Below are 144,179 nucleotides of genomic sequence, written 5' to 3'. Positions count from 1 at the left end.
TCACCATGGTTACTGTCATAGTGTCCTCATATCCCAGTAGAGTCACCATGGTTACTGTCATAGTGTCCTCATATCCCAGTAGAGTCACCATGGTTACTGTCATAGTGTCCTCATATCCCAGTATAATCACCATGGTTACTGTCATAGTGTCCTCATATCCCAGTATAATCACCATGGTTACTGTCATAGTGTCCTCATATCCCAGTAGAGTCACCATGGTTACTGTCATAGTGTCCTCATATCCCAGTAGAGTCACCATGGTTACTGTCATAGTGTCCTCATATCCCAGTATAATCACCATGGTTACTGTCATAGTGTCCTCATATCCCAGTATAATCACCATGGTTACTGTCATAGTGTCCTCATATCCCAGTAGAGTCACCATGGTTACTGTCATAGTGTCCTCATATCCCAGTATAATCACCATGGTTACTGTCATAGTGTCCTCATATCCCAGTATAATCACCATGGTTACTGTCATAGTGTCCTCATATCCCAGTAGAGTCACCATGGTTACTGTCATAGTGTCCTCATATCCCAGTAGAGTCACCATGGTTACTGTCATAGTGTCCTCATATCCCAGTAGAGTCACCATGGTTACTGTCATAGTGTCCTCATATCCCAGTATAATCACCATGGTTACTGTCATAGTGTCCTCATATCCCAGTATAATCACCATGGTTACTGTCATAGTGTCCTCATATCCCAGTATAATCACCATGGTTACTGTCATAGTGTCCTCATATCCCAGTAGAGTCACCATGGTTACTGTCATAGTGTCCTCATATCCCAGTATAATCACCATGGTTACTGTCATAGTGTCCTCATATCCCAGTAGAGTCACCATGGTTACTGTCATAGTGTCCTCATATCCCAGTAGAGTCACCATGGTTACTGTCATAGTGTCCTCATATCCCAGTATAATCACCATGGTTACTGTCATAGTGTCCTCATATCCCAGTATAATCACCATGGTTACTGTCATAGTGTCCTCATATCCCAGTAGAGTCACCATGGTTACTGTCATAGTGTCCTCATATCCCAGTAGAGTCACCATGGTTACTGTCATAGTGTCCTCATATCCCAGTATAATCACCATGGTTACTGTCATAGTGTCCTCATATCCCAGTAGAGTCACCATGGTTACTGTCATAGTGTCCTCATATCCCAGTATAATCACCATGGTTACTGTCATAGTGTCCTCATATCCCAGTAGAGTCACCATGGTTACTGTCATAGTGTCCTCATATCCCAGTAGAGTCACCATGGTTACTGTCATAGTGTCCTCATATCCCAGTATAATCACCATGGTTACTGTCATAGTGTCCTCATATCCCAGTATAATCACCATGGTTACTGTCATAGTGTCCTCATATCCCAGTATAATCACCATGGTTACTGTCATAGTGTCCTCATATCCCAGTAGAGTCACCATGGTTACTGTCATAGTGTCCTCATATCCCAGTATAATCACCATGGTTACTGTCATAGTGTCCTCATATCCCAGTATAATCACCATGGTTACTGTCATAGTGTCCTCATATCCCAGTATAATCACCATGGTTACTGTCATAGTGTCCTCATATCCCAGTATAGTCACCATGGTTACTGTCATAGTGTCCTCATATCCCAGTAGAGTCACCATGGTTACTGTCATAGTGTCCTCATATCCCAGTATAATCACCATGGTTACTGTCATAGTGTCCTCATATCCCAGTATAATCACCATGGTTACTGTCATAGTGTCCTCATATCCCAGTATAATCACCATGGTTACTGTCATAGTGTCCTCATATCCCAGTATAATCACCATGGTTACTGTCATAGTGTCCTCATATCCCAGTAGAGTCACCATGGTTACTGTCATAGTGTCCTCATATCCCAGTATAATCACCATGGTTACTGTCATAGTGTCCTCATATCCCAGTAGAGTCACCATGGTTACTGTCATAGTGTCCTCATATCCCAGTAGAGTCACCATGGTTACTGTCATAGTGTCCTCATATCCCAGTAGAGTCACCATGGTTACTGTCATAGTGTCCTCATATCCCAGTAGAGTCACCATGGTTACTGTCATAGTGTCCTCATATCCCAGTAGAGTCACCATGGTTACTGTCATAGTGCCCTCATATCCCAGTAGAGTCACCATGGTTACTGTCATAGTGTCCTCATATCCCAGTAGAGTCACCATGGTTACTGTCATAGTGCCCTCATATCCCAGTAGAGTCACCATGGTTAATGTCATAGTGCCCCAGGAGTTGTTCCACTGTTCACTGTTCTATGGAGCAGCTCCAGGATTTGTCTCTTGATGACATCATCACTGTACATTATTATAGAAATGTAATTAGTGAATTCTATTTGAGGGTGAATTTGAGCTTTAAATGCTCTTGCATAGACTGTGTACAGACTCTGTGTACCCTGTACAGCAAAGATATACTGCACCACAGCTGAAGATACTCTGCGTGTTGTATATTCAAACACTCTGCGTCTATTCTCTTATTGCTGTGTATATATTATATTATATACAGCGGAGACACTTTTTATTTATGTCCCACTGCATTTACAAAACACCTTTTCAAAATCATTTAAATTTCAAACCTTTATTTAAACGCGAAAGGCAACTGCGGTTTTTACCGTGGCGTCGAGTGTACATAGGGAAATGAGCAAAGAAAAAAGCATATAAAATCATAACAATAAATATTATAACATTACAATAAGACAACAAGACGAGGCAAAAAAACAAGGATAAACAAATCAATTAAAAAAGGTTGGAGATCAAGGTTTTAAACTCTGCAACAGAGGCGAGAATCTCCAGCTGGACTGTTGGAGTTTATTACACGAGCTAGAGGGGCATCACAGGGAAATGCAGATTGACCCGGTTCCGATCATGGGAACCTTGACGTCAGTCTAGAACGGGTTCCATAAGTTCCAAAATTCCATTCCAATAATGATGCAGTATAAGGTAGCTTACCAATAATGATACAGTATAAGGTGGTAGCTTACCAATAAGGGCCTTAAGAATGAACAAATACATTCTAGGTGTTTTGGTCTTCTTTGTGTGAGTAACATACCAAATTCCTTGTATCTGTAACTTGGTGATGATGATGATGATGATGATGATGATGATGATGATGATGATGATGATGATGATGATGATGATGATGATGATGATGATGATGATGGGGGGGGGGGGTCTGCTGTGCTCAGCGGAAAGCCTCTAACAGCAGCAATAGATGGAACAGCCGCTGACGAGAGCCCTATCACATTATTCTGCCTGGTTAGTCAGGTTTGTTTTACTAAGTGGGAAAGGTCTATTGGGAGGTAATGGACTGACTTAATGACTGCTGAGTGTCCCATCCTGTGGGTGTGTATCTGTTAGTGGCTTGATGTGATGGAAATTAGCCAGAAGGATTACGACAAACAGCTGTATCTCGAGTCCAGTATGCACCCTCCCAAGTGATGATGTTTGGAGGGCGTGGAGGAGATGTATTATAGGACACGAGTGTCAGCTTCTTCATGGTTGCATTGATCCATTGGTGGACTGTTTCCAACATGGTGGACTTGATCACCTGCAGTGATGTAGACATATCCTTGTCATCTGGGAACTGTCCATCTGTTAACAACTTATTTGACTGGAATGAGAAAATGTCTTGTTACACCTGGCGCAACTAACTGCTCGTCAACAGAAATATCTCTACTTGACGTGTATTGTGTCTAGCACAATAAAAGCTTTCCCATAGAGCTCTGCATGATGTTTGAAGTGCTGCTGTTGTGTTCTGTAATGCATGTTGAAGATGTACTTCCCAAGAGTCTCCACTATGGGGCGTAGTTGATACAATGCCCTGTTATGCCTACAGCTGAAGTGTGCAGAAGAAGTGTACACGCAGAAGGAGAATAGGACAGAATGTACCCTGCTGTAACCTACCATGCTAACCTGGTTGACTAAAAGGCTAAAAGAGTAACCTGCTTCCTGAGTCTTATTACTACACCTACTTACATACAAAATACTACGTACGTACTACATAACAGCTGCATTCTCAGCTTATTTGCTGTCTTCTTCTGTGTTTTCTTCTCATGGAACAACAGTAAGTTATTTCGCTTGATCGGTGCTGTCAGAAGTCTGTCATTTGATTCAAGCACTCTTCCTGAAATTGTTGTACTGCTCTTGTTCCGTAGACTCGAGTTGATGGACAGATACGGCACCAGCCGCACTCACTCACACACCTTATTGTCTAATGTAACCAGGTCTTTACTGCCCTCCTCAAAGGGATTCCCATTGCTCAGCAACACCTCCATCGTCTTTGGCATGGCGTTGACATTGGTGCTGAGATGCAGATCCTTTCTTGTGATGAGGACGTTCTTCACAATCATCGTTTGTTCTTCACAATCAACTGTTGTTTACAGTTCTCATATCTAACTCTAGTTCTCCACATATTTATTGTCTCATTGTGTGAAATATCATATAAGATATGCTCCAATCATGTTTATTTAATTTTTATTCAATTACTCATTCATGAAAACCTAGGTACAGGCACCAACATCACCATTCTAGGTTCAATAGAATAAAAGTTATGAAGCGTAATTCGAAATAAATACAGACATTGCAGCCATCTTTGATTTTGGCCATACCAAAATATTCAAAACATCAATATTTGAACTCCAGTTGATTCCTCACACATTATTAACTTAAAATAGCAATACAAAATTATATTACACAGCAATTGTGTGAACATTAAGACGTTTTTAAAGAATTCATGATTTCGATTGTGGCCATTTTGGATACATCTTTATTAAATTCAACTGGTTCCTTGACACTCAAGCCAAAATTGTTCTATAGATACTTATCTTCAAATTAGAAGTGAAAACGAAACTTTTAAATGACTGAGTGTCCAGGCACCCCACTATCAGAAAAGTGTGTGGTTTTCTGGTCAGCAGGAGATGTGCATCTCTGGCAGCTTATGGTCAGTGGCATTGTTCGTCAAATAGTGTTGAACTTGAGTGTTACACCCTGAGTGCATAGTATAATAGACATATTAGCATGGTAGGTAGTAGTATACGGATAGTAACATAGTACATAGTAGTAAGGTACTAGTAAAAGTTATTTATATATATATCATATTGTAGAAATCATTGGAATAGAGAAACGCACAATTTCTATCAGTTGACAACACAAAGCCGTGTGTCATTTATTTCGCAGTAGCACAAGTGACAGCTGTCAGAACTATGCCGTGCTAGCTTCTGACAGCTCGTAGTAATCAAACATTTACCAATGAAACCCCACACAGGGCGTCTCCTCTCAGCCCAACCCAAAACCAACCTCCTTAAAGTGACAGTGCCCCATCAACACATCAAAACAATACCATGGGGAATTATGTCTCTATAGAACCCACTACAATATAAATATTATATTTATTAAGAAGGTTATTTATTTATTTATTTGCATCTCAGATATTGATTGAAGATGTGTGTTTCTATAAGGGTGACATGTCCCCATACACAGGGCATACGAGGGCATTTGCATGCAGTCACCAGCTCTCCACCCAATCCAATGCCTATATGGGAGATTTCCCACAACCTGTTAAGACGGCACTCTCTTACGTTAAGACAGCACTCTCTTACGCCACCATCGCCAAAACACCAAAGGAGCATCAAATCACTGACCTCTAGGACCATCATTCAGGTCATAGTACCAGTTAGATTAGATTACATTGAAATGTATGGTCATCATACATGTTGTTATATCACATGAGGATACTCACATGTAATGTATCGTGTGTGTGTGTGAATAAATTCATTCATCATTCATTCATTCATTCATTCATACAGCATAAGTACATTACAATGAAAATAAGTGGGGCATCCAACCCCAGTGCAAATGTAACAGTAAAGTGCAATAGTAATATTAATATAGTGATTAAGCTGGGTATAAGATATATACATTTGTTCTACTGAGTATAATGCTAATCACATGTATGTACAGAGTTGTAATATATTTAAATGTTTAAAACATTTTCTTATGTACCCCAGTTGCTATTGCATGCACATATTTGTTACATTACACGTATATGTACATACATACCACCTATTCGCCTGTTTTATTCTCCACCCATCCATAGCAACACTATTATTTTTATTATTATTATTATTATCATTAAGGTTTCTCTCCTCCACATCGCCTGTGGTGCTTTTTTCCTATTGCTAGGTTTTACTTACCTTCACTGGGGTATGTCTGGGAGTGTTGCATTTATTTATTTTAGATTTATTTTGGATTTCATGGTGGGTTTTTTGTTCTTGATTTATTGGGATGTTTCTTCTTGAATAGTTTAAAGAAGACTTGTCCGGCCCATGGGGACATTAACTTGTGATTTCGGGCTTTACAAATCAATTTGATTTGATTTAATATGCATTTATATGTCCAGTGATACAGGTATAAAGACACTATGGTCAGGCACTCTACTACTGGCCCCTGAGCAGCTAACACTGGAGCGGTTAAAGCTGAGGTGCCTTGCTCAAGGGCACAGCTAGCAGGCACGTGCACACATAGAGCCCAACGGGTGCACAAGCACCTGCCCTTTTGTGCCTCATAAAAAAGTGCCCTTTTTATGCCAATTATTTTGACCATATTTTCTTTTTTACCTCCATATAGAGAGAGTGATCTGCAATCTGCTTGGGTTGGGGGTGCAATTCCTAACAGGCTCAACCATATGGATAAAAGTTCCCATATTATGTGCTTTACACAAACTAAAAACACATATTACATTACATTACACAAACTAAAAACAGATATTACATTACATTACACAAACTAAAAACAGATATTACATTACATTACACAAACTAAAAACAGATATTACATTACATTACACAAACTAAAAACAGATATTGTCTGAATTACTAGAAGAAAGAAATGCACCACCTTTGGCTGATAGTAATTTATTAATTTCTTAGGATTTCTTTTGGTCTAATAAATGTTTAAGGTTCTTAGGGGCGACAGTGGCTCGGAGGTAGAGCAGTCGTCTGGCAATCCGGAGGTTCCCGGTTCGATTCCCGCTCCTCCCGGGCAGTGTCGATGTGTTCTTGAGCAAGACACTTAACCCCTAATTGCTCCCGATGAGCAGGTTGGCACCTTGCATGGTTGCCTCCGCTGTCGGTGTGTGAATGTGTGAGTAAATGGGTACAAATGTGAGGAACAAATTGTAAAGCGCTTTGGATAAAATCGCTACATAAAAAAGCAGCCAATTACCATCCCCTGCTGCCTCCTCTTCCTCCTCCTCTTCTTCCTCCTCTTCCTCTTGCTCCTAATCCTCCTCTTCTCCTCCTGCTCCTCCTCTTCCTCCTCCGCCTCCTCCTAATCTTCCTCATCTTCCTCCTCCTCCTCCTCTTCCTTCTCTTCGTCTTCCTCCTCCTCCTAATCCTCCTCTTCCTCCTCCTCCTCCTCCTCCTCCTCCTCCTCCTCCTCCTCTTCCTCCTCTTCCTCTTCCTCCTCCTGCTCATAATCCTCCTATTCCTGCTCCTCCTCCTGCTCCTAATCCTCCTCCTCCTCCTGCTCCTAATCCTCCTCTTCCTAATCCTCCTCTTCCTCCTCCTCCTCCTCCTCTTCCTCCTCCTCCTCATCATCCTCCTCCTCCTGCTCCTAATCCTCCTGCTCCTCCTCCTCCTCTTCCTCCTCCTCCTCCTCTTCCTCCTCCTCATCCTCCTCCTCCTAATCCTCCTCCTCCTGCTCATAATCATCTTCCTCCTAATCCTCCTCCTCCTGCTCATAATCCTCCTCCTGCTCCTCCTCCTCCTCCTGCTCCTCCTCCTCCTCCTGCTCCTCCTCATCCTCCTCTTCCTCCTCCTTCTCCTCATCCTCCTCCTCTCCTCCTGCTCCTCCTCCTCCTCCTGGTCCTCCTCCTCCTCCTCCTCTTCTTCCTCCTCTTCCTCTTGCTCCTAATCCTCCTCTTCTCCTCCTGCTCCTCCTCTTCCTTGGGAGGGTGCATACTGGAGATACAGATGTTTGTCGTAATCCTTCTGACTCATTTCCATCACATCAAGCCACTAACAGATACACACCCACGAGTTTGACAGTAGAAAGTGACACCTATATATTGCGTTCAACCCCCCCCCCCCCCCCCCTCTCGCCATATACAATTTAAAGGGGAACTATCTTATAAATGGCCTCTTTCAGTGTTTAGCATTGTTTCCTGGCTATGTGGACTTATATTAATAGGATCTATGTCTCTAATTCTCATATTGGCGCATTCTTCCAATTCTCCTCTCACAATATTCACCCTCACTGAACTGAGTCATCTGAAAATGTGCATATCTGTGATGTCAGAGATTTCTCAGCTGCATAATAATGTGGCAGTTGGTGTGGCAGTTGCCACCAGGCCACACAGTGGTTGGAGCCCAGCCTCAAAACGGCTTAAGATCTTGAGGTAGAAAAATGTTGTTTTTGAGTACTTGATTAGAAATACAAAACAATGAATTTTTTGGGAAAAAAACGTACAGATGTGTTCCATAGACTCACAGGAATTGTGTAAAAGTGCCCAAATAGTGAAAGAAATAGTAAAATAGTTCCCCTTTAAATTCGAGTTACACCGACGCGGTCTGATTATTATGCGCGCATTCCGGATCGCTCCGCAGGGGCCCGTCAATATCGGCGCGCAATATCACGTCGCAAACTAATGACCGTAATTGTTGAAAGTAGAATATGTCTTCATTGTCGGAGTTGGAGAGTCGGTGAGCAAATTAAATGATTATTCCTGCAGGGTGTCATGGGGCTCCCCTGCCAGTCGGGGACAGAGATTGTACGGCCGCAGCTCACAGCGGAGGGGGTGGAAGGACTCCTCACAGCACAGCAGCACTTTGCCTCCAACTCCATCCCTTATAGGACAGGGAGGTTTTTTCCGGAGTGGCTGTCACATCCGCGGAGCTAATGATGCTAATGATGGAGCATCACCGTCGGTTGTGTGATAGTAAAGGCTTAACCTTCTGTATTGTCACGGTGGAAGGGTTAACCAGCTGTCGTGTGGCAGTGAAAGGGTTACAGCGTGGTGGGAAAACGTGCTGAAATGCTGACCAAAGCGTATTCAAAATACACATTTGTAGATATCCAAATCTGTAATTACCGTAGTGGGATTTTCTGTTGAAATAGTTTTATTTTTTTGTGTGAAGAAATCCAAACATATACATACAAATGAGGGCACCGACGGTGGCTCAGGAGGTACAGCGGGGTCGTCTGGTAATCTGAAGGTTTCCGGTTAGATTCCGGCTTCTCGAGGGCAGCGTGTCGAAGTGTCCTCGAGCAAGACACTGAACTCCTAACTGCTCCTGATGAGCAGGTTGGCACCTCGCACGGTCGCCTCCGCCGTCGGTGTGTGAAGCATACGTTTTTGGATAAGAGCACTACATAAATGCAATCCATTTACAAGTGAAGAGATTGTCCAGCCAATGTATTTCAGTAGACTTGGTTCAGAAATCGAATATCAGGTTCTGATAAACAGGGTTGGGCAAAAGATATATATATATATTAAATCAAGCATCCTCACTCTGCACTAATATCTATTCTGAGAACTTAACTCCCAACAGGTCACGTCAGCCACACATGGAGAGAATACATGATCATTTTCTTTTACTTCACCATTAAAGGTGCATTCCACTCCAGGGACGTGCACAGGACTTTAGAGGGGCAGGTGCTCAAAGGCTGAAAAGGGCACTGGGCCTGTGCTATTTTTGGGGGCACTTTTTGGGCGGGGAGGGGCCTTTTTATGCTTTTAGGGGGGTTTTGGTGATCAAATATTGAATATTGAACTATAATAATCAGTGCAGGAGCTCACTTATCCTTGAAAGACACTTTTATCACTGACTTAAAAGGCCCATACATCTCCATAAATGTTCAGGGCGGAGGGAATAAGTGCTTACCCTACAGACCCCAAGTCTGTTAGGACAGCAGACTCGGTTGGCACTGCTCAAAACGTACCTTTTTAAAATAGCTTTTAAATGAATTATTATCTTTATTTCATTGTCTTGTTTTTCTTTATTTCTATACATTTTACTTAAATATTTTATTATAATTTGTATCATTGTTTTATTTTTTTTTTATTTTTTTTTTTATTATTTTTTAAACAAACATATAAACAAACATGACAACACACGATAAGATATACAAGCATTGTTATCAGTGCACATCCAATAAAATCACCATTTAGTTACATGTCTTATACAGGATATACCCCCAGTACCTGCTATCCAAAAACCCTACACATATGCTCCAGCTCGTACCCCCCCCCTCCCAGACCCCCCATTGTATAATCCATCCATTATCACTCGCATTTTACCAGACACTACCATTATATGCTAGCTTTTATTCTCTCCACCACTTCTAACCACATTGTCATTTTGGATTCATTGAGACCCATTGTTTTATGTAGTTTTTCTTTTATCATTTTATTTGTTCTTTTTTAATGTCAACATATTATTTAAATGATTCAAATGGAACTCAAACATGTTCCGTTGTGATGTCACCAGTGTTGGGCAAGTTACTTTTAAAAAGTAACTAGTTACAGTTACTAGTTACTTCTTCCAAAAAGTAACTAAATTACTTACTCAGTTACAAATTATAAAAGTAACTAGTTACTTCAGAAAGTAACAATTGCGTTACTTTCAAGTAAATTTGTTACATAAACAACATACACAAATCTAAACTATTTTAATGTTGCTGTGGGACAAAGTGAGACTAGCCTCCAATCAAATTCCATGTATGTAGATATTATAATTACTATGTTTATATAGTGGATCATACAAATACAAACACAGATGTTTTGGAACTTTTGATATGTATTGCCCCTCAACAGGCCACAACTGGGCAACATTAAATTATGCTTGTTAAGCACTATACCAAAATAAATAACAAATATATACTGATTGATTGCACATTTTAATGAACAGATTGCAGAATGGCTACAATACAGTACGGCTCAATACACACAATTGTTAAGGGGATGCAGACCACAGAGACTTTCTTCTTGTTTACATCAGGGTCCCCCATTTTCAATTCATGACATTTATGACATACACAACATACAGATATAAGAATCTAATCTAATCATCTAAACTAATCTAATCATGACATTTAAGACATGCATGACATACAGATATATATATCTCTGAGCACCTGAAGACTGTGCTATTAAACCAGGAAGTGCAGCACTGTTGATAAGGCTGTAGCCTCCACTACTGTAGTGCCCTGCGCTGCAACACAACTAACACAAGAGTTGTAGTGTCCACACTTGGACTATTAGTAATTATAATAAGCATGCAGGAGTCAGTAGGCTGTGTGGTTATTCCTCTGTCTTTATTCCATCCTCCAAGAACATCAACATCATGCTCGCTTCACTCGCGTACATACACACTGGACACACTTCCTAGTTCTTGCCTATAGCCTCTTGTGCCTGTTGTGCTGCCTAACGGTGGCGGTGGTAATAACCTAGTATTAACAATAATGCTAACCATGCAGAACACAACAAGAGTGAACAAAAAATGACTGCTCGCTTGTGTTGTTCGTTGGATTCGTTTTGGATTATTTGGGCTCGCCAAACAAACTATCAAAACATACACGGAACCGCTTGTGTTGTCGCTGTGTGTCAGACTCTGGATTCTTTCGAACACCCGCCCACCTCTACCTCTGATTGGCTTACCAGGACATTTTACTCAACCTCAGCCAATCGCGCACTGCCCACTAACCAAGGAAAAAAAGTATTGCTTCTCAGCGCAGAGATCTGTCTGATGAAAAAAACAGCTTCAATCATAGTAACGCGCCGCATTTTTTTGCAGTAACGGCGGGTAAAGCGCCATTAGTAACACCGTTATTTATAATGCCGTTATTCCCATCACTGGATGTCACAGTATGATGTCATAATCAAACATTCTAGAACATTTGTGATGTCACAGTATGATGTCATAATCAAACATTCTAGAACATTTGTGATGGCACAGTATGATGTCATAATAGAACATTCTAGAACATTTGTGATGTCACAGTATGATGTCATAATAGAACATTCTAGAACATTTGTGTACAGTATATATTCAACAATTCTCTCAGAAGCTCTCAGATCTCAGAAGACAAGTGAAGATCTCACTTGTTGTTTCCGGCTATTTGTCTGTAAGCTTGAATATATTCTGTAGATACAATTTAAAATCCCCACATGGAAAAGGAAACAATGTCCTGTACAATCCTTAATGAGCTGCGTCATAAGGGAAGGTTCTGGGATGTGGTTATTAAAGTCAACAGCACTGAGTTGAATGCCCACAAGGCCCTCCTGTGTGACTGCAGTGACTATTTCAGGTAAGTTTAGCTTGGTTCAGGTTAGCTTGGTTCAGGTTAGCTTGTTTCAGCTTAGCTTGGTTAAGGTTAGCTTGGTTCAGGTTAGCTTGGTTAGTAAACAGATACCATACTGTACTTTTACTGTAAACAGATACTATACTGTACTTCTACTGTAAACAGATACTATACTGTACGTCTACTGTAAAAATATACTATACTGTACTTCTACTGTAAACATATACTATACTGTACTTCTACTGTAAACAGATACTATACTGTACTTCTACTGTAAAAATATACTATACTGCACTTCTACTGTAAACAGATACTATACTGTACTTCTACTGTAAACAGATACTATTCTGTACTTCTACTGTAAACAGATACTATACTGTACTTCTACTGTAAAAAGATATACTTCTACTGTGCTAAGACCCTATACTTCTACAGTGAACATATATTACTACACAGGACAGAATGTTGCTTACTGTTTACTCATCAGATATCTCTATACTCTGCGTCCCACAGAGCCCTCTTCACTCGCTGGAGCGACTCAGAGAAAGCAGTCTACAGTATCCCTGGGGTGTCCCCGGGTATGATGCAGCTCATCATAGAGTACTCCTACACACGCTTTGTGCTGGTGACAGCAGAGAACGTGGAAGAGCTTCTGGTGGCTGCAGACCAGCTTCTCGTCACTGGCATAGTAGGAGCGTGCTCTGACTTCCTAGAAGGCCAGCTGTCTCTGGAAAACTGTGTCGGCATCTGGAGGTTCGTGGACATCTACTGCTGCCCTGACCTGAGGCGCAAGGCCCATCTCTTCATCGTGTGCCACTTTGAGAAGATGTTGCACGTCTCACAGGAGTTTGTGGAGCTGTCCCTGCAGAAACTGGTGGACATCATCGAGAGGGATGATCTGAACGTGAAGAGCGAGGAGACGGTGTTCGAGGCCATCCTCCGTTGGATCGACCACTCCCGTGAGGAGCGTAAAACACACATCCCTTTGCTGCTGCCCAAGGTGACTAATTATATTACTGTGCATTACATTAAAACAACACTAGGTTCCCTAGTACAGTGGTTCTCAAACATTTGGGTCCAAACTGTTCCCTAGCAACAGAAACCGTCTACAACCGGTGTCTAAGTTGTACCCGCTGTCTGCTTGTCTCTTCCCAGGTTCGCATGGGCTTGATGAGGCCTGACTACTTGCTGAACAACGTCCAGAACAACCCTGTGGTGAGGGACAGCCACGACTGCAGGGCCCTCATCCTCAGCGTCCTGAACCCTACTGGCTCCGACAGGCTCCCAAACCCCCTGATGCGTCCACGCCTGCCCCAGGAGGTCCTATTGGCCATCGGAGGCTGGGGGAGCGGCAAACTGACCATGGAGGCTTACAATATCCGAGCCGGTGGATGGATGGACGTGAGCGTTGAGGCGGAGAGTCCCCGGGGCTGGCACGGCACCGCTTATCTCCACGGTCTGGTCTACTGCGTCGGCGGCTGTGACGGCGTACAGCATCTCAACAGTGTGTGCAGGTTCAACCCCGTCACTCGCAGCTGGCTGCAGGCGGCTCCCATGCACTCACGCCGCAGTGACCTCAGCGTGGTCGCGTTCGGCGGCTGTATCTACGCCATGGGAGGGCAAGACGGACGCGTGGTACTGAACACCGCAGAGCGCTACGAGCCTGAAACCGACCAGTGGACAGTAATCTCACGCATGCTGGATCACAGGAGACACGCCGGGGCAGCAGCCCTCCAGGGCAAGGTGGGTGGAACTGAGGGACACAGGGTGCTAGATGAACACAAGGAACGTTAGATCAGAAATCATAAATGTCTTTATTGCCAAGTAAGCTTGCACATACAAAAGATGTGTCTGGGTCCTTTGGTGCATCAACATTAACGGACAATTAAAGTAGAATGAAATCAAATGGAATATATAAACTAAATTAGAATATTCTTTCTTATTACAGGTTTACATCTGTGGTGGGGAGAACTGGCCGGAGTATCTGTTCACAGCTGAGTGCTACAGCCCAGACACCGACCAGTGGACTCTGATCGCCCCCATGAGCAGCAGGCGTAGCGGACTGGGAGTCGCTGCATACGGAGAACAAGTCTATGTGGTAGGTGCACACAGAGACAAATGCTTTATACTAGATATTTCTATAGATATGTATCATTTGTAGAGGTGGGACAATACATCGATCCAGATCGATATATCGATCTATTATCAATAATCAAATAGGATCGATGCAACGTAAAAAGATCGATTCATATTGCGATACTCTTATTTTGAAAATCCCCGCGAGTCATATCCGCCGGCGCCCAGTATTGTGAAACTCCGTGTAGACATTACAGCAGTGTTTGCGTCTGCTGTAGCACTACAGAGCGTCTATTTTGCGAGCCGATATAAGTCTGTGCAGTGTGTGTGTGTGTGTGTGTGTGTGTGTGTGTGTGTGTGTGTGTGTGTGTGTGTGTCTGTGTGTGTGTTAAAGCTCAATATATAAAAACAAAAGTGAACAGGAGGTCTATTTGTATTAAAAACAATAGATTGTTTTTCATTTAAATGTCTGGAAGAGCTCAAAAATAAATACATCAATTGATATTTCCGTAGCCTTTTTTTAGTTGATCTAAATGTGACTGATTGTGTTAAATGGGCACATAATATCGCCTCATATCGATCGCAGGCACCTGAATTGAATCGTATCGTATCGTATCGTGGCAGACTTTGTGATATCGGCAAATATCGTATCGTTGTCCAAAGAATCGATATCGTATCGTATCGTGATGAAACTGGTGATTCCCACCCCTAATCATTTGACTTGCAATGCTGCTGTGATGCCCTCATTTCCCTAAATGGATTAATACAGTGTCTGCCTGCCTGAGCCACACACTAAAACATTCCTCTCATGTGTCCTGTCCTCAGGTGGGAGGGTGTGACCGTGGACACGTCCTGCATAGCGCGGAGGCCTACAGCCCCTTGACTGACTCCTGGAGCGCCCTGCCCGACATGCTCACCCCCCGCAGACACTTTGGCATCGCGGTGCTGGACGACCTGCTCTTCGTGGTCGGAGGCTACAATGGCTACACCGTCCTCTCCAACATGGAGCGCTACGACCAGAGCAGCGACAGGTGGACTGTAGCCGAGGACATGAAGATCCGGCGCAGAGGCCTAAGCTGCTGCATAATGCATGGCCTGCCTAACATGAGGCAGTACGCCGCTCCCTGTGACACCCTGCAGTGACCCCTGGAGGAGGAGGAGGAGGAGGAGGAGGAGGAGGAGGAGGAGGAGGAGGAGGAGGAGCAGGAGCAGGAGCAGGAGGAGGAGGAGGAGGAGGAGGAGGAGCAGGAGCAGGAGGAGGAGGAAGAGGAGGAGGAGGAGGATGAGGAGGAGGATGAGGAGAAGGAGCAGGAGGAGGAGGAGCAGGAGGGGGAGGAGGATTAGGAGGAGGAGCAGGAGGAGGAGGAGGAGGAGCAGGAGGAGGATTAGGAGCAGGAGGAGGAGGATTAGGAGGAAGATGATTATGAGCAGGAGGAGGAGGAGGAGGAGGAGGAGGAGGAGGAGGAGGAGGATTAGGAAGAGGAGGATTAGGAGCAGGAATAGGAGGATTATGAGCAGGAGGAGCAGGAGGAGGAAGAGGAGGAGGAGGAGGAGGAGGATTAGGAGGAAGACGAAGAGAAGGAAGATGAGGAAGATTAGGAGGAGGCGGAGGAGGAAGAGGAGGAGCAGGAGGAGGAAGAGGAGGATTAGGAGCATGAGGAAGAGGAGGCAGCAGGGGATGGTAATTGGCTGCTTTTTTATGTAGCGCTTTTATCCAAAGCGCTTTACAATTTGTTCCTCACATTTTTACCCAATCACTCACACATTCACACACCGACAGCGGAGGCAACCATGCAAGGTGCCAACCTGCTTATCGGGAGCAATTAGGGGTTAAGTGTCTTGCTCAAGGACACATCGACACGCTGCTCGGGAGGAGCGGGAATCGAACCGGGAACCTCCGGATTGCCAGACGACTGCTCTACCTCCCGAGCCACTGTTGCCTTCTTTATCTTTAAAGAAGAATATCTTTAATATTATTATATATCTTTAAGACCACACTGGTGGTGGTCTATGCTGAGAACAGACAGACAAAACATGGATGATTGTTATAGCAGATTTTGTATTTTTTTTGTATTTTATTTTTTTATAATTTTTTAAACAAACACATAAACAAACATGACAACACACGATTAGATATACAAGCATTGTTAACAGTGCACATCAAATTAAATCACTGTTTAGATATATGTCTTATACAGGATATACCCCTAATACCTGCTATCTATTCCCCTACACACATATGCTCTTGCTCGCACCCCCCACCCTGGACCCCCCAGTGGATAATCCATCCATTATCATTCGCTCCTAACCAGACACTACCATTATAAGCTAGCTTTTATTCTCTCCACCACTTCTAACCACATTGTCAATTTGGATTCATTGAGACCCAAAATTCTTGTTGTAGATATTTCTAGATAAATCACATCGAGATATGTAAGAATCCAGACCTTTCGGCACATTTTTTCCGGTTGAAACCATCGTGATGCTATCAGTTTTTTAGCCACTGTAATACCAGATAAAACCAATCTCTTTAGCTGTATACTGTAGGTACTGCATACTCAAAAACATCATTCAGCAGTAATACAGAGGGGTGTACAGCAGGGGCGGGGCTAGGGGGTGGCTACTTGGGCTCAAGCCCCGAATGTTTTCAGATTTTTTTTTTTTAATATAATTTCTTTTTTCTTTTTTGACTATTAATCATTGTTACATGAAAATATGTTTGCACCAGATTTAGCAGAAGCTCATTTCCATCTGTAGTCTATCCAGCTGCTAACTGTATTTGAGTGAGTTAAGTCTTGGTGTTATGGTAGACTCAGACCTAAGCTTTAAATCACAATCAACAAGTTGACAAAAACATAATTCTTCCACCTTCCACATAGCTAAAGTACGGCCATTTATAAATCAAAAGGACACTGAAAACCAGATACATGCCTTTATATCAAGCCGACTCGACTACTGTAATGCACTCCTTACCGGCCTCCTGAAAAAATACGATGATAACTATTTTATTGCAATGCACTATTGCATTATTTTATTCTATTTTACTAACTATTTTATTGCACTGCACTATTTTACTAGTGTATTATTATTTGTACACAGTGTATTATTATTATTATAAATTATTATAGTTTGCTTCATTAATTAAAGGGTGTGAATTTAAGTGTTCTCTACTGCCTTTTGTCCGCTTTAAGGTGGTGGTATAAGTTAAAGGTTGTGGTGTCGAAGTAAAAACATTTCCGTGCCCGCTTACGCGGGCACCTATCTGGGCTAAGCCCCGGATCTCCTACAATCCTAAATACGCCCCTGGTGTACAGGTATATTCAGAATTAAGAGATTTGATAATTGCTGGGTCACTTCATTTCAGAATATCTTAACTGGTGGGCAGTCCCAGTACATGTGCATAAATGTCCCCTCATCCCCATTTGTACATAAGGAGCATTTGGAGTCTTAATAATAATAATAGATTGGATTTATATAGCGCTCTTCTCTGACTGACTGTTGCTCTGACTCAGAGCGCTTCACAGAGTCCATTATTCGTTCATACACAGTCATACCGGTGGTGGTAAGCTACAATTGCAGCCAGAGCTGCCCTGAGGCAGACTCACGGAAGCGTGGCGAATAATCAACGCCTACGGCCCCTCCGACCACCACCAACATTCATTCACATGCATACACATTCATAAGAGGCAAGTAGGTTAAGTGTCTTGCCCAAGGACACAACGGCAATGGGATGGACATGGGCTTGAGCGGGATTCGAACCACCAACCCTTCGATCATTGGACGCCCCGCTCTACCCCTGAGCCACGCCTGAGCCACGCCGCCCCACTTGTTTAAGACCCATTCTGTTCAGTCTTATAAGAGTCAAGTATGTCCTATGAATATAGTTAAGATTGATTTGTTGATGGTCCGGGTTCCTTGATGCAAGTAAAACATTTGCCCAGGCTTCTTGCCAATCAAAATATTTTTCCAGGTCTGGTATATCCCTCCTCCAAACAGAGTCTAGGTGGAGGGTTTCATACGAGGCCGTTAGTAATTGATGATAAAAATCTGATACAAAACCTCTCGATGTCTCTCTTTCATAGAAACATTTGTGGTATCTGTGGTGTGCAATTGGTATCCTTAATGGAACACCGTGAGCCTTCAAACATAACAATAATTGTGCGTAAAAATAATATGTGGAACCGGTGAGATTAATTTTTTTTTCTATTTCATCATAACTACAAATACCCTGTTTGTTGAAAACATCTCCTAATGTATGTATGCCTTGCTTTTCCCATCTAGGGAATCTTATAGGTCGTTTTCCAATCAGGAGTGCATTGTTATTGAATAAGGGAGTGTGATTATGCCATTTATGTGGGTTAGAATATTTTTTTTGTGTTTCACGCCATGTCCGGATCGCATGAGTAATTATGGGGCCAAATTTCAGTTCGCATTGCTTAATTGATACTTTGGTGTATACTATGTCCTGCAGTCTCTGTGGTGCTACTATATTTACTTCTAAACTTCTACTTTCTCCAGGATACTCATGTTTGGGGTTCAAACCAGGTTGTCAGTGGTCTTAAAGTGTACGCCTTAAAATAGTGGAAAGAATTTCGAAATGCCATCCCTCCGTCTGCTTTGTTTCTCTGTGCGGTGGATCTTTTTATACGTGGTGGTTTGTTATTCCAAATAAATTTATATGCGGAAGATTTTTCCAGTAACCATCTGGAGGGGGTAACAGAAGCATTGAGCTGATGAAGTTGATTCTAGGTAAAACATCCATCTTAACTATTGAAACCCGTGCCTGTACTGAGTTTTTAAGTTTTGACCACCTGTCAAAGTCGTATTTGATTTTATTTTGGATTTCTATGTAATTGTGTTTCACCGTTTGGCTTATGGTAGGGAATACTTCAACTCCCAAACATCTAAAGTGTTTAACCATTGGTATTTCTTCTGGAAGACTTGTATTTTTTGCAGGGGCGTTCAGTGGAAGGAAAGCCGACTTTGGCCAGTTTATCTTAAATCCCGATAGGTCGCCAAAGTCATTAATCAACTTGAGAAGATGAGGCATTGCAGTGTTAGGGTTTTGCATGAACAGTATTACGTTGTCCGCATATAGACTAATTTTGTGTTGTGTGCCCTTGATTACGATTGGTTCTATGAGTTGGGATTGTCTTATATATTGTGCTAAAGGTTCTAGTGATAAATCGAATAGTCCGGGACTAAGAGGGCAACCCTGTCTAGAAGAGCATGATACCGGAAATATTCCGGAGGTGATTATACCTGTTGTAATCATGGCCGATGGGTCTTTGTATAATACTTTAATCATATCAATGAATCCTTTTCCTAACCCCATCCTTTCTAATACTGCCCATAGATACGACCATTCCAACCTATCAAAGGCTTTCATTGCATCTAGGGACAGCATCGCCTTAGGTGTGGTGTCGTCCTTGCTGGCATCTAGTACATATAGTAATCGTCTTATGTTGTCAGTGATCAAGCGGTTTCTTATGAAGCCAGTTTGATCCGGATGAACTAAAGACGTCATATGCTTTTGAAGTCTGATGGCTAACAGTTTGATATCGGTTCTGAGGAGGCTTAAGGGTCTATAACTACCGCACTCGGTGGGGTCTTTGTCTTTTTTAAGGAGAACTGTTATGAGTGCTATATTGTCGTTCTTATGAAAGTTCCCCTCCTTGACTGAGTATAAAATCATATTAAGTAATAGGGGTCCAATTATGTCCCAGCATGAGAGGTACATTTCTGGTGGGATACCGTCTCTTCCAGGAGCCCTACCACTTTGCATTTCGGATATGGCTTTCCTGAGTTCCTCTAGTGTGATTGGTGTTTCTAACTGTTTAGCATCATCCTCTGAAAGTTTGGGGAGGTTAATTTGATTAAGATATGTGTCCATTTTGTTTTGATCGAAGGTCGTTTCTGATTTATACAAGTTGGAGTAGAATTCTTTGAATGTCGCGTTTATTTCTTTGGTGTCTGTTACAAGTCCTTGTTGTGCTTTAATGGAAGTTATATCTGCAAATTTTGCGTTAACTCTTAATCGCGTAGCTAGTAGGTGACTTGGTTTGGAACCTTGAGAGTAATGCTGTTGTTTTGTGCTACGTATTTGTACTTCAGATTGTTGTTTATAAATGGCGTTAATCTCTATTTTTAGTAAATTAACTTGAGATTCCAGTCGAACCGAGTCGTTATATTGTAAAGAAGTAAATAATGTAGAGTAAAGCGTTTCTAGTTCCGCCAGTTTTGAGCATCGATTCTTGCGTATTTTGGATGAAAAGCTATCAGTGAAATCCTTGATCATTCCCTTTACCGACATCCATAATATTCTAGGGTCCGGCACCAATTTCACATTCTCTGGTAGGAATACTGAAAGAGCTTCTTTGAGTTGTGTAATGAATTCCTTGTTATTCAGCAGTGTCGTGTTAAAGCGCCATCTTGGGGCTCGGGATGATAGTACACCAAATGATCCTTTTAGGAGTAAATAACAGTGATCTGATAATGCATTGGGTACCATCTCCACTTCATAGTTATCAAATAGTCTCGGGGTTGCGAAAACATAATCTATTCTGGAGAGTGTTTTATGTCTTGCTGATCGACAGGAGTACTTCCGGGTTGTGGGGTTGAGTGATCGCCATTGATCATTTACACCTGTATTCTTTGTCCAATCCTTTAACGCCTTAGATGACTTTTTTAGTTTGTTGGAAAAGTTGGGATAAGATTTATCCAACCCAGGGTCCCAAATGGCATTAAAATCCGCACCGATTATAAATGAGTATTCTGGAAGGTTTAACATTTCCCTAGTGAGTGCAGTGTAGAAATTAGTTTCGTAAAGATTTGGGGCATATACCGCTACCAACGATATTTTCCTATTCTTGTGTATAATCTTAGCTATGGTTATCCGACCATCTGCATCAGACCATACTCCCTTCAATTCAATATTCAATTTCTGTTTCACGACTATAGAAACCCCACGGGTTCTCGTTCCAAAGGAAGAGTGACTAATGTTATGGTATGTGTTGTCCGCTAACGTAGCTTTGTCTCCCACTAAAATGTGCGTTTCGCTTAAGAGAGCCACATCAACCTGTTTGTTTTTCATCAATGTGAGCACGCTTTTGCGTTTATGTTGATTATTTATTCCCCCAGTGTTCCAGATCATTATATTCAAACTAGCCATAATCTATACATATTGATTTGTATTTGTTGGTAATATTTCTGGAGTGCGAATTCACAATGGATTTACATCCCACTGTTGAGGTCCCGTTGAGAGCCGAGCATAAAAACATACATATATATAATAAAAAAACCTGATCCCCCCCTCCCTTACAGAGTCGTACAAGGTACCTATTTGATACCTCCTTCGCGTTTTGTATTATAGGTGAAATGCCCCCTTTTAAATATGAATTCCTAAGAAGCTGACTTGCAGTTCTATATGTCGGTGTCTCAGACCGTGAGGTGTGGTGATTAGGAGGACACAGAAGAAGTGTTGACAGTGCTCTTAGTGCCATTAGCCTGTCTGTTTGTTCCTACAGACACCGCTCACCAATTAGCCGTGATGGAAAAAAACCAACTCAAATGTCAAAGAATAGTGGCGACACACTGGACAACCGCTTGGACGACATGATGCTGTGCTGTGCTGACCAACAGGAAGTTAAAGAGACACTGTGATGACCAACAGGAAGTTAAAGAGACACTGTGATGACCAACAGGAAGTTAAAGAGACACTGTGATGACCAACAGGAAGTTAAAGGGACACTGTGATGACCAACAGGAAGTTAAAGAGACACTGTGATGACCAGCAGGAAGTTAAAGAGACACTGTGATGACCAACAGGAAGTTAAAGAGACACTGTGATGACCAACAGGAAGTTAAAGAGACACTGTGATGACCAACAGGAAGTTAAAGAGACACTTTGATGACCAACAGGAAGTTAAAGAGACACTGTGATGACCAGCAGGAAGTTAAAGAGACACTGTGATGACCAACAGGAAGTTAAAGGGACACTGTGATGACCAACAGGAAGTTAAAGAGACACTGTGATGACCAACAGGAAGTTAAAGAGACACTGTGATGACCAACAGGAAGTTAAAGGGACACTGTGATGACCAACAGAAAGTTAAAGGGACACTGTGATGACCAACAGGAAGTTAAAAGGACACTGTGGTGACCAACAGGAAGTTAAAGAGACACTGTGATGACCAACAGGAAGTTAAAGGGACACTGTGGTGACCAACAGGAAGTTAAAGAGACACTGTGATGACCAGCAGGAAGTTAAAGGGGCACTGTGATGACCAACAGGGAGTTAAAAGGACACTGTGATGACCAGCAGGAAGTTAAAGGGACACTGTGATGACCAACAGGAAGTTAAAGAGACACTGTGATGACCAACAGGAAGTTAAAGAGACACTGTGATGACCAGCAGGAAGTTAAAGAGACACTGTGATGACCAGCAGGAAGTTAAAGGGACACTGTGATGACCAACAGGAAGTTAAAGGGACACTGTGATGACCAACAGGAAGTTAAAGAGACACTGTGATGACCAACAGGTAGTTAAAGAGACACTGTGATGACCAACAGGAAGTTAAAGAGACACTGTGATGACCAACAGGAAGTTAAAGAGACACTGTGATGACCAACAGGAAGTTAAAGAGACACTGTGATGACCAACAGGAAGTTAAAGAGACACTGTGATGACCAACAGGAAGTTAAAGAGACACTGTGATGACCAACAGAAAGTTAAAGGGACACTGTGATGACCAACAGGAAGTTAAAGAGACACTGTGATGACCAACAGGAAGTTAAAGAGACACTGTGATGACCAACAGGAAGTTAAAGAGACACTGTGATGACCAACAGAAAGTTAAAGAGACACTGTGATGACCAACAGGAAGTTAAAGAGACACTGTGATGACCAACAGGAAGTTAAAGGGACACTGTGATGACCAACAGGAAGTTAAAGAGACACTGTGATGACCAACAGGAAGTTAAAGAGACACTGTGCTGACCAACAGGAAGTTAAAGAGACACTGTGCTGACCGACAGGAAGTTAAAGGGACACTGTGATGACCAACAGGAAGTTAAAGAGACACTGTGATGACCAACAGGAAGTTAAAGGGACACTGTGATGACCAACAGGAATTTGCATACCGCCCCAACAGGTCCACGGAGGACGCCATATCCCATGTGCTGCACACAGCAGCATCACACCTGGACAAGAGGCAGGGGAACTATGTGAGAATGCTATTCATCGACTACAGCTCGGCATTCAATACCATAGTCCCCTCCATACTCATAGCCAAGCTCAGGGACCTGGGCTTGGGCTATGACCTCTGCCAGTGGGTCTTGGACTTCCTGACTGGCAGACCCCAGGTGGTGAGAGCAGGCAACTGCACCTCCTCATCCATCACCCTCAACATAGGGGCCCCCCAGGGCTGTGTTCTGAGTCCCCTCCTCTACTCCCTGTACACACACGACTGTGTGGCTCAGCGGAGTAGCAATACAATCGTCAAATTTGCTGACGACACAGTGGTGGTGGGCCTGATCTCTGCCAACGACGAGAGGGCCTACCTGGAAGAGGTCAAGGTCCTGGCGGGATGGTGCCAGGAAAACAGCCTCTCCCTGAACGTCAGCAAAACAAAGGAGATGATTGTGGACTTCAGGAGGTCGGGGGTCAAGGACTACAGCCCCCTCAGCATCGACGGGGCACCGGTTGAGAGAGTCAACAGCTTTAAGTACCTCGGAGCCTACATATCCGAGGACTTGACATGGACCACACACATTAACAGTGTTGTGAAGAAGGCACGACAACGCCTCTACTTCCTCAGGCGCCTAAGGAAGTTCCAAGTCAGCCAGAAGATCCTTAAGAACTTCTACTCATGTACAATAGAGAGCATCTTGACCGGCAACATCACCTCCTGGTTTGGGAATAGCACTGCACAAGACCAAAGCAGACTACAAAGAGTGACACGTTCAGCCGAACGCACAATTGGAGGGGGGCTCCCCACCCTCCAGAACATTTACTACAAGCGTTGCAAGGGCAAGGCTAAGAGAATCATTAAAGACTCCAGTCACCCGAACAACTGCCTCTTTGAACTGCTGCCGTCAGGCAAGCGATACAGGAGTCTCAAGGCGAGCACAGAAAGACTCAGAAGAAGCTTCTATCCCCAGGCCATCAGGCTGCTAAACGAACAATGAATGAACACTACACAACAACAACCACCAAACGCACATAGCACACACATCCACACGCACACACTCACTTTAAACAAACACACTGTAGCACCCACTCCACACACTTATAGCACACACCCACTTTAAACAAACACACTGTAGCACCCACTCCCCACACTTTATATTTATGGATGAAGGATTGCACTACAACTCGTACACCTTACTGTAAATTGTACCTAAAATTGTACCTCATCCCATTTCTGCTTTGCACTAGATAGTACTGTACATTAGTACACTGCATAGTATTGTGTATTGTATATTATATGGTAACTCAGAACATTGTACATATGTCTATACCGAACACTGTGACCTCATTTTCTTCTTCTAAATTCATGCTATATTATGTTATTATGTTATTTGATACTATCTTGTCTAGCACAGTCTCTGGAGCGTAACAGTAAGAAGCATTTTGTATGAAAGTATTCTGTACTTCTGTATGACAACTATTAAAGAACTTGAACTTAAAGGGACACTGTGATGACCAACAGGAAGTTAAAGAGACACTGTGCTGACCAACAGGAAGTTAAAGAGACACTGTGCTGACCGACAGGAAGTTAAAGGGACACTGTGATGACCAACAGGAAGTTAAAGGGACACTGTGATGACCAACAGGAAGTTAAAGGGACACTGTGATGACCAACAGGAAGTTAAAGAGACACTGTGATGACCAGCAGGAAGTTAAAGGGACACTGTGATGACCAACATGAAGTTAAAGGGACACTGTGATGACCAACATGAAGTTAAAGGGACACTGTGATGACCAGCAGGAAGTTAAAGAGACACTGTGATGACCAACAGGAAGTTAAAGGGGCACTGTGATGACCAACAGGAAGTTAAAGAGACACTGTGCTGACCAACAGGAAGTTAAAGGGACACTGTGATGACCAACAGGAAGTTAAAGGGACACTGTGATGACCAACAGGAAGTTAAAAGGACACTGTGATGACCAACAGGAAGTTAAAGGGACACTGTGATGACCAACATGAAGTTAAAGGGACACTGTGATGACCAGCAGGAAGTTAAAGAGACACTGTGATGACCAACAGGAAGTTAAAGGGACACTGTGATGACCAACAGGAAGTTAAAGGGACACTGTGATGACCAACAGGAAGTTAAAGGGACACTGTGATGACCAACAGGAAGTTAAAGGGACACTGTGATGACCAACAGGAAGTTAAAGGGACACTGTGATGACCAACAGGAAGTTAAAAGGACACTGTGATGACCAACAGGAAGTTAAAGGGACACTGTGATGACCAACATGAAGTTAAAGAGACACTGTGATGACCAACAGGAAGTTAAAGAGACACTGTGGTGACCAACAGGAAGTTAAAGAGACACTGTGGTGACCAACAGGAAGTTAAAGAGACACTGTGATGACCAACAGGAAGTTAAAGAGACACTGTGGTGACCAACAGGAAGTTAAAAGGACACTGTGATGACCAACAGGAAGTTAAAGGGACACTGTGATGACCAACAGGAAGTTAAAGAGACACTGTGATGACCAACAGGAAGTTAAAGAGACACTGTGGTGACCAGCAGGAAGTTAAAGAGACACTGTGATGACCAACAGGAAGTTAAAGAGACACTGTGATGACCAACAGGAAGTTAAAGAGACACTGTGATGATCAACAGGAAGTTAAAGAGACACTGTGATGACCAACAGGAAGTTAAAGAGACACTGTGCTGACCAACAGGAAGTTAAAGGGACACTGTGATGACCAACAGGAAGTTAAAGAGACACTGTGGTGACCAGCAGGAAGTTAAAGGGACACTGTGATGACCAACAGGAAGTTAAAGAGACACTGTGATGACCAACAGGAAGTTAAAGAGACACTGTGATGACCAACAGGAAGTTAAAGAGACACTGTGATGACCAACAGGAAGTTAAAGCGACACTGTGGTGACCAACAGGTAGTTAAAGAGACACTGTGATGACCAACAGGAAGTTAAAGAGACACTGTGATGACCAACAGGAAGTTAAAGAGACACTGTGATGACCAACAGGAAGTTAAAGAGACACTGTGATGACCAACAGGAAGTTAAAGGGACACTGTGATGACCAACAGGAAGTTAAAGAGACACTGTGATGACCAACAGGAAGTTAAAGGGACACTGTGATGACCAACAGGAAGTTAAAGGGACACTGTGATGTGATGACCAACAGGAAGTTAAAGAGACACTGTGATGACCAACAGGAAGTTAAAGAGACACTGTGATGACCAACAGGTAGTTAAAGAGACACTGTGATGACCAACAGGAAGTTAAAGAGACACTGTGATGACCAACAGGAAGTTAAAGAGACACTGTGATGACCAACAGGAAGTTAAAGAGACACTGTGATGACCAACAGGAAGTTAAAGAGACACTGTGATGACCAACAGGAAGTTAAAGAGACACTGTGATGACCAACAGGAAGTTAAAGGGACACTGTGATGACCAACAGGAAGTTAAAGAGACACTGTGATGACCAACAGGAAGTTAAAGAGACACTGTGATGACCAACATGAAGTTAAAGAGACACTGTGATGACCAACAGGAAGTTAAAGAGACACTGTGATGACCAACAGGAAGTTAAAGAGACACTGTGATGACCAGCAGGAAGTTAAAGGGACACTGTGATGACCAACAGGAAGTTAAAGAGACACTGTGATGACCAACAGGAAGTTAAAGGGACACTGTGATGACCAACATGAAGTTAAAGGGACACTGTGATGACCAGCAGGAAGTTAAAGAGACACTGTGATGACCAACAGGAAGTTAAAGGGACACTGTGATGACCAACAGGAAGTTAAAGGGACACTGTGCTGACCAGCAGGAAGTTAAAGAGACACTGTGATGACCAACAGGAAGTTAAAGGGACACTGTGATGACCAACAGGAAGTTAAAGAGACACTGTGCTGACCAACAGGAAGTTAAAGAGACACTGTGATGACCAGCAGGAAGTTAAAGAGACACTGTGATGACCAACAGGAAGTTAAAGGGACACTGTGATGACCAACAGGAAGTTAAAAGGACACTGTGATGACCAACAGGAAGTTAAAGAGACACTGTGATGACCAACATGAAGTTAAAGAGACACTGTGATGACCAGCAGGAAGTTAAAGAGACACTGTGATGACCAACAGGAAGTTAAAGAGACACTGTGATGACCAACAGGAAGTTAAAGAGACACTGTGATGACCAACAGGAAGTTACAGAGACACTGTGATGACCAACAGGAAGTTAAAGGGACACTGTGATGACCAACAGGAAGTTAAAGAGACACTGTGATGACCAACAGGAAGTTAAAGAGACACTGTGATGACCAACAGGAAGTTAAAGAGACACTGTGATGACCAACAGGAAGTTAAAGAGACACTGTGATGACCAACAGGAAGTTACAGAGACACTGTGATGACCAACAGGAAGTTAAAGGGACACTGTGATGACCAACAGGAAGTTAAAGGGACACTGTGATGACCAACAGGAAGTTAAAGGGGCACTTCAAATGAGTTTGAATTTGGCCACCAGTGATGTCATCAGGGACTTTGAATCATTGCATTGTGTTAATTACAGTAATTAATTACAATTGATATTGATAGATAACTTATTACATATTAATATGATATTGTAAGGAAGGGGCAGGACCAGATAAGCTTTGCTTCTTTGTCCCTTCTCAAATAAAAACCATTTGTCTTGAGCTATGTACTATATGAATTGAAAATGGGGGACCCTGATGTAAACAAGACGAAAGTCTTTCTCTGGTCTGCATCCCCTTAACAATTGTATGTATTGAGCCGTACTGTATTGTACCCATTCTGCAATCTGTTAAATAAAGTTTTCATTCATTCATTCATGTTGATTATAGCTTCCATGTCTAGGAAGATATATATTTTTTTTTTTTTTTTATTTATTTTTTTTTGTTATTTCAAGTTTGTGTGTTTATGGTTGTTCGAGATAAAGATCAAATCAAATCAAAATCAAACAGGTGATTGTGATCAAACGGCAGGTGATTATGAAACGACAGCCGTGGTCAACGCACTGTGACGCAGAGCCGCACTGTATGTACTGTACTGTGACGCAGAGCCGCACTGTATGTACTGTACTGTGACGCAGAGCCGCACTGTATGTACTGTACTGTGACGCAGAGCCGCACTGTATGTACTGTACTGTGACGCAGAGCCGCACTGTATGTACTGTACTGTGACGCAGAGCCGTACTGTATGTACTGTACTGTGACGCAGAGCCGTACTGTATGTACTGTACTGTGACGCAGAGCCGTACTGTATGTACTGTACTGTGACGCAGAGCCGTACTGTATGTACTGTACTGTGACGCAGAGCCGTACTGTATGTACTGTACTGTGACGCAGAGCCGTACTGTATGTACTGTACTGTGACGCAGAGCCGCACTGTATGTACTGTACTGTGACGCAGAGCCGTACTGTATGTACTGTACTGTGACGCAGAGCCGTACTGTATGTACTGTACTGTGACGCAGAGCCGTACTGTATGTACTGTGACGCAGAGCCGTACTGTATGTACTGTACTGTGACGCAGAGCCGTACTGTATGTACTGTACTGTGACGCAGAGCCGTACTGTATGTACTGTACTGTGACGCAGAGCCGTACTGTATGTACTGTACTGTGACGCAGAGCCGTACTGTATGTACTGTACTGTGACGCAGAGCCGTACTGTATGTACTGTACTGTGACGCAGAGCCGTACTGTATGGCAAAAGAAAAAAACAACGAAAGGGGAACGGCAGCAAAAAAAAAAGGGAAACGATTCCCTGGTCAGACCACCAGTGTCTTCATCTGTTTTCAATATACTGTCCTGACCTCTGCCTCCATTGGCATGCTCTCATTGCTCTGTTTTCCAGAGTTATAATAATATACTACACCATTATAATATAATGTTGCAGAAAGGAATCTAGTGTGATCAAGACAGAAAATGACTTCCTTGGAAAAAATAAATGACAGAAAACGACTTACCTACTGGTCTCTCGATTCCACAAACATAGTAGTCAAACATTGCTTTTTACGAACAATTTGGTTTATTAGTTATATACAGAAATATATATATATATATGTACATACACGCGTAAAATATGTACACGGTAGACATTTCACAGGGGCTCTCAGCAGCAGAGTCTTTGCACAAGATCCTCTCACGGATGTGGAATGATAAGAGGCTTTTACTCTGAAAGCTCACCCAGTCCACTGCTACACCAGCGTTGAACGGCAGTACGACTCCGGCAGGATGAGTAATGACTCCACTTCTAAAACACCTCATCCTTGCCCACAGCCGTCGCATTACGTACTGATGCTTTACAGTGGCCGTAGCCCAGTCTATTAACCAGTGTGTTATGTGACACGTTTCACCAACTACAGGGTGAGAGCTTATAATGAAAATCTCCCTAATACCTTAATGTATTTAGAGAGGGTGTAATAACGCAAGTACTAAAGTGTAGAAATGTAATGTAATAGAATGAGTACTTACAAAAAGAGTGATATATTGTGTTGTTTGAAGTGACACTGGTAGGTTGTAAATATGAAGCGAGGGGGGGGGGTACTACTGCTGGCCACACCTCAGGCTCTACCAAGAGAGGTCTGGAGAAATGCACACTATAAGTTACTTTATAGCTATATATACATATATATATATATTGTATAATATATATATACTATATTATAGCTATATAGTAACTTAATATACTGTGAATTTCTCCAGAGCCATCTTGTAAACAAATACAATACTTTTTGTATTTTGCCTTGAGGCCTTGTTTGACGGCATTACAGATTCTACCTTTAAAGAGACACACAAAAGAACATCATTTCAGTAAAAACATAACAACAAAACAATAGGAATCTGTAACAGACTGCAAAACTCACACGAGTAGTTGTGGCTCTTCTTTTTTTAAAGTACTTAACTTAATAAATAAAATGTGTACTCCCTCTAAACTTCATTAAGACGTATATATTTAGCGAGACGTCGTCAGTAGTTCTGTACTTACAATACTCTTCCGTAGGTGAATATACACAGCTTTATTATACATTGCAATAGGACCACTGTAAACGTCTCTCTGTAGCGGGTTGGTATAGCCCGCGCAGTACGAGCCTCCAGGACACCGTACATCACGCCACAGTGAACGTCTCTCTGTAGCGGGTTGGTATAGCCCGCGCAGTACGAGCCTCCAGGACACCGTACATCACGCCACAGTAAACGTCTCTCTGTAGCGGGTTGGTATAGCCCGCGCAGTACGAGCCTCCAGGACACCGTACATCACGCCACAGTGAACGTCTCTCTGTAGCGGGTTGGTATAGCCCGCGCAGTACGAGCCTCCAGGACACCGTACATCACGCCACAGTGAACGTCTCTCTGTAGCGGGTTGGTATAGCCCGCGCAGTACGAGCCTCCAGGACACCGTACATCACGCCACAGTGAACGTCTCTCTGTAGCGGGTTGGTATAGCCCGCGCAGTACGAGCCTCCAGGACACCGTACATCACGCCACAGTGAACGTCTCGATTCGACCGCAGAAGGAAGCCTCTCCCGCGTGTATAGCCCGAGGACACGAGGGTCTGAGAGGTGACCGCCTTTGTGCTCAGTGGAGGTCGAAGGTCAGCGAACAGCATGCAGTACTATGTTAAGACTATGGCAGATAAAATATGCGGTAAAAATTATTACATGACTTATGATGAGAAGGAATTAGCGGAGAGTTAATGGAGGCCTGGGTGAGGTTCTAAAGGGGGAACCACCTCCTGATCATGCAACAATATACTGTATGTTGTAGACTACGTATAATTCCATATGTTACTATCCATAAACCAACAGTATTTTTTGGGGGGGGATTCAAAATATACCAAACAATGTGATGGGATAACGGCTCCTCTAGATACCTCCTCCAGTGGGAGACACACTGTATGTTTATTACCTCATCTCAATGTGATCTTTTAATATACCGTAGGGGCCAACACATCAAATCACACAGCTTTAGCTGACGCTCGTCAATCATACAAGCCAAAGACCTTTCAGCCCAATCTCAGTGCTTGACCACACGTCTGCACGGGCGAAAAAAATCGCTGCAGGATTCAATTATATAATATAAACTAAGGCCGTCGCGCTAAGGAGACAATCGACTGATGCCACACCATGGAATCCCTGCAGGATAAAGAACCGTTTCCCGTCATTAAAAATCGATAAGAGACGGGAGCTGTCGAGTTAGCACTCACACGCAACAGTTGTTTGGTTTTGTCCACATTTTATGGAAAAGGTGTACAGTGTTGCATCTTACACTCAAACTATACATTTAAATATATATATTTCTTTTTAAATAGTTTTGAGAAATTGGGACTTCAGTTTGGAGGCAGTGATAGAAAGTTAGCATCACAGAGACGCTAGCCAGCGGACTAGGCTGCTTATTTGCACATTAATAACCCAGACACACGCTGCGCGGCTAGCATCCCAGAAGCTACTTTAATGACCTCGTGAAGGTGTTGCTTTAGGCACCTCGTTGCTCCATAGTACATCATTGTGCTCAATGCTAAGCTAACCCGTTACTGTGACCATGTTCCTTCTCCCTGTACGCAATCTGCAGCGTTATAACATAATAAACGACATCAGTTATCATATTCCAGTTACTCATCTACCGTATAGGACGGGTGTTACCGCGGTTGTGTTGTCGTTCCCTCTGTATGGATTTAAATAAATATAGTGTAATAATTTCCTCGACACTGGTTGTGCTCGTGTTGGTTCGGCCTGGTCCAGTGTCCTTTTTCAAACACAACTATTCATAAACCACAGCATTTTTGTCAATATCTGTAATGCTGCCAAACAGCGACCTCTAGGCAAAAGAGCCCCAAATGGTGTTGTACTTTGCTTTTATTTAGTTTTGGTCTGACATTTAGTAACTTATTATATTGTGGATTTCTCCAGAGCTCTCTCAGTAGCTCTCCCCCCCCCCCCCCCCCCCCAATGTAGAGTTCCCCCACCCCACCTACCCAACCCCCCCACAATGTACAGTTTCTTCGTCAAATGTATATACTCTTTTTTAGAATCTTTTTGTATCACAAACAGTACTGTAGTTGCAAATCTGGTATGTCATAAATGTATAGATGTAGCAGTACTGTCTATCTGTATGTCATATCATGTTATGATGAATTGAAAATGGGGGACCCTGATGTAAACAAGACGAAAGTCTTTCTCTGGTCTGCATCCCCTTAACAATTGTGTGTATTGAGCCGTACTGTATTGTAGCCATTCTGCAATCTGTTAATACAATTTTCAATCAATCAATCAATCAGACCCGGAGGATGTGGCCAGCACAGGCAGCCCCTCCCCTACCCGCTGAGATCCAACCCACACGGCAAGACAAGAAATGAAATGTAAACAAAGTGCAATGCACAAGAGGAGCTCTTTTGCCTCAGTAGAGGTTACAGATTCTACCTTTAAATGTCCACTCAGTATGATATTCCACAACAGTTGTGTGAAACCACGACTAGACTGAACCATCAGACTACATGCCTGTTGCATGTAACTGTGCCTGGTCCCAGTCTACACGGTCCTTATCCCAAACGCTGGAACACCTCAGGGAGTGGACCCATGATATCTAAAGCTGGGTAAAAGAAGATCCTTACGTACGATTTCATGAAATTGATGGATAACTAAATAGTTGGTAATATTGGAAATAGCGGATCAACGAGTGGGAGTTCAGTGTTGCGTTTGTGGCCCCAAGGTCCTTTATGTGCGCCTACTTGACATCCTGATAATACTATCTATACTTTTAGGTGCCTATTTAACATGTTTAAATAGAGTATATGGAATTGCAATAAGGACTAGCTGATCATTTGTATGTTCAATATCTCTTTTCTGACAAAAACTGTAAATGTAAAAAAATTATCTAAATTGTATACCCTGGCTAATAAACAGTCTTAAAGCCTGGCTTATAGACCCTGGCTAAGAACGGTCTTAAAGCCTGGCTTATAGACCCTGGCTAAGAACGGTCTTAAAGCCTGGCTTATAGACCCTGGCTAAGAACGGTCTTAAAGCCTGGCTTATAGACCCTGGCTAAGAACGGTCTTAAAGCCTGGCTTATAGACCCTGGCTAAGAACGGTCTTAAAGCCTGGCTTATAGACCCTGGCTAAGAACGGTCTGGTGAGAGAAACGCCTCTGGGAGTCATATGGTTGATGTTTACTCTTATTTGGAAACAGGATACACAGCACAGTGATAAAGAACTCTTTGCCAATGTGGATTATTGTTTTAAAATGGTTAAAAATTATTATTCACGCCAAACCACCCAACCATCCAGCCAACATCCCACCAACCCACCCAACCAACCACTCAACCACAGAATTAACCCACACACTTAAATCCACAAAAGATCTTCACTGCCAACAGCTTACAAACGCTTTAGATAAAAAAGCTAAACTGCAATACTTGGTGTTAAGAGTTTAAAGGAGTCTATAGAGCAGATGGATTCAAACACACTGCTCCACAGCTAGGAAACAGATACCACCAGTTTTAACAACACAAGATGAAAACTAACAGAAGAATCCTGGTATTTATGAATGTGCCACAAGACTTCATCAGATATTATGAATGTGTTCTGACCAACCTTCTTCTTCAGATATTATAAACGTGTTCTGACCAACCTTCTTCTACAGGTATTATGAATGTGTTCTGACCAACCTTCTTCTTCAGATATTATAAACGTGTTCTGACCAACCTTCTTCTTCAGGTATTACAAATGTGTTCTGAAGACTCTTAACATCACGGTTGGAAAAACAACATTAGTTACACTAGTTATTAGTTAGTGTATCAACCTATCAGTCTACATTTCACCAGGCAGGGGGGAAAGCAGCAGTGGTTTCACTTTCAGCTTTTAGGCTCTTCAACCAGATGTTTCCTCAAGAAAGCCATGTGCATCCGGACCAGAGAAAGGCCCATCAAACGGGCCTTAAACGGGTCAATATGTGTGGTGTACTGCTCCACCCTAGGGCAATCTAAAGCTGGGTTCAGACTGGTGATTTATAAACACCACACAGGTTAGTATCGGTCCGACTGGGGGAGGGGGGGGGGTGGGTGATGTTCTATTGAGTCTAGTTTGCATTGTATCTTCCAAATTAAAAATGATGGGAAATGTATTGGTGATAATAAAACTATCCCTGCAAATTACATTATTGTACACGGAAAATGAAAGGGGCGCGTTTTGACAGGACGTCCGATTTGAAAATCCTTGGCGGAGGACGGCAGACATTAAAAAAACATTAAACACTTTACCGGCACATTCTGGAATTGCCGTGATTATTGTAGCAGAGTTTTACCGCCGTCTCTCGTTCAGAAACAATGATATCCCATTCGCCGTCGTCTACTGCCCTGCTGGACACGTGTACTAATGACACCGTTAACTGTACTCTACCACTGCTGCCCCCTAGAGGCAATACAGCACCGTTAACTGTCCTCTACCACTGCCCCCTAGAGGCAATACAGCACTGTACTCCCCTAACTTTACTCACAGTCGTGTATAAATGACAAGCTAATCTAAAAAGCTGTGCAGAGGAAGCGTTTCAATTTCATGACATTTTTGAAGACCTGGTTTGATTTGGACGGGTCACATGTTCAGGGTCATACTGGAAACAACGAACCGCCCAGAAACTCTTGTGGATCACAAACACATTTTCTTTTTAAATCAAAAACTATTATCAGACGTCACAGATCCGAACGTTTTCCCCCCGGTAACGGCGAGAGTAGTGTTTTAAAGATGCCGAACTCCTACCAGTGATAATCTCTGCAGCATTACAGGAAACCTCTCCGTTCCGTGCACAGTCCACACGCTGCCCCCAGAAGCTGATGCGCAAAAAAACTATTTCCAGCAAGACCTTCTGGGTTCAGATACCGACAGTATCTTTAGTATGTTTCAGTGAGTTAGTCGTGAAATGTATGAAACTGAAAGAAAAATACTATTTTATAACATAATAACTATTTGTTGGTTCTTCCTCTTTTTGTTGTTTTTGAAGACCAGGTGCTGAGGGGTGATGAAGGGTGCTGAGGGGTGATGAAGGGTGCTGAAGGGCGTTGAGGGTATTGTGAGGTTGTTGCTCGCGATGCGTTACGCTCCACTTTCATTTCCCCTGGGGAGTTATCTACAAATCCTTCCTTCATATGGGTCTGCCGTGGGTCTCACTCGGGGGGGGGGTGAAGCAGAGTCAAAACAGAAGGAGTCAAAACTGAAGGAGTGAAGCAGAAAGAGTGAAACGGAGTGAAACAGAAGGAGTGAATCCGAAAAAGCGAAGCAGAAAGAGTGAAACAGAAAGAGTGAAACAGAAAGAGTGAAGCCGAAAGAGTGAAGCCGAAGGAGTGAAACAGAAGGAGTGAAACAGAAGGAGTGAAACCGAAAGAGTGAAACAGAAAGAGTGAAACAGAAAGAGTGAAACAGAAAGAGTGAAACAGAAGGAGTGAAACAGAAAGAGTGAAGCCGAAAGAGTGAAGCCGAAAGAGTGAAACAGAAAGAGTGAAACAGAAAGAGTGAAACAGAAAGAGTGAAACAGAAGGAGTGAAACAGAAAGAGTGAAGCCGAAAGCGTGAAGCCGAAAGAGTGAAACAGAAAGAGTGAAACAGAAGGAGTGAAGCAGGAGTGAAACAGAAGGAGTGAAGCAGGAGTGAAACAGAAAGAGTGAAGCCAAAAGAGTGAAGCCGAAAAAGTGAAGCAGAACAAGTGAAACTGAAGGAGTGAAGCAGAAAGAGTGAAGCAGAAAGAGTGAAGCAGAAAGAGTGAAACTGAAGGAGTGAAACTGAGCAACCAACGCCATGTTCAACAACAAACAAACAAAACCAAACAAAAACGTGGCAGAATCAGATAAGAGTCGGTCGTTTTCCATTTACCCTGAAAGACAAGCTGAAGGCGGGAAAAGTGCTTTTCAGAAGACGACAAACTTTTTTTTCTCTCTTTTTTTGGTTGAGCTAAAACAGACAAGTCGTTATCTACAGTAGAAATGAGGAGGGGAGGGGGGGGGGGGGGGGGGTTGGACACACAGGAAGAGGGAGTTCTACTCAGTTCTTCTACTCCCTCTGCCGCAACACGACCACGGCGTTATTTACAACTCTTTTATTAGTAGTGTTCCTCGTTCCTCTACCCACAGTGCCTTGCAGCAGAGTCCTAATGTACAGAAGAAAAGGCCTTTCGCTCCGCGCCTCCTCCAGTCGACCCGGTCCTGCACCCCTCCCACGCGCTCCCGGGGGGGGGGGGGGGGGGGGGGGGGTCAGAATACGTTTGGGGGCCCAGTGATGTAGCGGGGAGGGAGGTATGAGCTGCAGGTCTTCAGCCAACGCCGGCATCATGTCTCCGGGAGCTGGCTGATGTCGGTCAAGTTGGTGCCGTTGAGGATGACTTGGATTCGCTCCAAGGACTCCGCTTGTCGAATCCGCTCCAACTGGATCTGGGGAGTGCGGACAGAGAGGCGGGTTTAATGTCATCTTCCTGGTTAGAACACACAGGGACAGCCGGGCCGTGTGTGTTGTAGGGTATAGGGGCTGAGCCCAAACGTTCGAACCTTCATTCGTTACGTTGGCATTCGAATTCTAAATCAACATTAGAATATTTTATTTAAAAAAGAAAAAGTATTTTTTTTTCGTTTTTTCTATTAATTCTGTTTAAACCAATGGGGTTTTTCTTCAGTTGCAGATAAAGATTAGGCTACACTAATATTATAGTATTAAAACTGATGAGTTATATTCATTAAAGAAAGTTGATTTAATTGATTTAGTTGGGCTGGGGCTGGGTCTGGAAAGTTGATTTAATAAAAGAAATACTAATTTAATCAGATTAATCACTTTATTCAAATTGAGGATTTAGTTTGAGGATAGTAAAAAATTAAAAATAAAAAATAAATTACAAATTTTTTTCTTTTCTTTTTAATTAAAAAAGAAGGTTCGAACGTTCGTTCGAAAAACCCTGACGAAGTTCGAATCCCAAAAACAGGGTTCGGGGACAGCCTTAGTAGGGTATAACACCGTGGTAACCATGGCAACCAGACCATGTCTCACCTGTAGGGTTCGACACTGTGGTAACCATGGTAACATCATGTCTCACCTGTAGGGTTTAATAACACCGTGGTAACCATGGTAACATCATGTCTCACCTGTAGAGGGTTTAATAACACCGTGGTAACCATGGTAACATCATGTCTCACCTGTAGAGGGTTTAATAACACCGTGGTAACCATGGTAACATCACGTCTCACCTGTAGGGTTTGAGACAGTTTGACGAAGTCTTTCTGGACCTGCTCACTGACGTCCAGCTCAGTCTGTAGCCGCAGCGCTTTGTCCTTCTCATCCAGGACGTGGCTCTCTAGTGCATTCTGTAACCATGGAGACACACACACACGCACACACACACACACGCACACACTATCAAACTTGCGCAGGATAGACTAGATTCCAGTGCACTGCACTCTTGTATATAGTAGTGTTACTGTATTATATAACAGTATTACTGTTAAAGGCCCAGTCAGTGATCAAAATAAGACACGACAACAACAGACTGATACAAGGACTAACACTAGACAACATGCTGTCATTCTCTAGTTGACTGACTGAGCTCTAGATACAAGGACTAACACTAGACAACATGCTGTCATTCTCTAGTTGACTGAGCTCTAGATACAAGGACTAACACTAGACAACATGCTGTCATTCTCTAGTTGACTGACTGAGCTCTAGATACAAGGACTAACACTAGACAACATGCTGTCATTCTCTAGTTGACTGAGCTCTAGATACAAGGACTAACACTAGACAACATGCTGTCATTCTCTAGTTGACTGAGCTCTAGATACAAGGACTAACACTAGACAACATGCTGTCATTCTCTAGTTGACTGAGCTCTAGATACAAGGACTAACACTAGACAACATGCTGCCATTCTCTAGTTGCCTGAGCTCTAGATACAAGGACTAACACTAGACAACATGCTGTCATTCTCTAGTTGACTGACTGAGCTCTAGATACAAGGACTAACACTAGACAACATGCTGTCATTCTCTAGTTGACTGAGCTCTAGATACAAGGACTAACACTAGACAACATGCTGTCATTCTCTAGTTGACTGACTGAGCTCTAGATACAAGGACTAACACTAGACAACATACTGTCATTCTCTAGTTGACTGACAGAGCTCTGGATACAAGGACTAACACTAGACAACATGCTGTCATTCTCTAGTTCACTGAGCTCTAGATACAAGGACTAACACTAGACAACATGCTGTCATTCTCTAGTTGACTGAGCTCTAGATACAAGGACTAACACTAGACAACATGCTGTCATTCTCTAGTTGACTGAGCTCTAGATACAAGGACTAACACTAGACAACATGCTGTCATTCTCTAGTGGACTGACTGAGCTCTAGATACAAGGACTAACACTAGACAACATGCTGTCATTCTCTAGTTGACTGAGCTCTAGATACAAGGACTAACACTAGACAACATGATGTCATTCTCTAGTTGACTGACGGAGCTCTAGATACAAGGACTAACACTAGACAACATGCTGTCATTCTCTAGTGGACTGACTGAGCTCTAGATACAAGGACTAACACTAGACAACATGCTGTCATTCTCTAGTTGACTGACTGAGCTCTGGATACAAGGACTAACACTAGACAACATGCTGTCATTCTCTAGTTGACTGAGCTCTTGATACAAGGACTAACACTAGACAACATGCTGTCATTCTCTAGTTGAATGAGCTCTAGATACAAGGACTAACACTAGACAACATGCTGTCATTCTCTAGTTGACTGACTGAGCTCTGGATACAAGGACTAACACTAGACAACATGCTGTCATTCTCTAGCTGACTGAGCTCTAGATACAAGGACTAACACTAGGTCATTGGTGCCCAGAACCAGGCTCAAGACTAGGGGAGACAGAGCTTTCTCCACCGCAGCACCTAGATTGTGGAACAGCCTGAGCTCTGGATACAAGGACTAACACTAGACAACATGCTGTCAAGGTAAATATGAGTTTTTAAATACATTTGCTGTATTTTTGTTATACGATTAGTTTACGTTGGTAATATTGTAAACACTCTTCCAGATCAAAAAATATATATAATAATAATAATATATATTTATTTTTCTTTTATGTGACAGATTGGACCTTTAAAGTGTCATGTACCGTTAGCCAGTACTACCCCCTGCATACTAGCTGCTGATTTCAACCACTAGATGGCGCACTAAGACCGCCTTCAAATCTGAAATGCAGCCTTGATCCAATTTGAAAAGAACCGTTAGTATTATGATCAGGTTTGATGTCTTTCAGTTTACAGCTCGCACACAGCGTCTCCTTAATGTCACAATAAGAATTCCCAAAGGATGGAGTCTGTGAGAGGCTGCTCAGTGTGTGAAACACGGATTGGATTAGATTAGATTGAAATGCAATGTTTCCTATTTCTACAGCTGAAATCCATTTTGAAAACTAAAATTAACACTACACAAAATGCTCTTGAACCACCTCCAATTATATTAGCAATGAATAAAATCACAGAAGAAAATATCTTCAAAAAATATACAAAATATTGGCAAGCGCAAACACTACATTCCATCTCCCCTTCACAAAACGGGAACAGGACTTGGCTTTCTCTCCCAATGCCGTACCCTGGGAACTAATTTGCACCAACACATTCACAATGACTAACAACACTAACCTTCAATTAATCCAATATGAGGTGTTACACAGAGTACATATCACACAGCACAGGATGTTTCAAATGGGATTTGCAAGCACAGATGTCTGCTCCCATTGCACCCTCAACACCCCAGACAACTGTTTCCATGCCACCAATATATATATATATATATATATATATATATGTATTATATATACAGTGTGTACAATGTGGATATATATACATATAGATAAATGTATATACAATGTATATATATATATATATTTATTTTTTTATATATCGGTTTTCGGACAATAGTTCAGCAGTTTTCATGTCTTCCAACCCCTCCTCCCTCCATCATTTATCACATGATATCTGTGGCGTACGCAGTTGGCTCCACAGAGTGTAATTTGGGCCTGGTTCAGTTTGCTCCACAGAGTGTAATTTGGGCCTGGTTCAGTTTGCTCCACAGAGTGTCATTTGGGCCTGGTTCAGTTTGCTCCACAGAGTGTAATTTGGGCCTGGTTCAGTTTGCTCCACAGAGTGTCATTTGGGCCTGGTTCAGTTTGCTCCACAGAGTGTCATTTGGGCCTGGTTCAGTTTGCTCCACAGAGTGTCATTTGGGCCTGGTTCAGTTTGCTCCACAGAGTGTAATTTGGGCCTGGTTCAGTTTGCTCCACAGAGTGTCATTTGGGCCTGGTTCAGTTTGCTCCACAGAGTGTCATTTGGGCCTGGTTCAGTTTGCTCCACAGAGTGTCATTTGGGCCTGGTTCAGTTTGCTCCACAGAGTGTAATTTGGGCCTGGTTCAGTTTGCTCCACAGAGTGTCATTTGGGCCTGGTTCAGTTTGCTCCACAGAGTGTAATTTGGGCCTGGTTCAGTTTGCTCCACAGAGTGTCATTTGGGCCTGGTTCAGTTTGCTCCACAGAGTGTAATTTGGGCCTGGTTCAGTTTGCTCCACAGAGTGTCATTTGGGCCTGGTTCAGTTTGCTCCACAGAGTGTAATTTGGGCCTGGTTCAGTTTGCTCCACAGAGTGTAATTTGGGCCTGGTTCAGTTTGCTCCACAGAGTGTCATTTGGGCCTGGTTCAGTTTGCTCCACAGAGTGTCATTTGGGCCTGGTTCAGTTTGCTCCACAGAGTGTCATTTGGGCCTGGTTCAGTTGGCTCCACAGAGTGTAATTTGGGCCTGGTTCAGTTTGCTCCACAGAGTGTCATTTGGGCCTGGTTCAGTTTGCTCCACAGAGTGTAATTTGGGCCTGGTTCAGTTTGCTCCACAGAGTGTCATTTGGGCCTGGTTCAGTTTGCTCCACAGAGTGTCATTTGGGCCTGGTTCAGTTTGCTCCACAGAGTGTCATTTGGGCCTGGTTCAGTTTGCTCCACAGAGTGTCATTTGGGCCTGGTTAGCAGAGCCTCTGCAGAGCTCCGCAATCTCTGCGCAGACCTGTGCATACCGCGGATAACACGCAAATAACACATTTTGACCTTTAGCAATAGAGGCAACGGGTGTGTTGACCTCTGACCTTAGTGGTGGTGAGCTCCCTCAGTTGCTGCTCCAGACCGGCCGCCAGGCTCTGCACCTTCTGCAGGGTCCGACTGTTCTCCGATAGGCTGCTCTCCAGCTGCACAGAACACACAGCTCCTTTACAACCAGTAGCGACGGAACAGTACTCTCACTGTGTTGCATCGTTAAAGGAACACGCCGACATTTTGGGACATTAGCTCACCGTCTTCTCCAGAGAGAGACGAGGAGATAGATACTAGGGGAAAATCGATCTTAAATTATTAATAATTATTATGATTTCTTTTTTTAATATATATATATTTTTTTTTACATATTTGTTTCACATATATGTGTAAGATTATAACTGATTGTTGGTTTCCTTAAACATATATGTGAATGACCAAAGTAAAAAACAAATAAAAACAATAATATTCAAAAATATATATTTTATTTTATTTGTTTCGAGTTTTTTTTCCCTTTTCCCTGCGATCAATCTATCTGGATTTTTCAAAAAAAATGCCCATCCCTAATAGATACCAGTTCCCTCTCTGTGCGTTCAGTAGAAAGCTATCTGGCTGCACGTTAGCCTAGCTTAGCACAATGAATGGAAGCGGACATGGCCGGTTAGCCTTCGGGAGAGGTGTTAGTTGGACAATGCCTAGGCTAACCGGCCATGTCCGCTTCCATTCATTGTGCTAAGCTAGGCTAACGTGCAGCCAGATGGCTTTCTACTGAACGCACAGAGAGGAAACTGGTATCTATCTTCTAGTCTCTCTCTGGAGAAGACTGTGAGCTAATGTCCCAAAATGTTGGCGTTTTCTTTTAACTGACTAACGTTTGATATATCGGTTGATGTATAGTTCCTCAGATAGCTGGTGTATTTAGAATTTGAATACAGGCTTCAATAGAACTGGCACCAAAATGTGGCACCAAGCAGAACGCTGGTGGTCTGACTAGACTAACAGGAAATATACTTGGACCAGTTTAGAATGTTTGAGTTTGAAGCCTTCTGTACTATACCTGATCCTTCTCCGTCTTCACTCTCTGTAGCTCAGTCTTCAGACTTGAGAAAGACGCTGCAGAGACAAGGAAGAACACCAGGACAGTGTCATTTCAACGTCTAATGTCTCTGGGTCAAACAGAGTATAATAAGATACTTAACCCTTTAATCGCCAATGACGTGTTTAGACGTCATTCCTCGCCATGCGTAATCTGCCAATGACGTCGTACAGCGTCTTTGAGATCAATATTTCAAAAATCTGTCATGGCAATCATATTTCACCCACGGAGACTTGACGTGTGCTGTAGAGCTCCTCTCAACTCTCCAACGGTGCAAGACCGCCATCTGGTGGCCGATCGGCGAGGTGCCAAAACCGGAAGTGAGCGGCCGGAAGTGGTGCTCACCCATATTTCGTCAATTGAAATTTTTTATCTGACGTCAATCGGTATCAAACTACATTTGATGATCTAATATATGTATTTATGTCTATAACTCACGTTCTATGGAATGCTGCTGAAAACGATAAAAACATATTTATACTTTAGACCATATTTTAGTATGAATGTGTGAATGAAAAAGTAGAACGTTGCTACATCCTAAACGATAGATACTTGATGTCGAATGGGCCATAGTAATGTCAATTTAGCAATACAATTTAAAAAGTTATAGCCCTGCAAAGAAGGGGAACATCTCCATAGACTTACAGTGGTGGCAGAGAGTGGATTAAGATCAGAATAATCTCTGGCAGATAAAGGGTTAAGAGTCTAATGTCTACATGCCAAACAGAGTATAATAAGATACTCAGAGTCTAATGTCTACATGTCAAACAGAGTATAATAAGATACTTAAGAGTCTAATGTCTACGGTCAAATGGTTTAAAGTAGTGCAAATTATGATTCACATCACACACATTCCATTTCATTATAGCTAGCCAATACTGTTATTATTAATAAAGGTGATGATGAAATACAAGCAGCCCGGATTCAATTGAATCTATAAGCAATGATGTGATGTTTAATAATAAAGCTGCGTTATGATGACATCGTATCCGAGCAGATATGAATGATGTCTCGTACTTCTCATCATTCCAGAAGTATTGAAACGTGACAAAGCAGTGACTGTGCTTTTAGTGTCCATAGAATTATTAGTCAGACAGTTAAGGCATTAACACACACCAACACTGTGTTGTACTGGTGGTATAGAGTTTTCAGTAGGTAGCATCTTTCTAAGGCCAACAACTGTAATTCCATCCATAGCTTTGGCAGAAACTTTGAATTCATAATGACCAACATAATACTGTAGCTGCCCTCAAAAATGCATCTAAAACACTCCGGAGACGCAACGATTCACAAGTTATTTATCATTTGTGACTTGTGTTTAACATGTGCTAGGAATCATTTTCATGAATCTAAGATGGTTCCTCTCTGGGCCGAGCAGAGCTTCCTCTGAACACAGGAATACAAATATCAGCCAGCGTTTTGATTGATGCTAGATAGGGGTGTAACGATGCATCGATTAATCGAAATGCATAGATTCTAATGTGTTGGATTCGATGCATCGATTTGAATATGTTAGAATCTATTATAATCTAAATTAATCTAAATTAAAATTAAAAATAAATGTCTTTGTTTTTTTTGTGTGTATTGTTTTTATTGACCTATAGTCCATTCATGCTGAGTGAATCAGTTCCCCCAGCCACATTTGTGTATTCAAATTTTTGGGGGGGAATTGACTGATTAATTAATCGAATCGTGAACTTTACTTTATTTGCGTATTTTAAGCGAGATCGGGCTGACTTTGGAATACAACCAGTTGAAATAATGACCACCAAAAGTTAACCTTAGCAAACGGGAGCCGAGGAGGAGAGGGAAAGGTCTTTATATAACACAACAGCACTCCGTTTTAAGTGAGCTCGTTCTAAAAGGTGCCTCTGAAAAGTCTTTCATGTCAGTAACTCAGTACTCTCGTTTTAAGTGAGGTGCCTCTGAAAAGTCTTTACCACGACAGTACTCTTTTAAGTGAGAGGTGCCTCTGAAAAGTCTTTACCACGACAGTACTCTTTTAAGTGAGGTGCCTCTGAAAAGTCTTTACCACGACAGTACTCTTTTAAGTGAGGTGCCTCTGAAAAGTCTTTACCACGACAGTACTCTTTAAGTGAGGTGCCTCTGAAAAGTCTTTACCACGACAGTACTCTTTTAAGTGAGGTGCCTCTGAAAAGTCTTTACCACGACAGTACTCTTTTAAGTGAGGTGCCTCTGAAAAGTCTTTACCACGACAGTACTCTTTTAAGTGAGGTGCCTCTGAAAAGTCTTTACCACGACAGTACTCTTTTAAGTGAGGTGCCTCTGAAAAGTCTTTACCACGACAGTACTCTTTTAAGTGAGGTGCCTCTGAAAAGTCTTTACCACGACAGTACTCTTTTAAGTGGGAGGTGCCTCTGAAAAGTCTTTACCACGACAGTACTCTTTTAAGTGGGAGGTGCCTCTGAAAAGTCTTTACCACGACAGTACTCTTTTAAGTGGGAGGTGCCTCTGAAAAGTCTTTACCACGACAGTACTCTTTTAAGTGAGGTGCCTCTGAAAAGTCTTTACCACGACAGTACTCTTTTAAGTGAGGTGCCTCTGAAAAGTCTTTACCACGACAGTACTCTTTTAAGTGAGGGGTGCCTCTGAAAAGTCTTTACCACGACAGTACTCTTTTAAGTGAGGTGCCTCTGAAAAGTCTTTACCACGACAGTACTCTTTTAAGTGAGGTGCCTCTGAAAAGTCTTTACCACGACAGTACTCTTTTAAGTGAGAGGTGCCTCTGAAAAGTCTTTACCACGACAGTACTCTTTTAAGTGTGAGGTGCCTCTGAAAAGTCTTTACCACGACAGTACTCTTTTAAGTGAGAGGTGCCTCTGAAAAGTCTTTACCACGACAGTACTCTTTTTAAGTGAGGGGTGCCTCTGAAAAGTCTTTACCACGACAGTACTCTTTTAAGTGAGGGGTGCCTCTGAAAAGTCTTTACCACGACAGTACTCTTTTAAGTGAGGGGTGCCTCTGAAAAGTCTTTACCACGACAGTACTCTTTTAAGTGAGAGGTGCCTCTGAAAAGTCTTTCCCACGACAGTACTCTTTTAAGTGAGGTGCCTCTGAAAAGTCTTTACCACGACAGTACTCTTTTAAGTGAGGTGCCTCTGAAAAGTCTTTACCACGACAGTACTCTTTTAAGTGAGGTGCCTCTGAAAAGTCTTTACCACGACAGTACTCTTTTAAGTGAGGGGTGCCTCTGAAAAGTCTTTACCACGACAGTACTCTTTTAAGTGAGGTGCCTCTGAAAAGTCTTTACCACGACAGTACTCTTTTAAGTGAGGTGCCTCTGAAAAGTCTTTACCACGACAGTACTCTTTTAAGTGAGGTGCCTCTGAAAAGTCTTTACCACGACAGTACTCTTTTAAGTGAGAGGTGCCTCTGAAAAGTCTTTACCACGACAGTACTCTTTTAAGTGAGGTGCCTCTGAAAAGTCTTTACCACGACAGTACTCTTTTAAGTGAGGTGCCTCTGAAAAGTCTTTACCACGACAGTACTCTTTTAAGTGAGGTGCCTCTGAAAAGTCTTTACCACGACAGTACTCTTTTAAGTGAGGGGTGCCTCTGAAAAGTCTTTACCACGACAGTACTCTTTTAAGTGAGGTGCCTCTGAAAAGTCTTTACCACGACAGTACTCTTTTAAGTGAGGTGCCTCTGAAAAGTCTTTACCACGACAGTACTCTTTTAAGTGAGGTGCCTCTGAAAAGTCTTTACCACGACAGTACTCTTTTAAGTGAGGGGTGCCTCTGAAAAGTCTTTACCACGACAGTACTCTTTTAAGTGAGGTGCCTCTGAAAAGTCTTTACCACGACAGTACTCTTTTAAGTGAGGTGCCTCTGAAAAGTCTTTACCACGACAGTACTCTTTTAAGTGAGGTGCCTCTGAAAAGTCTTTACCACGACAGTACTCTTTTAAGTGAGGTGCCTCTGAAAAGTCTTTACCACGACAGTACTCTTTTAAGTGGGAGGTGCCTCTGAAAAGTCTTTACCACGACAGTACTCTTTTAAGTGAGGTGCCTCTGAAAAGTCTTTACCACGACAGTACTCTTTTAAGTGAGGTGCCTCTGAAAAGTCTTTACCACGACAGTACTCTTTTAAGTGGGAGGTGCCTCTGAAAAGTCTTTACCACGACAGTACTCTTTTAAGTGAGAGGTGCCTCTGAAAAGTCTTTACCACGACAGTACTCTTTTAAGTGAGGTGCCTCTGAAAAGTCTTTACCACGACAGTACTCTTTTAAGTGGGAGGTGCCTCTGAAAAGTCTTTACCACGACAGTACTCTTTTAAGTGAGAGGTGCCTCTGAAAAGTCTTTACCACGACAGTACTCTTTTAAGTGGGAGGTGCCTCTGAAAAGTCTTTACCACGACAGTACTCTTTTAAGTGAGGTGCCTCTGAAAAGTCTTTACCACGACAGTACTCTTTTAAGTGAGGTGCCTCTGAAAAGTCTTTACCACGACAGTACTCTTTTAAGTGAGGTGCCTCTGAAAAGTCTTTACCACGACAGTACTCTTTTAAGTGAGGTGCCTCTGAAAAGTCTTTACCACGACAGTACTCTTTTAAGTGAGAGGTGCCTCTGAAAAGTCTTTACCACGACAGTACTCTTTTAAGTGAGAGGTGCCTCTGAAAAGTCTTTACCACGACAGTACTCTTTTAAGTGAGAGGTGCCTCTGAAAAGTCTTTACCACGACAGTACTCTTTTAAGTGAGGTGCCTCTGAAAAGTCTTTCCCACGACAGTACTCTTTTAAGTGAGGTGCCTCTGAAAAGTCTTTACCACGACAGTACTCTTTTAAGTGAGGTGCCTCTGAAAAGTCTTTACCACGACAGTACTCTTTTAAGTGAGGGGTGCCTCTGAAAAGTCTTTACCACGACAGTACTCTTTTAAGTGAGGTGCCTCTGAAAAGTCTTTACCACGACAGTACTCTTTTAAGTGAGGTGCCTCTGAAAAGTCTTTACCACGACAGTACTCTTTTAAGTGAGGTGCCTCTGAAAAGTCTTTACCACGACAGTACTCTTTTAAGTGAGGTGCCTCTGAAAAGTCTTTACCACGACAGTACTCTTTTAAGTGAGGTGCCTCTGAAAAGTCTTTACCACGACAGTACTCTTTTAAGTGAGGTGCCTCTGAAAAGTCTTTACCACGACAGTACTCTTTTAAGTGAGGTGCCTCTGAAAAGTCTTTACCACGACAGTACTCTCTTTTAAGTGAGGTGCCTCTGAAAAGTCTTTACCACGACAGTACTCTTTTAAGTGAGGTGCCTCTGAAAAGTCTTTACCACGACAGTACTCTTTTAAGTGAGAGGTGCCTCTGAAAAGTCTTTACCACGACAGTACTCTTTTAAGTGAGGTGCCTCTGAAAAGTCTTTACCACGACAGTACTCTTTTAAGTGAGGTGCCTCTGAAAAGTCTTTACCACGACAGTACTCTCTTTTAAGTGAGGTGCCTCTGAAAAGTCTTTACCACGACAGTACTCTTTTAAGTGAGGTGCCTCTGAAAAGTCTTTACCACGACAGTACTCTTTTAAGTGAGGTGCCTCTGAAAAGTCTTTACCACGACAGTACTCTTTTAAGTGAGGTGCCTCTGAAAAGTCTTTACCACGACAGTACTCTTTTAAGTGAGGTGCCTCTGAAAAGTCTTTACCACGACAGTACTCTTTTAAGTGGGAGGTGCCTCTGAAAAGTCTTTACCACGACAGTACTCTTTTAAGTGAGGTGCCTCTGAAAAGTCTTTACCACGACAGTACTCTTTTAAGTGAGGTGCCTCTGAAAAGTCTTTACCACGACAGTACTCTTTTAAGTGAGGTGCCTCTGAAAAGTATTTACCACGACAGTACTCTTTTAAGTGAGGTGCCTCTGAAAAGTCTTTACCACGACAGTACTCTTTTAAGTGAGGTGCCTCTGAAAAGTCTTTACCACGACAGTACTCTTTTAAGTGAGGTGCCTCTGAAAAGTCTTTACCACGACAGTACTCTTTTAAGTGAGGTGCCTCTGAAAAGTCTTTACCACGACAGTACTCTCTTTTAAGTGAGGTGCCTCTGAAAAGTCTTTACCACGACAGTACTCTTTTAAGTGAGGTGCCTCTGAAAAGTCTTTACCACGACAGTACTCTTTTAAGTGAGAGGTGCCTCTGAAAAGTCTTTACCACGACAGTACTCTTTTAAGTGAGGTGCCTCTGAAAAGTCTTTACCACGACAGTACTCTTTTAAGTGAGGTGCCTCTGAAAAGTCTTTACCACGACAGTACTCTCTTTTAAGTGAGGTGCCTCTGAAAAGTCTTTACCACGACAGTACTCTTTTAAGTGAGGTGCCTCTGAAAAGTCTTTACCACGACAGTACTCTTTTAAGTGGGAGGTGCCTCTGAAAAGTCTTTACCACGACAGTACTCTTTTAAGTGAGGTGCCTCTGAAAAGTCTTTACCACGACAGTACTCTTTTAAGTGAGGTGCCTCTGAAAAGTCTTTACCACGACAGTACTCTTTTAAGTGGGAGGTGCCTCTGAAAAGTCTTTACCACGACAGTACTCTTTTAAGTGAGGTGCCTCTGAAAAGTCTTTACCACGACAGTACTCTTTTAAGTGAGGTGCCTCTGAAAAGTCTTTACCACGACAGTACTCTTTTAAGTGAGGTGCCTCTGAAAAGTCTTTACCACGACAGTACTCTTTTAAGTGAGAGGTGCCTCTGAAAAGTCTTTACCACGACAGTACTCTTTTAAGTGAGGTGCCTCTGAAAAGTCTTTACCACGACAGTACTCTTTTAAGTGAGGTGCCTCTGAAAAGTCTTTACCACGACAGTACTCTTTTAAGTGAGGTGCCTCTGAAAAGTCTTTACCACGACAGTACTCTTTTAAGTGAGGTGCCTCTGAAAAGTCTTTACCACGACAGTACTCTTTTAAGTGAGGTGCCTCTGAAAAGTCTTTACCACGACAGTACTCTTTTAAGTGAGGGGTGCCTCTGAAAAGTCTTTACCACGACAGTACTCTTTTAAGTGAGGTGCCTCTGAAAAGTCTTTACCACGACAGTACTCTTTTAAGTGAGGTGCCTCTGAAAAGTCTTTACCACGACAGTACTCTTTTAAGTGAGGTGCCTCTGAAAAGTCTTTACCACGACAGTACTCTTTTAAGTGAGGTGCCTCTGAAAAGTCTTTACCACGACAGTACTCTTTTAAGTGGGAGGTGCCTCTGAAAAGTCTTTACCACGACAGTACTCTTTTAAGTGAGGTGCCTCTGAAAAGTCTTTACCACGACAGTACTCTTTTAAGTGAGGTGCCTCTGAAAAGTCTTTACCACGACAGTACTCTTTTAAGTGGGAGGTGCCTCTGAAAAGTCTTTACCACGACAGTACTCTTTTAAGTGAGAGGTGCCTCTGAAAAGTCTTTACCACGACAGTACTCTTTTAAGTGAGGTGCCTCTGAAAAGTCTTTACCACGACAGTACTCTTTTAAGTGGGAGGTGCCTCTGAAAAGTCTTTACCACGACAGTACTCTTTTAAGTGAGAGGTGCCTCTGAAAAGTCTTTACCACGACAGTACTCTTTTAAGTGGGAGGTGCCTCTGAAAAGTCTTTACCACGACAGTACTCTTTTAAGTGAGGTGCCTCTGAAAAGTCTTTACCACGACAGTACTCTTTTAAGTGAGGTGCCTCTGAAAAGTCTTTACCACGACAGTACTCTTTTAAGTGAGGTGCCTCTGAAAAGTCTTTACCACGACAGTACTCTTTTAAGTGAGAGGTGCCTCTGAAAAGTCTTTACCACGACAGTACTCTTTTAAGTGAGGTGCCTCTGAAAAGTCTTTACCACGACAGTACTCTTTTAAGTGAGAGGTGCCTCTGAAAAGTCTTTACCACGACAGTACTCTTTTAAGTGGGAGGTGCCTCTGAAAAGTCTTTACCACGACAGTACTCTTTTAAGTGGGAGGTGCCTCTGAAAAGTCTTTACCACGACAGTACTCTTTTAAGTGAGGTGCCTCTGAAAAGTCTTTACCACGACAGTACTCTTTTAAGTGAGAGGTGCCTCTGAAAAGTCTTTACCACGACAGTACTCTTTTAAGTGAGAGGTGCCTCTGAAAAGTCTTTACCACGACAGTACTCTTTTAAGTGAGAGGTGCCTCTGAAAAGTCTTTACCACGACAGTACTCTTTTAAGTGAGGTGCTTCTGAAAAGTCTTTACCACGACAGTACTCTTTTAAGTGAGGTGCCTCTGAAAAGTCTTTACCACGACAGTACTCTTTTAAGTGAGGTGCCTCTGAAAAGTCTTTACCACGACAGTACTCTTTTAAGTGAGGTGCCTCTGAAAAGTCTTTACCACGACAGTACTCTTTTAAGTGAGGTGCCTCTGAAAAGTCTTTACCACGACAGTACTCTTTTAAGTGAGGTGCCTCTGAAAAGTCTTTACCACGACAGTACTCTTTTAAGTGAGGTGCCTCTGAAAAGTCTTTACCACGACAGTACTCTCTTTTAAGTGAGGTGCCTCTGAAAAGTCTTTACCACGACAGTACTCTTTTAAGTGAGGTGCCTCTGAAAAGTCTTTACCACGACAGTACTCTTTTAAGTGAGAGGTGCCTCTGAAAAGTCTTTACCACGACAGTACTCTTTTAAGTGAGGTGCCTCTGAAAAGTCTTTACCACGACAGTACTCTTTTAAGTGAGGTGCCTCTGAAAAGTCTTTACCACGACAGTACTCTCTTTTAAGTGAGGTGCCTCTGAAAAGTCTTTACCACGACAGTACTCTTTTAAGTGAGGTGCCTCTGAAAAGTCTTTACCACGACAGTACTCTTTTAAGTGGGAGGTGCCTCTGAAAAGTCTTTACCACGACAGTACTCTTTTAAGTGGGAGGTGCCTCTGAAAAGTCTTTACCACGACAGTACTCTTTTAAGTGAGAGGTGCCTCTGAAAAGTCTTTACCACGACAGTACTCTTTTAAGTGGGAGGTGCCTCTGAAAAGTCTTTACCACGACAGTACTCTTTTAAGTGAGGTGCCTCTGAAAAGTCTTTACCACGACAGTACTCTTTTAAGTGAGGGGTGCCTCTGAAAAGTCTTTACCACGACAGTACTCTTTTAAGTGAGGTGCCTCTGAAAAGTCTTTACCACGACAGTACTCTTTTAAGTGAGGGGTGCCTCTGAAAAGTCTTTACCACGACAGTACTCTTTTAAGTGAGGTGCCTCTGAAAAGTCTTTACCACGACAGTACTCTTTTAAGTGAGGTGCCTCTGAAAAGTCTTTACCACGACAGTACTCTTTTAAGTGAGGGGTGCCTCTGAAAAGTCTTTACCACGACAGTACTCTTTTAAGTGAGGTGCCTCTGAAAAGTCTTTACCACGACAGTACTCTTTTAAGTGTGAGGTGCCTCTGAAAAGTCTTTACCACGACAGTACTCTTTTAAGTGAGAGGTGCCTCTGAAAAGTCTTTACCACGACAGTACTCTTTTAAGTGTGAGGTGCCTCTGAAAAGTCTTTCCCACGACAGTACTCTTTTAAGTGTGAGGTGCCTCTGAAAAGTCTTTACCACGACAGTACTCTTTTAAGTGAGGTGCCTCTGAAAAGTCTTTACCACGACAGTACTCTTTTAAGTGAGGTGCCTCTGAAAAGTCTTTACCACGACAGTACTCTTTTAAGTGAGGGGTGCCTCTGAAAAGTCTTTACCACGACAGTACTCTTTTAAGTGAGGTGCCTCTGAAAAGTCTTTCCCACGACAGTACTCTTTTAAGTGAGAGGTGCCTCTGAAAAGTCTTTACCACGACAGTACTCTTTTAAGTGAGGTGCCTCTGAAAAGTCTTTACCACGACAGTACTCTTTTAAGTGAGGTGCCTCTGAAAAGTCTTTCCCACGACAGTACTCTTTTTTAAGTGAGGTGCCTCTGAAAAGTCTTTACCACGACAGTACTCTTTAAGTGAGGTGCCTCTGAAAAGTCTTTACCACGACAGTACTCTTTTAAGTGAGGTGCCTCTGAAAAGTCTTTACCACGACAGTACTCTTTTAAGTGAGGTGCCTCTGAAAAGTCTTTACCACGACAGTACTCTTTTAAGTGAGGTGCCTCTGAAAAGTCTTTACCACGACAGTACTCTTTTAAGTGGGAGGTGCCTCTGAAAAGTCTTTACCACGACAGTACTCTTTTAAGTGAGGGGTGCCTCGGAAAAGTCTTTACCACGACAGTACTCTTTTAAGTGAGGTGCCTCTGAAAAGTCTTTACCACGACAGTACTCTTTTAAGTGAGAGGTGCCTCTGAAAAGTCTTTACCACGACAGTACTCTTTTAAGTGAGGTGCCTCTGAAAAGTCTTTACCACGACAGTACTCTCTTTTAAGTGAGGTGCCTCTGAAAAGTCTTTACCACGACAGTACTCTTTTAAGTGAGGTGCCTCTGAAAAGTCTTTACCACGACAGTACTCTTTTAAGTGAGGGGTGCCTCGTACCTTCCAAGATGTCTGAACAACAGTCACCAATGGAGAAGAAAGAAGAGTAGAAAGAGAGGGACTTGAGAGGAAGACACAAAAGCATAAAAAATAAAGAATATATCTGTAGATGTGAAAGGGAATGTCTCTAGATGTCTTTGGTGAAATTAAATTGGCAGACGGTTCCCACTGTGGTGGATGAGAATTAAACTCTTTCCGTTTGTGACCATGAAGAGAAACACTGTCCCAGCTCCTACAGTTCCTGGGTAACTACAACACTATTATCTTCAGCAATCATGTAGTCAGATGCAATGACGTACGACACACACCCCCCCGGAACATGACCCGGACGTGTATTGAAAACAGCTGGTTTGAAACGTGGATTAACCAGCGGACCACGGGGAAATACAATGATGCATCTGAACTGGCATATTAAAACAGTTAGCATACTGTATAACATCACATGATTATCATATTGCGGATGAAAACCATGATTATATGGTTCTTCAATTGCACAAATCAACATTATGCATATACAATTATATAGGCTTTGTTTTTTTCTTTTTTCATTTTAGATACATTAAGATGTACTCAGATTATTGAATTTTTTTGTATCTGTATATTTGATGTTTCTTTATGTACTGTCTTTTTATGGTAAGTAAGTACATCTAAATACCGTGAGTTGCACTTGTATGAAAAATATGGCTCTACAGTCTACTCTTCCATCTCCTCACAGCTCTATGTATCTACAGTTGGGCGCTCTACATCAGGGGTTCCCAAAGTCGGGGTCGCCGCGGGGGGGGGGGGGGGGGGGGGCCAGGACAGTGTTTCTAGTTGCAGCAGCGCAATAGTTAGAATAACCTAGATGGGGAACAACCAGGAGATCACTGCAACTCACACAAGTTGGAGAACTATCTCTCTCTCTCTCTTGCCCTGGTTAAAAGCCTCCAATGCTTATTAGTGTGTGTGCGTTTGAACGTGTGCATGTTTTAACCATACATTTCCATTTATTTATAAAAAAAAAAATATATATATATATATATATATATATATATATATATAGAAATTGTAAAAATGTTTACCTCCTATAATAGTGGGGGTCGCGGCTCTCTGACACCGTTATTTTTGGGTCGCGGCCTGATAAGTTTGGGAACCCCTGCTCTACATGACCAAGTCTCACCGATCTCCTCCTTGCAGCCCTCTATCCATCTCCTCACAGCTCTATGTATCTACAGTGGGGCGCTCTACGTGACCAAGTCTCACCGATCTCCTCCTTGCAGCCCTCTATCCATCTCCTCACAGCTCTATGTATCTACAGTGGGGCGCTCTACGTGACCAAGTCTCACCGATCTCCTCCTTGCAGCCCTCTATCCATCTCCTCACAGCTCTATGTATCTACAGTGGGGCGCTCTACGTGACCAAGTCTCACCGATCTCCTCCTTGCAGCCCTCTATCTCCAGCTGCAGGGTGTCCTCCAGGTTCTCACCTATCTCCTCCTTGCAGCCCTCTATCTCCAGCTGCAGGGTGCCCTCCAGGTTCTCACCTATCTCCTCCTTGCAGCCCTCTATCTCCAGCTGCAGGGTGTCCTCCAGGTTCTCACCTATCTCCTCCTTGCAGCCCTCTATCTCCAGCTGCAGGGTGTCCTCCAGGTTCTCACCTATCTCCTCCTTGCAGCCCTCTATCTCCAGCTGCAGGGTGTCCTCCAGGTTCTCACCTATCTCCTCCTTGCAGCCCTCTATCTCCAGCTGCAGGGTGCCCTCCAGGTTCTCACCTATCTCCTCCTTGCAGCCCTCTATCTCCAGCTGCAGGGTGTCCTCCAGGTTCTCCTTCAGACACGTCTCCGCCTGCAGCTGCTCCTTCAGGAACAGGATCTCCGCCTTCAGCTTCTCCTCCAGGTGGTCGGCCCCTGTGCGCGCCGCCACCACATCCCGCCGGAGCTGCACCGCCAGGGCGTGTAGTTCCTGATGGGAAGCCAAACCACGGCACAATGGTATAATATATATAATAATAATAATAATATATATTACACCGTGGTAGACGTGTGAATTCTTCAGCACACAGTAAGTCTGTTTTTCAATAGATGTCTTGTCTTTTCAATAGCGTCCACTAGGGGTGCAACGGTACAGAGAAGCCACGGTTCGGTACGCACCTCGGTATTGGGGGTCACGGTTCGGTACGAGTTCGGTACAACAGAAAAAGAATATTTATAATAATTATTATTAATATACTTTTTTTAATAAAAAAAATTTATTTATATATTATATTTATGATAATTATAATTATAATTATTATTATTAAATAGAATAATTTTCTATAGGCTTGCCGTGGTAGTCAGTGATACTGGTGTCACTCTGTGTTCAGGCATCCACTTGCCTACTGCCCCTTTAACAACTTATCCTTGCTAAGTTTCAGTTTCACTTCTAGAGAGAATTTAACTTCACGACGAGACTGAATACTAGAGAACAGATGACATATTACAACAATGGCAGAGGATTATTTGGATTTAAACACAGTGGAGCTCAGATGATCTGTCCGGAAAAGTATGTTTATTTTTCTTATTTGATTGTGCCTGTGAGTCCGGCGGGGGAGAATGTTGATGCGTTTGTTGGCGTGTGTGTGTGTGTGTCGGCGACGCGTGTGTGTTTCTTTCCATTGGTTTCATTTGGTTAACGTTATTGGGCGAACAAGAAAACGAAAGAAAACTGTAAATAGTAATGACCCTGCAGCTGTTCCAATGTATGTGCCTTTCTCTGTGCACTTTCGCCCGCTCTGAACTGAAGTCGGACTTGGTGTGCCCGGGCAGCAACGCACGCTGTTCTCGCACGGAACCTCGCGAGTGCCTGCATGTGGGACTGGTGTGTTTGAGCTGTGGGGCGTATTCGCCGTATGGCTGCGCGTACCGCACCGTGACGGCCGTACCGTAAATTCATGGGACGAATAGACGTACCGTTACACCCCTAGTGTCGACATACTGTATATATAGTTAAAGATTCAGTACATGAAAATCTTGTTTTTCAAGCATTTCTTTTACAGAAGGTATAAGATATAAATTGGCCAAAATGTTAGAACTGTTGTGAAAATTATTACTGAAGCCCTTTGATATCCAATCTACACTGGTTACCCTGATTGGCCCATCAAAATTGTTTGCTACAATTAGGTTGAGTTTAGTGGTTCAAAAACATCAACAGCAATGGTGACAATTTATTTATCACCTGCTAGCACAGTTAGCCAATGTTAATCTCCCATAGCAACCGATCACACTGGGCTCATGAATTAGTTTACATTTGAACGCTTAATGTATTATGATACTATCTTGATATCTCCTTTCAATGAACAGAAGGCCACGACCCCCAACATACTGAGAGTTGGCTGTGCTCAGAGAGGGTGCACTAAAACAAGTTATAACAAATCAAATGATACATCTGAAGCTGAAAAAAGTATACTCATGATCTTAACATTCCACAATAAGCAATTTATGACTAAATTAAAACATCATTGTACTGGATCTTTAAAAGCGGTTAGTAGAAGCGGTTTCCTTTGGGTGATGCATCACATTCACACTCCAAGAGATTTAGATGGACTTTGCAAATTCATAAGCGGTCCAAAATATTTCAAAATAGACTTCTAACAACGTCATTGTGTGAAAGGTTCCTTTCATTTCTTTCAGCACGGTGCCAGAGGAAATGTCAACCTCCAGGATTTTGTGATCACAAGAATGAATGCAAATTCAAGTAAACCCTGCAATATTTGTAACAGCTTTCAAATTTGACCAATCCGCTCATGAAATATGAATACCATGACGAAAATATGAAATATTAATCTCAAACACGCCTTACGGCGTGATTGGCAGACAACGCATGGCGGAGAAACCCGCCTTAACACATGATTGGCGGAGAATGGGTTAATGTTGCTGTGGGACAAAGTGAGAATAGCCTCCAATCAAATGCCATGTATGTAGATATTATAATTACTATGTTTATATAGTGGATCATACAAATACAAACACAATAGATGTTTTGGAACTTTTTATATGTATTGCCCCTCAACAGGCCACAACTGGGCAACATTAAATTATGCTTGTTAAGCACTATACCAAAATAAATAACAAATATATACTGATTGATTGCACATTTTAATGAACAGATTGCAGAATGGGTACAGTACAGCTCAATACACACAATTGTTAAGGGGATGCAGACCAGAGAGACTTTTGTCTTGTTTACATCAGGGTCCCCCATTTTCAATTCATGACATTTATGACATACACAACATACAGATATAAGAATCTAATCATCTAAACTAATCTAATCATGACATTTAAGACATGCATGACATACAGATATATATATATATATCTCTGAGCACCTGAAGACTGTGCTATTAAACCAGGAAGTGCAGCACTGTTGATAAGGATGTAGCCTCCACTACTGTAGTGCCCTGCGCTGCAACACAACTAACACAAGAGTGAACAAAAAATGCTCATGGACCCGCGGTCTGTCGTTGACTGCTCGCTTGTGTTGTTCGTTGGATTAGTTTTGGATTATTTGGGCTCGCCAAACAAACTATCAAAACATACACGGAACCGCGGTCTATCGTTGACTGAGTCGCTTGTACTGTCGCTGTGTGTCAGACTCTGGATTCTTTCGAACACCCGCCCACCTCTGATTGGCTTACCATGACATTTTACTCAACCTCAGCCAATCGCGCACTGCCCACTAACGAAGGAAAAAAAGTATTGCTTCTCAGCGCAGAGATCTGTCTGATGAAAAAAACAGCTTCAATCATAGTAACGCGCCGCATTTTTTGCAGTAACGGTAACGGTGTTATTAAGATTGGAAGAGTAATCCGTTAGATTACTCGTTACTGAAAAAACTAACGCCGTTAGTAACGCCGTTATTTATAATGCCGTTATTCCCATCACTGGATGTCACAGTATGATGTCATAATCAAACATTCTAGAACATTTGTGATGTCACAGTATGATGTCATAATCAAACATTCTAGAACATTTGTGAGGCACAGTATGATGTCATAATAGAACATTCTAGAACATTTGTGATGTCACAGTATGATGTCATAATCAAACATTCTAGAACATTTGTGATGTCACAGTATGATGTCATAATCAAACATTCTAGAACATTTGTGATTTCACAGTATGATGTCATAATAGAACATTCTAGAACATTTGTGTACAGTATATTCAACAATTCTCTCAGAGAATTATTGCGGAGGTCAGTAATACGCCACGATGCGTCTACACTGCCGGACATTCTAAAGAAAGAAGAAGAAGAAGAGGATCTCAGAAGACAAGTGAAGATCTCCCTTGTTTCCGGCTATTCCCACATGGAAAAGGAAACAATGTCCTGTACAATCCTTAATGAGCGGCGTCATAAGGGAAGGTTCTGGGATGTGGTTATTAAAGTCAACAGCACTGAGTTGAATGCCCACAAGACCCTCCTGTGTGACTGCAGTGACTATTTCAGGTAAGTTTAGCTTGGTTCAGGTTAGCTTGGTTCAGGTTAGCTTGGTTCAGCTTAGCTTGGTTCAGCTTAGCTTGGTTCAGGTTAGCTTCGTTAGTAAACAGATACCATACTGTACTTTTACTGTAAACAGATACTATACTGTACGTCTACTGTAAAAAGATAATATACTGTACTTCTACTGTAAACATATACTATACTGTACTTCTACTATAAACAGATACTATACTGTAAAAATATACTATACTGCACTTCTACTGTAAACAGATACTATACTGTACTTCTACTGTAAACAGATACTATTCTGTACTTCTACTGTAAACAGATACTATACTGTACTTCTACTGTAAAAAGATATACTTCTACTGTGCTAAGACCCTATACTTCTACAGTGAACATATATTACTACACAGGACAGAATGTTGCTTACTGTTTACTCATCAGATTTCTCTATACTCTGCGTCCCACAGAGCCCTCTTCACTCGCTGGAGCGACTCAGAGAAAGCAGTCTACAGTATCCCTGGGGTGTCCCCGGGTATGATGCAGCTCATCATAGAGTACTCCTACACACGCTTTGTGCTGGTGACAGCAGAGAACGTGGAAGAGCTTCTGGTGGCTGCAGACCAGCTTCGCGTCACTGGCATAGTAGGAGCGTGCTCTGACTTCCTAGAAGGCCAGCTGTCTCTGGAAAACTGTGTCGGCATCTGGAGGTTCGTGGACATCTACTGCTGCCCTGACCTGAGGCGCAAGGCCCATCTCTTCATCGTGTGCCACTTTGAGGAGATGTTGCACGTCTCACAGGAGTTTGTGGAGCTGTCCCTGCAGCAACTGGTGGACATCATCGAGAGGGATGATCTGAACGTGAAGAGCGAGGAGACGGTGTTCGAGGCCGTCCTCCAATGGATCGACCACTCTTGTGAGGAGCGTAAAACACACATCCCTTTGCTGCTGCCCAAGGTGACTAATTATATTACTGTGCATTACATTAAAACAACACTAGGTTCCCTAGTACAGTGGTTCTCAAACATTTGGGTCCAAACTGTTCCCTAGCAACAGAAACCGTCTACAACCGGTGTCTAAGTTGTACCCGCTGTCTGCTCGTCTCTTCCCAGGTTCGCATGGGCTTGATGAGGCCTGACTACTTGCTGAACAATGTCCAGAACAACCCTGTGGTGAGGGACAGCCACGACTGCAGGGCCCTCATCCTCAGCGTCCTGAACCCCCCTGGCTCCGACAGGCTCCCAAACCCCCTGATGCGTCCACGCCTGCCCCAGGAGGTCCTATTGGCCATCGGAGGCCGGTTACGCAGCAGCACGACCATGGAGGCTTACGATATCCGAGCCGGTGGATGGATGGACGTGAGCGTTGAGGGGGAAAGTCCCCGGGCCTACCACGGCACCGCTTATCTCCGCGGTCTGGTCTACTGCGTCGGCGGCTGGGACGGCGGCATAGAGGATCTCAACAGTGTGTGCAGGTTCAACCCCGTCACTCGCAGCTGGCTGCAGGCGGCTCCCATGCACTCACGCCGCAGTGACCTCAGCGTGGTCGTGTTCAGCGGCTGTATCTACGCCATGGGAGGGCAAGATGGACGCGTGGTACTGAACACCGCAGAGTGCTACGAGCCTGAAACCGACCAGTGGACAGTGATCTCACCCATGCTGGAGCGCAGGAGCTACGCCGGGGCAGCAGCCCTCCAGGGCAAGGTGGGTGGAACTGAGGGACACAGGGTGCTAGATGAACACAAGGAACGTTAGATCAGAAATCATAAATGTCTTTAAGTAAGCTTGCACATACAAAAGATGTGTCTGGGTCCTTTGGTGCATCAACATTAACAGACAATTAAAGTAGAATGAAATCAAATGGAATATATAAACTAAATTAGAATATTCTTTCTTATTACAGGTTTACATCTGTGGTGGACTGGATCTGTTCACAGCTGAGTGCTACAGCCCAGACACCGACCAGTGGACTCTGATCGCCCCCATGAGCAGCAGGCGTTGGGGACTGGGAGTCGCTGCATACGGAGGACAAGTCTATGCGGTAGGTGCACACAGAGACAAATGCTTTATACTAGATATTTTTATAGATATGTATCATTTGACTTGCAATGCTGCTGTGATGCCCCCATTTCCCTAAGTGGTTTAATACAGTGTCTGCCTGCCTGAGCCACACACTAAAACATTCCTCTCATGTGTCCTGTCCCCAGGTGGGAGGGTGGGGGGATGGAAACATCCTGCGTAGCGCGGAGGCCTACAGCCCCTTGACTGACTCCTGGAGCGCCCTGCCCAACATGCTCACTCCCCGCTGGAGCTTTGGCATCGCGGTGCTGGACGACCTGCTCTTCGTGGTCGGTGGCATCACTGATGACTTCACCACCATCTCCAAGGTGGAGCACTACGACCAGAGCAGCAACAGGTGGACTGTAGCCGAGGACATGAAGATCCGGCACTGTGGCCTAAGCTGCTGCATAATGCATGGCCTGCCATTTTACATGAGCCAGTACGCTGCTCCCCGTGGAGGAGGAGGAGGAGGAGGAGGAGGAGGAGGAGGAGGAGGAGGAGGAGCAGGAGGATTAAGAGGAGCAGGAAGATGAGGAGGAGGAGGAGCAGGAGCAGGAGGATGAGGAGAAGGAGGAGGAGGACCAGGAGGAGGATTAGGAGGAGCAGGAGCAGGAGGAGGAAGAGAAGGAGGAGGAAGAGGAGGAGGAGGAGCAGGAGGATTAGGAGGAGCAGGAGGAGGAGGAGGATCAGGAGCAGGAGGAGGAGGAAGAGCAGGAGGAGGAGCAGGAGCAGGAGGAGAAGGAAGATGATTATGAGCAGGAGGATTAGGAGGAGGAGGACGAGGAGGAGCAGGAGGAAGATGATTATGAGCAGGAGGATTAGGAGGAGGAGGAGGAGGATGAGGAGGAGGAAGAGGAGGAGGAGGACGAAGAGGTGGAGGAGGAGCAGGAGGATGAGGAGGAGGATGAGGAGGAAGATGAAGAGGAAGATGAAGAGGAAGAGGAAGAGGAGGAGGAAGAGAAGGAGGAGGAGGAAGAGAAGGAGGAGGAGGAAGAGGAGGATTAGGACCAGGAGGAGGAGCAGGAATAGGAGGATTATGAGCATGAGGAGCAGGAGGAGGAAGAGGAGGAAGAGGAGGAGGAAGATGAGGAAGATTAGGAGGAGGCAGAGGAGGAAGAGGAGGAGCAGGAGGAGGAAGAGGAAGAGGAGGAAGAGGAGGAGGAGGAAGAGTAGGCAGCAGGGGATGGTAAATGGCTGCTTTTTTATGTAGCGATTTTATCCAAAGCGCTTTACAATTTGTTCCTCAGATTTGTACCCATTTACTCACACATTCACACACCGACAGCGGAGGCAACCATGCAGACTTCTAACAACGTCATTGTGTGAAAGGTTCCTTTCATTTCTTTCAGCACAGTGCCAGAGGAAATGTCAATCCTCCTGCAATATTTGTAACAGCTTTCAAATTTGACCAATCCGCTCATTGTTTTTGCATGAAAGGGTCTGGCTCTGGTTCTCATGGCCAATTTGGTCACTTAATGTTACTTTGCAACATTGTAGCAACAAGGAACAATCTTCATTTGACAGTCATTTCTTGATCACTTTTCATGACTTCCACTTTTTACAATATCATGCAATTTTCCCGCAATAAAACACAGAAAATGTCACAAATTGTATTGCATTTTTTAAGGAAAGACCACAAAATCAAGTATTTTGGATCACAATAATCACAGCATGGGTTACAGAGGGGTTTCAGACAGGGCTGTCCTCTTCTCCCTTTCACATTTGCATGGTGGTTGAAGCTAGGTAACAAGAATTGTGTTGCTACTGTATATATTATGCTCATTAAGTCTGTAATTCAGATCAACCAATTTTGTTAATCTCTTTGATAAAACGAAATAAATCAATGCAAAAAATCAATTACACTTATGTTATCTTTTCTTTCATGCTATTCTTTAATGCCACCGCTGTCGCCGATTCTGGCGGCCATGATACCCCGTGAAATGGTGTGCAGACTCCGCCTACCCGGCGTGGTAACGGTGCAGACCAACACCAACACAGACCAAAACCTAAAATTTCAACAAAGTCAAATACCAAGCAGGGCTCTCTTGCCTAGAGGTCGCAGTTTGACGGCATTACAGATTCTGCCTTTAAAGATATTGTAAGTGGTATTTTCTTTGTTTAAATAAGAGTTAAATAGCTCTACATTCCGACAGCCATGACTGATATAAAGTGTCAGTAACATGGGTCTCCCAGTCCCTCCGCTCTGCAGTAAACACAAAATACATTTTCTGGTATCCCTTCCCACTTTATCCAATCAGGAGAGAGAACCCTAGATATTTGTACTTATTTCAAGACATCTTGCCAAGCCAAATTAGCTGGCAGATTATTTAACTTGTTTCAAGGACACATTTGCTTTAAACAATTTTTTGTTTCTTATTCTTGTCGGACGATTTTTGCATTGTGGAGTACTCGCTCCTGATCGGATAAAGTGGGAAGGGTATTGTATTTTCTGTTTATTGCAGAGTGGAGGGACTGGGAGACCCATGTTAGTATATCAGTGGTGGCTGTCGGAGTGTAGAGCTATTATTATAACATGTATTATTATACATACTTATTTTAACAAAACAAAAAAAACACCACTTACAGTTACAGGCCAGATGAGAAGCAAGTCAAACTAGGGATGCACCGATATGAAAATTGCCCACCGATACCGATTGTTCAACTAACACAATCGGCCGATACCGATACTTGTGGCAAAAAATAAGTATTTGTAATTTTTTTTTTTTTTTTAATGAAACTACTGTATATTTGTATGTGTATGTTTGTATTTGTAGGCCTCTTTACTTACTTAAAAAAAAGGAAACATCAAGAAATATGTTTATGGTATTAATTCCACCATGCCATGTAGCACTATCCCTCTCCCAGTATCGTCTGGCGGCCTGCAGATGGATACTATTCTCTCAACCAGAGCTCTCAGCCAATGCAATAGAACCATTTTGATTGACAGTCGATTCGGCCAATTACGCCACACCGCTAGCACCCACCTCCTGCTGTTCTTACCACCAATCGGCAAGCGTTTATTCATTTTCTACTTTCGGGCATGCCGCCATTGATCTGCTTGCGACTCGAGAGCACAACAAACTTAACGTAGCTAATACCTTAGCTGCCCGGCCCACCGACCAGCGCTCCACAGCATGACCAAATGAGACATAATGATTTTACTGCAACAAATGTTATAATAAAACAAAGCCTTTCTATACATTTGTCTGGTTGAAAACTTTATTAACAGATTGCAGAATGGGTAGTTGGGTACGGAATGAGCAACGGAATGGAACTGAGCTATGAACGGAGTGATGCCTTGCTTACTTGCTGTGTTCGGGTAAATAATATGCTGATGTTATATTGAACGTGTAACACTAACTATATAACGTTATTAACTAACTAGCTACCGTCCCGGGAGCTCACGTTGATGCCTGGATGGTGCTAGCTAACTAGCTACCGTCCCGGGAGCTCACGTTGATGCCTGGATGGTGCTAGCTAACTAGCTACCGTCCCGGGAGCTCACGTTGATGCCTGGATGGTGCTAGCTAACTAGCTACCGTCCCGGGAGCTCACGTTGATGCCTGGATGGTGCTAGCTAACTAGCTACCGTCCCAGGAGCTCACGTTGATGCCTGGATGGTGCTAGCTAACTAGCTACCGTCCCGGGAGCTCACGTTGATGCCTGGATGGTTGCCTGTTGCCTGCTGGCCTCCTCGTCCAGGATCAACGTCGGTCCCCTCTATGATGGATGTCATCTCCCTGCAGCCAAACGCTCTCTGGTCCCCAGAGACCGCTGGCTCTGTGCTGTTCTTACCGAGCCCCTGCCGCCACTCTCGGGACCGGGACTGTCTGCCGTCACCCCCTCGCCTGGCCCTGCTCCCCTTGGGCTGACGCGGGACCCCCCGCATCAGCGCTGTGTTCCATGGGCCCGCAGGCCGAGCGGTGGTGTGTGTTTTGATGTCCTTCGGCGGCTGGAGCGCGCCCCACCGCCGGCTAGAGCGCGCCCCACCGCCGGCTAGCCCAGAGCTAAACTTCCACTTAGCCCTGTTGAATGCTAGGTCGATAGCCAACAAAACGTTCATTATAAATGACTTCTTCACCTCCCGTGGCCTGGATTTCATGTTCATTACCGAGACGTGGCTCCAAGTTGGCGAGCTACTGCCGCTCTCTGAACTTCTCCCCCCCGAATGCACTTTCTTCAACACTCCTCGCCCCTCGGGCAGAGGGGGTGGAATAGCCTCTGTGTTCAAATCCACGTTCCACTGCCGCCTGTCACAGCCGGCAGCGAAGTACACTAGTTTCGAAGTTCAATCTTTTGAACTAAACTTGTCATCCGTCGTGTTCTGCGCCATCATATACCGCCCGCCTAAATACAACAAGGACTTTTTAAATGACTTCATGGACTTCCTCTCCGGACTGATGGTTAGATACGATCACATTCTCCTATGCGGCGATTTTAATATCCATGTGTGTTGCGAATCACATCCCGTCGCGAGATTTCCTAAATCTCATCGACTCTCTCAACCTCACCCAATCTGTCACAGTTCCAACGCATGAAAAAGGACACACACTTGATCTCGTTCTGTCATTTGGGCTATCTGTCAATATAATTGACATATGTGCTGCTGCTTTTTCTGACCACTCACCTATTGTTTTCTCCATTAAAATCCCCTGCTCTGCTATCTCCCCTCATGTACCTACAAAACAATCCCGCACGTTTACCTCTGACACTGCTGCCCACTTTTCTGAAGCCTTCTCCAGCTCCCCAATTTGTGTCCTAAATGCAAACAGTGTCCCAAATATCGATGACTATCTCCCCATGTTCAATGAGTCATGCACCGATATTTTAAATACTGTAGCACCTTTTAAAACTAAACGCATAAAACCCCTCCCCACACCCTGGCTAAATGAATCCACGCGTACTCTCAGATGTGCATGTAGCCGTGCCGAGAGGAAGTGGAGGAAGGACAGGTTGCATGTATCCCTCCAAATCCTAGACAGCGCTCTGTCCATCTACCAAACGGCTGTCAAAACTGCAAAAACAGCTTACATTTCCAACTTAGTCATAGCAAATTCAAACAAACCCCAGGCCCTGTTCAAAGTCCTAAACTCCCTCACCAACCCCTGTGCCACCCCCTCTATTGTACCTTCATTAGCTCTATGCGAAGGCTTCCAACACTTCTTCATCAGCAAAGTCTCTGCCCTTAGATCTCTCTCTCCCTTGCCCCCCCTACTCCCCCCCCACCCACTGCCTGCTGTTTTTGACCAGTTTGCCCCGGTCTCCCTCTCCCATTAAACACCTGCGACCAACAAATTGCCCCTCAGACGCACTCCCCTCACGCATTCTAAAGGAAGTACCTGACCCTGTCCTCCTCACATTACTACCACTACTAAACGCTTGCCTCAGCACTGGATGTGTCCCGGCTGCGTGTAGCATAATGACAAGCAAGCAGTGCAAAAATGCGGAAGCGTTCGTCACCGCACGCCACTACGGTAAAGCGCCTTTCTTTTCAGGCCCGCTTTGGGAGCTGTCGCGCGGAAATAGGCTGTCTATTGCCATTCTCTTTGACAAACTCTAACCTTAACCAGCTCCTTAACAGCGCCTAAACTTAACCGTTCTAACCTTAACCAACTACGAAACAATGCCTAACCTTAACCTTAACCTTAACCATGCCTAACCTTAACCATAGAAAGAATATTGCCATTCTCTTTGACAAACTCTAACCTTAACCAGCTCCTTAACAGCGCCTAAACTTAACCGTTCTAACCTTAACCAACTCCGAAACAATGCCTAACCTTAACCTTAACCATGCCTAACCTTAACCGGCGAAAGAATACACGTTAAAAAAAAAAATCACGTTAAAAAAAAAATATTTGATGATATTCGAACTCGCCAGCAAACGAGCCGTAGGATCCACAGCCATGCAGTCTTGCCAATTGAGCTATTTCTGGATACTGAATAAGGGGCGGTGACTTATATATATTGAGCTCCGCTCGTGTCGAACCAAGGCGGGATCTCATGCGCATGCGCGGGCACCTCGCGCGAGCACGCCGGCGCACGCACGCACCTGAGCGAGCACGCCGCCGCCGGTGCATGCACCTGGGCGCTGGGCGAAGGAAAATGAAAGGCGCATTACCGCACGCCACTACGGTAGAATGCTTCCGCATTCTTGCACTGCTTGCCTGACATTAAGGAACAGGCGTCCCGGCTGCCTTCAAGCATGCTGTGGTCCAGCCCCGGATAAAGAAGCCCAACCTCGATCCCTCTGTCTTCGCCAATTTTAGACCCATCTCACAACTACCATTTTTATCAAAAATCCTGGAGCGCATAGTCTACATACAGCTACAATCATTCCTTGAACACAACAACATCCATGACAAATTCCAATCTGGCTTTAAACCACGACACAGCACTGAAACGGCTCTCCTCCGTGTCTTAAACAACCTGATTACAGCTGCTGATGCAGGAAACTAATCCCTACTATTACTCCTTGACCTCTCAGCCGCCTTTGACACGGTAGACCACCACATCCTTATAGCTCGCCTCGAGCATTACGTAGGCCTTAGGGGCCCCGTCTTAGACTGGTTCCGGTCCTACCTGAGTAATAGGACCTTCTCTGTCCAACTCTGTGATCTCACTTCCTCTGTGGCCCCCCTCACCTGCGGGGTGCCCCAGGGCTCGATATTGGGTCCCACTCTCTTCCTCCTATACATACTCCCCCTAGGCCAGATCTTGGCAAAACAGAATATCTCATTCCACTGCTTCGCCGATGACGTGCAGGTTTACCTCCCCTTAAAGCCCACCCAAGGGAAGACATCAATAGAACCACTGCTTGACTGCCTGGCAGAAATCAAGTGCTGGATGTCCGAAAACTCCCTGACATTGAACGAAGGGAAAACCGAGGTCATTGTTTTTAATAGTGCCCCCCCGCCCCCCCTCATTGACGCACTTGGTCCCCTGGGCCCAAACCTCTCCACCTCTGTCAGGAACCTCGGGGTCATCTTCGACAGTAATTTTAAATTCGATAGACAGGTCAGCGCCGTAGTGAAAAACAGCTTTTACCACCTTAGACTCCTGGCGAAGACAAAGGCATACCTCTCCCAAAGTAACGTGGAGACGGTGATACATGCCTTTGTCACCACCCGCCTCGACTACTGCAATGCTCTGTACACAGGCATCGACAAGTCCCTCCTCCGCCGCCTACAACTGGTGCAGAACGCAGCCGCGCGCCTCCTCACCAAAACAAGAAAACACGAACACATCAGCCCAGTTTTGGCCTCGCTCCACTGGCTGCCTATTAGCTTCAGGATCGATTTTAAATTAGCACTAAATGTTTTTAAATCATTAAATGGCACGGCTCCCTCCTATCTGTCCGAGCTCCTGCACCGCCACACCCCCCACCGATCCATCAGATCAGCTGACCAGATGCTATTGGTGGTACCCAGAACCAGGCTCAAGACTAGGGGAGACAGAGCTTTCTCCACCGCAGCGCCTAGACTGTGGAACAGCCTCCCCCTCAGCGTACGGACTGCCCAGACCGTACAGGCTTTTAAATCACTCTTGAAAACCTACCTGTTCTCCTTGGCCTTCCCCCCTACTTAACCACCACTAGACCCCTGGCCCTTCTATCCTCTTTGTTTTACTGTGTCCTACCAGTTTTTATTACTTTCATTGCTTTATTATGTTTTTAATCCTATATCTTGCACCATATTGTTTTGTTTTTGTTGCTTTCATTGCTTTGCTATGTTTTTTTTTCTTTCTTTTAATCTTATACCTTGCCTCACACTAATTTGTTTTTATCAACTTGCTTGTGAAGCACTTTGGTGTCAGCTGCCGCTGCCTGGAAATGTGCTATACAAATAAAACTGACTTGACTTGACTAAATAACTAGCTACCGTCCCGGGAGCTCACGTTGATGCCTGGATGGTGCTAGCTAACTAGCTACCGTCCCGGGAGCTCACGTTGATGCCTGGATGGTGCTAGCTAACTAGCTACCGTCCCGGGAGCTCACGTTGATGCCTGGATGGTGCTAGCTAACTAGCTACCGTCCCGGGAGCTCACGTTGATGCCTGGATGGTGCTAACTAACTAGCTACCGTCCCGGGAGCTCACGTTGATGCCTGGATGGTGCCGGGAGCTCACGTTGATGCCTGGATGGTGCTAGCTAACTAGCTACCGTCCCGGGAGCTCATGTTGATACCTACTAACTGGCTACCGTTCTGTGATTTGTTTACTTCAAGGTTGAAGAAAGTGCACTTTTATGTTGAAAGAACGGGGGCCGGGGGCGGCGTTGTGCAGGTTGCGACGCGTTTTGCCTTTTGACGAGACACAAATTGATGGATATTTATCGGCTACTGCCATCGGCACATTTGAGCTTATCGGCCGATAGGCCGATTGCAGTCAACAAGGCACTTATCGGCCGATACCGATACCCGACCGATACATCGGTGCACCCCTAGGTCAAACTGTGTTATTGGACGGACGGGCGGACGGACACACACACCCTGCACTTAACACTTTCAGTGCCAGCAGGGATCACACGATTTAGCGCTTGAGTGCCAGCGCTCTATTCAATGAGAGGGCAAGCACATTTGCAAACGCATAAACTATATCTTAAATTATGGCTATGTGTCTAATACGCCCGTCGCTTATCAATGACTTGCTTGCAGTCAACATTGTCGAAACGGATTGTTTTTCCATCGGTACATTTCCGTTTTATACCATTTTGAAAAACGCTCGTTTTTGGACATTTCCAGAAAAAAAAGAGCTTCCACAGGAATCGCCCTTTAGTGGAATACACAAACGTCATTTTTCGGCCTATTTATGAATCGTTTTCAAATAAACGCTAGATTATCGATAGTATATGTGTACTTATGCACGCTAGAGAAGCGGGCTGAAAAATCAATTATCCATTTCCTGATCAGCACAGAGCCACATATAGGGGACACGTTGATATATATGTGAAAAAAGCTCTGATTACCCCAAGACTGGTAAATAGATTCCTTACTTCAGATCAGATGTTCTCCAAAAAGATTATTCCAATTCCTGATGGCCATTCCAAATATCGATCGCGTTTATTGATCCAACGCCGGGTGCTCGAAACACATATTCCACGCTGTTCTGAGGGACCAGAATGACTGCAATCGGCTCGGATATTACATGCCTGAGAAGTAAAATGTCGATTCTGGATTTTCTTTTCCCCATGCATTTCCATTGACTCCATTCCAATGGGTGCATTATCATCCGGGAGACGATAGGGGGCGGTATTTTCCCTGTTCGAGCTCAGAGAGAGTCCCACTGGGTAACGTGAGGCTAGATTGATGAAAAATGAATGGAAACCGCTAATAAAAAAAATAACGATTAAATAACGAGATCTCTCGTCCTTGGCACTCAACGGTTGGCATGACATAACGAGAATTCTCGTCGTTGGCACTCAAAAGTGTTAACTACACGCAAGACACTTTCTGTAAATAATTGACTATTTTATCTTACATAATTTTATATTTGATCCTTCTACTACTACTTATTGTTACCATGCTTGTATTCATTGTCGTTTCCTAATTGTGCTCTGTTAAAGTCTGAGCTGGAAACACAAGAATGGCGTTACCTGCAATGCCCCCCCCCCCCCCCCTGTATTGTGGTGTACTTGACAAATAAAGCAGTTGAACTTGACCCGACAGCAGGGACACACGTGAACCAGGGAGGCCCTACCGGCACCGTGTTGGGCATCATGAGGTTCTCCTGCTGCTGCAGCTCCGAGTGCAGCCGCTGCTTCCCCTGCAGGCTGTCGTTGTCCCTCTGCAGGCGGCCCAGCTCGTCCGCCACCTGCTCCCGGGACCGCATCAGCACCGCCTGGAACATTTCATTTTTATTAGATTTTTTATTTGTCTCGAACATAGAAACATAAAAACAAGTTTAAAAAACTAAAAAGGGTAATTAGTCAAAAGACTATTTCCATACAATAAGTGTTCGAGAAGGAACAACGTATCAAGCCCTGCCCCTTCCTTACAATATTTGACATTATAATTTAATAAAAATAATATAACAAATAATGAAAAATATAATTAAAGTACAGTTATTTATATATCCAAATATCCAAATGAGAAAAAATATGTATTATGTATGTGTCCATAAGTGCTTGTTTATAGCTACCTTTAAATTGATTGATATTTTTGCTTAATTTTATACTCGCATCCAGACCATTCCAGAGTGATACCCCACAAACTGCAATGCACATACTTTTAAGAGCTGTAGGTTGCTTTGAAGCTAATGTCCCTCTAAAATTATAAACACTCTCTAGCCATGACATTTTTTTATTTTTATCCACTTTTTCTCCCATTTTTCTATATTTTCTCCCATCCCAATTTCGTATCATCCAATTCAACCCTCCCCTGTCACGAACGCTGTTTCTTGCCTCCCACAAGCCGGCTGCAATGTGGACTAAGTCATACATGGCACAAGTCCCCTCCGGTACTTGAGGTAACAGCAGTCGCATCTTTTCACCTGCGCAGCTCGATCTCTCAGTGTCGAGGAGTAACGCGTGGGAGGCTCACGCTGCCCCAGACACTTCCTGATTCTACTGCGCAGGCGCACCAACCGACCTGTAGGAGTCGCTTGTTCACAACGTCCGATCCCCACCCTTCAGTTTCCCTCCCCGTAATACGGCCAATGTGTATTACTGCGGACGACCAGCTAAACTGAAAGCAATGTGGAGAGCTGGATTCGAACACGCGAATCGTAGCGTCTCCACACTGGTGGCGAGTGCCTTGCCCACTACACCACCTAGCCGCCTCGGCCATGACATTTTTTTTTAATGTTGGTTGGTAACTAGTTTTTTATTGCCAGAAACACAAGACAGGTTTGTTTCCACCTCGTGATTCACGCCGGCCAAATACCGGGGGGGGGGGGGGTGATTCACCGGAAAATACCTAGACAGCTCCGTCTGAGTTTGACTTTAGCGCTGTCCTTTTTATTTTTTTTGCTAGGAGAGATGTTCTAAATTTAAAAGGGGCTTTATATAGTTTCGGGAGGGGAAACTTGAAACTAAGAACAATGTAATAAATAAATAAAAGATGGCAACTGTTTGAACAAACGGTCCTCGGAGGAAGTCGGGGTCCCTGGAAACACTGTGGTTATTGTTTCACTGGGTTGTTCCCATGTGCAGAGCCAACTATTTAGTTAACAATACACTATAGTATAGAAGTATCTTCTGGGCTAACACACTGCCTCAAAGAGATTTCCCTTTGATTTATAATGATATAAGCTAGAATAATTATTTAATAAAGGAATTCATATTTTTATTTATTTATTTTTACCACATACACCTATTCACCCCAGTCTTTTTGGTAGGAGGCATTCTCCAAATGATTGTTCTAGGAGTAGTGTCTTTCCCTTCCACAATGACACCCTGCAGTTCCTAAAGAGGGATGAGTTCAGAAGACGTCCCTCAGGGAGTCACGGGACACATGGGACAGAACAACACATGCCCACTGAAGACACTCAAGATCTTTTCTACTTCTGCTTTTTCCTGCCAGGGCCCCTCAGCTTTGGAACAACCCTACTCAAAACATAGAAAGACCTTTTTATAGTGGCCTCGTTTCATTCCTGCGGTTTCATTCTTCCTCTTTATGTGGTTTTTTCTTCTTCTTTAAATATAATTTTTTTCAGCAAGCTTTTATTGTGAAATGTATTTATTTTATTATTTTTTTTAAAATGTCAGACTTCAATTTGATTATAGACTTTAATCTGACCCTAAAAATAAAAAATAAATAGGAATCTTCTCAAAACACAACTCTACCAACTTGCCTTCCCTCTTTAGAGGCTGTACTGTAATGTTGTTGTTGTTGTCCTCTTGCATTTAGCTGCTTTTGTGTCATGTGATGCACCTTGTTTTAATTATTGTGTTATGTGATGCACCTTCTATTAATTATTGTGTTATGTGATGCACCTTCTATTAATTATTGTGTTATGTGATGCACCTTGTTTTAATTATTGTGTTATGTGATGCACCTTGTTTTAATTATTGTGTCATGTGATGCACCTTGTTTTAATTATTGTGTCATGTGATGCACCTTGTTTTAATTATTGTGTCATGTGATGCACCTCGTTTTAATTATCGTGTCATGTGATGCACCTTGTTTTAATTATTGTGTCATGTGATGCACCTTGTTTTAATTATCGTGTCATGTGATGCACCTTGTTTTAATTATTGTGTCATGTGATGCACCTTGTTTTAATTATTGTGTCATGTGATGCACCTCGTTTTAATTATTGTGTCATGTGATGCACCTTGTTTTAATTATTGTGTCATGTGATGCACCTCGTTTTAATTATTGTGTCATGTGATGCACCTTGTTTTAATTATTGTGTTATGTGATGCACCTTGTTTTAATTATTGTGTCATGTGATGCACCTTGTTTTAATTATCGTGTCATGTGATGCACCTTGTTTTAATTATTGTGTCATGTGATGCACCTTGTTTTAATTATCGTGTCATGTGATGCACCTTGTTTTAATTATTGTGTCATGTGATGCACCTTGTTTTAATTATTGTGTCATGTGATGCACCTCGTTTTAATTATTGTGTCATGTGATGCACCTTGTTTTAATTATTGTGTTATGTGATGCACCTTGTTTTAATTATTGTGTCATGTGATGCACCTTGTTTTAATTATTGTGTCATGTGATGCATCTTGTTTTAATTATTGTGTTATGCGATGCACCTTGTTTTAATTATTGTGTCATGTGATGCACCTCGTTTTAATTATTGTGTCATGTGATGCACCTCGTTTTAATTATTGTGTCATGTGATGCACCTCGTTTTAATTATTGTGTCATGTGATGCACCTCGTTTAAATTATTGTGTTATGCGATGCACCTTGTTTTAATTATTGTGTCATGTGATGCACCTTGTTTTAATTATTGTGTCATGTGATGCACCTCGTTTTAATTATTGTGTTATGCGATGCACCTTGTTTTAATTATTGTGTCATGTGATGCACCTTGTTTTAATTATTGTGTCATGTGATGCACCTTCTATTATTCCTGTATCACGTGAAGCACATTGCAACGTTGTTGAAAAGGGTGCTATATATAAATAAAAACCCACTTACTTATCGGTCTTTCTTGTAAAGCACCTCATAATAACTATGTTCTGAAATAGCGCTACAACACACGCAAAGTTGATTGTTCTCTATCAAACGGGGCCTTGTTGTAGACCAGGGGTGCCCAACCTTTTTTTAACCAAGATCTACTTTTTTATTTACCACCTAGCCGAGAGCTACCAGCCAAAATTGTATATTGTAAGCAGTCATTTGAGGCTTTATAAAAGCAGCACAATGAACACAAATCTGTCAGTGCCGAGTCCGACCTCGTCTTAAATAACAAACAGCATCGCTTGTTGTAGTTAACAAAGAGAGGCGGAGCTGATTTAGCAAAACTTTTTTTTTTTTTCTTTTTTTTTTTTTTTTTTAAATAATCGAATTTTATTAATCGAGATCTACTTGAAATCAGCCCGCGATCTACCTGTTGATCGCGATCGACTGGTTGGGCACCACTGTTGTAAATCAAGAGAGAGACACCCTGTGCCCCTCACCATCTGCTCCTGTGTGGTCCTCTTGGCCTGGCCCTGGTCCTAACCCCGTGCCCCTCACCATCTGCTCCTGTGTGGTCCTCTTGGCCTGGCCCTGGTCCTAACCCCGTGCCCCTCACCATCTGCTCCTGCGTGGTCCTCTTGGCCTGGCCCTGGTCCTAACCCCGTGCCCCTCACCATCTGCTCCTGTGTGGTCCTCTTGGCCTGGCCCTGGTCCTAACCCCGTGCCCCTCACCATCTGCTCCTGTGTGGTCCTCTTGGCCTGGCCCTGGTCCTAACCCCGTGCCCCTCACCATCTGCTCCTGTGTGGTCCTCTTGGCCTGGCCCTGGTCCTAACCCCGTGCCCCTCACCATCTGCTCCTGTGTGGTCCTCTTGGCCTGGCCCTGGTCCTAACCCCGTGCCCCTCACCATCTGCTCCTGTGTGGTCCTCTTGGCCTGGCCCTGGTCCTAACCCCGTGCCCCTCACCATCTGCTCCTGTGTGGTCCTCTTGGCCTGGCCCTGGTCCTAACCCCGTGCCCCTCACCATCTGCTCCTGTGTGGTCCTCTTGGCCTGGCCCTGGTCCTAACCCCGTGCCCCTCACCATCTGCTCCTGTGTGGTCCTCTTGGCCTGGCCCTGGTCCTAACCCCGTGCCCCTCACCATCTGCTCCTGTGTGGTCCTCTTGGCCTGGCCGAAGCCCTGCTGCAGCGACGTCAGCAGCGTCTCCGACTCCTCCACCCGCTGGACGAGAGCCGCCATCTGCAACACAGCACAGCAGCAACCGTCTCTCAGGGTGCTTTCACACCAGAGCCGTTTGGTCCGGACTATCGGACCAGAGTTCGTTTTCTCGGATAGTCCGCTTTTTTTTGGGGTGGTGTGAATGCTCAGTCGAACTCTGGTGCGGACCAAACACGCAAACTCTGGTCCGCCTGAAAACGTAGGTCTGGGTTCGTTTCATCGGACCAAATATAGGAAGTGACGCGGCGCTGTCCCGCCTGCTCTACTTCACCGTGAAACAGAGAGAGAGTCCCTGCTGTCAGCGGAGCGGAGTGTGCTGTGTGCGCGCGCGTGCGTGTGTGTGTGTATGCGTGTGTGTATGTATGAGTGTGTGAGACGCGAGTGGATGTTGCTGCATGTTTGTGTTTCGCGGATTTCACTCCTGAAGGGGAGGGATTTCCACTCGCTATTGTGTCCAATAGACAAGCGCCCTTTTCGACGTGTTCGAATGTGGTGTGTGTGTGTGTGCGCTGGGCTGCTCCTGATAATTGTAGAGCTGTCCCCGAAGCCTGTTTTTGGGATTCTATATATATCCAATAGACGAGCGCCCTTTTCGACCGCGTGACATTGTTCAGAAAGTTTGGTGCACTTGACAAATTGCAGTGTGAACGCAGACGAACCAAATGAAGAATGCAACAATGTTGCAACTTCACCCCCCAAACCGCACAGAGTCCAGCAAAACTATATGTGAAAGTGCCCTAAAGCCGGCAGCCGAATGATGCACACCATGTGTTCACAATTGAATCCCACTATTCTTTTAATTTTAAATTTTTTTTTAAGTGCGCGCAAAACCGTACAGTCTTGTTGTTGGGACAGCGGCGGTCAGCGAGCCGCTAACGTTGGCAAAACGTTTTACCGGCAGAAAGGCAAGCTCCGTGATATGAACCGGCGCCCCCCGCGGGACAGTTGGCGTAACAAAAGGACGACGACGACGACGTGAGGGACAGTCTTTGATCGTCTCAGTTAGCGATGTCCGATGTTATCGGCCGATATTGGCATTCAAATGTAATATGGGTGGGTGAGCGTGTGTGTATGTGCGTGTGTATGTGTGTGTATGTGCGTGTGTGTGTGTCCAGACCTTGCCCGTGGTCTCCTCGTTGCCCAGCCGGGCGGCGTCCTCCAGGTGGGTCTTCTCGGTCATGCTCCTCTCCAGCTGGTCGTTGGCCTGACGCAGCATCACCTGGAGCTTCTTCACCTGCAGACCAGACAAGACGGGTTTCTGTGAGAGACAGCCGGGGGGCGGACGGGCTTACGAGAGGCGAGACAGGTAGACGCCGGGCTGGTTCTACGAGAGGCGAGACAGGTAGACGCCGGGCTGGTTCTACGAGAGGCGAGACAGGTAGACGCCGGGCTGGTTCTACGAGAGGCGAGACAGGTAGACGCCGGGCTGGTTCTACGAGAGGCGAGACAGGTAGACGCCGGGCTGGTTCTACGAGAGGCGAGACAGGTAGACGCCGGGCTGGTTCTACGAGAGGCGAGACAGGTAGACGCCGGGCTGGTTCTATGAGAGGCGAGACAGGTAGACAGGCTGTTTCTATGAGAGGAGGTGAGACAGGTAGACAGGCTGTTTCTATGAGAGGAGGTGAGACAGGTAGACAGGCTGTTTCTATGAGAGGTGAGACAGGTAGACAGGCTGTTTCTATGAGAGGTGAGACAGGTAGACAGGCTGTTTCTATGAGAGGAGGTGAGACAGGTAGACAGGCTGTTTCTATGAGAGGAGGTGAGACAGGTAGACAGGCTGTTTCTATGAGAGGAGGTGAGACAGGTAGACAGGCTGTTTCTATGAGAGGTGAGACAGGTGAGACAGGCTGTTTCTATGAGAGGAGGTGAGACAGGTAGACAGGCTGTTTCTATGAGAGGAGGTGAGACAGGTAGACAGGCTGTTTCTATGAGAGGTGAGACAGGTAGACAGGCTGTTTCTATGAGAGGTGAGACAGGTGAGACAGGCTGTTTCTATGAGAGGTGAGACAGGTAGACAGGCTGTTTCTATGAGAGGTGAGACAGGTAGACAGGCTGTTTCTACGAGAGGTGAGACAGGTAGACAGGCTGTTTCTATGAGGTGAGACAGGTAGACAGGCTGTTTCTACGAGAGGTGAGACAGGTAGACAGGCTGTTTCTATGAGAGGAGGTGAGACAGGTAGACAGGCTGTTTCTATGAGAGGTGAGACAGGTAGACAGGCTGTTTCTATGAGAGGTGAGACAGGTAGACAGGCTGTTTCTATGAGAGGAGGTGAGACAGGTAGACAGGCTGTTTCTATGAGGTGAGACAGGTGAGACAGGCTGTTTCTATGAGAGGTGAGACAGGTAGACAGGCTGTTTCTATGAGAGGTGAGACAGGTAGACAGGCTGTTTCTATGAGAGGTGAGACAGGTAGACAGGCTGTTTCTATGAGAGGTGAGACAGGTAGACAGGCTGTTTCTATGAGAGGTGAGACAGGTAGACAGGCTGTTTCTACGAGAGGTGAGACAGGTAGACAGGCTGTTTCTATGAGGTGAGACAGGTAGACAGGCTGTTTCTATGAGGTGAGACAGGTAGACAGGCTGTTTCTATGAGGTGAGACAGGTAGACAGGCTGTTTTCTATGAGAGGTGAGACAGGTAGACAGGCTGTTTCTATGAGAGGTGAGACAGGTAGACAGGCTGTTTCTATGAGAGGTGAGACAGGTAGACAGGCTGTTTCTATGAGAGGTGAGCCAGGTAGACAGGCTGTTTCTATGAAAGGTGAGACAGGTAGACAGGCTGTTTCTACGAGGTGAGACAGGTAGACAGGCTGTTTCTATGAGGTGAGACAGGTAGACAGGCTGTTTCTATGAGAGGTGAGACAGGTAGACAGGCTGTTTCTATGAGAGGTGAGACAGGTAGACAGGCTGTTTCTATGAGAGGTGAGACAGGTAGATAGGCTGTTTCTATGAGAGGTGAGACAGGTAGACAGGCTGTTTCTATGAGAGGTGAGACAGGTAGACAGGCTGTTTCTATGAGAGGTGAGACAGGTAGACGGGCTGTTTCTATGAGAGGTGAGACAGGTAGACAGGCTGTTTCTATGAGAGGTGAGACAGGTAGACAGGCTGTTTCTATGAGAGGTGAGACAGGTAGATAGGCTGTTTCTATGAGAGGTGAGACAGGTAGACAGGCTGTTTCTATGAGAGGTGAGACAGGTAGACAGGTTGTTTCTATGAGAGGTGAGACAGGTAGACGGGCTGTTTCTATGAGAGGTGAGACAGGTAGACAGGCTGTTTCTATGAGAGGTGAGACAGGTAGACAGGCTGTTTCTATGAGAGGTGAGACAGGTAGACAGGCTGTTTCTATGAGAGGAGGTGAGACAGGTAGACAGGCTGTTTCTATGAGAGGTGAGACAGGTAGACAGGCTGTTTCTATGAGAGGAGGTGAGACAGGTAGACAGGCTGTTTCTATGAGAGGTGAGACAGGTAGACAGGCTGTTTCTATGAGAGGTGAGACAGGTAGACAGGCTGTTTCTATGAGAGGAGGTGAGACAGGTAGACAGGCTGTTTCTATGAGAGGAGGTGAGACAGGTAGACAGGCTGTTTCTATGAGAGGTGAGACAGGTAGACAGGCTGTTTCTATGAGAGGTGAGACAGGTAGACAGGCTGTTTCTATGAGAGGTGAGACAGGTAGACAGGCTGTTTCTATGAGAGGTGAGACAGGTAGACAGACTGTTTCTATGAGAGGTGAGACAGGTAGACGGGCTGTTTCTATGAGAGGTGAGACAGGTAGACGGGCTGTTTCTATGAGAGGTGAGACAGGTAGACAGGCTGTTTCTATGAGAGGTGAGACAGGTAGACAGGCTGTTTCTATGAGAGGTGAGGCAGGTAGACAGGCTGTTTCTATGAGAGGTGAGACAGGTAGACGGGCTGTTTCTATGAGAGGTGAGACAGGTATACGGGCTGTTTCTATGAGAGGTGAGACAGGTAGACAGGCTGTTTCTATGAGAGGTGAGACAGGTAGACAGGCTGTTTCTATGAGAGGTGAGACAGGCAGACAGGCTGTTTCTACGAGAGGTGAGACAGGTAGACAGGCTGTTTCTACGAGAGGAGGTGAGACAGGTAGACAGGCTGTTTCTATGAGAGGAGGTGAGACAGGTAGACAGGCTGTTTCTATGAGAGGCGAGACAGGTAGACAGGCTGTTTCTATGAGAGGTGAGACAGGTAGACAGGCTGTTTCTATGAGAGGTGAGACAGGTAGACAGGCTGTTTCTATGAGAGGTGAGACAGGTATACAGGCTGTTTCTATGAGAGGTGAGACATGTAGACATGCTGTTTCTATGAGAGGTGAGACAGGTAGACAGGCTGTTTCTATGAGGTGAGACAGGTAGACAGGCTGTTTCTATGAGAGGTGAGACAGGTAGACAGGCTGGTTCTATGAGAGGAGGTGAGACAGGCAGACAGGCTGTTTCTATGAGAGGTGAGACAGGTAGACAGACTGTTTCTATGAGAGGTGAGACAGGTAGACAGGCTGTTTCTATGAGAGGTGAGACAGGTAGACAGGTTGTTTCTATGAGAGGTGAGACAGGTAGACAGGCTGTTTCTATGAGAGGTGAGACAGGTAGACAGGCTGTTTCTATGAGAGGAGGCGAGACAGGTAGACAGGCTGTTTCTATGAGAGGTGAGACAGGTAGACAGGCTGGTTCTATGAGAGGAGGCGAGACAGGTATACAGGCTGTTTCTATGAGAGGTGAGACAGGTAGACAGGCTGTTTCTATGAGAGGTGAGACAGGTAGACAGGCTGTTTCTATGAGAGGTGAGACATGTAGACAGGCTGTTTCTATGAGAGGTGAGACAGGTAGACAGGCTGTTTCTATGAGAGGAGGTGAGACAGGTAGACAGGCTGTTTCTATGAGAGGAGGTGAGACAGGTAGACAGGCTGTTTCTATGAGAGGTGAGACAGGTAGACAGGCTGTTTCTATGAGAGGAGGTGAGACAGGTAGACAGGCTGGTTCTATGAGAGGTGAGACAGGTAGACAGGCTGGTTCTATGAGAGGTGAGACATGTAGACAGGCTGTTTCTATGAGAGGTGAGACAGGTAGACAGGCTGGTTCTATGAGAGGTGAGACAGGTAGACAGGCTGGTTCTATGAGAGGTGAGACAGGTAGACAGGCTGGTTCTATGAGAGGTGAGACAGGTAGACAGGCTGTTTCTATGAGAGGTGAGACAGGTAGACAGGCTGTTTCTATGAGAGGTGAGACAGGTAGACAGGCTGTTTCTATGAGAGGTGAGACAGGTAGACAGGCTGTTTCTATGAGAGGTGAGACAGGTAGACAGGCTGTTTCTATGAGAGGTGAGACAGGTAGACAGGCTGTTTCTATGAGAGGTGAGACAGGTAGACAGGCTGTTTCTATGAGAGGTGAGACAGGTAGACAGGCTGTTTCTATGAGAGGTGAGACAGGTAGACAGGCTGTTTCTATGAGAGGTGAGACAGGTAGACAGGCTGTTTCTATGAGAGGTGAGACAGGTAGACAGGCTGTTTCTATGAGAGGTGAGCCAGGTAGACAGGCTGTTTCTATGAGAGGAGGTGAGACAGGTAGACAGGCTGTTTCTATGAGAGGAGGTGAGACAGGTAGACAGGCTGTTTCTATGAGAGGTGAGACAGGTAGACAGGCTGTTTCTATGAGAGGTGAGACAGGTAGACAGGCTGTTTCTATGAGAGGTGAGACAGGTAGACAGGCTGTTTCTATGAGAGGAGGTGAGACAGGTAGACAGGCTGTTTCTACGAGAGGTGAGACAGGTAGACAGGCTGTTTCTATGAGAGGTGAGACAGGTATACAGGCTGTTTCTATGAGAGGTGAGACAGGTAGACAGGCTGTTTCTATGAGAGGTGAGACAGGTAGACAGGCTGTTTCTATGAGAGGAGGTGAGACAGGTAGACAGGCTGTTTCTATGAGAGGAGGTGAGACAGGTAGACAGGCTGTTTCTATGAGAGGAGGTGAGACAGGTAGACAGGCTGTTTCTATGAGAGGTGAGACAGGTGAGACAGGCTGTTTCTATGAGAGGAGGTGAGACAGGTAGACAGGCTGTTTCTATGAGAGGAGGTGAGACAGGTAGACAGGCTGTTTCTATGAGAGGTGAGACAGGTAGACAGGCTGTTTCTATGAGAGGTGAGACAGGTAGACGGGCTGTTTCTATGAGAGGTGAGACAGGTAGACAGGCTGTTTCTATGAGAGGAGGTGAGACAGGTAGACAGGCTGTTTCTATGAGAGGTGAGACAGGTAGACAGGCTGTTTCTATGAGAGGTGAGACAGGTAGACAGGCTGTTTCTATGAGAGGTGAGACAGGTAGACAGGCTGTTTCTATGAGAGGTGAGACAGGTAGACAGGCTGTTTCTATGAGAGGTGAGACAGGTAGACAGGCTGTTTCTATGAGAGGTGAGACAGGTAGACGGGCTGTTTCTATGAGAGGTGAGACAGGTAGACAGGCTGTTTCTATGAGAGGAGGTGAGACAGGTAGACAGGCTGTTTCTATGAGAGGTGAGACAGGTAGACAGGCTGTTTCTATGAGAGGTGAGACAGGTAGACAGGCTGTTTCTATGAGAGGTGATACAGGCTGTTTCTATGAGAGGAGGTGAGCCAGGCTGTTTCTATGAGAGGTGAGACAGGTAGACGGGCTGTTTCTATGAGAGGTGAGACAGGTAGACGGGCTGTTTCTATGAGAGGTGAGACAGGTAGACGGGCTGTTTCTATGAGAGGTGAGACAGGTAGACGGGCTGTTTCTATGAGAGGTGAGACAGGTAGACTGGCTGTTTCTATGAGAAGTGAGACAGGTAGACATGCTGTTTCTATGAGAGGTGAGACAGGTAGACAGGCTGTTTCTATGAGAGGTGAGACAGGTAGACAGGCTGTTTCTATGAGAGGTGAGACAGGTAGACGGGCTGTTTCTATGAGAGGTGAGACAGGTAGACATGCTGTTTCTATGAGAGGAGGTGAGACAGGTAGACAGGCTGTTTCTACGAGAGGTGAGACAGGTAGACAGGCTGTTTCTACGAGAGGTGAGACAGGTAGACGGGCTGTTTCTATGAGAGGTGAGACAGGTAGACAGGCTGTTGCTATGAGAGGTGAGACAGGTATACAGGCTGTTTCTACGAGAGGTGAGACAGGTAGACAGGCTGTTTCTATGAGAGGTGAGACAGGTAGACAGGCTGTTTCTATGAGAGGTGAGACAGGTAGACATGCTGTTTCTATGAGAGGTGAGACAGGTAGACAGGCTGTTTCTATGAGAGGTGAGACATGTAGACAGGCTGTTTCTATGAGAGGAGGTGAGACAGGTAGACAGGCTGTTTCTATGAGCGGTGAGACAGGTAGACAGGCTGTTTCTATGAGAGGAGGTGAGACAGGTAGACAGGCTGTTTCTATGAGAGGTGAGACAGGTAGACAGGCTGTTTCTATGAGAGGAGGTGAGACAGGTAGACAGGCTGTTTCTATGAGAGGTGAGACAGGTAGACGGGCTGTTTCTACGAGAGGTGAGACCGGTAGACAGGCTGTTTCATCGAGAGGTGAGACAGGTAGACGGGCTGTTTCTATGAGAGGAGGTGAGACAGGTAGACAGGCTGTTTCTATGAGAGGTGAGACAGGTATACAGGCTGGTTCTATGAGAGGAGGTGAGACAGGTAGACAGGCTGTTTCTATGAGAGGTGAGACAGGTAGACAGGCTGTTTCTATGAGAGGTGAGCCAGGTAGACGGGCTGGTTCTACGAGAGGTGAGACAGGTATACAGGCTGTTTCAATGAGAGGTGAGACAGGTAGACAGGCTGTTTCTATGAGAGGTGAGACAGGTAGACAGGCTGTTTCTATGAGAGGTGAGACAGGTAGACGGGCTGGTTCTACGAGAGGTGAGACAGGTATACAGGCTGTTTCTATGAGAGGTGAGACAGGTAGACTGGCTGTTTCTATGAGAGGTGAGACAGGTAGACAGGCTGTTTCTATGAGAGGTGAGACAGGTAGACATGCTGTTTCTACGAGAGGTGAGACAGGTAGACAGGCTGTTTCTATGAGAGGTGAGACAGGTAGACAGGCTGTTTCTATGAGAGGTGAGACAGGTAGACAGGCTGTTTCTATGAGAGGTGAGACAGGTAGACAGGCTGTTTCTATGAGAGGTGAGACAGGTAGACAGGCTGTTTCTACGAGAGGAGGTGAGACAGGTAGACAGGCTGTTTCTACGAGAGGTGAGACAGGTAGACAGGCTGTTTCTACGAGAGGTGAGACAGGTAGACAGGCTGTTTCTATGAGAGGTGAGACAGGTAGACAGGCTGTTTCTACGAGAGGTGAGACAGGTAGACAGGCTGTTTCTATGAGAGGTGAGACAGGTAGACAGGCTGTTTCTACGAGAGGAGGTGAGACAGGTAGACAGGCTGTTTCTATGAGAGGTGAGACAGGTAGACAGGCTGTTTCTATGAGAGGTGAGACAGGTAGACAGGCTGTTTCTATGAGAGGTGAGACAGGTAGACAGGCTGTTTCTACGAGAGGTGAGACAGGTAGACAGGCTGTTTCTATGAGAGGCGAGACAGGTAGACAGGCTGTTTCTATGAGAGGAGGTGAGACAGGTAGACAGGCTGTTTCTATGAGAGGTGAGACAGGTAGACGGGCTGTTTCTACGAGAGGTGAGACAGGTAGACAGGCTGTTTCTACGAGAGGTGAGACAGGTAGACGGGCTGTTTCTATGAGAGGAGGTGAGACAGGTAGACAGGCTGTTTCTATGAGAGGTGAGACAGGTAGACAGGCTGGTTCTATGAGAGGTGAGACAGGTAGACGGGCTGGTTCTACGAGAGGTGAGACAGGTATACAGGCTGTTTCTATGAGAGGTGAGACAGGTAGACTGGCTGTTTCTATGAGAGGTGAGACAGGTATACAGGCTGTTTCTATGAGAGGTGAGACAGGCTGTTTCTATGAGAGGTGAGACAGGTAGACAGGCTGTTTCTACGAGAGGTGAGACAGGTAGACATGCTGTTTCTATGAGAGGTGAGACAGGTAGACAGGCTGTTTCTATGAGAGGTGAGACAGGTAGACAGGCTGTTTCTATGAGAGGTGAGACAGGTAGACAGGCTGTTTCTACGAGAGGAGGTGAGACAGGTAGACAGGCTGTTTCTATGAGAGGTGAGACAGGTAGACAGGCTGTTTCTACGAGAGGTGAGACAGGTAGACAGGCTGTTTCTATGAGAGGTGAGACAGGTAGACAGGCTGTTTCTATGAGAGGTGAGACAGGTAGACAGGCTGTTTCTACAAGAGGAGGTGAGACAGGTAGACAGGCTGTTTCTACGAGAGGTGAGACAGGTAGACATGCTGTTTCTATGAGAGGTGAGACAGGTAGACAGGCTGTTTCTATGAGAGGTGAGACAGGTAGACAGGCTGTTTCTATGAGAGGTGAGACAGGTAGACAGGCTGTTTCTACGAGAGGTGAGACAGGTAGACATGCTGTTTCTATGAGAGGTGAGACAGGTAGACATGCTGTTTCTATGAGAGGTGAGACAGGTAGACGGGCTGTTTCTATGAGAGGTGAGACAGGTAGACAGGCTGTTTCTATGAGAGGTGAGACAGGTAGACATGCTGTTTCTATGAGAGGTGAGCCAGGTAGACAGGCTGTTTCTATGAGAGGTGAGACAGGTAGACAGGCTGTTTCTATGAGAGGTGAGACAGGTAGACAGGCTGTTTCTATGAGAGGTGAGACAGGTAGACAGGCTGTTTCTATGAGGAGGTGAGACAGGTAGACAGGCTGTTTCTATGAGAGGTGAGACAGGCTGTTTCTATGAGAGGTGAGACAGGCTGTTTCTATGAGAGGAGGTGAGACAGGTAGACAGGCTGTTTCTATGTCAAGCTGTTTCTACCAGAGACAGACGGGTGTAATAAAAATCTAAAAATAAATTATGAAATCTATTTAAGTAAGGGATAATGTATGGCTACGAGGTCATTGTCACAAAATAATTGACCGACACGGAGTTTAGAATACTGAGGCGCCTCATCGAAAAATAATTCACCGCTGTCAGGGGCTATTGACCAATCACAATCAAGCATTTCGGCGAATGTTAAAACGCCATGTAATAATAGTTATTAACATTCACACCCCCCCCCCCATTGTTCTCCACTGTCCACTGTTCAGAGTGAGTGAGTGAGTGAGTGAGTGGACCAATAAGATCCCTTTGCAAATAATGGTTCCAGTAGGTGGAAAAGGAAAATGGTGTGGAGAATGTGTTAGGACTTACCTTCCTAATTAACAACATTTATTAAATTAAACAAAAAAACTTTCATATCGACATTTCAAAATAACAATGTCAAATGTCATATGTACCATTACTTCATGGCATATACAACCAATTGCATCTAATTTCAGTTTGTCAGCTTGATATGACTTAGCATAGCTTAGCTTAGTATGGCCAGCTAGCCAAGATGGCTAACGTTTGCTAGCTAAAAGTTAGCTAGTAAGCTAACTAACAGTTAGCTAATATTGGCCTCTCTATCAAGAGTCTTGTTTGTGTTTCTAAATACAGTGGAAACTCATTGTGCATACGATGACAGATTGACATTGATGTTTTTAAATGCAAATAACAGCTTTATATAGTGTTAGTTTATCCCGTTTCAACCCAGAAGTAGCTCGGAAACAGTGGTGGAAGAAGTACACAGTTCCTTTACTTAAGTAAAAGTAGAAATACTCATATAAATGAGTACTCTGGTAAAAGTCATACATTCAAAAACACATTCGGGGCCATTGGGATGAGTCTAATTAATCTCAAGAGGACCGGGGAATGTAAACAGACGTGGGGCTGTTTGTAGAGCTAAATCTATACTTTATAGTATTGCTATCTGTCCATTCTCATTGTCAATTGAGTCCATAAACCGTCCCTTCAAAATGGCTTAAAGAAAAAAAAGTCATCAATAGGTTCTCATTTTATAGCGCCGTGAATATAAGCATTATACCGGATTTGGTCTAGTATATTTCCTGGAAGCCGAGATACAGGGCTAATAGCTAATAACGTTAAATCCAATGGCATTTCGGTTATAGATATGCTCCAGTTAAAACTCAAACTGCATATGATCGGTACGATCCTCACGCATGTATGCATGAAAGGGGGGGGGGGGGGGGGGGGCGGGGGACGTCGTTTCTGATTATCGATTACCAATAACCGTGTTAGCCTCATTAGCCACATAGGCCGAACGCCTGGTTGGCTATCAAAACAAGGCCCGATCGGGATGTACTTTACGTGAAAAAGATCTTACCGTGGTCCGGTGAGATCGCCCGAGCATTTCCCCGTTATCGATCGCCATCTGGTAGATCGATATGTCCATTGGCTGATGATAAATCCCCTTATTGCATGGTGAAATCTGCGATGCAAAACGTAATCCAAGCTACTATGCTACACATCCAGAATCCTGCTACTGGAAACTAAAAAAAAAGTTAAAAAAAATAGTCCACCGTTCGGCCACAGGGAACACTGCATTATCGCGACAGCGCCCCTAAGAGGATCTGGCCGGTATTGCACGTTTTCGAATTCATAGAGTAGGGTAGATCTGTAGTGACGCTCAGCGACCTTGAATAGGTTAATAAAATGGAATAAAAGCAATAATTTTTTGTGCCTCTGTCCACAACGGGTGGAATCAAAACACGGAGATATACGTCCTTGGGCGCCATTGTGTTAAAGGGGACATGCATTGCTATACACACTGGTCGGAAACAACATTTTGCAAGCGGAACAGGTTTGGCGCCACAATGGTTCGTTCCCTCAATATTTAATTTAATTGTAATCCTTTATTTAAACTTGTAAGACACTCAGGTTACCCTCAATTACAGCGATGACAAGCTTACAAAACAAGACACAGTTTAGCTATATGAAATGTCATACATATAGGCACAATAAATAATATTTTACATGCTATACTATTTTATTTCATACTTATCTTGGCTAGCACAGTCTCTGGAGCGTAACAGTAAGAAGCATTTTGTATAAAAGTATTCTGTACTTCTGTATGACAACTATTAAAGAAACTTGAACTAATAAACTATAAAGGGCGCCCAAGTGGCGAACCACGTAACCGGACTCGTGTCTTCCCCCCGCTCTGTCTCCCATTCTTCCTCTCTCTCTCTCTCTCTCTCTCTCTCTCTCTACCATACTGCCCGGTAGTAAAAACCAATAAAAATCGACCAAAAACACAATAATAATAAAAAAATATATAATAATAAACTATAAAAAATCAGCTAAGCCAGTTGAGTCGACACAGTGGTTGCAGATAGGGATGTTCGATATTGGCTTTTTTACCGATATCCGATATACCGATATTGTCCAACTCTTAATTTCTGATACCGATATATGTGCCCCCCCCCCCAAAAAAACGGAATAATTTCAGGTAATTAACATTACATATCTCTTGTCATGGAATTTACACAACATTTGCATACTTTTGACAATAAATAAGAATTTGTTCTTACTTGCTTGCCTGGGTAAATAAAGATTTCCGATATTACATTTGAATGCCAATATCGGCCGATAATATCGGACACCCCTAGTTGCAGATCATACTTTTAAAAGCAGCAAGAGAAGGACGAACCTTCAGCTTCAGAGTCAGTCGGAGGGCATTCCAGGTGTTCAAGCATCAAAAGGAAAAAGCAGGTTTTCCTAGTTCAGAGCAAACTGGAGGAACCCTAGAACCAACCAGCCATTTGAATATGTAGAATAGGTTACAAGATTCCATTCCAAAAGTGTTGTGATTAGGGATGTCTCGATCCAATCACGTGATTTTCCGAAGATCGGGATTGGCAAAAAAGAAAGAAAGAAAATCAGCAATTTTTTTTTATTTATTTTTTTATTCAACAAACATGACCATGTTCACGTCTTAAACTCATACTGAGGCCTTAGTTTTGGTTTTAAATTGCATATAATCATTCATTTATTTATTGTCACACAGAGCAGAAGAATTTTGCCAAAACAAACCAATAGTATCCAGCTGCAGAACAGCAGATCAGCCACAATCTCAGACCCAAATTTTTATTTTTTTAATCCCAATTTCTCACATTACATTCACCCTGAATGTTGATGTTATCCAGGTGAACATTTAACTTCATAAATCATTTGATGTATAATTAAATCAAAGGAAATGCGTTTAGGTCTGAGTGTGTGGCTGGTCTGCCGTTCTGCAGCTGGTTGGTTACTATTGGTTTGTTTTGGCAAAATTCTTCTGCTGTGTGACAATAAATAAATGAATGATGATATGCAATTTAAAACCAAAACTAAGGCCTCAGTATGAGTTTAAGACGTGAACATGGTCATGTTTGTTGAATAAAAAATAATAAGTTAAAAAAAAATAATAATAATAATTTGATCGGATCGGGAAATATCGGTATCGGTAGATACTCAAAATCACATGATCGGGAGCAAAAAAACGTGATCGGGACATCCCTAGTTGTGATGCAAGGGGGGGGTTTACCCATGAGGGCTATATTACAAATAGACACCAATGATATCCCACTGGCTAATCTGATCATCTCAGGCTGGAGGGGAGCGGTCACCTGATCTCGTGTCTCCGCCTCCTGACCCTGGATGACCTGGAGTTGCTTCTCATAGTTGGAGCACATGTCACATCGCCGACCCAGCTTCCTGCCGGCATTCTTCACCTACAACACACAGGCCAACAACACCAACAAACACTTAGGAGCACCAAACACTAGTTAGGACTAGGGGTGTAACGATGCATCGATTAATAGAAATGCATCGATTCTAATGTGTTCGATTCGATGCATCGATTTGAATATGTTAGAATCGATTATAATCTAAATTAATCTACGTAAAACTAAAACGATTTTATTTATTTTTTTAATGCGTGTATTGTTTTTATTGACCTATTCATGCTGAGTGAATCAGTTGCCCCAGCCACATTTGTGTACTTTTTTTGGGGAATTAACAGAAAATTTATCGAAAATGTATAGAAAATGTATCGAATCTAATCGAATCGTGGTCAAATGAAGAGATTTCATGATGCATTGAATCGTTGCCTAAAGAATCGCAATGGAATCAAATCGTTGTGAGATCGCATCGTTACACCCCTAGTTAAGAGCATGAGCATCACATAGTCAATACTCACAGCTTGTATAGCAGGCCAGCTGCACCTCACACAGACCGAGTGGCACACAGCTTGTATAGCAGGCCAGCTGCACCTCACACAGACCGAGTGGCACACAGCTTGTATAGCAGGCCAGCTGCACCTCACACAGACCGAGTGGCACACAGCTTGTATAGCAGGCCAGCTGCACCTCACACAGACCGAGTGGCACACAGCTTGTATAGCAGGCCAGCTGCACCTCACACAGACCGAGTGGCACACAGCTTGTATAGCAGGCCAGCTGCACCTCACACAGACCGAGTGGCACACAGCTTGTATAGCAGGCCAGCTGCACCTCACACAGACCGAGTGGCACACAGCTTGTATAGCAGGCCAGCTGCACCTCACACAGACCGAGTGGCACACAGCTTGTATAGCAGGCCAGCTGCACCTCACACAGACCGAGTGGGACACAGCTTGTATAGCAGGCCAGCTGCACCTCACACAGACCGAGTGGCACACAGCTTGTATAGCAGGCCAGCTGCACCTCACACAGACCGAGTGGCACACAGCTTGTATAGCAGGCCAGCTGCACCTCACACAGACCGAGTGGCACACAGCTTGTATAGCAGGCCAGCTGCACCTCACACAGACCGAGTGGCACACAGCTTGTATAGCAGGCCAGCTGCACCTCACACAGACCGAGTGGCACACAGCTTGAGGCGTGTTTAGCTGTGGACGTTTGGTTCATCTCCCAATAGTCTTCTCCTCTAAACAAATCTGAGGAACACTTCCTAGATTGATAAATCTAACCCTACCCCTGTTAAAATACCTTTGTTATTGATTTATCTAACCCTGTTAACACTTTGATTGCCTAAGGCTAAATTCATGATATACCATAGGTTGCCAGCTCTATTTGTCTATGGAGAAGTTCCCCTTCTTTGCAGAGCTATAACTTTTTTAATTCTATTGCTAAATTGCCATTATTAGGGCCCATTCAATGTCCTATATGTATTGTTCAGGGTGAAGCAACGTTAAACTTTTTCATTCACATATTCATACTAAAGTATGGTCTAATGTATAAGTATGTTTTCATCTCTTTCTGCAGCTTTCTCCAGAACGTGATCTATAGCCCCAAATGCATTATATTGATGATGAAATACAGTTTGATGGCAATCGGCGCGATATAAAAAATTCCAACTAGACATGGTTCTAGAAGTTACTACGTATGATCTGATGTTGACCGGATGGGTGAGGGGGCATTTATAATTCTGTGGGCAACATTATACCATTCATCTAGTGTGGGTCATATGTTCATCGGATCAGTTAGTATAGGAGACATTGAAAAATAACGCTGAATCTTACCGTATCTTCCTCGCGCCGTTGGGCGATGAGCGTGGAACAGACATTTTCCTATTATGGGATGTAGAAATATCGGGTCCATTTCCAGCTTGTATAATAGTATATACGTCCAAATCATGTTGTTTATCGAGTTATTGGCAACGGATCGCTATGTATTGTGATGAGCTAGAGTGCCGGAACATATACCGAGTGCCCGGAAGTAATATGGGTGAATAGCACATTGTCCAAGTAACTTCCTCTTTGGCGATTGCGCCGATCGGCCACCAGATGGCGCTCTTGAACCGCTAGAGGGTTCAGTGGGGCTTTTTGGTGGGTCTCAGGCCAGCGGATGGGAAATATGAATCCGATCACAGATTTTTGAAATATTAATATCAAAGACGAGTTACGGCGTCTTCGGCAACTTGAGCATGGCGGGGAAGGACGCCTAAACACGTTTTCGGCACTTAAAGTGTTAAAATACTTTCGTTATTGATTAAACTAACCCTGCTAAAATACCTTCGTTATTGATTAATCTAACCCTCTTAAAATGACTTTGCTATTGATTAATCTAACCATAACTGTTAAACATACTAAAATCTGACCCCAACTCTGTTAAAATGACTTTGTTATTGATTAATGTGACTGTTAAAATGACTTTGTTATTGATTAATCTGACCCCAACTCTGTTAAAAATGACTTTGTTATTGATTAATCTGACCCCAACTCTGTTAAGAATGACTTTGTTATTGATTCATCTGACCCCAACTCTGTTAAGAATGACTTTGTTATTGATTAATCTGACCCCAACTCTGTTAAGAATGACTTTGTTATTGATTCATCTGACCCCAACTCTGTTAAAAATGACTTTGTTATTGATTCATCTGACCCCAACTCAAATGACTTTGTTATTGATTAATCTGACCCCAACTCAAATTACTTTGTTATTGATAAGTCTGACCCCAACTCCCCCCACCTCTTGCTGAAGCAGGTTCCACTCGCTGTCGCTGACCAGTCGGTAGCCCAGCGGCGCTAAGGGGGCGCAGTCCGGGAGGGCGTGGGAGATGCTGGAGAGCAGGGAGGCCGTCTCCTCCTGCTCGGGCGTCATGGCCTTGATGGCCTTCTCCTGGTCCTTGGTCAACAGGAAGTGGCCGGCGGTCAGCTGGATGGAGCTGACGGAGGCCGTGTCGAAGCCCTCCGACAGGCCGCAGTCCGCCCCCACCAGGGGCCCGAAGTCGGACTCGTCCAGGTGGCCGGCCGACTTGGCCTTGTAGCTGTGGCCCCCGAGGCCCTGCTGGCCGCCCAGGGAGGAGCCCAGGCTGTCCGTCGACTGGACCCGCCGCAGGCTGTCTCTGTAGGGGTCCGAGGCCCCCAGCACCACGTCCGCGTCCAGGGAGTGCATGGAGCCATGGCTGCTGTGGTTAATGTGGGGCTAGGAGGGAGGGAGGGGGGGGGGAGAGAGAGGGAGGGGGGGAGAGGGAGAGGGAGAGAGGGAGGGGGGGAGAGAGAGAGAGAGAGAGAGAGAGAGAGGGGGGGGGGAGAGATAGAGAGATAGATAGAGAGATAGATAGAGAGATAGAGAGAGAGAGAGAGAGAGCGGGAGAGAGAGAGAGAGAGGGGGGGGGGGGGGGGAGAGAGAGAGAGGGGGGGAGGGGGGAGGGAGAGAGAGGGAGGGGGGAGGGGGGAGAGGGAGAGAGAGGGAGGGGGGGAGAGAGAGGAAGGGGGGGGAGAGATAGAGAGAAAGAGCGAGAGCGAGGAGAGAAAGAGAGAGAGAACGAGAGAGACAGAGAAAGAAAGAGCGAGAGCGAGGAGAGAAAGAGAGAGCGAGAGCAAGAGAGAGAGACAGAGAAAGAAAGAAAGAAAGAAAGAAAGAGAGCGAGAGCGAGGAGAGAAAGAGAGAGCGAGAGCAAGAGAGACAGAGAAAGAAAGAAAGAGAGTGAGCAGAGAAAGAGACAGAGAAAGAGAGAACGAGAACGAGAGCGAGAGAGGGAGGGAGGAGAGAGAGCGAGAGAGAGTTCACAGTTGTTTGTTAAAAGCTAAATTATTTATTTTAATAGAGGACATTATAATATAAAATGATAATACAAATAATGTGCAGTAGCTCGCAACACAAAAAGTCTACTGTAACTCAGGGTTGAGTTTTGAACCTATGCTCTGCCGACGGTCTCGTAATGAATAGTGTTAGTGTGCAGCATTACACAGTTTCCTCTTCGTTTGAAGCCATTATACTGTGTCATGTTGGGAAGACAACTGGCTTCAACAATTATTACTTACAAATGCTTGACATCCAAAGAATGACCTTTTCAAACAAAGTGAACTAACATTGCACTTAGAATATTTAGAAATGTTAGAAATGACTTCTGAACACGGTTACAACACTAGAGGGGCCGCTTCTGGTAACATCAGAACAAAAACAGCACCAAAATCAAATGTTCTCAAACTCACGTCAATAGTACTCTGGAATGCTAATGGGGATCCTTTAACTCCTTCACTGCCACACGGCAGCAGGTCAACCCTTTCACTGCCACACGACAGAAGGTTAACCCTTTGCTATCACACTACCAAACGGTTAACCCTTTCACTGCGACAATACACAGAATGTTAACCCTTTCACTGCCACACAACAGCAGGTTAACCCTTTCACTGGCGCACTACAGAAGGTTAACCCTTTATTATCACACTACCAAACGGTTAACCCTTTCACTGCGACAATACACAGGTTAACTCCTTCACTGCCACACGACAGCAGGTCAACCCTTTCACTGCCACGCTACAGGTTAACCCTTTACTATCACACTACCAAACAATTAACCCTTTCACTGCGACAATACACAGAATGTTAACCCTTTCACTGCCACACAACAGCAGGTTAACCCTTTCACTGGCGCACTACAGAAGGTTAACCCTTTATTATCACACTACCAAACGGTTAACCCTTTCACTGCGACAATACACAGGTTAACTCCTTCACTGCCACACGACAGCAGGTCAACCCTTTCACTGCCACGCTACAGGTTAACCCTTTACTATCACACTACCAAACAGTTAACCCTTTCACTGCGACAATACACAGAATGTTAACCCTTTCACTGCCACACAACATCAGGTTAACCCTTTCACTGCCGCACTACAGAAGGTTAACCCTTTACTATCACACTACCAAACGGTTAACCCTTTCACTGCGACAATACACAGAAGGTTAACTCCTTCACTGCCACACGACAGCAGGTCAACCCTTTCACTGCCACACGACAGAAGGTTAACCCTTTATTATCACACTACCAAACGGTTAACCCTTTCACTGCGACAATACACAGGTTAACTCCTTCACTGCCACACGACAGCAGGTCAACCCTTTCACTGCCACGCTACAGGTTAACCCTTTACTATCACACTACCAAACAGTTAACCCTTTCACTGCGACAATACACAGAATGTTAACCCTTTCACTGCCACACAACAGCAGGTTAACCCTTTCACTGGCGCACTACAGAAGGTTAACCCTTTATTATCACACTACCAAACGGTTAACCCTTTCACTGCGACAATACACAGGTTAACTCCTTCACTGCCACACGACAGCAGGTCAACCCTTTCACTGTCACGCTACAGGTTAACCCTTTACTATCACACTACCAAACAGTTAACCCTTTCACTGCGACAATACACAGAATGTTAACCCTTTCACTGCCACACAACATCAGGTTAACCCTTTCACTGCCGCACTACAGAAGGTTAACCCTTTACTATCACACTACCAAACGGTTAACCCTTTCACTGCGACAATACACAGAAGGTTAACTCCTTCACTGCCACACGACAGCAGGTCAACCCTTTCACTGCCACACGACAGAAGGTTAACCCTTTACTATCACACTACCGACGGTTGGCAGTGAAAGGGTTAATAAACATAAATATATGTCTTTGTATGGTAAATGTGGTGGGAGGGTAGGAAAACATCCATATATCTATCTATCTATCTATCTATCTATGCATCCATCTCCATCTCCATCTCCAGCCCTACTGTACCTCTTCAACACTCAGCCCCAAATAGAAGTCATCCAGTGGTTCAGTCTGGTCCCCTGCGTCTCCCTCCTGTACGTCCGTCTGGTTCAGCCTCTCCTGCTCCTCCTCCTCCTCCTAGGGTCAAAGAAACACCAGGATTTAGTCCTTATTCATCTCAGGCCTTGTCCAGACTAAACCGATTTCGGTCGTATCAGTCAAAGTATTTGATCTACTATACCTAGGGAACTTGTCACAGAAAGACATTCAGGGAGAAGACAACTATTTGATTAAGATACTATTAGTAGCAGCCAGGAAAGCACTGACTAAGCTGTGGTACAGGGTAGAAGCACCGACGAAGGAACAATGGACAGAGATAGGGGATACAGGAAATGGAGAGAATCACGCATATGCAAGAGGAGACATTTTTGTCAAAATGGGAAAAGTGGGAGGAATATAGGAAGAAAAGGAAACAAGAAAATAAATTGAAATGTAAATAAAAAATTTAAAGATAGAAATGACCAATGAACCCATGTCACACCCTGACTTATTTAAGTTTTTTTATAATAATAATTATATAATATTTTTTCTTTATTGTTTCTGTCGGTTTAATAGTATTGTAAATTCTGTCTTTGTATTTTGTACCTGTATGTTTGTAAATAAAAAATGAAGAAAAAAAAAGTAAAAAAAAAAAAAAAAAAAGTATTTGATCTAGGGATGCCCCGATCGATCGGCCAGCGATCGGTATCGGCCGATATTCCGTCTAAATATGAGATTGGTGAATTCCGATAATGCTTTATTTTCGCCGATCGCGAAAACCAATCGATGACACGCGCGAAAAACATGATCCAATTCTCAGCGGAGTTCTCACTCGCTGTCTTCTCTTGCACACAGCTGCTACTGCTGCTGCACGCCTTGCCCCTCCCCCTCACAGACCCGTCATGTCAACAAACGCTCCGGCCACAGTCGAGTGCATGAGCACCTCTTTCAACATAACTGAAGCATTAAACAAAATGGCCCAGTAAACTATTCACTTTAGTTTAATACATGAGGCATTGTCTAATGTTATCTAGCTGGCTAGCTACTGATAGCTCCTGATATCAACGTCTGATATCATCATTTTGGCATTCGTTTTCACAGTTGTTGGCTAGCGTTGGCTAACTAGCTATCGTTGTTCCGTGGGCTAGTAACGTTAGCTACCTAACTAACGTTACTGTTTAAACAAAATTACCCAGTAAACTATTCACTTTAGTTTAATACATGAGGCGTTGTCTAACGTTATCTAGCTGGCTAGCAGTAGCTCCAGATAGCTCCTGATATCAATGTCTTATAACATCATTGACATTTGTTTTTGCAGCTGTTGGCTAATTAGCTATCATGCTTCATAGCTGTAACTGAAGGCCAATTATGCTAGCCTTATGTGATCTTATAAGTTTCAGTTCATAGGAAAATACTTTGACTATAATGGTCAGAAGTAAATTAACTTAGATACTGTTATGCTTAACACCCAGTACTATTCACTTTACTTAATTTCTAAGATTAGATTAGATCATTTAGACCGGACTTTGAGAATACCTGTGTTAGACCTACAGTACTATAATACTGCCAGCTGCTATAAGAAAACCAAAAACGATCGGTATCGGCAGTGTATCGGCCGATATGACTCAGACGATCGGTGGCAAAAAACGTGATCGGGGCATCCCTAATTTGATCGTATGCCCCTTTCATCCACACAGAACTGCGTTCTGGCAGCCTGAAGATGCTACTTTCTGAGACCGGCTTCCAGAGTGCGCAATTCTGAAGACGCCCCCCTTGCGTCACCATCTTCACAAGCGATACGCGTCTTCTCCTGAACCGATGACGCGATAGCCCACCTCTCCCTTACCCCGTATGTGCAAACTCAGCCAAAACATCACAACAACAATGGCATGTACAGAGTAGTTGTGTTCGTGTTACAGAAGCTATTGAGCTTGATCTGGCTTTTACAGCTTTTACAGTACAGTACTGCGCCTGTACTACCACCGTCGACAACAGATTGACATCTCCCTTAATCCGCATGCAAACCCAGCCAACAAAAAAAGAAACATGATACATATGTCTTATATGTCCAGATATGTCCTGGCTAGAAGTGTTTATTAAACACCGGGAGTTATTATTAAACAACAATGGCATCAGAGTAGTTGCGTTCGTGTTACAGAAGCCATTGAGCTTGATCGGGAGGCTACTGTGATGCAATACACGATACTAGCGTCACATAGCCTTTTTCTGAAACCCCAAGTAGTAGCCAAGCACATATTGTTCCATAGCATACGCCTTCAGTTGATCATGACAAATCCTCTCTTACCTTGACGATTATAAAGCCTCCATAATTTAGTAAATAAAGCTGTAGCCAGCCAGCTAGCATTGATGCTATTCAGAATGCCATCATCATTAGCTAAATAGCTAACCAACTAAATTCAATAGACAGTGGTATCCTGAGGTAACGTTAAATACAAACAACAAACGTTTTGCTAGTCAAAATGACACATGGACAAGTTAAACATCAATCAATTACTTTAATACAACACAGGTAGTTTGAGCCACGGTCTCTCTCTCTCTCTCTCCACAGTCCACTCCTTTGGAAAACTAACGTTAACACTATGGTCGCCAAAAACGCCGTAGCACGTCTTTCCCCGCCATGCTCATTCTGACAAAGACGCCGTACCACGTCTTTGATATCAATATTTCAAAAATCTGTGATCGAAATCATATTTCTCCCCCGGAGACTTGAGATTTACTGTTGATCCCCTCTCAACTCTCCAACGGTTCAAGAGCGCCATCTGGTGGCCGATCGGCGGATCGCCCAGAGCGGAAACAGGAAATGGAAGCTGGTGCTCATTCCAATTCGGTCCGATCACTCGGTAATAGTCCCAGGACTCGAGCTAGACACAACGGATAGCAATCCGTTACCAATAACTCGATAAACATCATGATTTGGACGTATATACTATTATACAACCTGGAAATGGATCGCATATTTCTACATCCCATAATAGGAATATTTCTGTTCCACGCTCATCGCCCAACGCTATGAGGAAGCTACGGTAAGATTCAGCATTATTTTTTAACGTGTTCGATACTAACTGCTCTAATGATCATATCACCCACACTAGATTAATCATCTAACGTTGGCCACGGAATTATAAACGACCCCCCCCCCATCCGGTCAACATCAGATGATCAGTAGTAACTTCTAGAAGCACGTCCATTTGAAATTTTTTATCTTGCGCAGATTCCTATCAAACTGTATTTGATCATCAATATAATGCATTTGGGGCTATAAATCACGTTCTGGAGAAAGCTGCAGAAAACGATAAAAACATACTTATACTTTAGACCGTATTTTAGTATGAATATGTGAATGAAAAAGTATAACGTTGCTACACCCTGAACAATAGATACTTGACGTTGAATGGGCCATAGTAATGTCAATTTAGCAATACAATTAAAAAAGTTATAGCCCTGCAAAGAAGGTAAACATCCCCATAGACAAATAGAGCTGGTGGAGGATGGTATATTAAGAATATAAGCCTGGCGACCAAAGTGTTAAGTTAGCTCAAGTTATCGAAAACAACGACAACACTTCCGGTCAGGGTTTTCAAAATAAAAGAGCGACGTCTAAAACAGGAAAGACATTTATTTTGTTATTGATCTTTTTCCCCCTCCTTTTTCCTCCGTTTTTCTCCCATCCCAATGTTAGTCGTTATGCCAATTCCCAATCCCCTTCCTGGTCGCTGCGCACTTACCCCCCAGTCGGTCTGGGAGAGTGGAGGCTATCACGTGCTTCCTCCAACACACGTCTAGCCAATCAACCGCTTCTTTTCACCTGGCAGCGCGGACTCTCACTGAGAGGGTGTAACGTGTGGAAGGATCACACTACCCCCCTCAGATCCTATCCGCGCTGAGCAGGCGCCCCGACCGAACTGTAGGAGTCGCTGTTTACAATGACCAGGACCCACCCATCAGCTTTCCCACCCCTAACACTGCCAATTGTGTTAGTATGAACGACCAGCCAAGCTGATAGCAATGTGGAGAGCTGGGCTCGAACCCAGCGTAAGACATTTATTTTGTAAATTTGTGGCACGCACTTATTATCTTGAGACGTTTTAGTTTTTACGGAAACTTTTTTTTTTAAATGAAAACGAAAAAGATCAAAATCATTTTCGTCTGGACAAGGCCTCATTCTCTTTCTTCTACTCCTCCTCCTCCTAGAATCAAAGAAACACCAGCCAATTATCTCCGTCCTTAACACATTGGGTGCCATTCACGTTGTAAAACGGGTTTCAAGTTCATGTGAATAGTGCCAGATCACTGCGTTATTTTGATCATATTTCATATTTTCGTCATGGTATTCATATTTCACTCACGGAGCCTTGTCAGATGCTGTTGGACTCAGCACAACTCTGCAACGCTTCAATACTGCCACCTGGTGGCTGATCGGTGAGTTGCCATACCGGATATGCCTGTTTGATTGATTGATTGATTGATTGAAAACTTTATTAACAGATTGCAGAATGGGTACAATACAGTACAGCTCAATACACACAATTGTTAAGGGGATGCAGACCAGAGAAAGACTTTCGTCTTGTTTACATCAAAATGTCCGTCCCCTAAATCCGTCCGGCCACTCGTATATCATCCCAGGACTCAAGACACACACGTGGATATGGATCGCTGCCATAACTCAATAATCTACATCAGGGGTGTCAAACTCATTTTCACAGAGGGCCACATCAGCATTATGGTTGCCCTCAAAGGGCCAAAGACCGTATAAATGTTAATGTAATGTAAAATAAATGTAGCTACACATTTACATATTGTTAAACATGGTGTTTCTGTATTTATTACTTATTCAAGTTATACATATTGCATATTCATTTGCATAAATGTAAAAATATATGTTAGCTTATGTTATTTTAACAAATAATTTTTGTTTATCAGAACCCCATATTACTCCACCAATTAATGATCAAACCATTCAAGTAAATAACAAAGAAGAATATCATCAAATACAAGCTATGACATTAAGTTTGTTCAAAACCTTTTTGTCACAGTCAAGAGGGGCAGAACTAACAACTGTGAGCTGCAAAGAACACGTGGGACAGATGTAGCAGACGTTACAAAAACAAATGGCTGCACACAACCTTGCAGAGGCCATACATCCAACTAATGGAAGATAGTTTAATTAACTTTAATTAACAGATTGCAGAATGGGTACAGTACAGTACAGCTCAATACACACAATTGTTAAGGGGATGCAGACCAGAGAAAGACTTTCGACTTGTTTACATCAGGGTCCCCCATTTTCAATTCGTAATGAAATTGCTATTATGTGTCTTGTATTTTGGGCTGTAAAATTGTCAAAGAATGTCTGAGGAGTAAGTGCTTTTGGCTTTTTTCCTTTGTTACCTCAGATGTTCAACATACATGTATGTGTAAGAATGTGTAATAACTAAGGCTGTCAAAGTTAAAGCTTTATTAACGCATTAACCCACAATTATTTTAACACTGCTATTTTTTAACCCAATATTAATGTAAAAAAAAAAAAAAAAAAATTTTTACCTGAGCTCTTGGGGGGCCACATCAAATGACGTGGCGGGCCGGATTTGGCCCGCGGGCCGTGAGTTTGACACCTATGATCTACATGATTTGGGCGTATATTAGTATTATACAAACCGGAAATGGACCGCCTCGATCCCCACCACATAACTGGGATCTGTTTGCTCCACTCTCATCGCCCCACGGTAAGAGGAGACTGACGTGAGTTTCAGCGTTTTTGCTTATTATTATCCATACAAACTGCTCTGATCTATTATCACCCATACCATCATGAATCATTTAATGACGCTCACGGAATTATAAACGACCCCCCCCTCCGTTCACCCGCGCATGATCAGTCATAACGTTTAGGACCATGTACAGTTGACATTTTTAATATAGCGTGGATCGGTATCAAACTGCATTTGATAATCTAATATTATGCATTTATGCCTATATCTCACGTTCTATGAAATACTGCAGAAAACGATTAAAACATATTTATACTCTAGACGGTATTTTCGTATGAATGTGTGAATGAAAAAGTAAAACGTTCCTACATCCTGAACGATAGATAATCGATGTTGAATGGGCCATAGTAATGTCAATTTAGCAATACAATTTAAAAAGTTATAGCCCTGCAAAGAAGGTGAACATCTCCATAGGCTTAGAGTGGTGGCAGAGAGTGGTATGAGACGGGCAAACTCCGTGGCACTTAATGTGTTAATTGGCTGATATCAATTCTCATCTCCCCAAGCCTTTCAGCTATTGTGTGCCTGCTTCGCCAACGGTTGGGTTCCACACTAGGTGGTGGTGGAGGCCAGTTCCACACACATTGTGAAGTGCTTTGTGTCCTACGACTAGACAGTCATTCATCATTCATTCAACTAACCGACAGAACCATCCGAACACCTAATCGAGTGTTTGAGTACCTGGTCCTTCCTCTTCATCTCCTCCACCTGGCGCAGCTGCTCGGAGGACAGGACGTTCTCGATCCTCTGCATGTCTCTCATCAGCAGCCGCTGAGACTCCAGGAACTGGTCGTTGGCTCGCTGCCACGTGTGTTTCAGCTGGTTATGCTGCTGCCGCTCCAACTCCAACATGTGACACACTGGGGGAGGAGGGGAGGGGGGGGAGGAGGAGGAGGAGGAGGAGGAGAAGGAGAAGGAGGACGAGGAGGAGGAGGAGAATGAGAAGGAGGAGAAGGAGAAGGAGGACGAGGAGGAGAAGGAGAAGGAGGAAGAGGAGAAGGAGGAGGAGGAGAAGGCGGAGGAAGAGAAGGAGGAAGAGGAAGAGGAGGAGGAGGAGAGGGGGGAGGACGAGGACGAGGAGGAGGGGAGGGGGAAGGAGGAGAAGTCTAATTAGTCCCGCCACAGTTGTATAATGAACCAAAAAAAATATTTACAAACAAATATAATTTTTTTTTTAATTTTTTTTTTTTTTTACTATTATTTTTAAATATAAAGTTTGCCAATAGGGATGTATCAGTAGTATTGGCAGTGGTAGTGGTCGTAATAGTAATCCACTATATTCTTTTTATTTTCTAAAAAATAAACCAGTTCAACACAGGTAACCACTTTTGCTTCATTTCTTTGACGGCTCAAATGTCAGCTCTGGTCCAGTGGTTCCCAAACCTCTCCTTGAAGCACCCCAGCCGTTGTTCCATGTATTTGTTAAATTCCACTACCAGCACACCTGATTAAACTAATAAAGGGCTAGTTTTTTTTTTATCAATTTTTTTTTATTATTACTTACATGAAACAAGACAACACATTAATCACAATACACAGAACTTCACAGGAAAATAACAAAAACAATAATAGGTGTGCTGGTGGTGGAATTTAACAAATACATTGAACGGCTGGTGTGTCTCGACGAGAGGTTTGGGAAGCACTAGTCTAGTCGATTTTGAGCACAAAGTTCATCATAGATCTGGCCTCTTTATTTTGCTCTCTAAGTGTACCAGATTGATGCATTTAACTTTAAAATGTAAAAAAAATATATATATATATACGGGGGGGGGGGCATGCCCCCGGACCCCCCTAGAGGGTCGGAGGTTCACCCCCCATAGTCTCGGAAAATCCTGTGGGAAACACTGCTCAGGTCTGGTGAAATCCACAGTATAATAATAAGTTACTAAACTCCAGTCCACACATCAGACCAAAGCACAACACCAAGCAGGACTCCTTCGCCTCGAGGTCACGGTTTGATGGCTTTACAGATTCTATTTGTAAAACGGTGATTAGTGATTCCGGCCTAGAGATTGGGAATCATGCAGCGAGTGGTTGTTGCCACGGCAGCCAGCAGCGGTGTAGTGACTCTCGAGTCCGAGTCCTGGACTGATTTTCAGGAGTCTCGTGACTCGACTTGGACTCGAGCACCGACTGCATTTGTACTCGGAAGGTGCAGACGCGGACTCGGACGACGTGTTCATTGATGAATACAGTTGTTCTTTTAGGTTTGTTTTGTAATAGGCCCTAATCATTTGGCATAAGATATCGATGGCTGGTGCATTTGTTTGTCTATTGTGTCACAAAGTAAATAAACTCCCTTTTGAAACGGTGACCGCTGTGTCATTCATGTTTATTGTCGACCTTTTTGTTTTGTATGTCAGCTCAGACTCAACCCTTGATGACTTGGACTCGGACTAGGGTAATGGGGAATCGACTCGGACTCTTCTTTGGTGACTCGGACTCGAACACTGTGGGGACTCAACTCAAGACTCGAGATTCAGTGACTCGACTACAACACTGGAAGCCCGACTATATAACTCAAACTAACCGTTCTGTGTGTTGTAAATAATTCACCGGCGACTTAAAAAAAAAAAAAAAAAAGGACCTGAAAGAGGGCGGCTAGGTGGTGTAGTGGGCAAGGCACTCGCCACCAGTGTGGAGACGCTAGGATTCGCGTGTTCGAATCCAGCTCTCCACATTGTTTTCAGTTTAGCTGGTCGTCCGCAGTAATACACATTGGCCGTATTACGGGGAGGGAAACTGAAGGGTGGGGATCGGACGTTGTGAACAAGCGACTCCTACAAGTCGGTTGGTGCGCCTGCGCAGTAGAATCAGGAAGTGTCGGGGGCAGCGTGAGCCTCCCACGCGTTACTCCTCGACACTGAGAGATCGAGCTGCGCAGGTGAAAAGATGCGACTGCTGTTACCTCAAGTACCGGAGGGGACTTGTGCTATGTATGACTTAGTCCACATTGCAGCCGGCTTGTGGGAGGCAAGAAACAGCGTTCGTGACAGGGGAGGGTTGAATTGGATGATACGAAAAATTGGGATGGGAGAAAAATATAGAAAAATGGGAGAAAAAGTGGACCAAAAAAAAAAAAAAAAAAGGACCTGAAAGAAAAGCGATGACACGTACGACAGATCACGGGGCTCGGACTTTACGAGGCCATAAAATGGTTCTTTGTCTAGGGAACGGCCCCAGAATTTACATCCCAGTGGTGACATCACCAGTTGGGAGGGCTCTCGGATTTCTAGCTTTAGGTGAGAGCGGAGCGAATACTGCCTGGACTGCCCTGGGGCACAGAAACTCTTAAAACGGGTGGAATTCCCCTTTAGTCCCCCAACTTGTTCCGTCTCAACATTTTTCCCCTGTATTCTGTATCACTATTCTGCATCCTATTCTGTATTTTCCCCCACGTTGCCAATAGCAAATTATGTGTTTGTTTGTTTTGTTTATTTACACATACAAAAACAATTACATAATATAATACAATATAATCCACAAAGAGATGTGAAGGAGAATTGCCTAAAAACCATCTAGGGGCTTGTATATGTGGCATTCTCCAAGAAGCCAAATTATACTGAGATTATATCAATATAAAATAAAAATCATAAAATCACTGGCGACTGTTATTTAAAAATCATCACCTGTTAATAATAACTTTATTTGTATAGCACTTTTCATACAGAGGTTGCAGTTCAAAGTGCTTCACAACAGTAAAAAATACAGGCATAAGCAAGCATAAAAAACAAAGAATTTAAATACAAAGAGATGGAGAGGTAGCAAGGTAAGGCAAATCACAGTTCTTCAGTAATATAAATAATAAAATAGAATAGATTAGATAGAGTAAAGTATGTTTTAAACCAGCTTAGCACATGTTCTGAGAAACCGACAAGGTTTTCAAGACGATCGATTAGAATACCGTGATCGATTGTATCAAATGCTGCACTGCGACCTAGCAGGATAAGGATGGAGATCTTATTCTCGTCAGAGTTTAGCCTGAGGTCACTGATTATTTTGGTGAGGGCAGTTTCAGTGCTATGATATTTTATTTGATTTATTTGTTATTTGATAACAATCACCTGTTGTGTCAAAATGTCTGTGGTGATGGTGATGTAATGTGATGCTGTGAATAGGCATTGCAATGTAATGTGTATTGTAATGATGTGAATATGCATTGCAATGTAATGTGTATTGTAATGTGTGAATATGCATTGCAATGTAATGTGTATTGTAATGATGTGAATATGCATTGCAATGTAATGTGTATTGTAATGTGTGAATATGCATTGCAATGTAATGTGTATTGTAATGCTGTGAATAGGCATTGCAATGTGTATTATTGTAAAACATAAGAGGTCAAATCTCTCAGCGTGTGCTTTCTCTACTGCCAGGCCGGCTGGTGGAACCAGTTTGTTGCGATCTACATTCTCTAATGACTAGTACAGCATACCGACTCTCTCTAGTCTACCAGGAGCAGGCTGCAGGACCCGAGTCCAACATGTTACAATCTCTGCTTTTTAGGGCTGTCTTAAATACTTCGAAGCTTCGTTCGATGGCACAAGCTTCGAACATTAAAAAAAAAATCGAAGTTTAAAAAAATAAAAAAATAAAAAAATAAAAAAAATAAAAATAAAAAAAATGATTTTGACTTCGGTGTGTGTGTGTGTGTGTGTGTGTGTGTGTGTGTGTGTGTGTGTGTGTGTGTGTGTGTGTGTGTGTGCATGGGGCCATTGGGTGGGGCCGGGGGACAAATACACTAGAGGAAAGTAACCCAGCTCAGCACTGCCCAAATTACATCATCACTATTACCTGTTTGAAGGATATCATCCTCAAACACATACACCACCTACACGCCTATTCTCAGTCCTTGCCCCACAATGGTGGAATGAACTACCCACCCCAGTTAGGACAGCCGAATCCCATCCAATCTTTCGCCGTCGACTAAAGACGCACTTCTTCAACCATTATCTGAAATAAAATTTAAAAAAAAAAATAAAAAAAAATCTAACCCTAACTAACCTTACTGTCATGCACTTGTCCTAATAAACTAACCTACACTGTAGCACTCAACACTTTGATGAATATTGTTACTCAGCTGATAGAGTTGTACCCTTCCTGATGACCTGTCGTACAGAACTTGTAAGTCGCTTTGGATAAAAGCGTCAGCTAAATGACTAAATGTAAATGTGAATGTCAATGCCTTGTAGAATTCCACACATAAGAAAGAAAGATACTGGGATGAATAAACAAAATAGGAAATAAAATGTAGAAATGCATGCAATACATAAATAAATATGAATCTCCATATATGAAATAGAACATTTAGATAAGGTGCTACTGAGATATTTTGGTGAGTTCTTTGTTTTTTTGTGGAAGTAGCCCTTCTTAAAAATGCATGAACATTCACTGATAATTGGGCTGTAGTGGAGTCTACAAGGTCTACATTGCCGGACCATGTAGAATCCGGACCTTGTAGACTGACATAATTCTGTGCATAGTTTAGTCTACACAGGCCATATTTCCAATAATCAAAATCTTACTTCATTCATCTTAAACATTCTTGATTTGGGAGATTGGTAGTTCCCATGAAATCTGAAGTTGTTCAAACGACAACAGCGATCCACCTTGAATTAAATCACTGTGTTGGCTGCGTCACAGTCACGAAAGGGGCTACTTAATTCATTAATCCAATCCACTTTATTTATAGAGCACATTTAAAAATAACAAAGTTTACCAAAGTGCTGTACAAGTCCCACAACATAAGATAAAAAAAATTCGAAGGTCAGCCCTACTGCTTTTATATTCCGTTTTATTATGCATGTACACATAGTCATGTATCTTTGTCGTTGTTTTAATGTGGGTAGACACAGTTAGCTCCACCCTTCCCAGTCATGACCAATGAGGTCATGGCATACATTTATCATTAGACTGGCCTCACTAATCTCTAGTGTTGTTATCATTAGACTGGCCTCACTAATCTCTAGTGTTGTTATCATTAGACTGGCCTCACTAATCTCTAGTGTTGTTATCATTAGACTGGCCTCACTAATCTCTATAGTAATAATAATACATTTATTTTATATAGCGCCTTACATAAGGTATCTCAAAGCACTTAACAGACATTGAATTATAGTACATGGACAGACACAGTACATGGACTTCAACGTGTGTAGACACTAACAAAAACAAACTCCGATGAGAAGCGGCACAATGCTTTATAAAAGCAGCACAATGAACACAAATCTGTCAGTGCCGAGTCCGACCTCATCTTAAATAACAAACAGCATTGCTTGTTGTAGTTAACAAAGAGAGGCAGAGTTGATTTAAAAAAAATAAAAAATAAATTAAATCATATATATATATATATATTTTTTTTTTAATCGAATTTTATTTTCATATTCGAATCCCATGCCCATCGAACGAAGCTTCGAAGTATTTAAGACGGCCCTAAGGCACACTAAACTCTACTGGCCACTAGGGCTGCAACGATTAGTCGATTATGAAAAATCGTCGACGAGATATTGTTGCGTCGATTAGTCATTAAAAAAAAATATTATTATTATTATATATATATATATTTTTTTTTGCACTACCTATCTTTGTGAAAGTGGCTTCTCAGCTCTGGTCCAGCCAGCTGAAGACTTCTTAGCTTAACATAACAGACCGACAGTAAGTTTGGGGGAACTAATGGGATAACTGGGGATGTTGTTTGGTCCTGACAAGAGTCTCAAAGCAACTCTGAGGTCATGCTCAATGTCCAATCTGTTCCTCTGCTCGGTCTTCAGCTGGACCAGAGCTGAGAAGCCACTTTCACAAAGATAGGTAATGAAAAAAAAAAAGAAAAAAAGATATATATATATATTTTTTTTAATATAATTGTTTTTCGATTAGTCGACTAATCGAAAAAATAAATCGACAGATTAGTCGACTACCAAAATAGTCATTAGTTGCAGCCCTACTGGCCACACTAAACTCTAGCCTAGTGTGGTTATCATTATCATTAGACTGGGCTCACTGAACCCTATCCATGTGTTATTATTCTACTTGAGCAGCCACACGTACCTCACTTCCCCCCCGTCATCCCCTCCCCCGTGTCTCAGAGATGTTTGAAGATAAACAGGGGGACTTTTATTTTGGAGGAGGCCTACCTTCATGCAGTTCTTTGCGTAGCTTCTCCGCGTCTTCCTGCAGAACGGCCTTCTGGGTGTTGAGCACAGCCACGTACATCTCCAGGTCGGTACGACATGACTTCTCAGCCTCCAGGACATGGTTCAGCTCCTTCACCTGCAAAACAATGTCAGTTTAATGTAAGTAGATATAATGGGCCTCATGTATATCAAGCAAAATACACATTTGTGCGTTCAGTAGAAAGCCATCTGGCTGCATGTTAGCCTAGCTTAGCACAATGAATGGAAGTGGACATGGCCGGTTAGCCTTCGGGAGAGGTGTTAGTTGGACAATGCCTTGTAGGCTAACCGGCCATGTCCGCTTCCATTCATTGTGCTAAGCTAGGCTAACGTGCAGCCAGATAGCTTTCTACTGAACGCACAGAGAGGAAACTGGTGTCTTATCTTCTTGTCTCTCTCTCTGGAGAAGATGGTATACTAAGCTAATTTCCCAAAAATGTTGGCGTGCTCCTTTAAGGCCAGCTATATTGATCCGAGACGGAGCGGATAGACATTAGATGGAAGGTATTACAGTCTGTTGGGTTTGTTTTGAAATGAAAACCTAAGTAATCGTACAGTTTAAATAACAGTGGTAATCTTATCCGTCGGGGGCCAAAAGTTCATCCTCTCGCAACTTTTCTGCCCCGTCGAAACACAGACACAAACATGGCGGGAGCATCGCCCCGGCCCTGTCCGACGAACAGATACTCCTCGTTGAAACATGATTAAAGACAGACGTTGAGGGACAGGCGCTCACCTCGGAGGCCTCCAGGTCCTTCACCCGGTCCTCGGCTGAAGAGAGCTTGGCCTTCAGAGCCGCTATCTCCTGCTCCATGGGCATCACTACTGACCGGAGCTTCTCGGCGTCCTCATGAGCCTTCAGGACAGAGACAAAACACACAAGGACTTAGTCCTCCTGAGCCTTCAGGACAGAGACAAAACACACAAGGACTTAGTCCTCCTGAGCCTTCAGGACAGAGACAAAACACACAAGGACTTAGTCCTCCTGAGCCTTCACGACAGAGACAAAACACACAAGGACTTAGTCCTCCTGAGCCTTCAGGACAGAGACAAAACACACAAGGACTTAGTCCTCGTGAGCCTTCAGGACAGAGACAAAACACACAAGGACTTAGTCCTCGTGAGCCTTCAGGACAGAGACAAAACACACAAGGACTTAGTCCTCCTGAGCCTTCAGGACAGAGACAAAACACACAAGGACTTAGTCCTCGTGAGCCTCCAGGACAGAGACAAAACACACAAGGACTTAGTCCTCCTGAGCCTCCAGGACAGAGACAAAACACCCAAGGACTTAGTCCTCGTGAGCCTTCAGGACAGAGACAAAACACACAAGGACTTAGTCCTCGTGAGCCTTCAGGACAGAGACAAAACACACAAGGACTTAGTCCTCCTGAGCCTCCAGGACAGAGACAAAACACACAAGGACTTAGTCCTCCTGAGCCTTCAGGACAGAGACAAAACACACAAGGACTTAGTCCTCGTGAGCCTTCAGGACAGAGACAAAACACACAAGGACTTAGTCCTCCTGAGCCTTGAGGACAGAGACAAAACACACAAGGACTTAGTCCTCCTGAGCCTTCAGGACAGAGACAAAACACACAAGGACTTAGTCCTCCTGAGCCTTCAGGACAGAGACAAAACACACAAGGACTTAGTCCTCGTGAGCCTTCAGGACAGAGACAAAACACACAAGGACTTAGTCCTCGTGAGCCTTCAGGACAGAGACAAAACACACAAGGACTTAGTCCTCCTGAGCCTCCAGGACAGAGACAAAACACACAAGGACTTAGTCCTCGTGAGCCTTCAGGACAGAGACAAAACACACAAGGACTTAGTCCTCCTGAGCCTCCAGGACAGAGACAAAACACACAAGGACTTAGTCCTCCTGAGCCTTCAGGACAGAGACAAAACACACAAGGACTTAGTCCTCCTGAGCCTTCAGGACAGAGACAAAACACACAAGGACTTAGTCCTCCTGAGCCTCCAGGACAGAGACAAAACACACAAGGACTTAGTCCTCCTGAGCCTCCAGGACAGAGACAAAACACACAAGGACTTAGTCCTCGTGAGCCTTCAGGACAGAGACAAAACACACAAGGACTTAGTCCTCGTGAGCCTTCAGGACAGAGACAAAACACACAAGGACTTAGTCCTCCTGAGCCTCCAGGACAGAGACAAAACACACAAGGACTTAGTCCTCCTGAGCCTTCAGGACAGAGACAAAACACACAAGGACTTAGTCCTCCTGAGCCTTCAGGACAGAGACAAAACACACAAGGACTTAGTCCTCCTGAGCCTTCAGGACAGAGACAAAACACACAAGGACTTAGTCCTCCTGAGCCTTCAGGACAGAGACAAAACACACAAGGACTTAGTCCTCGTGAGCCTTCAGGACAGAGACAAAACACACAAGGACTTAGTCCTCCTGAGCCTTCAGGACAGAGACAAAACACACAAGGACTTAGTCCTCCTGAGCCTTCAGGACAGAGACAAAACACACAAGGACTTAGTCCTCCTGAGCCTTCAGGACAGAGACAAAACACACAAGGACTTAGTCCTCGTGAGCCTTCAGGACAGAGACAAAACACACAAGGACTTAGTCCTCCTGAGCCTCCAGGACAGAGACAAAACACACAAGGACTTAGTCCTCGTGAGCCTTCAGGACAGAGACAAAACACACAAGGACTTAGTCCTCCTGAGCCTCCAGGACAGAGACAAAACACACAAGGACTTAGTCCTCCTGAGCCTTCAGGACAGAGACAAAACACACAAGGACTTAGTCCTCCTGAGCCTTCAGGACAGAGACAAAACACACAAGGACTTAGTCCTCCTGAGCCTTCAGGACAGAGACAAAACACACAAGGACTTAGTCCTCCTGAGCCTTCAGGACAGAGACAAAACACACAAGGACTTAGTCCTCATGAGCCTCCAGGACAGAGACAAAACACACAAGGACTTAGTCCTCCTGAGCCTTCAGGACAGAGACAAAACACACAAGGACTTAGTCCTCATGAGCCTTCAGGACAGAGACAAAACACACAAGGACTTAGTCCTCCTGAGCCTCCAGGACAGAGACAAAACACACAAGGACTTAGTCCTCCTGAGCCTTCAGGACAGAGACAAAACACACAAGGACTTAGTCCTCCTGAGCCTTCAGGACAGAGACAAAACACACAAGGACTTAGTCCTCCTGAGCCTTCAGGACAGAGACAAAACACACAAGGACTTAGTCCTCCTGAGCCTCCAGGACAGAGACAAAACACACAAGGACTTAGTCCTCCTGAGCCTTCAGGACAGAGACAAAACACACAAGGACTTAGTCCTCCTGAGCCTCCAGGACAGAGACAAAACACACAAGGACTTAGTCCTCCTGAGCCTTCAGGACAGAGACAAAACACACAAGGACTTAGTCCTCCTGAGCCTCCAGGACAGAGACAAAACACACAAGGACTTAGTCCTCCTGAGCCTTCAGGACAGAGACAAAACACACAAGGACTTAGTCCTCGTGAGCCTTCAGGACAGAGACAAAACACACAAGGACTTAGTCCTCGTGAGCCTCCAGGACAGAGACAAAACACACAAGGACTTAGTCCTCGTGAGCCTCCAGGACAGAGACAAAACACACAAGGACTTAGTCCTCCTGAGCCTTCAGGACAGAGACAAAACACACAAGGACTTAGTCCTCGTGAGCCTTCAGGACAGAGACAAAACACACAAGGACTTAGTCCTCCTGAGCCTTCAGGACAGAGACAAAACACACAAGGACTTAGTCCTCCTGAGCCTCCAGGACAGAGACAAAACACACAAGGACTTAGTCCTCCTGAGCCTTCAGGACAGAGACAAAACACACAAGGACTTAGTCCTCGTGAGCCTCCAGGACAGAGACAAAACACACAAGGACTTAGTCCTCCTGAGCCTTCAGGACAGAGACAAAACACACAAGGACTTAGTCCTCGTGAGCCTCCAGGACAGAGACAAAACACACAAGGACTTAGTCCTCCTGAGCCTTCAGGACAGAGACAAAACACACAAGGACTTAGTCCTCGTGAGCCTTCAGGACAGAGACAAAACACACAAGGACTTAGTCCTCCTGAGCCTTCAGGACAGAGACAAAACACACAAGGACTTAGTCCTCCTGAGCCTCCAGGACAGAGACAAAACACACAAGGACTTAGTCCTCGTGAGCCTTCAGGACAGAGACAAAACACACAAGGACTTAGTCCTCCTGAGCCTCCAGGACAGAGACAAAACACACAAGGACTTAGTCCTCCTGAGCCTCCAGGACAGAGACAAAACACACAAGGACTTAGTCCTCCTGAGCCTCCAGGACAGAGACAAAACACACAAGGACTTAGTCCTCGTGAGCCTTCAGGACAGAGACAAAACACACAAGGACTTAGTCCTCGTGAGCCTTCAGGACAGAGACAAAACACACAAGGACTTAGTCCTCGTGAGCCTTCAGGACAGAGACAAAACACACAAGGACTTAGTCCTCGTGAGCCTTCAGGACAGAGACAAAACACACAAGGACTTAGTCCTCCTGAGCCTTCAGGACAGAGACAAAACACACAAGGACTTAGTCCTCGTGAGCCTTCAGGACAGAGACAAAACACACAAGGACTTAGTCCTCGTGAGCCTTCAGGACAGAGACAAAACACACAAGGACTTAGTCCTCGTGAGCCTCCAGGACAGAGACAAAACACACAAGGACTTAGTCCTCCTGAGCCTTCAGGACAGAGACAAAACACACAAGGACTTAGTCCTCCTGAGCCTTCAGGACAGAGACAAAACACACAAGGACTTAGTCCTCCTGAGCCTCCAGGACAGAGACAAAACACACAAGGACTTAGTCCTCCTGAGCCTTCAGGACAGAGACAAAACACACAAGGACTTAGTCCTCCTGAGCCTTCAGGACAGAGACAAAACACACAAGGACTTAGTCCTCGTGAGCCTCCAGGACAGAGACAAAACACACAAGGACTTAGTCCTCATGAGCCTCCAGGACAGAGACAAAACACACAAGGACTTAGTCCTCCTGAGCCTTCAGGACAGAGACAAAACACACAAGGACTTAGTCCTCCTGAGCCTTCAGGACAGAGACAAAACACACAAGGACTTAGTCCTCCTGAGCCTCCAGGACAGAGACAAAACACACAAGGACTTAGTCCTCCTGAGCCTTCAGGACAGAGACAAAACACACAAGGACTTAGTCCTCCTGAGCCTTCAGGACAGAGACAAAACACACAAGGACTTAGTCCTCCTGAGCCTTCAGGACAGAGACAAAACACACAAGGACTTAGTCCTCGTGAGCCTTCAGGACAGAGACAAAACACACAAGGACTTAGTCCTCCTGAGCCTTCAGGACAGAGACAAAACACACAAGGACTTAGTCCTCGTGAGCCTTCAGGACAGAGACAAAACACACAAGGACTTAGTCCTCCTGAGCCTCCAGGACAGAGACAAAACACACAAGGACTTAGTCCTCCTGAGCCTTCAGGACAGAGACAAAACACACAAGGACTTAGTCCTCCTGAGCCTTCAGGACAGAGACAAAACACACAAGGACTTAGTCCTCCTGAGCCTCCAGGACAGAGACAAAACACACAAGGACTTAGTCCTCCTGAGCCTTCAGGACAGAGACAAAACACACAAGGACTTAGTCCTCGTGAGCCTCCAGGACAGAGACAAAACACACAAGGACTTAGTCCTCCTGAGCCTTCAGGACAGAGACAAAACACACAAGGACTTAGTCCTCCTGAGCCTTCAGGACAGAGACAAAACACACAAGGACTTAGTCCTCCTGAGCCTTCAGGACAGAGACAAAACACACAAGGACTTAGTCCTCCTGAGCCTTCAGGACAGAGACAAAACACACAAGGACTTAGTCCTCCTGAGCCTTCAGGACAGAGACAAAACACACAAGGACTTAGTCCTCCTGAGCCTCCAGGACAGAGACAAAACACACAAGGACTTAGTCCTCGTGAGCCTTCAGGACAGAGACAAAACACACAAGGACTTAGTCCTCCTGAGCCTTCAGGACAGAGACAAAACACACAAGGACTTAGTCCTCCTGAGCCTTCAGGACAGAGACAAAACACACAAGGACTTAGTCCTCCTGAGCCTTCAGGACAGAGACAAAACACACAAGGACTTAGTCCTCCTGAGCCTCCAGGACAGAGACAAAACACACAAGGACTTAGTCCTCGTGAGCCTTCAGGACAGAGACAAAACACACAAGGACTTAGTCCTCGTGAGCCTCCAGGACAGAGACAAAACACACAAGGACTTAGTCCTCCTGAGCCTCCAGGACAGAGACAAAACACACAAGGACTTAGTCCTCATGAGCCTTCAGGACAGAGACAAAACACACAAGGACTTAGTCCTCGTGAGCCTCCAGGACAGAGACAAAACACACAAGGACTTAGTCCTCGTGAGCCTCCAGGACAGAGACAAAACACACAAGGACTTAGTCCTCCTGAGCCTTCAGGACAGAGACAAAACACACAAGGACTTAGTCCTCCTGAGCCTTCAGGACAGAGACAAAACACACAAGGACTTAGTCCTCATGAGCCTTCAGGACAGAGACAAAACACACAAGGACTTAGTCCTCCTGAGCCTCCAGGACAGAGACAAAACACACAAGGACTTAGTCCTCCTGAGCCTTCAGGACAGAGACAAAACACACAAGGACTTAGTCCTCGTGAGCCTTCAGGACAGAGACAAAACACACAAGGACTTAGTCCTCCTGAGCCTTCAGGACAGAGACAAAACACACAAGGACTTAGTCCTCGTGAGCCTTCAGGACAGAGACAAAACACACAAGGACTTAGTCCTCCTGAGCCTTCAGGACAGAGACAAAACACACAAGGACTTAGTCCTCGTGAGCCTTCAGGACAGAGACAAAACACACAAGGACTTAGTCCTCCTGAGCCTTCAGGACAGAGACAAAACACACAAGGACTTAGTCCTCCTGAGCCTTCAGGACAGAGACAAAACACACAAGGACTTAGTCCTCGTGAGCCTCCAGGACAGAGACAAAACACACAAGGACTTAGTCCTCCTGAGCCTTGAGGACAGAGACAAAACACACAAGGACTTAGTCCTCCTGAGCCTCCAGGACAGAGACAAAACACACAAGGACTTAGTCCTCGTGAGCCTTCAGGACAGAGACAAAACACACAAGGACTTAGTCCTCCTGAGCCTTCACGACAGAGACAAAACACACAAGGACTTAGTCCTCCTGAGCCTTCAGGACAGAGACAAAACACACAAGGACTTAGTCCTCCTGAGCCTTCAGGACAGAGACAAAACACACAAGGACTTAGTCCTCGTGAGCCTTCAGGACAGAGACAAAACACACAAGGACTTAGTCCTCATGAGCCTTCAGGACAGAGACAAAACACACAAGGACTTAGTCCTCCTGAGCCTTCAGGACAGAGACAAAACACACAAGGACTTAGTCCTCGTGAGCCTTCAGGACAGAGACAAAACACACAAGGACTTAGTCCTCGTGAGCCTTCAGGACAGAGACAAAACACACAAGGACTTAGTCCTCCTGAGCCTTCAGGACAGAGACAAAACACACAAGGACTTAGTCCTCCTGAGCCTTCAGGACAGAGACAAAACACACAAGGACTTAGTCCTCCTGAGCCTCCAGGACAGAGACAAAACACACAAGGACTTAGTCCTCCTGAGCCTTCAGGACAGAGACAAAACACACAAGGACTTAGTCCTCCTGAGCCTCCAGGACAGAGACAAAACACACAAGGACTTAGTCCTCCTGAGCCTTCAGGACAGAGACAAAACACACAAGGACTTAGTCCTCCTGAGCCTTCAGGACAGAGACAAAACACACAAGGACTTAGTCCTCGTGAGCCTCCAGGACAGAGACAAAACACACAAGGACTTAGTCCTCATGAGCCTCCAGGACAGAGACAAAACACACAAGGACTTAGTCCTCCTGAGCCTTCAGGACAGAGACAAAACACACAAGGACTTAGTCCTCCTGAGCCTCCAGGACAGAGACAAAACACACAAGGACTTAGTCCTCCTGAGCCTTCAGGACAGAGACAAAACACACAAGGACTTAGTCCTCCTGAGCCTCCAGGACAGAGACAAAACACACAAGGACTTAGTCCTCCTGAGCCTTCAGGACAGAGACAAAACACACAAGGACTTAGTCCTCCTGAGCCTTCAGGACAGAGACAAAACACACAAGGACTTAGTCCTCCTGAGCCTTCAGGACAGAGACAAAACACACAAGGACTTAGTCCTCGTGAGCCTTCAGGACAGAGACAAAACACACAAGGACTTAGTCCTCCTGAGCCTTCAGGACAGAGACAAAACACACAAGGACTTAGTCCTCGTGAGCCTTCAGGACAGAGACAAAACACACAAGGACTTAGTCCTCCTGAGCCTCCAGGACAGAGACAAAACACACAAGGACTTAGTCCTCCTGAGCCTTCAGGACAGAGACAAAACACACAAGGACTTAGTCCTCCTGAGCCTCCAGGACAGAGACAAAACACACAAGGACTTAGTCCTCCTGAGCCTTCAGGACAGAGACAAAACACACAAGGACTTAGTCCTCCTGAGCCTTCAGGACAGAGACAAAACACACAAGGACTTAGTCCTCCTGAGCCTTCAGGACAGAGACAAAACACACAAGGACTTAGTCCTCCTGAGCCTTCAGGACAGAGACAAAACACACAAGGACTTAGTCCTCCTGAGCCTTCAGGACAGAGACAAAACACACAAGGACTTAGTCCTCCTGAGCCTCCAGGACAGAGACAAAACACACAAGGACTTAGTCCTCGTGAGCCTTCAGGACAGAGACAAAACACACAAGGACTTAGTCCTCCTGAGCCTTCAGGACAGAGACAAAACACACAAGGACTTAGTCCTCCTGAGCCTTCAGGACAGAGACAAAACACACAAGGACTTAGTCCTCCTGAGCCTTCAGGACAGAGACAAAACACACAAGGACTTAGTCCTCCTGAGCCTCCAGGACAGAGACAAAACACACAAGGACTTAGTCCTCGTGAGCCTTCAGGACAGAGACAAAACACACAAGGACTTAGTCCTCGTGAGCCTCCAGGACAGAGACAAAACACACAAGGACTTAGTCCTCCTGAGCCTCCAGGACAGAGACAAAACACACAAGGACTTAGTCCTCATGAGCCTTCAGGACAGAGACAAAACACACAAGGACTTAGTCCTCGTGAGCCTCCAGGACAGAGACAAAACACACAAGGACTTAGTCCTCGTGAGCCTCCAGGACAGAGACAAAACACACAAGGACTTAGTCCTCCTGAGCCTTCAGGACAGAGACAAAACACACAAGGACTTAGTCCTCCTGAGCCTTCAGGACAGAGACAAAACACACAAGGACTTAGTCCTCATGAGCCTTCAGGACAGAGACAAAACACACAAGGACTTAGTCCTCCTGAGCCTTCAGGACAGAGACAAAACACCCAAGGACTTAGTCCTCCTGAGCCTCCAGGACAGAGACAAAACACACAAGGACTTAGTCCTCCTGAGCCTTCAGGACAGAGACAAAACACACAAGGACTTAGTCCTCGTGAGCCTTCAGGACAGAGACAAAACACACAAGGACTTAGTCCTCCTGAGCCTTCAGGACAGAGACAAAACACACAAGGACTTAGTCCTCCTGAGCCTCCAGGACAGAGACAAAACACACAAGGACTTAGTCCTCCTGAGCCTTCAGGACAGAGACAAAACACACAAGGACTTAGTCCTCGTGAGCCTTCAGGACAGAGACAAAACACACAAGGACTTAGTCCTCCTGAGCCTTCAGGACAGAGACAAAACACACAAGGACTTAGTCCTCGTGAGCCTTCAGGACAGAGACAAAACACACAAGGACTTAGTCCTCCTGAGCCTTCAGGACAGAGACAAAACACACAAGGACTTAGTCCTTGTGAGCCTCCAGGACAGAGACAAAACACACAAGGACTTAGTCCTCGTGAGCCTCCAGGACAGAGACAAAACACACAAGGACTTAGTCCTCCTGAGCCTTCAGGACAGAGACAAAACACACAAGGACTTAGTCCTCCTGAGCCTCCAGGACAGAGACAAAACACACAAGGACTTAGTCCTCGTGAGCCTCCAGGACAGAGACAAAACACACAAGGACTTAGTCCTCCTGAGCCTTCAGGACAGAGACAAAACACACAAGGACTTAGTCCTCCTGAGCCTCCAGGACAGAGACAAAACACACAAGGACTTAGTCCTCGTGAGCCTTCACGACAGAGACAAAACACACAAGGACTTAGTCCTCCTGAGCCTTCAGGACAGAGACAAAACACACAAGGACTTAGTCCTCCTGAGCCTTCAGGACAGAGACAAAACACACAAGGACTTAGTCCTCCTGAGCCTCCAGGACAGAGACAAAACACACAAGGACTTAGTCCTCGTGAGCCTTCAGGACAGAGACAAAACACACAAGGACTTAGTCCTCCTGAGCCTTCAGGACAGAGACAAAACACACAAGGACTTAGTCCTCCTGAGCCTTCAGGACAGAGACAAAACACACAAGGACTTAGTCCTCCTGAGCCTCCAGGACAGAGACAAAACACACAAGGACTTAGTCCTCGTGAGCCTTCAGGACAGAGACAAAACACACAAGGACTTAGTCCTCCTGAGCCTTCAGGACAGAGACAAAACACACAAGGACTTAGTCCTCCTGAGCCTTCAGGACAGAGACAAAACACACAAGGACTTAGTCCTCCTGAGCCTTCAGGACAGAGACAAAACACACAAGGACTTAGTCCTCCTGAGCCTCCAGGACAGAGACAAAACACACAAGGACTTAGTCCTCCTGAGCCTTCAGGACAGAGACAAAAAACACACAAGGACTTAGTCCTCGTGAGCCTTCAGGACAGAGACAAAACACACAAGGACTTAGTCCTCCTGAGCCTTCAGGACAGAGACAAAACACACAAGGACTTAGTCCTCGTGAGCCTTCAGGACAGAGACAAAACACACAAGGACTTAGTCCTCGTGAGCCTTCAGGACAGAGACAAAACACACAAGGACTTAGTCCTCCTGAGCCTTCAGGACAGAGACAAAACACACAAGGACTTAGTCCTCCTGAGCCTTCAGGACAGAGACAAAACACACAAGGACTTAGTCCTCCTGAGCCTCCAGGACAGAGACAAAACACACAAGGACTTAGTCCTCGTGAGCCTTCAGGACAGAGACAAAACACACAAGGACTTAGTCCTCGTGAGCCTCCAGGACAGAGACAAAACACACAAGGACTTAGTCCTCCTGAGCCTCCAGGACAGAGACAAAACACACAAGGACTTAGTCCTCATGAGCCTTCAGGACAGAGACAAAACACACAAGGACTTAGTCCTCGTGAGCCTCCAGGACAGAGACAAAACACACAAGGACTTAGTCCTCGTGAGCCTCCAGGACAGAGACAAAACACACAAGGACTTAGTCCTCCTGAGCCTTCAGGACAGAGACAAAACACACAAGGACTTAGTCCTCCTGAGCCTTCAGGACAGAGACAAAACACACAAGGACTTAGTCCTCATGAGCCTTCAGGACAGAGACAAAACACACAAGGACTTAGTCCTCCTGAGCCTCCAGGACAGAGACAAAACACACAAGGACTTAGTCCTCCTGAGCCTTCAGGACAGAGACAAAACACACAAGGACTTAGTCCTCGTGAGCCTTCAGGACAGAGACAAAACACACAAGGACTTAGTCCTCCTGAGCCTTCAGGACAGAGACAAAACACACAAGGACTTAGTCCTCGTGAGCCTTCAGGACAGAGACAAAACACACAAGGACTTAGTCCTCCTGAGCCTTCAGGACAGAGACAAAACACACAAGGACTTAGTCCTCGTGAGCCTTCAGGACAGAGACAAAACACACAAGGACTTAGTCCTCCTGAGCCTTCAGGACAGAGACAAAACACACAAGGACTTAGTCCTCCTGAGCCTTCAGGACAGAGACAAAACACACAAGGACTTAGTCCTCGTGAGCCTCCAGGACAGAGACAAAACACACAAGGACTTAGTCCTCCTGAGCCTTGAGGACAGAGACAAAACACACAAGGACTTAGTCCTCCTGAGCCTCCAGGACAGAGACAAAACACACAAGGACTTAGTCCTCGTGAGCCTTCAGGACAGAGACAAAACACACAAGGACTTAGTCCTCCTGAGCCTTCACGACAGAGACAAAACACACAAGGACTTAGTCCTCCTGAGCCTTCAGGACAGAGACAAAACACACAAGGACTTAGTCCTCCTGAGCCTTCAGGACAGAGACAAAACACACAAGGACTTAGTCCTCGTGAGCCTTCAGGACAGAGACAAAACACACAAGGACTTAGTCCTCATGAGCCTTCAGGACAGAGACAAAACACACAAGGACTTAGTCCTCCTGAGCCTTCAGGACAGAGACAAAACACACAAGGACTTAGTCCTCGTGAGCCTTCAGGACAGAGACAAAACACACAAGGACTTAGTCCTCGTGAGCCTTCAGGACAGAGACAAAACACACAAGGACTTAGTCCTCCTGAGCCTTCAGGACAGAGACAAAACACACAAGGACTTAGTCCTCCTGAGCCTTCAGGACAGAGACAAAACACACAAGGACTTAGTCCTCCTGAGCCTCCAGGACAGAGACAAAACACACAAGGACTTAGTCCTCCTGAGCCTTCAGGACAGAGACAAAACACACAAGGACTTAGTCCTCCTGAGCCTCCAGGACAGAGACAAAACACACAAGGACTTAGTCCTCCTGAGCCTTCAGGACAGAGACAAAACACACAAGGACTTAGTCCTCCTGAGCCTTCAGGACAGAGACAAAACACACAAGGACTTAGTCCTCGTGAGCCTCCAGGACAGAGACAAAACACACAAGGACTTAGTCCTCATGAGCCTCCAGGACAGAGACAAAACACACAAGGACTTAGTCCTCCTGAGCCTTCAGGACAGAGACAAAACACACAAGGACTTAGTCCTCCTGAGCCTCCAGGACAGAGACAAAACACACAAGGACTTAGTCCTCCTGAGCCTTCAGGACAGAGACAAAACACACAAGGACTTAGTCCTCCTGAGCCTCCAGGACAGAGACAAAACACACAAGGACTTAGTCCTCCTGAGCCTTCAGGACAGAGACAAAACACACAAGGACTTAGTCCTCCTGAGCCTTCAGGACAGAGACAAAACACACAAGGACTTAGTCCTCCTGAGCCTTCAGGACAGAGACAAAACACACAAGGACTTAGTCCTCGTGAGCCTTCAGGACAGAGACAAAACACACAAGGACTTAGTCCTCCTGAGCCTTCAGGACAGAGACAAAACACACAAGGACTTAGTCCTCGTGAGCCTTCAGGACAGAGACAAAACACACAAGGACTTAGTCCTCCTGAGCCTCCAGGACAGAGACAAAACACACAAGGACTTAGTCCTCCTGAGCCTTCAGGACAGAGACAAAACACACAAGGACTTAGTCCTCCTGAGCCTCCAGGACAGAGACAAAACACACAAGGACTTAGTCCTCCTGAGCCTTCAGGACAGAGACAAAACACACAAGGACTTAGTCCTCCTGAGCCTTCAGGACAGAGACAAAACACACAAGGACTTAGTCCTCCTGAGCCTTCAGGACAGAGACAAAACACACAAGGACTTAGTCCTCCTGAGCCTTCAGGACAGAGACAAAACACACAAGGACTTAGTCCTCCTGAGCCTTCAGGACAGAGACAAAACACACAAGGACTTAGTCCTCCTGAGCCTCCAGGACAGAGACAAAACACACAAGGACTTAGTCCTCGTGAGCCTTCAGGACAGAGACAAAACACACAAGGACTTAGTCCTCCTGAGCCTTCAGGACAGAGACAAAACACACAAGGACTTAGTCCTCCTGAGCCTTCAGGACAGAGACAAAACACACAAGGACTTAGTCCTCCTGAGCCTTCAGGACAGAGACAAAACACACAAGGACTTAGTCCTCCTGAGCCTCCAGGACAGAGACAAAACACACAAGGACTTAGTCCTCGTGAGCCTTCAGGACAGAGACAAAACACACAAGGACTTAGTCCTCGTGAGCCTCCAGGACAGAGACAAAACACACAAGGACTTAGTCCTCCTGAGCCTCCAGGACAGAGACAAAACACACAAGGACTTAGTCCTCATGAGCCTTCAGGACAGAGACAAAACACACAAGGACTTAGTCCTCGTGAGCCTCCAGGACAGAGACAAAACACACAAGGACTTAGTCCTCGTGAGCCTCCAGGACAGAGACAAAACACACAAGGACTTAGTCCTCCTGAGCCTTCAGGACAGAGACAAAACACACAAGGACTTAGTCCTCCTGAGCCTTCAGGACAGAGACAAAACACACAAGGACTTAGTCCTCATGAGCCTTCAGGACAGAGACAAAACACACAAGGACTTAGTCCTCCTGAGCCTTCAGGACAGAGACAAAACACCCAAGGACTTAGTCCTCCTGAGCCTTCAGGACAGAGACAAAACACACAAGGACTTAGTCCTCCTGAGCCTCCAGGACAGAGACAAAACACACAAGGACTTAGTCCTCGTGAGCCTCCAGGACAGAGACAAAACACACAAGGACTTAGTCCTCCTGAGCCTTCAGGACAGAGACAAAACACACAAGGACTTAGTCCTCCTGAGCCTCCAGGACAGAGACAAAACACACAAGGACTTAGTCCTCGTGAGCCTTCACGACAGAGACAAAACACACAAGGACTTAGTCCTCCTGAGCCTTCAGGACAGAGACAAAACACACAAGGACTTAGTCCTCCTGAGCCTTCAGGACAGAGACAAAACACACAAGGACTTAGTCCTCCTGAGCCTCCAGGACAGAGACAAAACACACAAGGACTTAGTCCTCGTGAGCCTTCAGGACAGAGACAAAACACACAAGGACTTAGTCCTCCTGAGCCTTCAGGACAGAGACAAAACACACAAGGACTTAGTCCTCCTGAGCCTTCAGGACAGAGACAAAACACACAAGGACTTAGTCCTCCTGAGCCTCCAGGACAGAGACAAAACACACAAGGACTTAGTCCTCGTGAGCCTTCAGGACAGAGACAAAACACACAAGGACTTAGTCCTCCTGAGCCTTCAGGACAGAGACAAAACACACAAGGACTTAGTCCTCCTGAGCCTTCAGGACAGAGACAAAACACACAAGGACTTAGTCCTCCTGAGCCTTCAGGACAGAGACAAAACACACAAGGACTTAGTCCTCCTGAGCCTCCAGGACAGAGACAAAACACACAAGGACTTAGTCCTCCTGAGCCTTCAGGACAGAGACAAAACACACAAGGACTTAGTCCTCGTGAGCCTTCAGGACAGAGACAAAACACACAAGGACTTAGTCCTCCTGAGCCTTCAGGACAGAGACAAAACACACAAGGACTTAGTCCTCGTGAGCCTTCAGGACAGAGACAAAACACACAAGGACTTAGTCCTCGTGAGCCTTCAGGACAGAGACAAAACACACAAGGACTTAGTCCTCCTGAGCCTTCAGGACAGAGACAAAACACACAAGGACTTAGTCCTCCTGAGCCTTCAGGACAGAGACAAAACACACAAGGACTTAGTCCTCCTGAGCCTTCAGGACAGAGACAAAACACACAAGGACTTAGTCCTCCTGAGCCTTCAGGACAGAGACAAAACACACAAGGACTTAGTCCTCGTGAGCCTTCAGGACAGAGACAAAACACACAAGGACTTAGTCCTCGTGAGCCTCCAGGACAGAGACAAAACACACAAGGACTTAGTCCTCCTGAGCCTTCAGGACAGAGACAAAACACACAAGGACTTAGTCCTCCTGAGCCTTCAGGACAGAGACAAAACACACAAGGACTTAGTCCTCCTGAGCCTTCAGGACAGAGACAAAACACACAAGGACTTAGTCCTCGTGAGCCTCCAGGACAGAGACAAAACACACAAGGACTTAGTCCTCATGAGCCTCCAGGACAGAGACAAAACACACAAGGACTTAGTCCTCCTGAGCCTTCAGGACAGAGACAAAACACACAAGGACTTAGTCCTCCTGAGCCTTCAGGACAGAGACAAAACACACAAGGACTTAGTCCTCGTGAGCCTTCAGGACAGAGACAAAACACACAAGGACTTAGTCCTCCTGAGCCTTCAGGACAGAGACAAAACACACAAGGACTTAGTCCTCCTGAGCCTCCAGGACAGAGACAAAACACACAAGGACTTAGTCCTCCTGAGCCTTCAGGACAGAGACAAAACACACAAGGACTTAGTCCTCGTGAGCCTCCAGGACAGAGACAAAACACACAAGGACTTAGTCCTCGTGAGCCTCCAGGACAGAGACAAAACACACAAGGACTTAGTCCTCCTGAGCCTTCAGGACAGAGACAAAACACACAAGGACTTAGTCCTCGTGAGCCTTCAGGACAGAGACAAAACACACAAGGACTTAGTCCTCCTGAGCCTTCAGGACAGAGACAAAACACACAAGGACTTAGTCCTCCTGAGCCTTCAGGACAGAGACAAAACACACAAGGACTTAGTCCTCGTGAGCCTTCAGGACAGAGACAAAACACACAAGGACTTAGTCAGTGTTTCCCCTAGGATTTCTTTCACGGGGGGTGGACTGGTAGGCCCCCCAAAACTACTAGTGTTTTATTAGCTCACCTTAACTAGGGCCCTATGAAATCAATTTTTTTTTTATCTTTGAAGTATTACAGTAAATAAATAACACTTTGTGGTCTACTCTCTGTAAGTGTTACAGTAAATAAATAACACTTTGTGTGACGACATAATCTTTAACCATGATGTTATATTTATGATATTTAATCCCTTTCCCGGTGAGCTAGCATGACCTGGTTGCAGGGTTAGAAATTAACATTCTTTTTCAAGGGCTTTTTTTGCCCCCCCTTAATTGATTTTCGGGGGCTTTTTTTTGTATTTCGGGGGCACTGAATTTTTATGATAAACGGTAGGGGTGGGACGGTTCACAAAATGGACGGTTTGGTTCGTATCACGATTTTGGGGTCACGGTTTTCAGTTCGATATACGTTAATCTTTATTAAAAAAAATGTAACACTCAAATCTAAACATGCTTCTCATTTATTAAAAATAAAAGGTTTACAGTGTTTACAGCCTTAAATAATGTTTGGCACACAAAGACCGAACTGACTGAAAAATATAGGCTACATTTGTCAAAGTATTAACTTAGTGCAAACAAACAATATGCTCAGCCAGCACTAGACTTTCCTTTCTTTAATTAATATAAACACACAAAAACAATGTCAACCATGTTTAAATTCCCTGATTGTCAGTTCTTAATGGAAAGATTCGTTTTCTGCTTGAAATTATTATGTTTCTGTCTACATTTATTTAGACTAACATTATTTAAATATTGAGTGCAACTGTGGTGGATTACGCAATTCGGTGAGTTGGAACTATCTATGGGTTGGCGCCGGGTCCCCACGGACATTTTAGTGTCACGCACCTACAGCTCAGGCAATGTTATTATCAGCTCCGGTAACGTTAGGACTCGGAGGTGATGGCATGCAGTGGGAAAGCGGCAATAGTCCCGGTTGGAGTTAGTAAAACACAGTTGTATGTTAGCCTTCTTGGATGTTGAATAAACGCCTATCATTGTCTTTAAACACCCCGCCTCTCAGACTCCCATTTCCTCCTCTGCTACAGTAGCTACGGTGACATTTCATTGACTGTACAGTATTAGCTTGCGGGCTGCGTCGGGCTACCATAGTTAAAACGTGCGTTGTGTTTACAAACTGCTATGGCAAGATGTGTGTAGGCCTATGTAATGTTAATGGCTATGTTTTTAAAGTCGTAATGAAGATTGATTTATATTGTGCGTGCCATTTTTACACAAACTGACTAGCACCTGGCTACAGTGCTGCTGCTGCTGCCTGCAGCCAGTGCAGAACACCGGCTCCGCCAAATGAATTTTTTTATTTGCGCGTCATCTGAACCGTACGATACAGACGCTCCATTACCGGATAAATATATATATAATTAGTAAACTGTCGGGGGCATTAAGTGCCCCCCTTAACTGATTTTCGAGGGCATTTTGTCCATTTTCAAGGGCATTATGCCCCAAGCCCCCGTTAATTTCGAACCCTGCCTGGTTGTCATAATACGGATTCCTCACGATTTGGGTTAATATAATAATACCGCTATAATGAGAGCCTCCGACAGACAAGACAAGACAGCGATGTTGGACAGATGTTTGATTGATTGAATTGATTGAAAATGTTATTAACAGATTGCAGAATGGGTACAACACAGTACGGCTCAATACACACATAATTGTTAAGGGGATGCAGACCAGAGAAAGACTTTTGTCTTGTTTACATCAGGGTCCCCCATTTTCAATTCATCATAACATACATGACATACAGATAGACGGTACTGCTACATCTATACCATACCAGATTTACAGATTTTTTCCCCCCAGTGCAGATAGATATCAAGGGTTAAAAATGAGACAACTCACCTTCTTCATGGCGTCCTCCAGGTTCTCCTCTTCCTGTCCCTTGGTGAGACGGCGCCTCAATTCACCCATCTCCCTCTCCACCGCCTCGCGGTACTGGTTCCACTGGGCGCGCTCCTGCTCCAGACGCTGGTGGAACTGCATCTCGTACTCGCACACCGTGTCTGAGAACCAGGGAGACCAGAGACTGTTGAACACTGAGAACCAGAGACTGTTGAACACTGAGAACCAGAGACTGTTGAACACTGAGAACCAGAGACTGTTGAACACTGAGAACCAGAGACTGTTGAACACTGAGAACCAGAGACTGTTGAACACTGAGAACCAGAGACTGTTGAACACTGAGAACCAGAGACTGTTGAACACTGAGAACCAGAGACTGTTGAACACTGAGAACCAGAGACTGTTGAACACTGAGAACCAGAGACTGTTGAACACTGAGAACCAGAGACTGTTGAACACTGAGAACCAGAGACTGTTGAACACTGAGAACCAGAGACTGTTGAAGGTAAACCTTTGTCAATCAAGTTGTAAATGTTTTAATTGATTTTTTTCCTTACTTGTCTTATTGTTATGATTTCATATGCCTTTTTCTTTTTGCTTAATTCTGTATGTACACTCGACGCAACTGTAAATAAAGGTTTGAAATTAAATTAAACACCGTGTCTGAGATCAGAGAGACCAGAGACTGTTAAACACTGTGTCTGAGACAAGAGTGAGACCAGACTGTTAAACACTGTGTCTGAGACAAGAGTGAGACGAGACTGTTAAACACTGTGTCTGAGACAAGAGTGAGACCAGACTGTTAAACACTGTGTCTGAGACAAGAGTGAGACCAGACTGTTAAACACAGTGTCTGAGACAAGAGTGAGACCAGACTGTTAAACACTGTGTCTGAGACAAGAGTGAGACCAGACTGTTAAACACTGTGTCTGAGATCAGAGAGACCAGAGACTGTTAAACACTGTGTCTGAGACAAGAGTGAGACCAGACTGTTAAACACTGTGTCTGAGACAAGAGTGAGACCAGACTGTTAAACACTGTGTCTGAGACAAGAGTGAGACCAGACTGTTAAACACAGTGTCTGAGACAAGAGTGAGACCAGACTGTTAAACACTGTGTCTGAGACAAGAGTGAGACCAGACTGTTAAACACTGTGTCTGAGACAAGAGTGAGACCAGACTGTTAAACACTGTGTCTGAGATCAGAGAGACCAGAGACTGTTAAACACTGTGTCTGAGACAAGAGTGAGACCAGACTGTTAAACACAGTGTCTGAGACAAGAGTGAGACCAGACTGTTAAACACTGTGTCTGAGACAAGAGTGAGACCAGACTGTTAAACACAGTGTCTGAGACAAGAGTGAGACCAGACTGTTAAACACTGTGTCTGAGACAAGAGTGAGACCAGACTGTTAAACACAGTGTCTGAGACAAGAGTGAGACCAGACTGTTAAACACAGTGAAGATGGGAGCTGCTCTCTCTAGATGTTTAATCTCTTGATTCTACTGTGAAGATAGGAGCTGCTCTCTCTAGATGTTTAATCTCTTTGAGTCTACTGTGAAGATAGGAGCTGCTCTCTCTAGATGTTTAATCTCTTTGGGTCTACTGTGAAGATAGGAGCTATTATAGATGTTTAATCTCTTAGATGTGAATACACCCCACATTATATAATCATATTATAATTAATTTGTATATTATATTGAACTATATTTGCAATATATACTATTATATTATGGTACTATATTATCTTGTATATATCATGTACTATATATCTCATATCACATTATATATGTGCTGTATACACCATTATGTACTGCAGGTATACTATACTGTAATGTGTGTACTGTAATGTGTACTATATGTATGTACTATGTATGTATGTAAATGAAAAAACAAAAACAAAAAAAAAGTCTTCAGGGGTAGGGCCCGACAAGCCTAGTGCTTCTCCCTTCAGCCCTTTTCGGACAATGCTGCAATAGCAGCTGGTAAAACTTTGGCGATTTATGGAATGACCGTCGTTATGTGTCCAAAACCCGAAATAAAAAATAACTGAACTGAACCCCACATTGTTATGGTCCTGAAAGTCGGGGATGGGGCCTTCAGCCTTCAGCCGGTGTACCTTTCATGATGGCCTGCAGCGAGGCCACCTCCTCCTGCCACTGGTTGCGGACCTGGTCGATGGCCTCCTGCTTGGTGCTCTCCGTCACCGTGGCTACCTCCTTGATGTTCTCCATCTCCGCCTGGGCCTGGGCTAGCTGGGCCTGGACAAAGCTGAGCTCGGTCTGGGACTCTTCCAGAGACGCCGCCTGCCTCTTCAGCTCATCTGGGGAGGGCCGGGGGGACAACAAGGACCAGAGGAGAGGGGAGATTGGACAAGAGTAAAGATCAGAATATGTCCGGAGAAGCAGACCAACCTGATGAGTCTTTCTAACGATGAAATAACTGTTCAAGTTTTGTTTTATTGGTCACATATAGGGTTGGGCACCGAGAACCGGTTCTAATAGGGCCAAATATATCATGATATCTTTCTTAGTTTTGATGGTAATTTGGTCATTTCGTTTTCCAGAACAAATTACAATGTGATTAAAAAAAAAGTAGGTTGTTGTCTTAAGTCATTCAATTCTCATGGTGTTATTTCATTAGACATTTTCTTTTTAAAGATATTTTTTTATGGCATTTTTCTGCTTTATTGTGGATAGGACAGTTTTGGAGATTGGGAGAGAGAGAGAGAGATGGGGAGGACATGCAGCACAGGTCCTGGGCCGGAGTCGAACCCAGGGCGCTGCGGTTACGCTGAGCGTATATATACATACACGTGGTGCGCCACCCGGGGACGCCCCTATTTTCTTTTACTTTTGTAATACTGTTGCAAGGAACCATTTTTGGATTAACTTGTATGTATATTTTTTACAATATGTATATATATCATGGACAATGGTATAAAAATCCATACCTCTGGAAATGTTTTGGCCCGTATTTTTTTTTGATCAAACTTCAAAGATTAGGAGTACTGACCTAAGATCAGACGATGATCTTGTACACCTCACCATGACTGGCCTCAGATCAGCACTCCTACTTGATAAATACAGGTACAGGTGGTTGCCCTGTTGGGTCTACGTTGAAAACAAGCAGCCGGTATTAACCCTTTAATCGCCGGAGACGCCGAAACTCGTCATTCCCCGCCATGCTCATTCTGCCGAAGACGCCGTAACACGTCTTTGATATCAATATTTAAAAAATCTGTGTGATCGAAATCCTATTTCTCCCCCGGAGACCTGAGATATACTGTAGAGCCCCACTCAACTCTCTAACGGTTCAAGAACGCCATCTGGTTCGGCAGATCGCCCAACAGGAAGTCATCTGTGGATGAAGTGGTGCTCACCCATATTTTGTCCGGGCACTCGCTATCATTAGAGGGACTCCATCTTGACACAGTGAACACCGATCGGTGCAAATAACTCTATAAACAATATGATTTGGACGTATATACTATTATACAACCTGGAAATGGATCGGGTATTTCTACATCCCATAATAGGAATATCTCTGCTCCACGCTCATCGCCCAACGCTATGAGGAAGCTACGGTAAGATTCAGCGGGTTTTTTTAACGTGTTCCATATAAACTGCTCTGATGATCATATCACCCACACTAGATGAATGATATAACGTTGCCCACGGAATTATAAACGACCCCCCGCCCATCCGGTCATCATCAGATCATACGTAGTAACTTCTAGAAGTACATCCAGTTGACATTTTTTATCTCGCACAGATTCCTACCAAACTGTATTTGATCATCAATATAATGCATTTAGGGCTATAAATCAAGTTCTGGAGAAAGCTGCAGAAAACGATAAAAACAGACCGTATTTTAGTATGAATATGTGAATGAAAAAGTATAACATTGCTACACCCTGAACAATAGATATAGGATGTTGAATGGGCCATAATAATGTCAATTTAGCAATACAATTTAAAAAGTTATAGCCCTGCAAAGAAGGGGAACTTCTCCATGTTAAATAGGGCTGGCGAGGGATGGTAAATTATGAATTTAACCCCGGCGATCAAAGGGTTAATACTATGGACTACTTACATTCCTTGGACAGAAAGAGCTCTTTGAGCTTGGCCCGTTTCTGGTTGAACTCCGACTCCAGCTGCTGTTTGAGTTTAATGAACTCTGACCTCTCCTGCTCCAAGGCCGCCACTCGCTGCTGAAGCACACCTGGGTCAGGAAACACAACAATAATACTGCATGAAGCTAAATACCTGGGTCAGAGTCCTCTAGGGCTGTCTTAAATACTTCGAAGCTTCGTTCGATGGGCATGGCATTCGAATATGAAAATAAAATTTGAATATATAAAAAAAAAAAAAAAAAAATTGTGTGCAAAATCAACTCTGTCTCTGTTAACTACAACAAGCAATGCTGTTTGTTATTTAAGATGAGGTCGAACTCGGCACTGACAGATTTGTGTTCATTGTGCTGCTTTTATAAAGCCTCAAATGACGACTTACAATATTTCATGAAAGTGTTTCGTTTGTCTAAGATTTAAAAAGGTTTAAACTTTACAGCACTGACAAAGTTGAACAAAGTGCTGTACAAGTCCCACAACATAAAAACATTTAAATAATATTTTTTTTACAAATATTTATAATTTATTTTATTTTATCTCGAAGCTTCGAATTAAAATCGAATCTCGACCCCGAAGCTTCGAATTCCAAAAGAAAATTCGAAGGTCAGCCCTAGAGTCCTCACAACAACATTACTAAGCGAGACTGGATCAGACCACAACATAATAATATACTACATGAAGCTAGACACTTGGGTTAGACCACACAGCAATATTACATGGATCTAAATACATGGGTCAGACCACATTATCACCACAGGAAGGCACTCCAGTGAGTGATAAAAACTGCTCAACACATCTCAGGAGCAGCCTTCCCCTCCCTACAGGACATAATCTACCCGGATCACCAGGAGAGCACACAGCACACACCCCCAGCACAGACGCTTCGCTACAGGAGTCTGAAATCCAGGGCCCTCATTTATCAATGCCGCGTACTACGGCTGTCTTAAATACTTCGAAGCTTCGTTCGATGGGCATGGGATTAGAACGGGAAAATAAAATTCGAATATACTTTTTTTTCCCTCCCCCCTCCCACCTGCAAAATCTTGCGCCTCCAATGCAACGGACGTCATACACCTCCTTAACTCCACCTCTCTTTGTTAACTACAACAAGCACATGGAGATTCCTCATTAACTCCTCTCCGTGTTGAATACAACGTGCTGCTTTTATAAAGCCTCAAATGACGGCTTACAATATTTCATAAAAGCAAAGTGTTTCGTTTGTCTAAGATTTTAAAAGGTTTAAACTTTACAGCACTGACCATTCTCTATAGTATTTTTAGTTTTACCGGTGTTTGATAAGACACCCAGTCAGCAGCAGTGTCCCGACCCATATAAAAATATGTCATAAAACATGCTTAATTAAGTAGAATTTTACCTTTGTCTCTATTAACTACATATAAATATTTATATAATCGTTTGCTTTATAGACGAAGGTTGCAACATGATTATGTAATGTTGTTGGCTATGTAACGGAGAGCAGCCGCCCAGGCAGCGCAGCTCCCGACTCATTATTTAATTAATTAATCCAATCCAATCCACTATTTATAGAGCACATTTAAAAACAACAAAGTTGACCAAACCAAAGTGCTGTACAAGCCCCACAACATAAGATTTAAAAAAAATAATAAAAAAAAATAATAATAATAATAATAAATGTTGTAGCTGAAGCAGGTATTTAAGTATAATATACTAATATAAGTGGAGTCCGCTACCTGGGACACAAATTACACACACATTCAAGTCCTCTCCACCCTGGGATTCTTCTCAGTGTGAGATTGGAGATCGCTCCATTTCCCAACATCATCAGAGCAATAGAATGTACGCCATGTAGTTGTCAAAGCTCCATCAATCAACAAATTCAGTTATGTGAATAGAAAGAGATTCTACTCTGTCAATGTACAGATAATCTGCAATCCAGATTTCAGTGTTTCCCACAGGATTTTCAGAGACTATGGGGGGTGAACCTCCGACCCTCTCGGGGGGTCCGGGGGCATGCCCCCACCGGAACTTTTTTTGTGTGTACATTTTAAAGTTAATTGATCAATCTGATGCACTTTGAGAGCAAAATAAAGAGGCTAGATCTATGATTAACTTTGTGCTCAAAACACAAAATCGACTAGACTTCCCAATCCTCTCCTCGAAGCACCCCAGCCGTTCAATGTATTTGTTAAATTCCACCACCAGCACACCTGATTCAACTAATAAAGGGCTAGTTAAGTTGAATCAGGTGTGCTGGTGGTGGAATTTAACAAATCCATTGAACGGCTGGGGTGCTTCGAGGAGAGGATTGGGAAGCTCTAGTCTAGTCAATTTAGTGTTTTGAGCAGAAAGTTAATCATAGATCTAGCCTCTTTATTTTGCTCTCAAATTGCACCAGATTGATGCATATAACTTAAAAAAAAATTATAAAAAGTTCCGGGGGGGCATGCCCCGGACCCCCCTAGAGGGGCCAAGGTTCACCCACCAGAGTCTCACAAAATCCTGTGGGAAACACTGACTGGGGTATCTGTAATTAAAATATCACTTAAATGCAGGTGATCTGGGTTATCCACTGAAGCCATAGTTAATGACTGACCAACCCAACAAGAGCACAATTATAATGGGCTCACGCGCACACAAGACTGCATTTATTTTGCAGTAGTAAACGCAAGCGCAAAATAGTGGTTGCGAGTTTGTATTCTCCACTGGGCTGCACAATTTACTTCCGTGACTTGTTCATTTCAGTCATTACAGCTTAATGTCGGGTCAGCTTGTCATTTTATTTCTGTCAATGTGCTGGTTCTGTATAGGACTGCATCAGTCAACACCCTTAGACGCTCCGTCCACTGGAATAGACAACTTCATTGGATTTATTTATTCTCAAAAAAATATTTAAAATCATACGATTAAATATTGTTAATAAAAAAAGCTGAATATATTTTGTGTCATGTTTCCAAATAAGATTGTTCATAACGAAATGCTTTCTAACTTCAATTTGTTCATTAGATGACCTCCGTGATCAATCTCGCTCTCAGTGAAGTTTCTCTTTATAGTTCGCTTATAGCCATATTCCACATTCCACAAACAGGCATGTTCCCATGGGGGTATTTAATTACCATATATGTTTGATTAGGGGCGGTTCTGTATGCAAATACTTAGAATCGTGCACGAGCATAGACAGTAAGACCAATTGGTATTTATTAGGGGTGTAACGATGCATCGATTAATCGAATTGCATCGATTCTAATGTATTCGATTCGATGCATATGTTAGAATCGATTATAATCGAAATAATCTTTTTATATATATATATATATATATATATATATATATATTTTGTGTGTATTGTTTTTATTGACCTATAGTCCATTCATGTGAGTGAATGAGTTCCCCCAGCCACATTTGTGTATTCAAAATGTTTTGGGGAGTTAACTGATGGAATTTTTTTCAAAGATTAATAAAAAAATTATCGAAAATTTATCAAATTAATCGAATCGTGGTCAAATGAAGAGATTTCATGATGCATTGAATCGTTGCCTACTGTATTTATCAACACTGAGTGTGCGTACGTGTCGGTACGACCTGTGCACACACATTTGATAAATCCTGATTTTTCTGTGCGTAGAGACATTCTAAATTCTGTGTGTAGGAACGAAAATAGAACACTTTCTATGCATTATTGATAAATGAGGGCCCAGGCCTACATGACTGACAAACAGTTTCTACCGTACCCACAGGACACCAGCCTTGTCAACAGCTCCCTCAGCAAGCCCCCCCCCCCCCCCCCCTCCCGCCACATCACAGAGTCTGAGGCCTTGTCCAGACTAAAACGATTTTTTTTTGTATCTACTTTTTCTCCCCATTTTTCTATTTTTCTCCCATCCCAATTTCATATTATCCAATTCTTCTCTGCCCTGTCTCGAACGTTGCTAGACCATGCCTCCCACTGGTCGGCTGCAGTGAGGACCAAGCCTTGCATCACGTGTCCCCTCCGGTACACAAGGAGGCAGCTGTCGCATCTTTTCACCTGTACAGCGCGATCTCTCAGCGGCGAGGAGTAACGCGTGGGAGGCTCACGCTGCCCCCGTTGCTTCCTGATTCTGCTGTACAGGCGCACCAACCGACCTGTAGGAGTCGCTGTCCACAACGTCCGATCCCCACCCACCAGCTTTCCCACTGCCAAATGTATTAGTATGAACGACCAGCCAAGCCGGAAGCAACGCCGAGAGCTGGGCTCGAACCCAGCATCTCCTGCGTTAGTGGCGAGCGCCTTGCCCACTGCGCCACTTAGCCGCCAGAAGTACATATTAATATAATTCACCAAATTCCATGGCCGAAAGGGACAGGAAGAAGAAAAAATCTTATATATACCTGCACAGGGGAGGAAATTAGGCCACTTTACTCGCCAAATGCGAGTATTTTTTACATTTGGCGAGTGATTCATGAAGAGCACTCGCCAGTCTGGCGAGTACTAGTAAACAAATCAAAACAAAAAAATTATTCAGCAATCTGCCTATTCGCTCACTGGCCACAAGCCGAACTCTGACTACCCCCTTATGATTCCTCCCATTTGCGCCTCATAATAATCCGACCATAACCAATGAACATCATCGTTGTACAGATGCTCCAATGAACACTCGTTTTCTAGAAGATGTCGCCCATCTGTTTTTTTCAACAAACATGACCATGTTCACGTCTTAAACTCATACTGAGGCCTTAGTTTTGGTTTTAAATTGCATATCATCATTCATTTATTTATTGTCACACAGAGCAGAAGAATTTTGCCAAAACAAACCAATAGTATCCAGCTGCAGAAAGGCAGACCAGCCAATTCTCAGACCCAAATAATTGAATTTTTTTTTGTATCCCAATTTCTCACATTACATTCACCCTGAATGAAAAGTTAACTTCATTCAAGCGAGGCATTGCAATCCTTGACATAAATCATTTGATGTATAATTAAATCAAAGGAAATGCGTTTGGGTCCGAGAGTGTGGCTTGTCTGCCGTTCTGCAGCTGGATACTATTGGTTTGTTTTGGCAAAATTCTTCTGCTCTGTGTGACAATAAATAAATGAATGATATGCAATTTAAAACCAAAACTAAGGCCTCAGTATGAGTTTAAGACGTGAACATGGTCATGTTTGTTGAATAAAAAATAAAAAGTCAAAAAATAAATAAAATAAAGAAATATATATATATTTTCATCGGATCGGGAAAGATCGGTATCGGTAGATACTCAAAATCACATGATCGGGAGCAAAAAAACGTGATCGGGACATCCCTAATCCGATATGGCCGTTTTTTTACACATCGGTATCGGTCCGATATCAAGATAGGGCAGATATGGGCAGATATTATTTTTTTTTTTTTTTTTACATGTTTTGGCCTTAAATAGTTTAAAAATATCAGTCATTTCTGAAAATAAGTTACAAAAGTAAAATAATTATGCGTTTTGGAAAATAGCTCTTTATTTGATTATCATAAAAAAGTGTTTTATATACAGAGATATCGACATCGGTAAATATCGGTATCGGCCAGAACAGCAATATTAATATCGGTTATCGGTATCGGCCACAATTTTCACATCGGTGCATCACTACTAGCGTGGCACTGTGTCCAAAAGGCTGACTCGTAGAGAAGTGAAAAGCATCCGTTCGTGCAACAAGTGAGGACGGAGCTAGCGCTACGATGAGCACAGGTTCCATGGAAGACTGCCAGATTGTTTTTCTGAGAATTGTTTTTTTTGTTGTTTTTTTTACCCGTCGTCTATTGTCGCCTTTGTGAATGTCGGCACACACACAGACTACTGGGTTATTGGTTCAGACCACCCACCAACTAACCAGCCATGCAACAATGATTCTGAGTCTGGTTGTTCCTCATTCCAGTGAACTGGCAATTTGGGGGTTGGGGGGGGGGGGGGGGGCGTGGCCCATCACAAAAATGTTCTCCAAGTAACACGACATGGATTCACTCATGTCATATTCACAAAACCTAGTCAGCACCTCTTGACTTCCATTTGCTACATTCTCACCAAATCCTAAGCAGGCCGGTCGAAGGAGGGAGGGATGAATGGCGTTGCTTTGAGCGTTTAGCCGATCATAGGAGTGCCTAACGGTAAACATCACGACAGTCAGTAACAAAGGGTGTGTTTGTATATCAGCACCCTGAGTGCACTCTCTGACACACACTGGACCGTTGGTGAATTCAGACCTCTATCAGATTTCCCACTTGTAAAATTCAGAGCATCATCCTCTCTCTCTCTCGAGCGCTTAGAGCTCTGGCCAGGCCAGTAGGAACAGCAGCACGGTGCGCTAATCTTTTACAACGCTTGTTAATTATATCAAGCAGATAAGATAAAATAAATATTCCTTTATTTTGAAATTTGGGCTTACAGGGGGGGGGGGCACAGGTATGGGCAGGGTAATAGTAGAAACACTATAAATAAATATAGGCAATAGAATTGTATCTGAAAAAATGAATGAGGGAAAATAAACAGTGTAAACGATATAATTAACTCTGAATATAAAGATACGAGAAGAAAAACAAACAACCTGGCTAAACCTGACGAAATAATGTGTTTTTGTCAGATCATATGTCACGGTTTCTTTATTAGCATGACGGCGCGAGGGGAGTTAGGAGCTTTAACGGGTGTGTAGCTAACTGACAACTGTATTGACATGTGTCATCATCTTCCCCCGTCACGTCTGTTACCCGAGCCGTTCATGAATCCCTCTGGCTGTTCCAATGGTTGTGTAATAATGTTCTTTATTTTAATCGGAGCGTCGGAGTGAATATACTAATGATGCACCCAATGTCTCTCTGGTGGACATTCTATTAGGTCAGAGTAGTGTTGTCAAAAATATCGAAAAACATACATATCGATTCTGAATATTTAAAACGGTTTCAATACTCATTTCCCGAAATATCGATATTTAATTATTAATAAAAAAAATAAAAAAGTGTATAAGGAAGTTGCATTGTTCATTTCAATACCTGTAATAGTACAGTAGTCCACACACGTGTGCATTCAGTTAAGTTGGAATATGACTGTTATACAAACAGTTCAGTTTGTCAGGTACATGCAACACAGATTACAGTGTTTACATCTGTCTGCTTGAGAAAATACCATGTTCTGCAATAAAAATTATTGAAGTGAGATGAACAGTTATTTTTAAATGTGTGATCTAAAGATAAACAAAGGGTTTTAAAAGTGTTATATTTATCTTCTCTTATAGTACCAGAGAGAAGCTGAGGAGAATCAACCAGCAACAAAAGCAAAATAAAAAAGAAATGTAAGGAAAGAAAAAAATATATATATATTTTTTTTTACATTTTAAGATTGAACCTTTTTCCCAGTGGTATCGAAAATGGTATAGAATTAGTGATGCACGATATATCGGCCACCGATATAATATCGGCCGATATGGCCGTTTTTTTACACATCGGTATCGGTCCGATATCAAGATAGGGCCGATATTTATTTAAAAAAAAAAAAAAAAAAAAAAAAAACTTTTTTTAATTCTTTTTTTTTTTTTTTATCTTTTTTTTCTTCTTTTTACATGTTTTGGCCTTAAATAGTTTCAAAATATCAGTAATTTCTGAAAATAAGTTACAAAAGTAAAAAAAATTATGCGTTTTGGAAAATAGCTCTTTATTTGATTATCATAAAGTGTTTTCTATACAGAGATATCGACATCGGTAAATATCGGTATCGGCCAGAACAGCAATATTAATATCGGTTATCGGTATCGGCCACAATTTTCACATCGGTGCATCACTATATAGAATATCGATACTTTTCAAGGTATCGTATCGAAGTTCGAAATTCCAGTATCGTGACAACACTAGGTCAGAGACACGCCGGACGCTGAAGAGCCCCGAAGCCAACCGGACCGTCCAGAACCAGCTGCACCTCCTGCTCTGACCACCAAGTCTTTATCTTTCCCATATGGGTTTGACTATATAGGCTAATCACTTTTATTACATTTCCCATGATTATCATTTTGTTAAATAATATCAGTTTCACAACAAACAGGTGTGGGGGTTAACGTCAGGTGTGTGGGCTAACGTCAGGTGTGTGGGCTAACGTCAGGTGTGTGGTCAGGTGTGTGGGTTAACGTCAGGTATGTGGGCTAACGTCAGGTGTGTGGGCTAACGTCAGGTGTGTGGTCAGGTGTGTGGGTTAACGTCAGGTATGTGGGCTAACGTCAGGTGTGTGGGTTAACGTCAGGTGTGTGGGTTAACGTCAGGTGTGTGGGTTAACGTCAGGTGTGTGGGCTAACGTCAGGTGTGTGGGCTAACGTCAGGTGTGGGGGTTAACGTCAGGTGTGTGGGTTAACGTCAGGTGTGGGGGCTAACGTCAGGTGTGTGGGCTAACGTCAGGTGTGTGGGCTAACGTCAGGTGTGTGGGTTAACGTCAGGTGTGGGGGTTAACGTCAGGTGTGTGGGCTAACGTCAGGTGTGTGGGTTAACGTCAGGTGTGTGGGCTAACGTCAGGTGTGTGGGCTAACGTCAGGTGTGTGGGCTAACGTCAGGTGTGGGGGCTAACGTCAGGTGTGGGGGCTAACGTCAGGTGTGGGGGCTAACGTCAGGTGTGTGTGGGTTAACATCAGGTGTGTGGGCTAACGTCAGGTGTGTGGGTTAACGTCAGGTGTGGGGGTTAACGTCAGGTGTGTGGGCTAACGTCAGGTGTGTGTGGGCTAACGTCAGGTGTGTGTGGGCTAACGTCAGGTGTGTGTGGGCTAACGTCAGGTGTGTGTGGGCTAACGTCAGGTGTGTGGGCTAACGTCAGGTGTGTGGGTTAACGTCAGGTGTGGGGGCTAACGTCAGGTGTGTGGGTTAACGTCAGGTGTGTGGGTTAACGTCAGGTGTGGGGGCTAACGTCAGGTGTGTGTGGGCTAACGTCAGGTGTGTGGGCTAACGTCAGGTGTGTGGGCTAACGTCAGGTGTGTGGGTTAACGTCAGGTGTGTGTGGGCTAACGTCAGGTGTGTGGGTTAACGTCAGGTGTGTGGGCTAACGTCAGGTGTGTGGGTTAACGTCAGGTGTGTGGGCTAACGTCAGGTGTGTGGTCAGGTGTGTGGGCTAACGTCAGGTGTGTGGGCTAACGTCAGGTGTGTGGGTTAAAGTCAGGTGTGTGGGTTAACGTCAGGTATGTGGGCTAACGTCAGGTGTGTGGGCTAACGTCAGGTGTGTGGGCTAACGTCAGGTGTGGGGGCTAACGGCAGGTGTGTGGGCTAACGTCAGGTGTGTGGGCTAACGTCAGGTGTGTGGGCTAACGTCAGGTGTGTGGGCTAACGTCAGGTGTGGGGGCTAACGTCAGGTGTGTGGGCTAACGTCAGGTGTGTGGGTTAACGTCAGGTGTGTGGGCTAACGTCAGGTGTGTGGTCAGGTGTGTGGGCTAACGTCAGGTGTGTGGGCTAACGTCAGGTGTGTGGGTTAAAGTCAGGTGTGTGGGTTAACGTCAGGTATGTGGGCTAACGTCAGGTGTGTGGGCTAACGTCAGGTGTGTGGGCTAACGTCAGGTGTGGGGGCTAACGGCAGGTGTGTGGGCTAACGTCAGGTGTGTGGGCTAACGTCAGGTGTGGGGGCTAACGGCAGGTGTGTGGGCTAACGTCAGGTGTGTGGGCTAACGTCAGGTGTGTGGGCTAACATCAGGTGTGTGGGCTAACGTCAGGTGTGTGGGTTAACGTCAGGTGTGTGGGCTAACGTCAGGTGTGTGTGGGCTAACGTCAGGTGTGTGGGCTAACGTCAGGTGTGTGGGCTAACGTCAGGTGTGTGGGCTAACGTCAGGTGTGGGGGCTAACGGCAGGTGTGTGGGCTAACGTCAGGTGTGTGGGCTAACGTCAGGTGTGTGGGCTAACGTCAGGTGTGTGGGCTAACGTCAGGTGTGTGGGCTAACGTCAGGTGTGTGGGCTAACGTCAGGTGTGTGGGCTAACGTCAGGTGTGTGGGTTAACGTCAGGTGTGTGGGGTTAACGTCAGGTGTGTGGGTTAACGTCAGGTGTGTGGGGTTAACGTCAGGTGTGTGGGTTAACGTCAGGTGTGTGGGCTAACGTCAGGTGTGGGGGCTAATGTCAGGTGTGTGGGCTAACGTCAGGTGTGGGGGCTAACGTCAGGTGTGGGGGCTAACGTCAGGTGTGGGGGCTAACGTCAGGTGTGGGGGCTAACGTCAGGTGTGGGGGCTAACGTCAGGTGTGTGGTATACTGGGTGACGGTAAGGTGTGTGGTCTAGTGAGTCTATAATGAATTAATCAATATTCAAGTGGCATGCCACCTTGTGGCCCATGATCACACATGTGATTAAAGGATCTATAATATACCCTCTCCACTGTTAAAATCCGCTTCCAGCAGCACTGGTCAGTGGTCAGACATATATAGCCTATAAACTGTGCTGGCTCTCATGACCCACGTTGTCTGCCAAGGTAGTTTAAGCCCAACTTACTTGTTGTTTGTTTTCAATATAAAACATTTGAAAACATGCACAGAAAGCATAATTGAGACTGAGGCGTTCCAGCCTTCACAGTTATAGATTGCTGCTCTCTAATCACTATCTGTGTTGGAATGAGCCAATTCTGCATACTGTATGAGATACAGTAGGTAGTGGTACCAGCTCCAACGATACAAACTGAAGCATCCCTGCTGCGGCTCACGGTCATATGATTGGGGGTCTGCCATTCTCTGTCTGTCATTCTTCTCTCTGAACTACCAATTCAAAATCGATTAGCACATTTCAAAGATCTATTATTCTTTTTTTGCCTTGCTTTGTTATTGCACAAGACTACCAGCCAGATTGCATATTATGTTTCATATTGAGTGGACTAAACTGAAAAATAAATCTTACTCAAGAAGGTTTACATCGAGTAAATGGTTACATTTGATTCAGTGTGGTTTTTCTTTTTCTTTGAGATCTATTAAAGTGTCAACTGGGAAAAGTTACTTTACATAGCAATCTAGAATCAAATCTATGCAGGTATTGAATCGAGAATCTTTTATTTTTTTTATCAAATCGTGACCCCCCAAGAATCGAAATCTAAATCGTGCGGTTTCCGAATCGCTGCACCTCATCCGAGTTTATGACATGTCATGTCATGACAACCTTTTATTAGCAGTCATAAAAAACCCGGTCAGTAGTACATAATAGTCTTCCCGTTTCTGTATGCACGTTGTTGACATGAGATTAGATCAACCACTTAGACTCTCTGCAGGCCTTAGATCACTTCATTTATAAACTCATCATCATGTTGGACTAGGAGGACTATCACAACACAGACAGGACGGACCTGTGTCTCCCAATATCTCGTGATGACATATTGGGAGACACGGGCCTGATTGAATTGATTGATTGAAAACTTTATTTAACAGATTGCAGAATGGGTACAATACAGTACGGCTCAATAAACAATTGTTAAGGGGATGCAGACCAGAGAAAGACTTTCGTCTTGTTTACATCAGGGTCCCCCATTTTCAATTCATCTGGACATATATGACATACAGATAGACAGTACTGCTACATCTATACATTTATGACATACCAGATCTACAAATACAGTACTGTACAGTACACATTTGACGAAGAAACTGTACATGGGAGGAGGTTAGGTGGAGTACTGCTACATCTATACATTTATGATGACTATTGTGTGATGATAGTCTTAAAGTCCAACATGATGATGAGCTGGATTACAGCCGGACTATGATTAATAAAGGCCTGTCAGCCTAGCATCATCATCATCATCATCATCTGCATACTATGATGAATTGAAAATGGGAGACCCTGATGTAAACAAGACGAAAGTCTTTCTCTGGTCTGCATCCCCTTAACAATTGTGTGTATTGACTTTGAGCCCTACTGTATTGTACCCGTTCTGCAACCTGTTAATAAAATGTTCAATCAATCAATCAGCTAGCTAGCACCAGTAACAAGTGGAAAACAAGCTACCGTGAACAGTGCGCATTATAATAACATGTCATCATTAATGTGGTGGTTGTTGTTGTTGTTGTTCTGCAATAACAACATGTCGTGCGACATTCCCCTGTGACGTTAACAACAACACTGCAACACAGTCACGTTATAATAATAAGGACAATAATAATAAACTCATCTAGTAGCAATAAGAGAGAAGTGTAAAATATGAAGCAGCCAGTGACACGTCGGCTAACGGTGATGCTATAGGGGGTTAGCCTGGTTAGCTTCTTATATGAGGCCGCTGTTGGCTGAGAACAGAACAGCGGCTCCGCATCACAACAAGAAGGGAAGAGAAGACATGTTGTTTACCGTCATCATGAGAGGGAGGAGATCCCGAGGCCTGCTCGGCCATGATGATGTCGGCAGTGTTTGGTGGCAGTAAGCAGTGCGGAGGTGGATAAAGAAGCTAGGAGCGTCCTGTGAGAAACATGACGACCGGAGTCAAGTCCACCCTGACGGCACAATCAGTGGCACTTCCGAGCTGCACGTTTCAAAATAAAGGTCTTCTGACAGCAGAATCAGTGGCACTTCCGCACTATTCGCGTTTCAAAATAAAGGTCTCCACCACAAAATAATAGGCTACTGAATGAATGAATGAATGAATGAATGAATGAATGAATGAATGAATGAATGAATGAATGAATGAATGAATGAATGAATGAATGAATGTATTAACAGATTGCAGAATGGGTACAATACAGTACGGCTCATTACACACAATTGTTAAGGGGATGCAGACCAGAGAAAGACATTTGTCTTGTTTACATCAGGGTCCCCCATTTTCAATTCATATAGACATTTATGACATACACAACATACATGACATCATGACATTTATGGCATAGGGACATACATGACATACAGGTATATAGTACTGTTACATTTGTGACATATACGATATGCAAATATATAGTACTGTTACCCATAGATCCTGACAGAGTATGATGGGGAGGGGACTGTACATTAGGAGGGGGTGGGTGGGTGGGAGAAAAATATACATACGGTGGGGAGAGAATATATACATACGGTGGGGAGGAGACTGTACATAGGAGGGGGTGGGTGGGTGGGAGAGAAATATACATAAGGTGGGGAGAGAATATATGTCAGTGATGTCAGTTTTTATGAATGAATGTTGTATGGTCCGTTTTGTGTTTGTTTTATGTTAGGACTACAGGTGGAAATTAGCCCTGTGCTATTCCCGGCATATTTACGTCTTTATCATGCTGTAAATGGTAAATGGCTGCTTTTTTATATAGCGCTTTTATCCAAAGCGCTTTACAATTTGTTACTCAAATTTTTTTACCCATTCACTCACACATTCACACACCGACAGCGGAGGCGACCATGCAAGGTGCCAACCTGCTCATCGGGAGCAATTAGGGGTTAAGTGTCTTGCTCAAGGACACATCGACACGCTGTCCGGGAGGAGCGGGAATCGAACCGGGAACCTCCGGATTGCCAGACGACTGCTCTACCTCCTGGGCCACTGTCGCCCCATGCTGTGATGTTATGCATACACTCATGTAAATGATGTTCATTCATTTGCATTGTCCTTAATAAACAAATCTTCTATCTTCTAACTCTTCACTGATTACTGATAGGGATGTTCGATATTTTTTTTCTTTTTACCAATATCCGATATACCGATATTGTCCAACTCTTAATTTCCGATAGCGATATCAACCGATACCGATATATATGCGGGTTTGCGGTAAAATAAGAATTTGTTCTTACTTGCTTGCCTGGGTAAATAAAGGTTAAATAAAAGTTAATTTGATTTTTTTATAATTTTTTTTTGAAAACCGAGACAGATATTTTCCGATATTACATTTTAATGGCAATATCGGCCGATAATATCGGACATCTCTAATTGAAAATGTTATTAACAGATTGCAGAATGGGTACAATACAGTACGGCTCAATACACTACAATTGTTAAGGGGTTGCAGACCAGAGAAAGACTTTCGTCTTGTTTACATCAGGGTCCCCATTTTCAATTCATCATAGTGACATTTATGACATACATGACATACAGATAGACAGTACTGTTACATCTAGACATTTATGACATACCAGATCTACAAATATACAGTACTGTTTATGAGTACAAAAAATTTCTAAAAAAGAGAGTATATACATTTGAGG

General features: G+C 44.2%; 1 protein-coding gene across 2 annotated transcripts; it reads right to left on the bottom strand.

Annotated features, from left to right (window-relative positions):
* Positions 1 to 32,991: 32,991 nt before the first annotated feature.
* Positions 32,992 to 142,480, bottom strand: rabep1 (rabaptin, RAB GTPase binding effector protein 1). Of its 2 annotated transcripts, XM_084338365.1 has the most exons (18): positions 142,344 to 142,480; positions 130,052 to 130,180; positions 128,076 to 128,279; positions 125,958 to 126,118; positions 108,184 to 108,303; positions 107,409 to 107,544; positions 100,957 to 101,135; positions 94,475 to 94,585; positions 91,422 to 91,877; positions 88,578 to 88,682; positions 76,162 to 76,278; positions 74,967 to 75,065; positions 70,446 to 70,586; positions 54,982 to 55,171; positions 42,795 to 42,850; positions 41,794 to 41,892; positions 37,846 to 37,962; positions 32,992 to 37,041 (listed from the first exon to the last, which is right to left on the bottom strand). In XM_084338365.1, the coding sequence occupies exons 1-18, from the start codon at positions 142,384 to 142,386 to the stop codon at positions 36,940 to 36,942; spliced, it is 2,565 nt and encodes an 854-aa protein (XP_084194491.1). In that variant the 5' UTR covers positions 142,387 to 142,480; the 3' UTR covers positions 32,992 to 36,939. The 2 variants fall into 2 exon arrangements, with proteins under 2 accessions (XP_084194491.1, XP_084194492.1); XM_084338366.1 differs by lacking the exon at positions 108,184 to 108,303.
* Between the last annotated feature and the right edge of the window lie 1,699 nt (positions 142,481 to 144,179).

Source organism: Notolepis coatsorum, assembly GCF_963971535.1.
Source record: "Notolepis coatsorum genome assembly, contig: SUPER_8_unloc_1, whole genome shotgun sequence".
Classification (NCBI taxonomy): Eukaryota; Metazoa; Chordata; class Actinopteri; order Aulopiformes; family Paralepididae; genus Notolepis; species Notolepis coatsorum.
This window is presented reverse-complemented; position numbering and strand designations above follow the sequence as displayed.

Excerpts from the sequence above, each read along its gene's own strand:
- rabep1 (XM_084338365.1), bottom strand. The coding sequence starts at position 142,386 with ATGGCCGAGCAGGCCTCGGGATCTCCTCCCTCTCATGATGACG. Across the intron at positions 126,119-128,075 it reads GCTGCAGGCCATCATGAAAG|ACACGGTGTGCGAGTACGAG; the intron begins GTACACCGGCTG and ends CCTGGTTCTCAG. Across the intron at positions 76,279-88,577 it reads AGGCGGAGACACGAGATCAG|GTGAAGAAGCTCCAGGTGAT; the intron begins GTGACCGCTCCC and ends TCTGGTCTGCAG.